At 39.0% G+C, this 115581-nt stretch overlaps 1 long non-coding RNA gene across 1 annotated transcript; it reads right to left on the reverse strand.

Moving 5' to 3' along the window:
• Nucleotides 1-3104: 3104 nt before the first annotated feature.
• LOC148423099 (uncharacterized) lies at nt 3105-107190 on the reverse strand. Its single transcript, XR_015865535.1, has 4 exons — nt 107119-107190; nt 99888-99967; nt 5963-6060; nt 3105-3234 (listed from the first exon to the last, which is right to left on the reverse strand). It is a non-coding gene; the product is annotated as an uncharacterized LOC148423099 (long non-coding RNA).
• Nucleotides 107191-115581: the final 8391 nt, after the last annotated feature.

Raw genomic sequence — 115581 nt, forward strand, 5'->3', positions numbered from 1 at the left:
GCATCATTTATTACTCATTACTGTCATTTCAAAGGAATGAGTTACATTACAATAGTACTGTATTTGAAATGTAATGCATTACATTACTATTACATTACTTTTATATTACTCTCACAGCCATAACTGGAAATATGGATTTGCCATTCTAACTGTAGCTCATTACTCTCATTACACATCCTGTGAAAGGTTGGATTAAGCCTAAAACCATTACAAATCATTTCATCTGTATTGTATTGTAAACCTTGAAATACAACCTTTATAACTTATCTCCACAGCATAGTGATGCATTGTTTATGCTGTAGGCAAAAACAGTTTCACGATATCAATGTTAATATTCGAATTCAAGTTCAGTCGGCAGAAATAGATGCTTTCGGTGGGGTTAGCAGCTAGCCTACATCATTGTTATTGTGTATCATCTTTATGAACATTGACCAGAAAACTATTAATAATAGCAATTGTACAGTTAAAATTAGCGTTACCTTATCTTGTTATTATTGCTAATCGTGACAGGGATCTTGCTGACAAGGTTTCCAAATGCTGGTGAATCCACTGTGAAAAGCGGCAGCATATCTTCTAACTAATCTTCCCGCCGCTTGATGTCGAAGTGTCATCCATCAGCGTGTTTTCTTTTTGCTAACTTCATGTTACTTTGGCGCCGCGCTAAAGGGTTTGTCAAATTACTGGTCCTATTTGGCGAAGTGGATATATAATGGCGTATGTAATGTAGTGTAGTGTAGTGTAGTGGCATAATGTTCGCTGTCCATCTTGTGTACCGTGTTGCAGTAAAAAGTAATGCATCGCAGTAATTGCATTACTTTTGTAATGCATTACTCCCAACACTGTCAATTACTATACAGTACATAACACTTGTAGCTATTGGTTAGTTAAATCGCTTATTCGTCATTGTTCAGCGCACTCAAATCACTACACGCAGCACCAGGGACCGGTAATAACACTTGAAAACTGTTGGGTCAAAAATAACCCTATTTGGGTTAAAAAGGAAATGATCCACTACTTTGCTCAGTTTGACCAATGGTTCAGACAGCCATATACGGTATACAGTATGTGACTACAACTGTTGGTCATTTATGGTCATTGGTGCTACCCTACTAAATATTACCACTGCAATGACCTTTGCTGTCTCGATAAGAAAAAATTGAGAATTCAACCAAAAGTGAATTGGCTGGCTCTCGGGATGTACAAATATAGTCTTTTCCGGAAAAGACTCAGTCTACTGACGTTAACAGGAGGACTTGCCCAAACTACCCTTCACAGAAATACCGCACAATGTCTTTGTAAAACCTCCAATAGAGTTAAGAGTTACACTACGAATCCTCTTACATCCAGTGTGATACAAAAGTAGAAAACCAATATTCTTTTTAATAGTGTGGTTGCAAATAACTGTCCTGGTTTCAGCCGTTAGTGGTAGAATGTGTGTCGTATTGCTGTAATGTTAGCACATTGACGGGTGACGGGTAGAAATATTTAAGTAGAAATATTCTAAAATTGTGCTGTATGTGTATTTTATTTATATTTTTTCTTCCCAAAATGTGCAATTGGCTGTGTAATGCAAAGTCTGACAGACATGGAGAGAAAAGACTGAGTCAAAGAAGAAGCAGGAAAAAAACTCTCGATGTGATGTAGGGCTGCCGAAGGAACATATTACCTCAAAAAAAAAGGATTATTGAATCCAAACAGCAATGAGTCTTTGTAATCCAAGTATAGTTAGTTTTCAATTTTGAGATCGTTTTCCTTTTAAATGTTTTCATGCACTGTGGCATCTAGGAGAGTAAGTTATCTATGAGAACAGTTCATGGAATCACAAATAGGTTAAACATTTCTAGGAGATTTGTGGTTGCTTAAAATTTCAATAAATTAGGTGATCAGTTTACTTTGTAAAGCAACAATGTTTATGGTACTCTGTTGCATTTAAAATGGGAGAAAAACAATCAATCTTTTCAAAGGCTCATACTTTACTTTTTACTTGGGAAAATGGCTATGGGCGTTCCACAAAAAGCGTAAGCTACAAAATCCCACTGGTTCATTAGTTAATGAAATTACTTATTTATTAATTGCTCACTGTACAAATACCGTAAATCATTACATACAGCGTCAAATATTAGTTGCGCTTTATGTCATGTTCGATGTCAAATATTACATGCAGCACCAGTGACTGGTGGTTACATCTGTCACTTCATTATTTACCTTTTATGTCAAACTTTAGATGCTGCAGCATCCCTCCAGATTGGCCTTTCAAATGTCAGCCATTACACACAGCAGTCTAACTGGTCATATGCATCTGTGGTATTTCAGTGGTCAGTCTACCATTAAAGGTTAGATCGCTCACTTCATTAGTCATATTCTAGTTGTCAGTCGTTATCGTATTTGAAAGGGCTTTTGTTGTGCCCATTATTTTCTAGTCCAACTGCTCATTAGCCCCTCTATCCTATTCTTTCTGTCTTTGCTTCTGCTCAGCGTCTCCATCTTAACTCAACAGCCCAGATGGTTGCCCCATAGAGCCTGTGATATCTTTGAGATGTATCTGTCAGAGATATTTTTTTTCCACATTGCTTGCTTCTTGTATGTTCTAGATAAGCTCAATGTTTGAAGTGTCATGAGTTCATTTCTGTTGTGTAATCATGCTCAATGAAGGAAATTTACATCATCTGTCATGCCGTACCAATTGGTGAGTTTACTCACTTTTCATTGGTCAGTCTTTGTTATTTCCTCAGGATGTTAACCTTTACCCAAGAGGGTCAACACAATCATCACTAGGAGGAATGGGATTACCATTGTCATTAGCAGATATGCTTGAAAACCTTCAACTTATTATTAACAAACAGCCTCATGTTTGCCTTCACCATGAGGAAGAGAAGGCAAAAACAAACTCCACTGTAGCTGTCAACATTTCCACTTTGTCTGATCGTCTCTTTTACAAGCACCTCGCAGCATGTAAACACAAACGCATACACAAAAACACACCGCAACAAAAACCCGTACGCCCTCGTGCATACACGCCACAATTTCCTTCGGTGCTGGATGCTGAGAAACCTGTCAGACACTCACAAAGAGAACAGCAAATTTATTTATTTCTCTGAGTTCAGAATAATTACAAGCATTACGGTGGTGCGTGGCGGTGACGTCTCTTTATACCATCAGGTGTCAGGGTGCACCATGCAGCGAGGAGGAAGCAGCGGAGGCGAAGAGACGTGACTCCTTCCCTCCGTCTGATCTCTAATCAAATTAAATAGGTGAGTACTTCCTCCCTTGCTCCCCCCCTCCCATCACACAAAGAAGGTGGGAGGTGACAATTGTGAAACTCAGCGTGCTGAAAAGGAATCGGGACCTAAATAACCTTTCAATTCATTACCTCAAACGTTAACATCAGTCAGGATAAAAAGTACATCTATTCCATGATACTCATCCTCGCATCCCATGTAACTAAGCTCCATAATTGCCCAGATATATCACTTGATCGTCAGCGCGGCAGTTGTTAAACAAAGCCCCATCGATTGGTCGGTTACATCTGTCAAGTGTCATTGGTCAATATACATGTCAATATTTACCAGCACCATTGATTAGTTGATTGATTAACCTACATGCCAGGCATTATAAACAACACCTGTGATGTGTTTGTTAGATCAGTGGTTCTCGGCCTATTTTTCAATGATGTATCCCCAGTGAAATATTGTTTTTTCCGTCAAGGACCCCATAACCAGTGCAAAGAATTTTTGGATGGAAAAAGGAGCGAAAAAGAGAGCAGGGTGCCACTGTGTCTTATTTATTAAAGTTTGGAGATACATTTGTTGTGGTGCTGTATATTGGTGCATTTCATTTTGAGACTCAATAAAATAGATGGTGTAAAATCATCTGTTTTATTTCTGGCTTGTCTGCTAGAAAACGGTATCAGTAATTACAAAGCATATCTGTGTAAAACAAAATAAAGGCACACACTATTTTGCATAGAATTCAGCATAATAGAAGTTGGCAAGAAGATGATTCACACTCCAATTCATTTGTTTCGAAAAGAAAAAGGAACCGTTCTTGTCACAGTAATAAAAAGTGCAAAAACAATCGGCTTTCAACCAGCTTAGTGTGCACCCCGCATACGCCCAGAGACAGCTGCGATAGGCTACAGCACGACCGTGGCCCTTATGAGGATAAGTGGTTAAGATAATGGATGGATGGATAGATGAATGGATGGATAGGTGCGCTGTTACCTGCAGAAACCATGTTAAAATCTCGCACACTCCATGAAATGTCTTCACGTGCCTCTTTGGGTACTCCGACCCGCATTTGAGAACTGCTGGGTTTGATCAAGATGAATTGCTTAGTTCACAGGAGCATCTTTCCATGAAACCCCAGTAATTGTTCACTTCAACCCATAATTCGTCTTTGGTCAGCTTGTATGTCAATCGTTACACACAAAATCAGTCATCATATGGTTACCTCTCTTATTTTTCTAGGTCTGGCTAACATGTCAATTTTTACATAAGTACACAAATGATTGGTTACTTAAATGACTTATTATTACTTATTTTTAGTGCTGTTAATCCTTTTGAAAAACGCCTGCGATTGGTTGGTTCTTTCATTTAACCATATAGGTTATTCTATTTGTCATTAGAGTAACAACACAGAACCAGATACTGGTTGAGTAGGTCAGTCGCGCTTCATGGGTTAGTCCACAGGTCAGCCATTCTCACTGCATCAGTCAGTTGGAGGTCATAACTAATGCTTCATAGGTCATTTCACATGTCAATCCTTTGCTATATTGCAGTGGTAGACAAATGGGGATACATGAAGGCACTTCAGGGGGTATGTGATATTTTAACAGGGTTTCTGCAGGGATCACAAATTTAATTTAATGCTTTTTAATGTCATGACAAGAACAGGTAATTTTTCTTTTCAAATTAAGAGTAAATGAATTGGAACATGAAACAATCTGCGAAGTTATATTATAGTGACCCCTCTACAAAATATTGAAAGTTTTACATAGATGTGCATTGCTCTTAGTCACTTTTTTTTTCCAGCGAAAAAAAATCAATGACGTTACCATCGTTTGTTTCTGGAGTTGCTGAACAAAGTACGCCAAGAATAAGTACCACCTCAAATATAGTTGCAAATTTTAATGAATCAGACACAAATGGAACAGATCGCTGTTATACTTTTTGGGGGGGTCATCCAAACTGCTTTGAGCTGGTTATGGGGTATTCAGCTGAAAAAAAAATCACAGGGGCTAAATCCTTAAAAAATCTTAGAATCTCTGGTCTATTGCATCACCGTGCATCTTCAAATGCTGTGTCAAGAGTGCCAAAGCACCTGGGGAGGTGAAACATTGTAAAATGAAAACATTGTAAAATGAGTTAAATCTTTGACATTGCCAATCAAAGCCATGTGCTATTATTTTTAGAAATGCATTATTTGTTGATACCCCTGCCTGTACCCCAGCCGCCACCCTCACCATCAGTTCAAAGACGAGTTATAGCTTGCCCTCCCCTTTGAATTATAGATAATGAAAATCTGGAATCATGTTCATTAAAGACAAGGAAAAGTAGAGGGGAAAAATAAGCAAAAAATCAGCACATAAATATTTCTTCCTAGCAAATCACCCCCTCCGAGTGAAGGGTGGGGTTGAGGGCGCGACAGTGCCCCCTTGACTGCAGACATGCAGCAGACACATGCATCGACTCCGCATGTGATGGCTGTTAGCTCCTCCTGAAAGCTGCCGCTACCCGGCGCGGAAAAGCGATGGCGGCACGCTTGGATGACACATTATTATCCTTTAATCTCCGCGCTCAGCTCGTGGAGCATCAAATTGAAATATCCTGAACAGATGTAAAAACACATGTGGGCCCGGGCGCGCAGGCTGTGCTGCGCTTTGTTTCATCTCGCTGTGATGTGAGCCTTAAGGAGAAAGCTTTTTAAAATTTCATCACTATTCAAAAGGATAATTAATACGTACCCCCAGGCTTTGATTATGCGATACCCAGTGTGTACTGCCGCTGCTGTTGCCATAATGAGCCACTCATCATCAGCGCGCTCTGCCTCCCTGTGCCTCCCCTGCAAACATACAGTTTGCATAAGGTAGTTAAGATTCTGCACAGGAACCTTTGTGTGTGCGCATGCCAGACAGCGTATATGCACCTGCGATGTTTATATGAAGCCGCTTGTATGCATGGGAGGTGCGACTCCCTCATCTCATTTGCAGTTCGCCGTTATACGCTAACGCAAGTTGTTGCGGTTTGTTTACAAGGAGACCCCGGTCTGGCTGACTGCACAAAACCAGGCCCTCTATGAAGCAACCCGCTTGTTATCATGTTAAGGGTGGAGAGTGACATGTCGCAGAAGGGAATATTCTGAGTAAAGGATGTCAATTACAATGTCCGTGGCTAAAGTAAGCAGGCTTAAGGATAACTCTCCCTTCATTGGTCAGTTGGCAGGTCTGTCATAACCGACAGCGACTGCTCACCTAAAGTCCTCATTCTTCATTGATCAGATGACATGTCGGTCATTACAAATGGCACCAGTGATTGATCGATTACACCCATTACTGATAAATCATTAGCCTAATTATCAATCTCAGAAAAAGTTACTGGTCAATTTCATGCCTCGACCTTCATTGGTCAGTGTACTTTATGTGCCAGGAGAAGAACCACACACTCACAGGGAGAACATGCAAACTCATCATAGGAACGCAGGGGCCCACTGGAATTCAACCTCAGAAATCTGAACTGTGAGGCAGACATTCTAAACACTCTTTACAGCACTGAAAACATTAATTTAGAATGTTAGGGGGAAAAAAAATACGTTTGAAGGTGTATCCAAACGTTTGACTGATATTGAAACATTACTATATGCACTGTGATTCGGTTGTTTACACATCTCACTCCTAATTGGTTACACAGTCTTTGTGGTGGACTGATCACATGCATCACTCTTCATCATCACTCTTTACTATTTATCAGCAGTGTGCTAGAAACATCACTTCACAAACAAAGCAAGATTCTCAATTACTATGCTTAAAAACAACATAAACTGTCCAAACAAATCTTCCTGTTGGCTTTGGTCGACTACTCAAACTCACCCTTCCAAGAAGAAGACAATATCACGTTACACACCAACGGAGTGCTTTGAAGGCCAACTTCAGAATAAACACACCAAATATCACTTGGGCAGCAATACAATGGGCGTCGTATTTGAATTTGACCTTTGTAGCAGTGGTTGCCACCAACTAGCTTCACTCCTCCACACAACTCAGTTTTTATTGCCATCACATCACATCTCTACCAACATCAATAAACTGCCATTAAACTTCAATCGCTGATTAAGGACACACACACACACAAAAAATGCTATTCAATTACACTGTCATTGAACAATACGACACGTCTCCAGCATTGATGCCAGACTCTAAACCACCATTGTCAAACTCAAGGCCTGGGGGCCACATCCGGCCCGCCACATCATTTTATGTGTATGTGTATGAATTTACTGACTGACCAGTGCATACTACGACATATACATTACACACCGCTACGATACATATTTTTTTTTCCTGTTTTCTCCTGTTCAAATAATGACGTAGCAAAAAAAAAAGTGCTTGCAATATCTCAATGTCATTATTTTTTTACATATGACAGTTTAAAATGTTGATTCAAATTTTAGCAAGCATCGTTGGAAAGCTTGCTTTGCTTTCAAGGGCCACATAAAATTGTGTCAGGCCAGATCTGGCCCCCACGCGCCTTGTTTAACATTGTCGTTCTACATGAAGTCTGTCATGAGAGACAGCGCCAGTGTTTGGTTAGTTACATCCCTCCCTCATTATTGGTCAGTCAAATTGCAATTTATTTCAGTCGACACCAGTAATTGGTGAGCTACGTACCTCACTCTTCACTGTTTAGTCTATATGTCAATGAGTGACAGACCATGGAAGGATATGAAGAGGTCACTTGTAATGAGAACTGTCAATTAGAATGCCACCGCTAAGCTATAAGCAGGTTTAGGGACCACAACTCAGTAGGTTCACAAGTCAAAGATGTTGGAAGGGACTGCAGACATATTTGGGGAGTTCATCTAGTATCCTTAAACATCCAAAACACTGCTTTTTTTCCACAAAAAGACACCAACCTCATATTTTGGTGCAGGGTTGTCCACTTCCAAGCTATCTCTCGTGACACATAATAGGACACCACTGTCACACATGCACAATGTCCTCTGACATTCTACTCCCTGAATAACGCTCATCTGCTTTTTGCAGCAGGAGGTTTAAAAAACGAGGATGTCATTTGGGATTTGCCCCAGCGCCTAAGATAGCTGGCGATGGCACTTTAGCCTGCAAGGAATTTTAGCATGTTCACTTGGCGGTGAAGTGACACACTAGAGGGGCGCCGTGACGGGTAGACATCAAGGGCGGACTTGGGCAAGTCCTCCATCCTAGAATCAAATTCCATGCCTGACACTGTGTGGAATTAGCTTCGGACAGGTGAGTGATGGCTTCCCTTGGTGGCAAACGGACATGAGTCCGATCAGAGTTCAAGTTTCGCCGAAAGATTCTGATCCATCCATCCGTTTTCTTTAGCCGCTTATCCTCACCCTTGCTGGCTTGCTGGTGCATATCGCGGCGGTCTTTGAGCTGTAGGTGGGGGACACCCTGGACTGTTTGCCAGCCAATCTCAAGGCACAGAGAAACAATTATTCACATTTACAATCACACTTATTTGGAGTGTCCAATATACATACCATACATATTTTTGGCATGTGGGAGGATACTGGAGTACCCAGAGAAGACCCATGCGAGCATGGGGAGAACATGCAAACTCCAAACAGGGAGGCCAGGGCAAGATGAAATTGAACCTGGGACCTCTGAACTGTGAGGTAGACATGCTAACCAGTATGCCACCGTGCTTCCCAGATTCTGATCCATTAGAACTTAAGGATCATTTAAAGAAGGGTTTCAAAACTTATTTTTGGCATTCAAACTGAGTCCTTGTTTCAACAGTCTGAAAATTCCAATCTTCCTGTATTCATATATATGACTTTTGACTTAGATTCTCATGCATTTTTACAGCAAGCAAGCCTCCTGGCAACTTGGTTAAGGAAAAGCCTTCAGATTTGTCTCGTTAAAAAGCTTAGCGTCTCAATTACAGATCAATACATGTCCTGAAGCTTAAAATACATTATGGATGTTTTGCACCCAGTAGAGTTTAGTGGTGATGAAATAATTAAGGCTGGTTTGTTTTCATCTTTATTATCTCATTTAAATCAGGCTTCATTCATTCATTCATTCTAAATGCCAATCGATACACATACGACCAGTACCAGTAAATAGTCAGTTACATTATGGGTTATTGGTTAATCTACCAACATTTTCCAATGCAGTGTTTTATTATATTAAGGTTTGGAGTCAAATGTTTTGGGCTTTTTTTTAAAAAAAAAAAAAATGTGACTTTGTTTTCACAATAGCACAGCATGTATCTCAAACCTTCTGTCACGTTCATGTGAAGCCGGAGCAGCGGAGGAAGCGAGTGGACCCCAAAAAATGTAGAACGGCCGAAACGTGGTGACTCAAAAAATGAAGGTTTGATAACGAACTGAGGAAAAGAAAAACCTGGAACAAAACAATTCAAAGTAACAACCAAAACTCTACACTGAAACACACCGGGGGAACAGCAGGGAAACAGCGACAGGTAGACTGGGCATACTCGTGCGAAAGACAAGTCAATCCTTCAAAATAAACTGCCTTTTAACTTGTATGACACAAACAGCCTTGGTGTAACTATTTGGAAGACCCCCTCCTCCCCAAACAACGACACACACACACACACACACACACACACACACACACACCAACACACATGGCCTACGATCCCTGTGGATAGCAGATTTCAATCAAAATTTGAGGCTCACAAAAGCAGCTTCACATTCGCACAACAATTACGACCGACGTGAAATATGGATTCTCGCCTTGACGCCGCGCCACTCGTCATTCACGGGGGCCAGCGGGGTCGTGCCATGGGAAGCAATTATTGCTAGATGCCAGCTGACAGCCTGATTCCATTGCCAGCGCCATGATGCCTCTCATCCCCGGGCTTTCTCTAGGCAAATTGCATCCTCTTCCCTCAAATCAAACCTCTTTGCTACTATTGGCTACTATCAGAGGGAGGGAGACGGTTCCCTTTGTTTCGTGGGACAATGCAGTGGGAATAGGGTGGACCTAACAAAGAGGCACTTTTTATTTATTCATTTCTTTTTTACAAAGCCTTTAGGGACAAGTCTTTGGGCAAGGCAGGGAAAAGCATCAATTAAGACTCATGCAAAAAAAAAAAAAAATCTTACAAGCAAAGGCTAAAAACAGCTCTTTTCAAATTTCAATAAGTTGCGAGGGCATCCCTTCACCACAGGTTAAAGCAGTAATCACATGTTGGGTCAGTTCTGTTGGTGACATATTGCTAAAAAAAAACCAAACCATTAACTGTAATAGGTCTGAAAGTTGTTCGTAATCCAGGTATTGACTTTCTACATTGGGCAAGCTTTCTGAAGAGAAAACTAACAAAATAACTGCAATTCAAACAAAAACAAAAAAACATTCATCAATAGAATAAAATAAAAATGTAAAAACCATAACTAACTGGAATAGAATAGAATAGAATAGAATAGAATAGAATAGAATAGAATAGAATAGAATAGAATAGAATAGAATAGAATGCCTTTACTGTCATTGTACAGCAGCTATACAGTACAATGAATTTCGGAACTCTCCTTCGATAGGTGCATATATACTCAATAAAAGTCCAAAGAAAACTAAAACTAATGCAAAAGCTAATAAAAAATGGACAAAACAGAGCATTTGTAAATAAATAAAAATCAATAACTCAAACACACACTTAAAAACTTATATACATTTTAAAAATACTCCAGTCAAAACAGAATTAAATTAAAAAAAGGATGTTAAAAATTCCCAAACTATTACAACCCTACTGATATTCAGCGTTCCACTTAGTGGAACTAGTTTATCAATTGAAAAAAAGCCCAAATTAACGTGAGGGCTTAAAAGTGCAAATACTAGATGAATAGGGATAAATGAGGGGAAATGGTACAATTAATTGCGATAAAAGTCAAACAGTCATTTGCCACTTTGCTCATTAGTTGAAAAAACACACCAAGGCAAAGTTCAGTTGGATGCTTTAATCACTTTAATTAATGCACATTGTTGTGTGTTCCTTTCTCGCTCACGGGCCTGCTCACTCGCTCCCTGTGTACCTATATTAGTGAAGTAATAAATAAATGAGTACACACACACGGACGTGCTGCCACCGACTAATTATCATGCAAATACAGCAGCAACAAAGCGTGCTGGGACTGTTAATCTGTGCCGCGTCGCCAGCGAAATTCCCCAAAGTGCCTCACAATTGTCCACCGTGCAATTAAGAGGATGGAGCAGAGAAAAAAAATGCCTGTCACTTGAATTCTCTCTTTAGGCTGAACAAAATGAAAATAAATGGTGTGTGTCAAAATCTACCTTTTTTACTATACACATAAATGGTAATGCAACATTTTGCTTCGCGAGTTGGCAGTGTTTTGTCTTGTGACAATTTGCCGGGTTTAAAATTAGACCAGTTCTATTCAGTAACAAAAACAGGCCTTGTGTGGGCTTTTTTCGACAGTCTGGTGCTTTTTATTGTCTTGTCCTCTTGGATTTTGAGAAGAAAACTGTGATGCCTTCACTTTCTAGGCCTAGTTTTGCTTGGATTCATGTTGATGTGGACCCGATTTCATGTCCAGGTAAGTCTTGGCTTTGATTTAGTTTTGAGGATTTTCTTGTCTTCGTTTGCAGAGATGTGCACAAACTTGTTAAAAAAAGAAATGGTGAAATCAGAATAACTAATTCATCTCTGGCACTTAAGTGAAAGCGTATAGAAAATGCAATACATTTTATGGAGTACATTTTACTTTGAGGAATGTTTTACTCTGGAAGTAACTTTATTCGTCCCCAGCCTAAACAATAACATTTACATTTGGAAGAGGGTAAAATATTTGTTATACATTTTTCTCAAAGCATTTACCCAAATTTTACACTGACAAATATACGGTTTGCTCTGTGAAGTTTATTCTGTAGATTTACTCCAGTTCCAGTACCCTCCCCAAACAAATGTTTTGTAAAATGTTTAAATCAAACTCAATCATAGGTCACTATAAAACTTACTTTACCAGTTTTACTGTGTGTAAAATGTACTATGAGTACAAATAAAATGTATTTTTTTCTACTGTCAATTACATAAAATGATTTTAATGATTTGTCAATTAAAAAAAGTAGTTTCCTCTCATCCATTAACTTTCATTGTGCACATAGTTAGACATGTTGCAGAGCTGAGAACTCAATAGTATTAATTTGCCTTTTTTCCCCTCAAAACATGGTCCCGTACCATTATTAGTTTAATATAATAATGCTAAGTTGGCTGGTGGTAAAAAGTGAAGAAAAGAGGGGAAAAAAAGTTCTGACAATTTTTGGGGGGGGATTTTGTTTCAGGGTGGCAACAGTGGCTGACCTTACAGTGCAAGGGTCACGCGTTCACTTCTGGCTCTGGTCCTCCTGTGTGGAGTTTGCATGTTCTCCCCCTGCCTTTGTGAGTTTTCTCCCACTTTCCCCAAAACATGCATGCTAAGTAAATTGGACACTCCAAATTGCCCTTTGGGGTGTTAGTGAGTGTGAATTATTGTCTGTTTATGTGTGCCCTGCATTTGGCTAGCAACCAGCTCAAAGTGTACCTCACCCTCTGCCCCAAGACAGCTGGGATAGGCTCCAGCATACCTGTGACTCTCATAAGACCAGAGATTTCATATACCACAAATGTTGTTGATGACAGTTTTGTTGCAGGAGCATTTCCAATAGATACATCTTTGGGTGAGGGGTTCAAGGTTTCACAGTTGGCAGTGGTCAACTTCCCTTTGTACTTGTGTGTTGATTTTTTTTCTACTGTATACTTCATTTTCTCTTGAATAACACTTACGTTCAACTTTTTTGTACACTTAATCAGGATAAAATGGAATACCTATCCACCCATTTTCGCTAGCACTTATTCTCTATACGAGCCAAACACAGAGCACATAGACAAGCAACATTTCACACTCACATTCACAACCTATAGGTTATTATGTGTCTTCAATTAACCTAACATGCATATTATTTTTAAAGTTAGTGTAAAAACTTCAGGGTGTTTGTGATATTCCAACGGTTTTCTGAAGGTAGGTAGAGATCAGTTCAATTTTTGTTTCAAGTTAGGGGCAAATTAATTTGAATATAAAGCATTGTATGATAAATTGAATTAAAGTGACTCATTTCAAATAATGCATGCCTTTATTTTATTAAATTTCATACAGATGTACATTGTCATTAGTGAAGCGATTTTCTGTCAGATGAACCAGAAATAAACAGATGATGTTCCATGATTTTATCTTCTGGAGGTGCTGAAACACATCTACCTGGAGATACTTCTGCAATTCTAGCTCCAGATTTTAATAAATAAGACACTGTAGAATTTTGGAGGGGTAGATTCCACTTCCCTGTTACCACAAGTAATTATTTACTTGTTCATTTAATCAACGTTAAAAGGTAATAAAAAAAAACTATAACACAACAGAGAATCAAGGAAAACACACACTCTAGAATTCTATTTCCATCCGAGTTTATCTCGGAAGTCCAATAAGATACAATCTGATCTGATCTGTGCTTCTTTCCTCAACACGCAATTTCAACTTGCGAATGAGTTAACAGAAAAAGACGCCTCTTAAACAAAACAGTCCATTATTACTCAAGCCTATCTAATACTAGGAGACTGTTGGGAATAGTTGTGTGGGGCAGCTGAATGCACGACCAAATAACCTCAGTTCCCAACATTCTCCAGCCAAGACATGTTTAGAAACTTGAAAAAAAGCACCACCTGTTTAACAATGTTCAATCTTTTAAAGTCAGGCACTCACACTGAACACTGTTTTTAAACTTTTTAAGGTCTAGGATACTTGTAAAATTAGTTTAAAAAGTCCCATTTTTGTCCCATCGCTATTTTATAATAATAATAATAATAATAATAATAATAATAATAATATAAACATGCCAGAGAAGTGAAAATGATCATCAAACGCCTACAATAGATAGTAATCAGTGTAATCTATAGTGACACAAATATATAGCACATATTATCAATATATTTCCGCAGTACTAGATTGTTAATTCATGAGAAATTGTACAACACAAGCTACCTTGTTGACAGTGGGCCCATCACTGCCTTGTTGTGTCTGGTAAAGTTGCTAAATGCCACGAGAATCTGTAGATAGGTGTGTTATGAACCGCTGGAATGTTTATTTCATGTTATTGCTGCAATTCCTATACCCACTGCCATTTTTTGAAAAGCTGTGGGAGGCATTGTTCCAACGGGAATGAAAGGGTTAAACCCCAAACTTCAAAATTGAGAACAAAGCAGAGGTTAACGAGCATTCCAGAGCAGATAATGTCCCTGCATACAGAGGGAGTAAATTGAATAAGATAACATAAAATCCTACAACAAGCGGATTCTTCCCAAAGCTCAATATATTCTAAACAAACAAAAGAAGCAATGTTATGATTTCATTTCATATTTTCACTTTGTTGAACAAATATGCCACTAAGTAGAGCCCAACGAAGAGCAAAAGTTCCTTTTTCCGAGAAGCCACATTATCATAATGGCCTGATTTACCTAAATCACGTCTTTGCTGTGGTTGTGGGTGTCGGTTTTCCCTTGTGGCTAATGAGACTGGGCCAGCCTGGTCTTCATGACATCTCTTTCATTGCTCTTACACTAAATGGAGGCAATGATGACCATTTGATGTCACAGGGCACGCTGCTGTGCCCTCTTTTAATATTTGATTTTTTTTTTCAATAGTTCATCATTTGCTCCAATTCATCATTTGAGCCTTTCATTTGAAGCTGGGCTAATGTGGATGTTCTGATTATCGGACTCGCGTTCCCCTTTGATGGCCCATTTTCCTTTTTCCAGACCCAATTTTGGCCAAAGAAAAACTTTTGTCGCTTAACTTTTGCATATTTTTACTCATTTGCTGAGCTTTTCAAAAGGAAATAACAAACTGAATCAAAGCGTTGTTTGTAGTTTATGTCCTTTAATTAATGCTGTAAACACAGCAGGGGTCATTGGCAGGAAAACACTATTTGATAGCTGGGGAAGGGCATAATGTTTGATTAAATTGATGGAGATATAATCTGTGAAGAATTAATTTGTTGATGAATCACATCCTGAAGCACAGACTAAATAGAATTTACTACATGGCAGCAACATGAGGCGCTTCATTCAAATTTGCTGTTTAATAGAGGACTTCAATCCCTCACGTTAAAATGTTTGTTTTTGTCTTGTAGTTAATTCAGCAAATGTGTTTTCAATTGCTGCCTGTAACGCTGGCATGGTTGTATAGGAGGTACAAATGTGGTACAGTAGTTTTTAGTATGTTACAAATAAAATATTTTAGGAACTGCTTCTAGATGAGACTGAAGGCTTGGTGATATGACCTGAATTTTATATCAGGGGCTTAATTGAATCTTTTGGTCATAACAGTTATAGTGGGTGTAAAAGTGTAAAATAAATAAATAAATAACGGGAATATTTTTGATTGTTTTTTTGATGGCGGAAATGTAAATATTTCCTATTAAAATGGATAAAAAAAAAAAAAAAACTATTCTATACATACTCTTGATGCAGCTTCTTTCCCATACAAAATTGCATTTTCAGATAAACATGTCTGCTTTTTCCTTTAAACCCATTTAACATGAAACACGTGAACATTCAAAATAGCTCTTTAGTAAATCTGAAGTTGTAAAAAAATAAAAATAAAAGTAATTTTGAGTCCTACACTTGTGTATATCGCAAAACACAGGACTCAGTGGTGCCAAAAGAAGCAAATACTGTGCAAGCAAATAACATTGCTGTTACTGGGATTTTTTTTTTATTTTTATGTGTGACCTTGAGCTCTTCATTATGGCTGACATCAGCGTGTTTATGTGTGGTCTTAACAGCTAAAGTAGCTGTCCTCTTATTTTATACCTAGATGCAGATTAATTGAAGTACATATTTTCTGTTCATACCTGCTAGCTCTTCACCCAAACATAGTTTTGGTGAAGACTTGTGTGAACACAAAAGTCGTTCCTGACTCCATTTCACATTAGTGATTAACCACTCCTTGAAAACGCAACTTGTTAGAAAGATAGTTTATTCCTCACCACAAAGGAGAGGATCTGCATCAATCAGCTCATTTTTTCTGTTGTGCCTGGATTTCAAGTTCAAACCAAAAGTTTGGACACAGTTTCTCATTCATGTTCTTTTTGATGTCCCCCTGTGGTTCTTATTTAGAGGATTGGTTCTCACCATAAATTGCATTTCATCAGTTGTACATGATATGAATTTTAATATCTGATGTCTGCACTCCACAAGTGATGGTCCCAACTAATCCCACTGATACAGTAAAGCAGGAAAATGCACATTTTTACTCTGATCAGGCACACTGGTGAAGTAAAAATAATTTGAGGTGGCTAAATCTTAAAGCTCATCGAGAGAATGACAAGAGTGTGCAAAGCAGTATTCAGAGAGAGCAAAGGATGATTATTTTGAAGGTTCCACGTTCAATCCCAGTCCCTGCCTACCTGTGTGGAATTTGCATGTTCTTAATTAAAGTCTTTGCATTTAAAAGCTGCAGTCCTTTAAAAGATGCCATTGTGATTCAGTACCGTGCGTCAAGTGGTTAACATCAACTATCAATTATTTTCAGAATGGCCCAGGAAAGACTTTTACCACAAGTGAGTATGAATATTTTTGTGGATATTTTCCTACATCGAATAAAATTAAAGGGAACTCACACTCATTATATTTCATCTCTACTTATTCACCAAACTGCATCAAACTCATGAAATATTTTCTCAAACTCTTCCGCGGTTTATTGACGCTCGTGTTCATTTAGAGCCATATCGCACTGTCCGTCCGTGTTAACGAATCACACTCGTGGAGAAGCTGGCAAATTTACAAGAAGCTTTCACTGCTCCATAGTTGCTAATGGTGAACTTAAAAACTCCTATAGTTTGAACTATAAAAGAAAATCAGATCAAAGTTGTCACCTTTTAAAGAAAATGTAAAATTGTAGATCTGTCACATTTGTATAATATACGTGGGGGTCCGGGGAGCAGGAACCATGTAAAATCCCTGGTTTGTGCCGTATATAACAAAATAGAGAAGGTTTAAGACTGTACATTCAGTCAAAGCAGCCATTAGTCTGATTAACATCAATTGGTGTCTGATGTCTGAACCCTGGCGGAGATCGAGTAAAAGGTTAACAGCGACTTTCATCAGGCACAAAGCGCCAATTGTGCCGTGATTTTAACTTCAAGTAACTTATTCTCAGTGTCACTCTGTCTCTCTCTTTCGTTCTTATAGCTTAATCAGTCAGCTGTGAGCAAAGCGCTTGATTGCGCACGACAGGGCAATAACGTGAGAATGAGCATGCGACGAGCCCGTGCGTTTGGCAGCGGCACAAAGGGAAGCTTAAGTAAGCTGAGACGGTCACAATGCTGTTGGTTCCCTCCGGGCTTCACGAGGCCAAGTGGTGTGTTCTGAGAACCTGCCGGTGCCTTTTAAGGATGGTCGAGCGCAAGTAACCACCCACAGCCTTAGGACTCCAAGGGGAATAATGTGGAATAAAATAAATAGAATAGTATAAAATGGAATAAATGAACAACGCAACAAATACTTTGCACAGTAGATAAAAAGCGTACATTTATTGGATTCTATTATGTCCATTTGACATAATGTGATGAATTATTAAAGTTCATGTAAACAAAGGATGGTGATTTGATCCTTGATCAACATTGGGGAAAGTGAAAAATATGAGGTCTGGGAAATGTTGCAATTCAGAGCGAGGATATATCTTAAGGGGAACTAATCCCCATTTCCTTTCTCTTATTTTGGAAGAATACATTGGACATGCCAGTAATATCGAAAGCATGGTACAGTGCTCTGATTGATATTGCGCTCATGGAAAAAGAATGAAACATAATTCAGCAATTTAGGGGAGCGTTAATGTTTAATGTCAAAACAACCATTTTCCAGCTAATGCAGCACATTTATTTGGCCAATTTGGTTTAAAACAAAAAAAAGGGATTGGCTCTTCCTGTTGCTGTTGCTGAATTTTTTCAGTCACGCAAATGTCCCACTACTGTACAAGGTGTGCTTAAGTTGTTATATTCAGTATCATAAAGGAGCGGAATATATGGTACATTTATGTACCATATTTTCCGCACTATAAGGCGCACCTAAAAGCCTTAAAAAAAATTAAAAGCTGATGGTGCGCCTTATAATCAGGTGCACCTTATATATGGATCAGTATTGAGATTGGGATTCGTAGATGGGGAATGAACTGATAAAGTAAGCTTTACCTGTTTCTTTTGTGTGTTTACAGTTGAACAAGGTTGGTCATATTGACATTTCATTATTAGAGTTATTGTTATTACTTTGAGTATTTCTATATTGTGATTGAACATGTTTTAAAATATGTCATTAATTGAGGGTGCTCCTTATAATCCGGTGCGCCTTATATATGGAAAAAGTTGTAAAATATGTCATTAGTTGAGGGTGCGCCTTATAATCCGGTGCGCCTTATAGTACGGAAAATATGGTAATTGAATGTCATTAACAGGGGTTTTTACATAAGTACAAAAAATATGCTCGGTTACGCCATTTAACACTCGCTGTATTGAGCAATAAGGGTAAAAAAAAAAAACACCACCGTAACATAAACAAACAGGATAAAACTCAGACGCTACAAGAAGCCACGTTTTGGTAGAAGGAAACAAATTATAGCCCCCCTTGCTAAAGCCTGCAAACAGAGATACTCTGGCTGTTTAAGAAACCCAAATTTTGACATAACCTAACCTTAACCCAATTATTGACATCATGTAAATGTAGCCACTGTAGCAGGGAGATCCTTCCTCGGGGCTCATTGAATAGCTGCTCAGAATTCCTGTAAACGTCAAAACAAAAAAACCCTGATTGCACTTCATCCCATTGCCAGGCTTGTGGTTCAAATTTGCATCTGACTGGCCACCAATGAATATTGTATATGATAATTTAACATCACCTCTGAGCAAGGCACCTCACACCGCGATGAATAAACACATGGTAAGATAGTCCACGTTGCTCCATTGTCTTAAAATGGTCGTGAAAAGATTCTCGATCATCATCTTTCCATTGTTAGCAGGCTCTGCAGCCTTAACAGTCGCATTAAAACTTGTACAAAGCGACAGCATGAATCTCGGCAGTGCCCATGAAAGCTTCTGAAGTGCATAAACGCTCAACAACACAAATATGTATCAAACTGCACAACTCTCGGAGGTGTGTAGCTTAGCGCTTTACGCAGAGGAGAGCATCCAGTGAGCGAGTTGTCTGGATGTCACCGTATTTCATCAGAAATACCCAAGACTCGCCGTCCGTCTGAAGCAAATAGCTCAACTTTATCTCTCGGCAGCCTGCGCCGAGGCACGAGGCCTAATAAGCACTCGCTAAATGTGCTAAGCTGCTTTGTAGCTATTCTTTTCTTTCACCCTAGCGATTACTGACTGCAGGCAATGTGTGCTTTCTGTTCCGTTCAGACGTAACGCAGCGCAGAGCAGTGCAAATAGAGTTCTTTCTCAATTGGTCCCTCGGTGTCATGCTGGAAAGAATACTTGGACACCAGACGAAAGCAAAAAGGGATTTTTTTTTTTTTTTTTATGTTTTGAAACACTCAAGTGCTAAATCGCAGCGTGTACTCTGAGGAGGTTGAGTTTAGTGTTTCTAAGAGGCCCCTGCAGGATTTCTTGATTCAAAGTGCCGTATGGCTGCAGTGCTCATGAAAATTCATTGTCAAGTACCTGTGCAAAGGTCAAACCCAACATTGGGAAATGTTGCCAAAAAGTGTCCGACACACGAGGCATGGGTCCCGACTTTGACTACGGTTTCAGACAAGGTGAAAGTATACATGGGTATTTTTCAAAGCTATGTCGTTGCTGTTCGTTTTAACATTGTGTAAAATGTTTCCTTCAATTTTCCGTCTACTCTAGATCAGTGGTCTCCAACCTTTTTATCAGATTTATCGGATCAGTCAACAATTGAGTATTTTAACGTGAACGGGGGGGGCGGCAAATTACATTAAGTCAAATAATAAAACTGAATTACAAAAGTATTAATTTCAAGGGAAATACCTGGCACAAACGAACATGCAAACGAGCTAAACACATAACTGCTGCCTAAAATGTACTATATGATATGATGAAGATAAGAAGTATTATTAGCTAGCTCGTTATCCACAGTCACAAGTTGTTGGTTCAACAAATAAACTAATTTTGGCCATATTATCAATCCAATCCAATCCAACTGTATTTGTTAAGCACTTTAAAACAACCGCAGCTGACCAAAGTGCTGTACAGAAAAATAACATCGTAAAAACAGACACAACAGCTCAAAGACATAAACGCTAAATCGGATCAGACAAATGAGTAAGGGTCAAAAATAGAATAAAATGAAGGATAAAAAGAATAAAATAGCGAATAAAAATGATAGAGATAAAAGAATAAAGGAATAAAATAAAAGTAAAAATCCACATCAACATTCTTACAAATTACAGACAGTCATGGGCCTGATTTCCAGGGACAAAACAACGCCACCGACTGATTGCTCTCAAAATCCCCCCAATCCTTCTCTCGACAAAATGTAATACCAGCAGCGGCCACAGGCGGCGCCAAAAGGAAAGATCAAGCCAAACAAAGCACAAATAAATTAACTGTTAAACTAAATCAGTTCCAAAACATTATTTCGGTTGCGGCCCAGTACCAGTTGATACACGGACCGGTGGTTGGAGACCACTGGGGGACCACTGCTCTAGATGATCAAAAGTCAAACGCACACTAACTGCATTCGGAAAAAAAGATCCTCTCAGGACTGCCAAAGATATTGAAAAATTGTGAAAGACAGAATGTGGACTTTTTAGTAGTCTTAGAGTTGTACTTTTCTGGCCGTCAGATGGCAGTTATCCTAATTCCGTGATCACGATCACTGCCAAGTAAGTGAATGTCAGGCATCTTCTGAACTCATTCATCAAAAACCATATCAAATGTTCTTTTCTGAAGGGATGCACACCTCCGATACAAATAGAGCATATGTTTACAATTCTTTCTTTGTTTGAACTATTGCTGGGTGACTATTGGGGAACTTCTTTGCTTCTTTTTTTTTTTCCACATCTTGTCCCAAAGACCGGAGTAAAATTCAGCATTTACAGTATTTTCTTATGGAACAAAGAGTGAATACATAAGGTTTAAAACTGACTGGTGACAAGAGTGTTTTCGTTTAGCAATTCAGGCGTTCCAATCTGTCTTGTGCATTTCCAAAGACAACGAGCCACTCATGGGTGCAACTCCGTGGCCTCTCTCACCCTTTTTAGCAGCAGCTGGCGGCTCGCGCGGCCAACGAGATGAAAAGCACCTCTCTGCAGCTCGCCCGAGTGGTACCGATGGAACCTTTTAAAGAGGCGAATTGCTCCAGTGAGTGAAAACACGGCCAACGCTAAGGCTGATGTCATATCCCAGCTGTTGCCTGTGCGTCCGAGCGGGCCTAGGAGCAACGCATTCCGCGCAGCACGCGGCTCGCTCAGTGAGGCGCAGGGCTCTTTTTGAAGCGCCGCGCCTCCGCCGGCACCCCAGCGGCCCGACTGCCAACGAGCGGGTCTCAAAAGGCCCTGCCGTTTAAAAAGGGCCAGGCTCAATCAGCACATGCTTACACGGGTGATGACTCCACTCCCTTGTTGCAGCGAGTCTATCAGTGTTCCCTTGTTTTGCCCTCCATTTTCCACCCTCCATAACAGGCGGCACTCCCGTGCAGCTGTTGAGCGCTTGTACCTGATGTCATCTTAATAGCGCCCGGCCCCCTTTGTTTAGCATCCTTCTCTCAACATGTGCTCCTAAGCGTTTTTGTTCGATGACATCTTCTTCACGCTCTTTTACCCGCTCAAACCGACGATTGACCTCTCTCTTTTCATGTGAACTCCATCCGTTTGCTGCCTCGTTCAGTCAAGGGCTGTGAAAGCGGCCCGATGGCAGGAAAAGACTGGGCGGTTATTCTGTGTTGACGGTCAGAGCACTGAGGCCAGTTAAAAGTGTATGTTTTAAGTGTGTTAATGAGAGTGTACGGTAGAGGCTACCACAGCTGAACAGGTTCCTTGCCGGGGGCTAAAGCAAAGAAACACAAGCATATGTAGTCACTGAGCACCAGAGGTTTAGAAGAAGTAAATTGTTTTTGGCTAAATAACAAGCGTAACACAGTGAAAAAGAAGGCGGATAAGAGTGAGAAGGCTTGCAAAGGGGTGGAAATTTTCTGCTTACATTTCCATAAGATGCTGAGATGGGAGACTGTTTGAAAGGTATCACATTCAGGCAAGCTTGTTTAGTTGTAAGCACACATTGACGCAAAATTTAAGTTTTGCAATGAAAATATCGAGTTAATATGCAGTGAATTTTGCATAGCTGATGCCATTTGCTTTCGATCAGTCTGTCGTGTGTGCCACAAGAAATGAACAGGGTTTCTGTTGGAAGTTATCCAATATGTCCAGTGTTACCATTGATTATTTTAAAACCTATGTTTGTTGATTTAGGAAGATATTCTGATTGTGCTTAAGTCACTCTTTTTATTTTTTAGTTTTCATGTCTGGTTTCTCACATACCCATGATGCGTGAAATTTGGGCACAATCACCCAAAATGTGATTCTGCAAAGTCTAAGAGAGCCCCTAATGTGCAGAGTGTAGGATTTCCATGAAATATGCATTCCCTAGATACCCGTTTGGAAAATGTCACACTTTAATTGTGAAATCACCTTGCTTAGTGAGTGTGGGAATTATACTGATTGTCATCAGTTACTTGTGCCTGTCTCATCTAACAGATTATTTAAGGAGCATTTGTATTTTCATTTATTATGAAATACAGTATCCCCTCCTTTTCCCTATACTGTTATCCCTTCCCGGTTCCCTTGGCTGTAATCGGAGAGCACAGAGGGCCGGAGTTGCCCTCCGAGTCAGGGCGCTCGGAAGTCGAACTAGAAAGGAGCATGTAGCTGACTTATCATGATAACAAGCAGAGTTTACACTTGAAATTCCAATTTATTACAAAAGATAAAAGCTTCCCAAAGCTTTCTTTCCTCCTTATCGATCCCCTTCAACTTCACGAGGACAGGGCTCACAAGTATAGTGGACCCCCCCGGTTACAGCTTGCCTGGCTTACGTTTTTTTCATTTTGTTGATGTGGAGTTTTTTCATCCCCTCCTTAAGGTGTTTTCCCCGTTTCGCGACAAAAACAACTGTCATGACCCTATGGGGTTGGCTGTATTTGTATTGTTTTGTCTCCATCTGCAGGCGTTTTTAGGTAATTGCACTTATTTTTTATTGCCGTCAATTCCTCCATGCATTGCGTCACTACAATGCTGGTCTGCTATTGGTCGGCCTCACTCATTTCAAAATGGCGGAATGGTTAAGCTTTGTTCTATCATGAGTGGTTACAAAACCATATTTATAGTGCATTTTACTGCTTAATTCAAACTTGAATGGGTTAGCCATGGGTCCCAAGATTGCTAGTGATGTTAAAGAGAGTAAGTAAGAAGATGATTTATATGGAAACGAAGCTGGAGATAATCAAGAAATATGAAGCTAGCCTAGCCTAGGCTACTCTTACTAGGGAATATGGGCATAACAAACGCCACTCAAAGTTAAATAAATCCTTTTCATATTTTTTATTCATGATGTTTTCTGATTGTATACATGTATATTATATATACGTAGCACTTACTATACTATTTTGGTACGAATTTTTAAAATGTATGTACAATTTTGATGTTTTTACCTGAGGTTCTAAACGCATGAGCTATTTCACTTAGGTTTGGATTACCATACGTTGAATTTGCCTTACGAGCCCAACCACGGAACGGATTAATCTTTTAACACTGGGGCTCACTGTACTGTCCTCAACTGACTGGCCAGACAACCCGTCAATCAGCTGATGGGCTATCCTACAAGACACGTTGTTGTTGGAGTTGTGATCTACCCCCCCCCCCCCCCCCCCCCCCCCCCCATTGGTAGATGGTCGCACTGGGAGCCAACTGCACGTCTTGCGTCTTGTAGGAGTGCCCGTGAGCTGATTGACGGATTGTCTGCCCAGTAAGTGTTAGTGTATATGTATAGAGGGCCGTTACTCCGAGGGGAACTCGTTTCTCCGTGTTCCTCGACTATATGAGATGGAAACGGGAAGGGTTAACAGTTTTCTAACAATATTTAGTTGATGGATGTATGTGTACAGCAGTAGGTCGAGGTCCGAGGAGTGCCCATGGCATGTGCATTTACAGTTAATTTGCGTGTTTGGCATGCAGGGAACCTTAACAGGGCCTCTTTCCACAGTATAGCTTGTTTTACTTTTTTTTTAATGGGAAAACATAATGTGAAGCACTGAGGGTGCACAAGATGAAGCGCGAAGTAGCGAGGGAACACTGTAAATAGAAATTGAAATCATTGCATCAGTAGAAAAGCAAGTGCGCTTTAGTGTTGACTAACAACAAATGGGGGCGCTTTTCTGCTATGGATTTCAAGGCAGCCAAAGACAAAAACAAAACAAAAACAAACATAAAAAACAAATGATTTTCAATGCAATTCACTTTCTTCAACATTGCAATGATTACAGCTGTTGTGAGTGGCACTCTCAGGCAAACTCCAAGCCGCCAGCACGTCAGCACTATCACACGGCAGTTAATTGTATCAAAATGAGAAATATGATACTTCACCTTCAAAAGGCACTAGACTTTCAACAGCCTTCAACGTGCGGAAAAGAAAGGATGTTTAACAGTCTCTGAGAACGCGTGTTCTGCCAGATTTGACAGGGAATGCCCTCATCTCAGGGTTCCTCAACCCAGAATGCATGCGTTTCATGAAGGTGCAAAAGTACAAACTCTAAAATCAAAATTTAGGGCGAAATGCAAAATTGAGGGCTCTTTGATCTAAAATGGGGGGCTCTCACACCTGCAAACAGCAGCACAGCCGAATGTCAGGTGACAGTCTGGCAAACGGTTGGGAATGTTTTTGACCTCGGACAAATCCTGACGAGATCCAAAGAGCTCGTATGTTCGCGGCATACGCCAAGGTTTGCCCCTCAGTGCAATCTGGCAAGGGTTCTCAAACTTTTTGGAGTCACGGACCCCTTTAAAAAAACAAAACACACAAAAAAAATCATTCAAGCTAAACAGAAATGCCCTTTTTTTGTTACTTTTCAGCTATACTGAAGTTCATAAAATAAAAAATTGCAAATTGCACGCCTCCTTACAATAAACCGGGTAAATTTCAAATGTAAATGTAGACACAAAATGCATTTTGACAAATTTTAAAAAATATTACATTTTTAAAAATATATTGAACTGGTTGAATTGGTTGCTTTATTGACATGAATACTTAATATAAAACAAAATTTAATTAACACAAATATGTATATTTTGATAAGCCAATGTTCCGATTAATAATTTTAGATAATTCATCAATTATTTCTGATTAATGAATCCATTCATCATTTACAAATCCATTCATCACTTTTAATCCAATAGTGTCTACAAATACATTTGTCATACATAACCTTCGCTTGAAATTCTTCTGTTTTAGGAGCAACGGCTCTATCTCACGATTTTTTTTTTGTTTATTTGTTTAAGCAACACATTGTGGTAAATCGCAAATTAGCAGGTGTGTGAATAATGGATGGTAGACTCCACAAATAGCTAATAAGCAGAGCTGGGCAATCTGTCACTTACGTGATGAGTTGCTGAGGAAATAGTCAGCATCTAGGAGGGTTTTTACATTTTTGTAACACAAAGCTTTGAAAGAAATACACGGACTGTACACTGACTGAAGTGGGTTTATGTCTGTCGATTGGAGTCAGTCCAAACGATCCTTCTGTGTATTTTCAGGAGACTTTACATCATAAAGGACACACTGATAATTTTTTTCTTTTTCCTAAGTAACGCTGTGCTGGTCAAGTGCCACGACGTTTACTACTACCATAACCACGACGTTTACTACTACCATAAAGACAAATGACAAATAAAGTTCATCTGAATCTGACAGTAGTGACTTGTTGCTCTGGCAATGGATTTCCCAGCTCTGTAAATAAACAATTGCTTGTAAATAAGGTAAACAATAGAGGTTTACTATACATCCAAACAGGAACCTCTTGACTGTGTTGCAGGTACTCAATCCAGTTGTCCCATCATGCTCCCCATGGTTTGAAGAACAATCAAATGCATCTTTTAATACAAAAATAAGCAGACTGCTTAATTTCAGAGTTCATTCTCAATCAATGGGGTTCTTAGTAAAAGTGTCTTGGTATGCAGTGTTGTTTCACCATGTAATGAGACACTGTCACTTTCTGTGCCACCAAGTAGCGCTAACACTTGATTGAATGTCACCTGAAGGGGAAAACAACGTATAGACAAGAAAACTCCCGTCAGCAACAACTTGATTAGTTATCACAATCAAACAAAGCCGACTTTGTTGGGTGTGCGCTAACACTCCTCGACAGTTCCCGCAAATGCCTTCAACCTTGCCAAAATCCAGCTGTGAGAAAACATCCAAACCCCCAAAACAAGAGCAGACGCTATTATTTTAATTATGCCCTCTTTTTTTTTTTGTTTATTTCGCACACACATACACACACAGCTGGATGTCAAAAACTGTGCGAAAGATAGAGCAAGCAAGCACTAGCAAGCACCCAAGTGGTTGTTCAGCAGCTACAAAAGGCGCCAATGTAGGAAATAGCTCTTATTAAAGTCAATACACATACATATTCCTGATGCATAATTTATGGCGCCTTCTGTAGCAGGAGAATAAAACTTCACACAGTAGTTCGGTTTGGGATTTTTCAAAGCCTTTCCAAAAGGTGCATAAAATATCACAAAATAAAAACCTGGTTTGTTTGAGAGAGTGGTAAGTGCTCAGGTCAATGCACTGCAACTTCAAATAAATAACATTTATAATGTGTAATGAGTTTTAGATTTATAACATTTGGTGGTAATTTGTCAAAACTGTTGCCCTCACAACAGGCAGCAATTTAAATAACATTTAACGTTATTAATTGTTAGTCAATTAGAAGTGAAGTCAAACACCATAAGTGGATGCTTTAAGAAGCAAAATTATACCTGCCACAGAAGATTGGAATCATAATCCTCAAAGTTTGTCAAAATTGGCAGCCTTACAATGTACAGTAACAGAATATAAATACTTAATTCCTGTTTACTTTTACCAAAGTCATATTCTGTTGAGTTACTTTCTTGTGTATGGCTTTCACACAATTAATACTAGACTGAATACAGGTGCAGGTTGGGACAAAAACAGGAGGTAGGAACCCGATTGCAACACACAAATTAGCTGTTGTTTTTCAAGCTAAACGAGCTAATAGCATAAGCAGGATGCCTTGTGCAAGAACAACAACGCTTCAAATGACACAAAGTGAAAAACACAGCAACAAATAACACAAATGCAACTAAAACATGACAACAATAAATAGAAATCAAATCTACACAACATATCAAATAAACAAAAAACACAATAGAGGACAGACTTACTCAACAGACTTTTGGCAAGGGATAGGCTTCATCTTGCTAGCCAGGCCACCTTTATTTATTTATTTATTTATTTATTTATCTGAATATATTTTGCCCAATGTTCTTTTGATGCCCACATTTTGCAAGCTTTTAGCTGTTGTAGGATTGAGTGCACCACAACGTTTTTCTTGAGTTTACTTTCTGTGCCACAAGAGTGTTTTAGTGAAACGTAGAAACACAACTTTGCCTTGTCAGACAACAGGTTAATGGGGCAAAACAACTCAATTAAATAAGTCAACAGTTTGCGGTTCCCATCATTAGCAGAGTTGCCATGCAGGCCGGAATGTTGCACATTCCGGACTTAAAATGAGCCATCTGGTTGCTGAGTGCACAGAACGCTTCTTTCATAATACGTGTTTATTGTTTTTGTTAGATCGATGCCGTTAATATCGGCCTTTCAGGATGACAGATTAGCATCCAGTCCTAATCAGCATCATTAGAAGATAAATATCAGTAATTCAATCACGCCGGCAGTTTCTTTCATAATAATGCAATTTGCGAATGTAAGCGATTAAATAATTAGCTTTACATCTGTGACGATTACAATCAATGCATGTGATTGTCTTTAAGATTGCGCTGCTACACTTGGGTCATCTGCATTTTTTTTCTTTTTTTTCGCTGTTGTTTGCCTGTGACCGCCGCGTGCCCTCAAGGAGTTTTACGGCGTAAGAGTACCATGTTCCAAATAAAGATAAGCTTAGCTACTTCTCAAGGATTTCTTTGTTTCTCAGAGAACACTTGCCTTTGGGCATCTCATCATTTCAATGTTTTAGCGCGCTACAATTTTATTTACAAAGTAATTTGTCGGTTAGTGTTAATTTCCTAAATGCAACATAAAAGAAGCACAGTGGTCTGTATGTGTGCGCGTGTGTGTTTTTGTGTGTATGTGTGTAAGAGAAAAAACATTCAAGGGGAAAGTCATAAAAACAGCAGAGAATCAGGGTAAATTGCTTCCATGTGTTTGCTGTTGGCAGCGCTAAAGGAAGCGGAGCGCTGCTTAAACGCAGCTGACCCGCCGAGACGGGGCCAATTCACTTTGAAAGGCCCCGGCTCGCTAATGAAGGCCTAATTTTTATTGCCACTCCGTCGGCTTCAAAGCGACATGGCTTGCCAAACATAATTTCACTAGAGGTATTTTCAGGTGCACTGCAAATAGTTCATAAATAATTTCCCCATTAGTCCGGCCAATGCGCTTTTTGGGATGAAGGCTTTGTCCGCTCAGTTCCCCCAACTCCTGTACCCACAGATTGTGACATCACAAGGCGCTATTCTGCGCCCTTCTTCTACTCTTACCTCTGTCAGCCCTCTAAACCATTTTATGCACCCACCAGTTTATGCAGTCATGGATCACTTAGTGGCCCTGGAGGCTCTCTGCCCAGGTGACAAAAGGCGATGTCAGTTGCGGGGTGACACCATTACAGGATTAGAAATTTTCAAAAATAAATCTTAGTGGAGGTTTGGGGGTTGTCAGCTTTAAATGACAAATACTTTCTTGCTATATATGGTATAACGTGGAGTACTTGTCAACAGTTTGGAAACACCTTCAAATTTGTTCTCCCTAACAAATTAGGAGGCCCACAAATTCAAGCTACTTACTCTTGATCATGCACATCATTCACAACATGAAACAGACTGAGAAAATACAGATGTGCAAAGCTTTTATCTGGGCAAAAGGAGGATACCTTGAAGAATTGAAATCCTAAAAAATACCGAATTTTTCAGATTATTGGATGCACTTAAAATCCTTTTCTTAAAATTCATGCCTTGGTGCACCTTACGTACGTATGCATACCGAATGTAAAGTTAAAGTTTGACATTTGCTGTACTGGTTCAATTTCTCTTAAAGGACCGGTATTTTAAACTTTTAAACACAATCAAATAAATGCATACAAAATTATGAATTCTTACCTTTGGCACTTTGGCAATTTAATTTCATATGGAATATGAGGTTGTTGTTGTTGTTTTTTTTGCCACATACATTTCTAACCAGGAAGTAACTGAAGCTGCACCTCTCACCATGTGACTGCAGCTCCCCTTTCATGATTTGTCTTGAAAGCAGACTGCTACAATGAAACGATAAAAAAGCTTACTTTGTAGCGATCAATAATTGGAGTGAGAGGGACAGTGAAAAAAGAAGCCAAAAACAAGCATTTTACCGACATTGAAATGAACTGGAGTACTGCACACAAAGCATTAAAATTGCATTAACTAATAGTGAAGAACATTTTAAAAGAAATTACTTTTACCAAACGAAATTATTAAAAATACATCGAAATTCCAACAATAAACCAGACATCCATATTTTTTTAAGCTTAGGCATGGGACGATATGATAACCTTGAGCAAAAATATCACAGTACAGCAGCATCACGGTATTGAAATTACAGCTCTAAAATATATCATTTTAAAATAATTTTTTGGTAAGTAGCCATTTTCTACATTATATCACCAGTTTTATTTTTAAACAAAATATATAATACGACATTTCATACAATCAGAAATATTTACCACAAACAATAATATGCACCAGGTACACAATATTTACACAATATTTTGAAAGATTGATTTGAAATGAACTACCATCGTGCAATAGTTGCTTATTTCAAATCAATCATTCTACTAGTGTAGAATTGTGTAGTAATTATTAGTACAATGTGGATTCTGTCATTTCATGTCAAGGAAAGTTCGCTTTCTTGACCCACACTTTAGCTCAATAGACTGCTTACGTCCTACCTCGAGCAATATCACATTCAACGCTTCGTAAAAGTAGCATGAACAGGTTAGCCGTGGTAGTTAGCTGCAGCAGCTAACTTACAGTGGTACTAATGTCGACAAACCAGGAGGCGACCCCTGCAGAATGCAAAAAAAAAAAAAAAAAAAAGGTCAGATTTGGACGTTTTTAAATAACCGCGATCGATATATTGCCATTACGGTTTTCAGCCCATGCCTGTTTAAGCCTCAGTCCAGAAACATTTTTGAGACGAAATTTCAAATGTCTGCCATTAAGAGGATTAAAAACAAATGATTAAAACCATTACTCACAATTAGCTACTCTCGAATGAGACATTCATAAGCTGTATTTCGACATTGCTTGACATGTATGACACATTGCCCTAAAGTGCCATGGTGTTTGTGCGTGTTGTTAACTTCTATCAGGAATAAACTTCTTCCTATGTGTATATATACACATTTCACACTGTTGGTGTTTCACAATCAAATTCTTAATCGTACAACTGGAACATTACACTTCGGAAATTTGACTGCAGGAGATTTTCCTTGCGTGAGATGTGTGACCGGAGAGCAACACAAGATCACTGGAAAGTTTGCAGGCTTTTTATCCAGATAGATGTAAATTAAATAATGTGATTTACCAGGCCGCTAAGCAAAGATCCTTACTGAATTTTGTAAATAGTATGGACATTCATAAGCTCTAAACGCTTAAGTTGTAGACCCAACGCACATCTCCAAAGCAAAAATAGCAAGATGATAGCTCATTAATCACTCGACTTCCACCCGCCTCTTCCATAATAACCTACATTTCTCCACCTTTTTACATTTCAATGTTGTGATTGTTCTGTAATTGTGTTTCCTACCCTGCAGCATGCTGCTTCCTTTGAAGCAGGGAAAGTGGAACACTTTTTTTTTTCTTGAGGGGGCAGGCTTTTTTTTTCCCAATAAACTGGGTTGTTGTCATTGTACACACAACATATTTATTGGGCAAACATGCCATAAATCACAGCAGAGATTACTCAATACTCCACCGCTAAAATCCAAAAGGTAACTATGGTCACCAATTATGAACCACAATGCTTGTTTTTTTGGTGCTGGTTTCCTGAAGGCTGTTTGAATTCTGTAAAAATTGCCTCTCTAACCCATGCCATTAAAATGTATATAGAATGTAAGTTTTGTATGGGAGCAAATTCTTCATAATTACAGTACCTTCTTTCTAATCATAACTTGATAGAACACATCAACTCCATTTCAAGCAATACAAAAGGTGTTGAGCGTAAATATGAAAGTGACCTCATGTAGGAGGAGGCATTTAATGTAAATCCTTAAGTTAAAACTTAAAGATGTTCTTCCCACTGCTTCCCCCATTATCATGTTTGTCTTTGTCCGGCTGCTGTTTGGGATCCGACCCGCAATACAAGACTGATGCGTCTCGTGATTCATGGCTACAGCCGCTTTAATTCCCTAACACACACAAACCTTAATTAATGACTTGTTATTGAAAGAAAGGGAGCCTTTGGTATCTGTTAAACAAACACAGCCCCTCCTAATGAATTCCGTCTCATATAGCAACACGGTCGGTTTTTGGTCTGCCGTGGGTTTATCCTTATAGCTGGAACTTTGAAAACAAATGATAAAAACGGTCTGTTTTAGAAGGCGCAACATTATTTTCCCTTTTTGTTGTCGAGTCAAGAGCTGTACTTTTGATTGATGAAAATGTTTTCGGAATGGCTCTCAGTACTCTGGATCCCAGAGCCAACTCCACCGACGCACAACAGGAAATGAGAGCTTTAGGGGTTAGGAGTCGGACGGCGTGTTCACATGGTGGGTCGCAGACTCATTACACACCTAAAGCAGATGTGAGTGGAAAGCCTCCAATGATAATAATCAATGGATCAATGACAAAAAAACAAAGCACTTGCCAAGAGTCCAATTGTCTTTCTCACTATCACATCTGTTTTTCAGGTTTTTAATACATATTTTTTTAAGCCAACACAAAATGACAAAAAACACTGATCAATAGTATTATTAGTTTGATTCTCCAAAGTAAAAATGCTAAAACTGAGTGACTAAATCTCAAATCTGCAGATTAAAGCCCAATAAACAACATTAGTTTGTAGTATCATCTTTAAATTTTAGGATTTAAGCATTACAATGAGAGATCAGAAAAAGTGGAACTGCTGACAATCTTTCAGTTATGCAAATGTATTCAAATAAAGTACCATTACACTATTTTAAAATTACAGGTATTTTTTCAACCATGTGTCATGCTTGTAACATATCAGGTCAGATACCTTGAATGTGGTCACTTTTGTCATTTCATTATGTTAAACTTAATTGGAATCATCATTGAGAAAGGTCCTAAATGTCTTAAATTTTACTCTCTTAAGCCCTGAGGAATGTGCAAAACCGTCTGAACTCAAGGAAAACATTTGAAACAGTCTTTGAGACAACCCTCCCAAGCAATGGTGGTTATTAGATAGCTGGGCCGCAATTAATCCAGCGGCGCAGCACAATACTGATCCCCATCAAACGATTTCCAGCCAGCCCCCCACCCACATTCTCCACTAACACTTTCTAATCATAAATAATCACACACAAAAAAAGACACTCAATTAGATTAATCTCCCAAGTCGGGGCTTTATAAGGGGGAAGACATTCCTCTGGCCCATTGCTAACTATTAAGCTAAAGCGTAATTGCTCTCTGGTGGCTTCATATCAGTTGCGAGCTCTGGGTTTTAACGGGCCTTATTAGGCGATTTTCAAAGCGGCGCTGATTGAGCGTATTGAATTTAGACTGACGACTCAACCAGAGAAGATTGAAATCATCCATAGTCGCTATATGGAGATTAGATTGCCCCTGTTTTGATTAGCGGGGAACATGTTGTGAAATAATGATGTCTGGAGTTTGTGCCTAGAGTTTGCCAAATTTGAAGGCGGCAAAGTTTCAAAACGCTTATGATCTAGCTGCATTTGATATAATCAACAATTTGCATGTTAAGTCCCTATTAGTGAGCATGTACTGCTTACTTAAAAAAAACATATTTTTCTCCCTTTTATTCAATTCTTACCCACTCTCTAGCAGTATTCTTTGAAGTCACATTTACTATATATAGCGACAAATTCTTGTGAAACCTCATACAGAGATTTCATGAAATCAGTGCGTTCCTTGAATTTAGTATATCTGAGAAATACGTGTCATAGACGTGACAGTGCATGATGGCGCTCACCGTGGCTGCCGTCTTCTGTTCGCTGAGGTGAACAGAGTAAGAATTTCACTGTGTGGTTTCGTGCTTTACATGTGATAATAATTGTCTACAATACAAAAAAGCAGAAATGTAACAGAAGATCTGCTGTTGATTTGATATGATCTTTTATCCAACACCCAACAAAGTGGGATACTACCATACCATGATTGCAGAGCAGCAGAAATGAGAGTCAACTTGTCACTCCTATCCAGACAGCCACAGTTTTGGCTCTGGTACTACTTTCTCCTCCCGTTCCATGCCAGTGCCATTCATACAAACCGATAACTAGAGTCGACTGGTTAGGGCAGTGTAAAAGTGGCTCCTGGATTCTGCTCCACTCATTTGCAGCAGTAATCTCTCATGATAAAGACAACCATTTTTGTTTTTGGAGCCAAATTTGCCAGTGTGTGCCATTTTTTTCTCGTACTTCCCATCAGGAACCCCCGTTGGGTTAAATCCACTAGGGGAAATTATAGCCACAACGTGAATGGACCTATTACATCATGTCACCAGATTAAAGAAGAGATGGGAGTAGTCTGGGAGACATGAAGGATTGACATTGTTCGGTGAGGGAATCAAGGAATCACTGGTTCCTCTTCCCCGACCTCCCAGATTTTGGTCTCTTCTTATGCCAACACGTATTACCGCACACAGATTTTACTCTCTGCCAGTGCAAAAAATTGCATTGACCTCTTCGATCTATTGCTTCCATATGCAGGCAGTTATCTCTCTTGCGAATGGAAATGAGAGCTGAAATTGCAACAAATGGGGCCATGCCACTGAATGCAGATGTCCCAGGACCAAAGTGCACATGCCCGATTAAATTAACTCTAACCCCTCCGCCGACAGAACAGACATCTCTTTTACAAAGACCCTCACACTGGCAATTAGTTTTGAGAACAACTGTAAGTCCGCACATGGTCAATAAGAAGCGATGGCATCAAGCACCTGGCTTGAGTGCAGTTTGGCGTTAACCAAGTGCAAGCGCCCCAAGGCCTAGGCCTCCTTTACCAGAGCACGGCCCCGTGTGGCCTTGTGCTCCCATTCCTTCCCTTCTCTTTTTTAGGGGGTGGGGGAAATTGGCTCTTTGACAGAGAACACCTGTTTCTGGGGGTTGCACCAGAATGAAGTCTGTGACAAGACATCAAGGAGGGGGGAACTCTCTGTGAGGCTACAGGTGCTTCCTCAGCGAGTCTCTGGGAAAGACAGGGCCGTGATAATGTATGCAAATGGGAACAAGCTCTTCATGCCCTTGATCGGGTTCCTATCTGCACCCCCTCCTTGAATAATAAGAAAAGCTTATAAAAGTAGCCTGACGGGTAATTTACTAAATTGCTTAAATGTTCCTCAGAGCCTAGGGTGTTAATATGGTCTCATTCAACACAGGCAGAGGTCAGCATCCACAGTGATGATGCCGTCCAACACATTAGCCTTGAGGGTTGTTCTGTAACAAATGCATCCGAGCACATACTGTATATCCACAAAATGATATTTTTCTTACCATTGAGTTGTTTCCTATGGAAGCATGGCGCTGCTAATGTGGAGTGAACATTTTGTGAGTGGAAAACTAATTTAAATTTACTTGTAAACATATTCAAATTTAGGCTAAAAACTGGAAACAGCATTTTTTTCCCCTTAATGCTACGGGGTAAGGATGTTCACAGCCTGTGACGTTATGGGAACAAATGCTATGTTTTGGCATAAACTCGACGAAAGTATTTGGAATTATATTTGAATATAATTGAAAAAAAATCTGAGCATATCTGTAAATGCTTTTGAACATTCTTGCAAGTACGTTCAAGTAAAATACATTCAAACATTTAAATCTGTTCAAATGCACTTTTGCAAGTAGGTTCAAGCGAGTTTTTTCAACGTTTACGTCACAGTGGCAGCTCTACAGCACAGAGTTCTTGTTTGTTGTCTTCTTCTTTGCCCTACTTCCACAATTATGGCTAACGAGTGTTTTCCGAGCCCGGTTCCAATCTCAAACTGCTGAACCGTTTTCCCCATCCCACACCAAGCCATGCCGTTACTTATGAAAGAATCAGCTTTACGCACAGAAGTATTTCACAGATGCAAAAGGCATGCGGAATTAGAATTTACATGTGGTAACTTATTTGTCCACGTCTGTTCTCTGCTTGGGCTAATGAAGAGCAGGTGAGTGGCTGTTGCTTTAATCAAGTGGTGAGAGGGCAACGTGCAGATTTGCAGCTTGTTGAAAGGCCCGTCGTACACATGGGCTTCATTACGGGGTTAGAGGCAAATCAGTCAGAACAATTGTTTTCCCACTCCTGCCGGAATACTTTTCTCTCCACTTGTCTCACACATCCTGATGGGTTTCTGCATGTCTCTTTTGGAGAAGACCCAATTGATCTTTGTCCTGTTGTTAAATCCAACCCCCCAACTTGAAACCACTGATTTTTTTTGCTCCAACATTGTCAAAACTTGCAAATGCTAAAGCCATTATTATTCATCATTGTATACCTTAAACAGCATTCTATTACTGTTACTTATTTCTCTCAGAATATGAAAAAATTTTTACATGTTATTGCACAGTCCTCATATTTTTCCATTAATCCAAATGACCTTTTGTAAGAACATACATTTGCATAAAACTTGCCGAACTTAGTTTACAGTAAACACCAATAATTGCATGGGATACATTAAAGACTCACAAGAAGGAAACAATGATGATCTAGTGAGATACATTTAAGTCATTATGTCATTTTATCTAAGAAATCGGTGTGACATCAGCAAACAGAAATTAATCTGGTTGATAGAGAAAACACACAGTCTGTTGATTGTTTTGACCTGGTATTTAAAAAAAAAAAAAACTCTTAGAATATTGTCTGAGTATCAACATGTCATACCAATACCATTAGCAGTCACTTGTCAAAACTACAGCTTGTTGTAAATGTAAATTTAGATATTTTTGTTTTGTTTTGTTTTTTAATATGAGGGGACTTCTAGGTGAATGACTCAACACAATGCCTGAAATTGCAGTACAAGGACATTTACTATTATTTTATTGGCTATAAATACAAATCCCGTGGACCCCAGTGTTACAGCGTCCCTGATTTACTTTGTATTCATGTTGCGACTTGCAATACTGATTTTTGTCATTCCCTTTATGGTATTTTCCCAGTTTTGTGACCAAAACAACTGTCATGACCCTTGTGTTGTTTCATCTTCATCTGCAGGCATTTTTAGGTAATTACACTTATTTTCAGTTGCCGTCCCTGCAACGCGTCACTACAATTCTGGTCTGCTATTGGTCAGCATCTCCTCACGGAGATGGTGGTCTGCTATTGGTCAGCCTCCCTTGTTTCAAAATGTCTGAACAGTAAAGCTTTGTTCGATTGTGAGTGGTTACAAAAACCGTATTTATAGTGCATTTTACTGCTTAATTCAAAGTTGAAAGGGTTAGCCATGGGTCCCAAGATTGCTAGTGATGTTAAAGAGAGAAGTAAGAAGATGATTTATGTGGAAACGATGCTGGAGATAACCCTTATTAAGGGAATATAGGGCATAACAAGCGACACTCAAAGGTAAATAAATCCTTGCTATATTTTTATATTTATTATGTTTTTTAATTGTATACATGTTTATTATATATACGAAGCAACTACTTTGGTCCCAATTTTTAATATGTATGTACAATTTTGGTGTTTTTACCTCGGGTTCTAAATGCATTAGCAATTTAACATAGGTTTGTATTTCCCGTCATACGGTGATTTCGCCTTACGAGCCCAACAGCGGAACGAATTAATCTCATAAAATGGGGGCCCACTGTACGTGATAATTTCATTCTTGAATTACGATTTTGTCCTCGTTTCAGATTTAAGCAAACAGAAAGCAATTTTGCCACAAAAAATAACCTTAAAGCGACTACTTGATAAATACTGCTAACGAGTTTTGTCTCGTTGTGTTTCATTGTTTTGGTAACAATGAAATAAACATAAAGAAATAAATGATGTCACTTGGCAGCAAAAAACTTTGAGTGATTAATGGACCACTCGGGAGGTTTAAAAGCGTTTAAAAAGGCTTGACGGGGATGTATGACAACGATGGTGAGCTGACACACATAGCCTCTATCATTTCAAGTTTAAATGGAGAGGGATTCTTAAGAATAATGGCTTTGGGGAATTCCAGGAAACTAACAAGGTCTGCTTTTATAAAAAGGGAACATCTGTCTTTCAAACATCACAATAATTCTTCAAGGCTAGTAATTGCCCTCACTTGAAAATAAATTGGACACACAGTAGTTTTGTCAGACTATTGTGGTAATAAACAGAGCAGGAGCAGACTATATTTTTCTTTCTGTTGGTTCTTCACCTAGTTTCATCTTATTTAAACTCCCACAGCTTTAGTCCCACAGACGCATTTGCTTTCTTTACCTAAAAAGAAGATGTTCGTGGTTTTTTTTTTGTTTTTTTTTTCCTGTAGTCACAAGAGGGTTACACAAAACAGCTTTGGCTTTTAGTTCAACTTACTTAAAAATCATATCCCAAAGTTGAACTTCCTGAAGGGAATTTGTTGTGTTTGTATGTGTTTGTGTGTGTGTGTGCGTGCATGCGTGTGTGTTTGTGTGTGTGTGTGAAGAGGAAGAACATTGTAGCAGTCCAATGACAACCTAGTCTTAATTAGTATCAGTCGTTTTCGTAGATATACACTGCAATTTTTGACAGAATGACTAAAAATAATATAAACGGTAGTGGAATTCCTAAAATAAAAATTACTACTTGAGGTGTAAAGCAAAACGAGCAAATAGTTTGATACAAAGCATTTTCTAATCAGTCAGATGACATTTTTGTTTCCACGGCATAACTTATACAGTTAACAATGAATCCATTTGTTAATTATGTCTATCGCTAGTTGAGCTACTAAAAAAAAAAAAAAGGATTGACCTTCTGCTTTCGCCTTTACTTTGTTGCGACTCTTCAAGTATGAGTAAATTGCTCATGTACATGCCAACCAATAGTGATACTGATCAAAAAACAGAAAGCCTCAAAACTTGAAAGCCTCATTTGGTCATTTATCTCCTCTTCACTTTCAGTCCCTGAAATATGAATAACTGGCCCAAGTGTTTTATAGGCATAGGGGCAAGTAGTTTTGAATGTATGGATTTTTTTTTCTTTCCTTCATTCCTTTCATTTAAGATTAATGCAATGTATCTTTACTTGTGTTGTCATTGTCTGACTTGTTTGGTATTTTTGAACTTCAGTGTGTGGGGAGTGGGTTTGAGAAGAGTGTAAATAAGTTTTCATTGCACTGTCGTAACCCCCCCCCCCCCCCCCAGCCATATGAAAGCAGGTGACAGGTGGACTTACTGTCATGGCAGCTTGTCAAACTGAAAAAATAGTAAGTAACAATAACAAGAAGTGTTTTGGGCCAGGTCACTGACACAGAACAGGGAACAATTAAAGGCTGTTTTTTTTTTTCTGTCCTTTTTTTAGGCTGTTGAGTCTGCACCTGTAGTGGCATTCTCTGAAGTAAGGTCAGGCGTGGGAGTGTGAAGAGAACATCTATTTGACCTGTTAACCTTTTCTAACCTTGCTCGCTTTCCAAGGCGAAAATGGCTGGAAGAGGAAGACAGGAATTTATGTTTGACAAAGAAACGATGAACGGAAAGTATGTTGAGGACTTTAGTCACAGTTGATGAAATGTAGCCAATGAGTAAAATTATTACCAATTTTTCCGACACAAGAGTTTGGAAAAGTGCATTTCTACTTAAAGAAGTCAAATGTTTTTTGACAATATGTGTAACTCCCTCCTGAGCAAGACAAGTAGAAGTGGTTTCCTTTGGCGGGTTCAATAAAACTTGTCTTCATCACACCGTGAAAACTGTACAAAAAAATAATTCAACATAATTAACATACACAACTAATAACAGACAACATATGGCATAATAAAAAATGTGGTGAAAATAACATACACAGGAAAAATACCTCATTGGACGCTGCCGTTTGTGGTGGGAATTCAAGTGTCCTTTTTGTGTCCTTTTAGTCTATTCTGCATAGATCTTAACTTCTGCTTGTTGATGATTTCTCTTTGCCATCTCGACTGCCCTAAACCGAAAGTGTGCACATAAAAAAGCGTAACAAGTGCATCTCTCCCAAAAATCGTGAGATTATATACAAACGTATATATTATACAAACGTAAACATGTAAATAACTCAACTATACATTGTAAAGCCAAAATATACATCACAATGAACAAAATAATGATTGAATTTAAACAATGAAATCTGAACTATTATGCCTACATTCACAATGTGTTTTGTGCACCCCTATGAATTTAAAATCCACCCATTTATTTTCCATCTCATATTTGTTTTGTCTCATACTGCCACATTTAAAAATGTCATCACAGTGCCCAGGGTTTACCTTGCGAACATCACATCACCAAAAACTGAAAGCAGGTGAGCCATGTTAAGTCAAGTCAAATGTATTAATCAAGTCCACAACATTGCCTGAAGTAAGCTCCCAAAAGCAATAAGGTCAGTTGACATGGTTAAAGTTCTTTTAGAACTCAGGTTTGATGAACATTTAGAAAGAATGGATTTTTTTTAATGAATTAAACTATTGCTATTGACTATTGGCTATTGGCTATTGCTACTTATTCATAAACAAAAAGGCCACAGGAGTGCCTTTGCACCCACCAATTATGTAATTACTGAACCAAGTAAATCTCAGTTGCTTATTTGTACAAATGTCTCTGTGAATAACACATTTTGAAGGTTAGCCCAATATGATGGAACTTTGCTCTTAAAATCTGTACATATCAGACACAAGACACATACTAAGGTTTATGCCAATGACAAGTCGCCAGACTGCAAAATATTTTCAGTCATCCATAATTTAATATTTAAAATACTGTAAATAAGAGCATCAACTGGCCCAAAGTCGTCAGGAGACATGGTGATGTCTGACACTTGTATTGTTGGCATAATTGTGGGAATGTATATCCTTTCTCCTCGTAACATTACCAAACATGATCATGTTAAGATTGAAAAAGAAAATGACTGAAAGTTGAACCTTGGGGGACACCATTCTTCCGATCATAGTTTGTAAAGGAGCACATATTCAAATTCATGAAAAGATCTGTTGCTAAAATTGGATGGAACCAAGTTAAACAGTACCAGATAAACCAGTCAGTTCATTTTTTTAAATGTTTTTAAAGATATAAGTATTCCATGATCAACAATATCAAAAGTTGCATTTACATTTCATTAAACTAGGACTAGAAGAGGTCATTTACGATCTTTACAGATGCAGTCTCGATACTGGGTGATGTCCAAAACTAGACAGCAAAAAAGCAATCTTAAGAATAGTAGATTGGATATTTGTCTGCATCTAATAAGCCAATTAAACATTAAAACAACTTTAAATGATAAAGACAAATCACAAAGGTATAATGCCGCATTCAGATTATTTGCTTTTGTCAAACATAAAGATTAAAAAGACTTAAAAAAAATGCATAACAAGTTGTGTTACTGATGCTTTGAGTTTAATTATTCTTTGTCACATTCCTCGTAAACAAGGCAGTCCTTTTGGAATGTGAATAACAAAAACAATTCACAAAAAAAAATGTTTTTAAATCCTTTGATGCTTGCTCAAATGAGTTTTAGTGTGGACAGGCAAGATCGAAATTTCACTCAGACTTTATTTATTAAAGTGTCAAATTTAAAGACATCATCATTTAACACAATTTTAATGGAATTTTCATGAACATTTTGCTTCCATTGCATTTATTTTAGAGTCACTGGTAGTGTGTAGATTTTTAGTGCTGGCAACGAGCAATGGGTCCAAGTCACACTCCGTGACTAAGTAATTGTGGCTGTAAGTAGTTAAATACCACAATCCTCAACTGGATAACTGGCAACAAAATGGATTCATTATTGGAAATTTTTATCCATTCGAGACTTTTTTTGTTTGGTAAAAAATATTGGGACACTTTTATAGTCGGGGCTGGAACTAAAGAGAAAATCTGGCTACCATATCATTGCAATATTTGCCAAGTAAAATACCACAGCACAGTGATGTTGGAAAAAAAGAAAAACTTAACAGTACGTCATGGTCTTACTTGAAAAAAATTCTGCCAAGAGAGCACTTAAATCACTCGACTAGAACTTTTTATTGAGTCGTCACAGAAGACATCCTTTTACCGCATTGTGCCACCCAGTAATGCTCCGTTCCATGGTCCCGGTCCCTCACCACAAACAAGAATACATTTTACAATGGCGTGTTACTAAGTGCAGTGTGAAAAGGACTCACTACTACTAGTCTATGCCAGACCTCAAAAATCTCAGGGTTTTTTTTTTAGGAAACAAAATACAGAAATGTGCTGTAAAACATAACCAGCTTGTTAGAAATAAACAAAGACATGGTTTTCATAAATTACATTCATTGAAAACTCACACGTTTAATAAATACTATATGCTTTTATTGGGTGTGACCTTGCAAGTGATGTTGAAGCTGACCTAGCTCATTAATGTAGCATTAACTTCATTGTTGTTGTTGTTTTTTTTTTTTTATTTGTGAGGCTGATTGCCTTCCTTTTGCGTAAAGGTTTGTAAGCACATTGTTAGCTTCAAGAGCTAGTTTGGCTGTTTTCATGTTCCGTAAACAGCAGAAATAACATTGGCATCTTTAGCTATTTTTTTTTTTTTAGCTTGACTTGTTTATCGGTCTAAATTTGGCTTTCAACTCACAGCAAAAAATCAACACTGCTACAACATCTACTGCACCCAGGAAATCTTATAAATGAGCTCACTCATAAGATAAGGTAGCCGACTGCTCTAAGCGGATAGAAATGTCACATACAACAAATGTGCATCAGGTGCAATGCACTGAAACATTGACCTCATCAGACAAAGTTCACCAGCTCGACGTCTGCACCGCTCCACTTCCTGTGGGTGCGACCGTGCTTCCTGTTTGGCCGGTTGCCCGCTACAGTCCTACGTTTGTGTGCGTGTGTCGCTGGCAGGCAGGCCATAAAACTGTCTTAGCCGGAGCGGTGATTAATACACCCATCACTTTCTAAACGCTGCCTGCCTGCTATGTTGCAGCCTTCAGGCCCGACACGGCGGACCAATGTTTGCTTTTCCCAGCGTGCCCGCCCCTTTAGTCCGAATAGGGTCAGTGGGAGAAAGAAGCATTCTTTAATTTGACAATTAGTCAGCGCTCTCTTTTGGGAGTGAAAGGAAAGGATTGCCCTCATTAGCTGTAATTGTCTAATTGCCTTTCATCTCAATTGTGTGTAATTTTCACTTCATGGATTATACAAATACTATAAATGCACCTTTGTGTTATTTGTGTATCCTGAAAGTAGGGAGAAGAAAACAGGCAAATTCTGCTGTCAGGTCTTGATGGAGAGAAGTGTTTATTTTTGAGTCCTCCCAAAGAGGGTGGATGGCTCTCATGGTTGATTGTTTGTGAAGGTTGTGTTCAAAAAGCGATCACGTCAACATCATCCCTGTAAGGCTTTATCCAGATTAGGAGAACCTGCTTTCTATTGAGGCCTTTTAGTCTTTCTTTTTTTTTTTTTTTTAATTCTTATTGTTTAATCCAAACACAACCAGAAAACACATCTAAATGAAGAAACATTTTGCATTTTAACTAATCACATTTAATGGGATAATTTCAAGCAGTGCAGAATGGTGAAACAAAGTGTAATAAATAAATGACCAAATGGTACTGGTGCAGTTAAAAAAAAAAAAAAAAGTAATATTAATTAAATGTCATTACCGGTACTGTATTCTCTGAGAGCAAATTAGTTAACCACAACATTAACGGTTTGCAGGCAACGGGACTACAGTAAAGTAATTGTTTCTGCTGTTTTCAATCATCATTAAGGTGAACTAAATGCTGCTGGCACCTCAACAAATTATACTGCTGACTCAATGGATATATCTTTAGTGCTTTGGCTATTTAATGGTTTGTTTTTAAATGTTAACAGTGTCAAAATGGTTATCAACAAATGTCAGTTTTGATCTATTGTGTTTTATTGTAGCCCTTTACTGTCCTATCACTACAGCAAATCTTATACCTGTTTACATTCATATGATCGATAAATCAGATAGATGAGAACAGTGTCAAATGTGTGAAAAGTGAACTGACTATTTTTCATAATAAAAATAAAATATGTTGCAATGCTTGCATTGGATTGTGTATGTACAGTATTTTTAGCTTCATTTTAAGAAATTATATTTCACTACTGATAACCGTGTTTGAGTCAGTTAATCGTTATTTAATGTTTTCTTTTCACATTTTGAATTAACCCGCAAACAACTCTTGTGACAGTACTTCCTAGGCTTGAAAAAAAAAAAAAAAATGCCAGCAGTGGCCAAGACGTAAGTTGGTCAAATGGGGAGCTGCGTTGTCTGAGGCAACAATTGTCGGATGTGATTGTCACAATGTATTTAAAGGGGGATTCCCCCTCAAATCAAATGGAATTATGGAATCATTAGAGATCTCCTGCAGGAGTAAGCACATAAGAAGCATAATGAGTTTTGCATGTCTGTGTCAAGGAGCTCTCAATCTCAGAGGTCTGAATGGGAAATACAGCCCATCTGTTGAACAAGGACTGGGGGATCGAGATGATTACACGACAGGATCATCTATTAGGGCTGTCGTTGGGAACACACAGCAGGAATGCCAAACAAATTGGCTTCCACCACCACTTAATCTGTTAAAAATATGGCCTTTGAGCGAAAACAAATGTGCAAAGCGTACAACAAATCATTTTCATGACAGTAAAACAGGTTTACAGTAAATCTAAAATGCATATTGCTGAGCAATTTGTTGCAGTTTTTGAGACAAAGTGTGAACTTCATTTCTACTTCAATATTTGTAGCTTGGGTTGATTTTTAGTGAATGTTGCCACAACTGTCACCATGATCTTTTTTTTTTTTTTTTTTTTTTACACTTTATCAACAAATCGTCAGTTCAGATCAGAATCATGTACAAGTGGCTTAACTTGTTTAGTTTGTTTTCCTTTTACAACAATTACAACTATTTGAACCTTTTCATTAACAACACATATTAATTTATTACAAGCATTAATCCAAAAGAAACTTGAGAAGAAACCTAAGTGTGCTTTTCTAGCTTTGATTCAATCTATAGCGGTTGTGTTTCTCTAACCCTCCAAAATTAATCCGTGACCCCATTTGTGACAGGTTTGAGGAAACCTTACATTATTATTCAAAACTCTGGCAAAAAAAATGACTAAAGACAGTCAACAGTCAATTCATTTTGACCAGAATGAACCCACCATTTTTATTGATTGATGAAGGATTAGTCTGCTATTTGGTTTATCTAAATAATAGGAATGTTGTAGCAACTGAAACAAAATGAATGCACTTCATAGGGTCCTTGGTGTAAGACTGAGGTCTGTTCCTACAGCAGCAGCATGCCAAATGTGTACGTGCTGTAAAACCCCAATACACAAACTTAAGTCGTTCTATCTAGCCTAGGTGAACATAGGGGTACATATACTCTATGTACCTTTAGTGGTAGTACATACAGTATATGCAGTAATATCTGCCAGTATTTGCACATCCTGTATTTATTGTAGGTAGATAAATGTATGTATATATCCATAATGTGTGCATGGACAGTGAGTGTGTTTTTCATGTCACAAACAGATGTTCTTTGTTTACGATGAAATTTAATTTCTACGACAGAGGTTTAAGTGGATTTCATAATTTAGAACACATGTAGTCCATCACTGATCTATGTGAATGCAGTAGTAAAGGGATATTCTATTGACTCTGTATGAAGAAAACGTTTTGGCCACAAATATACAACGATGAAGTGAAAAACAGTAAGTTGTGAAGAACAGCAAGTTGTCAGCATACACTTGCTCTGCTTGATGTCACATGATGAGACTTAGTCATATTTAGCTGCAACCAGCAGAGTTGCTGTTTTCACTCAACTATTTATTGTTTAATAAAACCTAAGAGACAGAAGGATGAGCTATAGCCATGCAAATGTCAACTGTCATTGAAACAGGAGTTAAGTGCAAACAGACAAATGTCAACAACTCAACTGTCATTGAAACAGGAGTTAAGTGAAAACAGACAAATGTCAACAATTATTGTCAAGAAAATGTGGTCAAATTTACACCCTTACCTGACATGGATAATTTAATCTCTCATTTGATTGATGCATAATTCGATATAGCTCACAGCATTATTTCAATGTGCCATTTCTACCACTATATTTGGCTATAGTAGGCTATTATCATGCTCTTCTATGCAATGAAAAATGTATCATTTTCTTTCAATCACTTTGTAAGCAGGAGAAAAAAGCTTAACAAGTTACAGCTATCTTACTTCCAGTCACTGGATTTCACCTTTTTGTCTGCTAATGAGCATAAACCATCTCGTGCGCTAACGAGCTACTCATGGCTGTTGATTTGAATAACAACACGTACGTCGCAGAGGCAGCAAAGAACAAAGTCCCGTCTTCCTCGTTACCCTCGCTGCTTGATTGTTCTCAGCCTCTGTGTGAAGACGCATCCTAATATCATCTCCTAATCTGCCACCCTCTCCTCCAGATGCCCCCGTCGCCACTCGCTTTCATGTCTGACTGTCGTTCAAAGCCTTATCGTTAATGTGATTTATTCCTCGCTGCGCATTATTTTGTTCCTCCTAATTTGTTTGGCTTCGTTGGTGCGGGAGCGTAAATCAGAATCAAAGCCAGTTGCCTTACGTTTTTTTTCCCCGTCACCTTCGCTAATGGCCTGCCAGGCAGAGGTTTGCGTTGAAAAGAAGCAGACCCGCATGTCTGCCCAAATCCCCTTTCCATCCTTTCCTCTCATCATTAACACAAAGAGCTCATTGGCTACCAGCACAAACACCTTCCCTGACCGACCCATACACTAAAAGCGACGAGTTTGGTAGGTTGCTCCAAAGCAAACTACAACAACTACACATTGACTTTGCAACTTTGGGGACGAAAGACATTGGATTTCACACTTTTTCTTAGAATATAGTTTGACACTTTGCACAGACAGCCCGTCACGGCGAAGAGACAAGCAGTCGACCCTTCTTGAGCATCTTTTATCTTTTCTGTACTACTCATCCTGTTGACACCCTGGACTGGTTGCTAGCAAAACGTACAATGGATGTAAAAAGTCAACATGCACCTGTTTAAATCTCAGAATTGTTAGTCGTTAAAAATTGAGATAACTGAGATAATGCACTGGTGTTCACACCCTGTTAGTTGGGCAGTTTGAGACAAGGGGATGTCATTGAACTTTGTCAGCTGTGGGCCTTTGAGAGTTTTGTGATTGAAGGTTTTACAAATAAATGTGACTTTTTCTGACGTTCTTGGTAGTCACTTCTTAGAGCAGGAGCCACGGTCCGCAGAGAGCTTCCACAGCATAAGAGGGTTCTCTGTGTTCAAAGGGATTTCAAGAGATGGGTACAAAAGAATTTCCAGGGTGTTAAATGTACAATGGAATACAGTGTTATCATCCATTGGAAAGCTATTGGCATTTTTTGCTAGCATTTTCACAGAAACACTGCCAAACATTTGTGCTAGACCATCACTATTTATTTTAGAGTGCATCCAGCACCACAAACTGCTTCTATCCATATTCGATTTCAGTCATTTGTGTTCTTTCAATGGTATTTTACAAATGGCCAGGGCTGAAATACGAGTTCATAAAAGTAATCTAGACAATGTTACACCTATTACATCATACCGCCCATTACCGTGACCTTATATTCTAGGTGTTCTCTGTTTATCATGGTGCCAACAAATACAGTGTTCCCTCGTCACTTCATGCTTCACTTTTTGTGGCTTCAATGCTTCAGGTTTTTTTTTTTTTTTTTAAGACTGTCACGTTACAGCAGTGACTGCACATTGTACTGCAATAACACTCCCACGCTCAGTCCTAATGTGGGGTCTGAAGCAGTCTAGCAACCTGTTAATAGTCGGTCTTGTTCGGCTGCAAATGAACGCACTTTTGCTTCAAACTAAACCACAGTTTTTCATTCTACCTCAACAGAGTCATGGCATTCCATAACGGTGGTGCACTTTTGGCTGTGAGTGAGAGAGCTGTTGGATACTTACATGGCTGTTGATTTGAATATCAACATGTACGTCGCAGAGAGGCAGCAAAGGGAATGACATAAAGAAATAACAAAGAATGAGAAAGAATGAGAGCACAGGCTGTGACTGACCCTTACGAAAACATAATCACAATGCAAGTTTTGTGAGTAATGAGCGGGTGTGTGGGGGGTGGTCGGTGGTGCAGGCAGAGTTTGTGACTGCTCACCATGCACTGTGTGTTGTGTGATGTCAAAGAAAACAAAGTTTGTGCCAAACACAAAAGTCATGTTTAATCTCTGTCCTACAGTTAGGAGATCACTGGGTGTAGGAAAGAAAGGTAGGCAAGGTATATTAAACACTTTATTTATTCCTTTATTAAGCAAACGCAACTTGACCATTTTGTTAGTGTAGGTTATTGACAGATGATGCGTGTTCTATGTTACCAGTTTGGGTTTTGTTGCTACTGCAGGAATGGAACATTAATTGCAATTCTTTTAACTCATCATTTTATGATTAAGAAAAGTCAGATTTTTTTTTTTTTTTGGAGAGGGGTGGGTGGGGTTGCACAAAAAATGTAATAACTTAGGTTTTAACATTTTGCTATAGCCACAAACTGAGATGAAAGATGTAGAATGCAACACTTTTGGAAGCAATATAGTTTGGCACTTGGCAAAGACAGAAATGAGAACAAAATATCTTAAATGCTCCCATCCGACAGACGCAGCGACAGCGTGTAACAATGAAGCCCAGATGATTGTCATCTGTCCATCATGCGAGCGAGGCGAGCCGCTCACCAGACAGAGTGACACGTAATGCGATCGGACAGTGCTGTGACAGTGAGCTGTGACCTTCAGCTGCCTGCCGACTCCAACGCTGACTTCCTGGGTTCCGGCGGGGCGCTGATGCCACTGATCAATCGGGGCATTGGCACCCGTCATGTCAGATCCACTCGCCATCCATTTCCTGTCTCTTTTGTCATCGGGCCGGCGTTTTCCTTCCGCTAGTCAATCACTCACCGCTAGACGCAGAAGTCGCATAGATTCACCTTCACTTTTTCTGCACATAAACTCTCCCGTCTTTTTTTTTTAAGGGCTACGGTCTTTCATCGTCTCAAAGCAACTCGCCAGGAATTACTGTATTTGCACAGAATTTCTACCAAACATACACATTGAGGGCCCCTTTTAGTTCTCTCTTTCATGTCGCTGAAAGGAAATGCAAATGAGATAAGATAGCGCCAGGGCCACAAGGCTCATTTGGCCCCTTGCGTCTGGAGACAGCTAAATCCTCCAATTCCCCTCACGCTCAGCTCCTCGGGCCACGTCCCCCTTTTGTTGAACCTAAACCAGCTGCGGTAAAGTAGAAAACTGTCTCTTGCGGGAAAGTTTTCATCACGCAATCCCTCTGGAGTGACTGAGGCAAGTCCAACTCCAAGTGGGCATGCTATTGTTTAGAACAGCGCAATTATGGTGAAATCCATACATCCGCCTGACCTTTAGATTCATGGCCCGTGCAGGCCTTGGCAGTTAGGTTGGTAAAACAACAGGGCCCGAACACTTGGGTGTGCAATACGGCAGCTACATCATTTCAGTCTTAATCAGATTGGTGCAATCAGCTTCAAATTTTCCCATGTGTTGTTACGTCAGAGATGCTAATAAGGGTCGATTTAGGAAAGGACTGATAAAGCGACAGGAGAAGGATCGAGGAAGTTTGAAAAAAAAATGACGGGTTAAATGAAGGCCAAAGGGAAGGTTGTGTGTCTGGCTACAATTAGTCAGTCTGCTTTCATGGAGGTATTGGTCCTCAGTTTTACTGTAAGTTACTACTTTTACACTGCTTGTAAAAGCACCCACCCCCTTTCTTTACTGCTTAACTGCTCTTTATGAATGGCACCAGCACAGAATGGGGTGGAATGAAACATCCATCCATCCTCCATTTTACTTATTTTATATAATTACAATAAAAATAAGAATTTTCATCTTTTTTTTCAAGTTATTTGATTACTTGGTTATTTGGCACTTGGTTATTTTTTAGATTAAGCTGTAATCGGTGTAAATGCTGTAAAAAAAAATCAAAAGTTGTTGATTTATATTGCTTTTTTCTTTTGTTAATGTTAAAAAGGATACAGGTTCACATATACCGACACAATTTTTTTATAGATAATAACCATATTTATAGTCAGCGCGACGAGTGGTGGTAGTGTGTATGTGGGGGTGGGGGGTGGGGGGGTATCTGTTTCCTAGGGGGCTTGGCAAAATGTAATTGAGATGCACTGCTTTAAAACAATCAATACTGCTTACAATATGTTCTAGTCAGGGAAAAAATATAATCATACAACAACAAAGACCGTTCAAACATGAACACCATGATAAAAGTTAAGCCCATAAGACACTCAAATAACGCCTCTCATCTCATGCAGAGTCAAAGGTTACAGCATAAAAAAATTGATTTAAGGTGGTCTAAAGTCCATGTCTTTAGGGGAGCATACCCCCAACTTTTCCTCACACACTGTGAGGAACTGGGATTGGGGCAAATTAAAACAAATGAAAAACAATTCGCTGTTATGTTGAATGTAGTGCAGTAGTTGTCGTCGTTAAGTACTTTGCGTCCGTTTCCCTTCAACAAGATCTTAACTTGTGTTTCTTAGCACAGTGCCTTCTAAGATGCCACGTTGAAGCCCAAATCCATAATATTAAAACATTCTGTTTCACTTTTGCTATTCCAGTTGTGCTTCTTTGTTATTTAAGGATAGGCTTGCATGAGTGACAGTGATACCATTCTTGGTTTTAGTCAAATGTTTGAATACATGTGTAGCATGTACTAGGAAAAAAGTTCCAAAATAGTGTCTGAAAGCAAAAACTAGTGTCTTGTTGTCAGTATGTGTTAATCCAAACAAATCTGAAAAGGATTCAAGCTGTCATTAGCCAAAAATTGCTCTATTGGCTATCATATTGCCACCTGCCCTGTGGTCCTGCTGCCGTTGGTCTCATCTTCGAGGATTTGCAGTTGGACCAGCCATCGTTAGGCTACCCTTGACATTTGTTCACAACTATCTTGTTTTTCTCTCCTAGATATTAGAAGGAGGGTTAAAAGGCTATTGAGGCACACCTCCCTAGTTTCTTGAGCCCTACCAGTCTTTGCCAGCCAATTGCAGGGCACACAGAGATGAACAACCATTCACGCACCCAACCACAAATAAGGACAATTTAGTATGTCCAACACACCTGCCATGCATGTTTTTGGAGTGTGGGAGGAAGCTGGGAGAGAACCCACCCCCTAGGTGGTTTTGAACTCGGGTCCCTTAATTGGTAAGCGGACGTGCTAACTAACCTTTGCGTCACCGAGCCACCCACACCTGCGTTTATGGCACTAAAAAATTCTGACACTTGATTCATTATTATTGATGATTATGTCATTACCAGTTTGTGGTGAGGATTGGCTTCTACAGAGGGCCTTTCCATGGTGGTTTTGTGGGCATTGGAGGAACTGTTAAAGTACAAAACTATTCAGAAATGTTGAGATCGATTGAGTCGGGGATTCAGATGTTTTTTTTTTGCCTCCCAATAAGAACAAATACATTTAGCAAGAAACATAGCGTATACTGTGCATGCTTTATTTGTTTTAGATGGCCACACATGATATAGCAGGCCTTGAGTATGACACCTCTAAGACTACCACAAGACTTAAGAGCCAATTACCAACAAATATAGGCGAACATTTGCTTTTGATTTCCTGTTTTGTTGGGATTTATATAATATTATAGTCAAATATAACTAACGTACCTTTTGCAAATGAAGTTGCAGCCTGTACGTAGTTTAAGGCACAATCATTGGCCAAACACTGTCTTGTGAGCGCATGGCAGCAGGCTGCGTTAATGTGGCCTCGTTTAGGCAATCTCATTAAGCAAAATGCTTTTATGAGATGTGGTTACGATTGTTTAATGAAATAAGAGTTAGGGGGGTGTTTGCAAACTCATAAAGAGAGTTATTTTCATTTCCTCCCTTTTTAACTAGCCACTGAAAAGTGTTCGATAATTAAGAGTCCCGAAAGTGTTTCATAAAAACACACATTTAGAACAGTTCTTTCGCCAGGGATCAGTAAGGAGCGGCTGTACAACTTTTACCTCATTTAATTTATTGCCATGTGTTTCTCATAGACTTATGGCCTCCATATGTTAGTTTCTAATCATTAGCAGTCCTGCATCATAATGTGCTTTGTGGACGTTATTCATAGTGTAATGTATCACAATTAGGGCTGGATATTTGACTAAATTTGCTTGACTGATTGATTAAGTGGATTCTGTTCGTGTGTAATGTGCTCTGTCTACTGCCCGAAACCAGCTCGGATAGGCACCAGCAAGCCTGCGACCTTTGTGTGTATGAGGGTAAGCAGCTCTAAAAAAGTGATGGATGAATGGATGGATGGATGGATGGATGGATGGATGGATGGATGGATGGATGGATGGATGGATGGATGGACGGCCACTCTTTGCTAGGATTATTGCTTTCCGCACTTCTGCCAATGAGCTTCAAGAGGTAGTCACCTGAAATAGTCTTTTACGTTACGATGTGCATTGTCACGTGGAAATTCTTGCTGCATCACTTTGGGACCATCAGTTGCGTTGTGCAGAAGCCAAGTTAATACACAGCCAACAGCCCTATTACAATTCTTATTGTGTACAAATGTTCAAATTCATATGCCAAGAAATAATCAGTTAACTGTAAAAAAATTATGCAATCGTTACTTTGAGAAACTGAACGAGAATTTGTGTCCACACCACGCCTTATACGCTTTACCCAAAAGAACAAGCCGTTCAGAAAATGCATTAATTGTTGAAAGAACACAATGCTGGTCAGCATATATGAAGGTTAAAGTACATTATTTTCAAATTGGGGTTAATGCTGCATTGCCATTATTGCTCCGTATGTTTTCAAGGATGAAAATCCCTATTAAACAAAGTGGCTACACGTTGAAGATGCAAACAGTGTAACATGTGTACTGCTAGTAAGATCACAGATTACACACAGTCTCTGATCATTTTAACTTTGGACAAATTGCAAACCAGTGGGACATTTTCCACCCTTTGTTGTATCTGTTTCCATAACAACCGACAGCCACAACATTCCCTAAACCAGGGAAATGGTAATGATTAGTTATCCTTGGCCCAAGCCCTTGTCGTAATTGTGGCCGTCGTCACACACGTGTCGCTATGGTTTAGGGGTAAGTTGAGCTAAGTGTCACGGTTTATAGTAAGTGCTGTGTGAAGACAATATTAACTTGAACATAATAACAGTCATGAAGGCTTGATCATGAGGTTACATGTCGTGTTCAGCCTTATTTTGCCACCGCTCCATATTTAATTGGACCAAATTGGAGCTCTCACCCAAACCTCCATGATTTGCATGCTGCTCTTACAGTGCCGCAAACCAAAGTATACAAGTCAGACTGGGAAGTACTGAATACTTCTGCATATGACATTTCACAGTTAATACGTTCCAACATGAAAATGATGATGTGACTAAATCCAAAATCATCACCCGGAAAGTCCTCAGTATTTGATCAAACAATTACAAAATTACATAACATGACTGTTTTATCATACCTTACAGCAAATATATAGCCTGCAAATGAGTTTAATCTGGCTCGCGAAATGATTTTGTAAAGTATAAAATACTTTGCCATGGCAAGGTTTTGTACCAAATATTGGGGGTAGCGCCATTCACAGTATCGGTATCAATCCTGATCTAGACCAAAATGACTAGATCGCTATCAGATTGTTGTTATTAGAACCAGTCTGATTTTATATCAACTTCACTGTACGCAACATGCTAGCAAGCTTTGTGTTTGTCACACCGGAACTTCAACTTCCTGCTTCGGTGTCTAAGAATCAAAAGAAAAAGAGTAGCCTATGGCTGCAGACAGTCCAATACAAGATGCGCCATAATGTTGATATTTTGTCACCTGCGCCAGGTAAATAACACTGCCAGCTTCCAATAACTGCCGTGACTGAGCGAGAAAATTTGGATTGTAGTGAGTGCAATGACAGGTGTTGAACGATCAAACAAGACGATATTTAGCATTAGCCACAAATTCTCACTAGATTCACCAGTATAGAACTTTGCTTTGTCTCTCAGATGATCCACTCCCCTTCTCCATTTCACGCAACACCTGGGCAGTTGCGCAGCAAAAAAAAGCCAGCAAGATGCATACCTGATGTTTTCTGTCCGGTGTTGTTTGAATGTAGTAATTTTACTCCTGCAAGTATATGTATCTTTGTGGCATTGGAGCGCTCACGTATTGTGTGAACGCGGCGCCACCGGCCTTAAATGTTATTTTTCATTTAAATAGCACCTTTTTTATTTTTTTCAGTTTTATTAACAAGATTTTGTAAACAAGAAAACAAGTACTGTACTTGCATGTAGAAGTTGACTCAAAGTTCATTGCCAGGGCTGCACATAATTTTTTACAAGTGTATTACAACAAATTGCAAGATTTTGTACCAGTGCAACACAATATAATTATAATTTTTTAACCAATGATGAAGATTGTCATGATACAGTGATATTGTATATGCTGTAAAAATCATATCGATCAATATCTGTGTGATAGAACTTTTCATTTTTTAAACTCTACAGTGTTTTAGGTTTTTTTTTTTTCTCCAAATGTCTTTTTGTGTGCCCAAACAGTAAAACCTAAATAAATACATTTAAAATAAAGTCCGGAACCTCATTTTTTAAATGAATAAAGGACATTCCGGTACACTTAGCTGTAGTTAGTTACATAAGAAATATATTCAGTTTCATTTTGTTTCATTAGTGGTTTTTCATTTTTGTTTATTTATTTTATTAGTTTTTGTTAACTATGATAATCTGGACACATAGCATTGCGATAGTATACAATGAAATGATTGTGTGGTAAAATACATTACACAAAAGCAACATAGGCTGCATGTCGAGTTCTGCAAATGAAAAGGCATTATCTCATAGAAAGGGTTTTATTGTAACCCCCCCAACTCCCCCAAAAAATATATATATATATTTACCTCTTAGTGTAGTTCATCGATAATTGATTTCGTCTACCAATGTGATTGTTCATCATTTCCATATTTTACACCACCCAAACATCCTACCACTGTATTACATTAACCATAATAAATTGTACAGCGATTCAGCAATAATCTTACTTCGTGAGAACACAACAATACTGAAGACAATCCACTGCTATATTTCACAAAAAAACGTACGAAACAATCTTCCTCTGTCACTGTATCAATAATTTATCACAACAAAAAGCAATGTGATACTTTGTAATATCAACATGCGGTACAATAGTTGACACATAGCAAGAACACAAAATAAAGATTACATCGAAGATCTTTTCAATATTATACAAAAAAACAAATTAAACCCCTGGCTGTAGTTTTTGACAATTGCACGGGAACTTTTTGTCCATGGCTGCGACATGAACACACGTGGAGTCAGGCGCACTCACATATAAAAGTAAGAAATGAGTGTAAGCTGTAATTCGTACAGGGCTGATGTGAATGTGTGTGACAGGCCAAATCCAATAGCAGCGGCGGGGCTGACAGGCCTGACATGAGTCTTGCCTCGCCGGCCCCCTTAATTATGCATGGCCCAGTGTTTCCCCCGCATCTTAATTGAATCACACTGTCTGAAACTTGTTATTTCCAATTTGTTGCATTTGATTTCTGACATCGGTGCGGTTCCGTCATGCATTATGCAGATGGCAGGACCTTTTAATTGCCAGCGTTATTAAAATAAAACTAATTGCAGATGATTAAAATGTGACGAGGAAGCTGAAGAGTTTGGGGGGGTGCGGTATATTGGCTCGGGCCAAACAATGATTGGTTGTCAGTCCTGTCACAGGAGTTGTTGTGTTGTGATTGGAACTGTCACTTTGGCTGGAATACGTTGTGGGGGTAAATGAAGCGACATGATGTGGACTAACACCAACATAAGGGTGATGTTCTTTAGCTGCTGACGTTTCCATATATATATTTGTAGAACCAGAAATAATTGTTACTAACCAACAAGTGTTGACCCTACAAATGTGTTCTAATTTCAAGTTGATATTTTTCTAGTACAACAATTGTTGAGCGCTGAGAATTAGGACAAGCGGAACTGTGACTTAAAAGGCCAGTTCTCTCAGACTGTTCATACAGTATGTTAACATGTCAATGCTAAATTTTGGTTCCTCGTTAACTGGCTGGAAGAAGCACAGACGAAGGAAGACAGTGCATGCACAGCGTGTAGCCCATCTCTGATGCTAACATACTATCCATGCTAACATACTATCTATGTTAGCATCTGCTTCATTATGTGTGTTTTTTTTTTTTTTTAAATCCATTATTTGCTGAAATACTGACACTGTTTATATGGTCAGATTGAAGCAATATGTCAATATTTTGTATGGTCAGATTGAAGCAATAAAAGCAATACTTTGGCATAATAATGTGACATCTTGGTGCCAATTGACCTATGGAGAAGTGAATTGTGTGGCTTCAGTTACATAGCAGAAGTGCTTTGCTGCCATCTGTGTGGCACTTTGGTGCTAAAGAACTACTGTGATCAAGTGAGTTGGAGTTTCATCTTACAATAAATAATACTTCATCCATCAATTGGCAGGTACAAACATTTTTATGGGTGGAATCGGTCTCTACCCTCAATGAATAGCTAGAGTTCAATGTAATTTATTTATTGTGTCTATTAAGCATAAGACATTTTCTTATGTCACTGTCATTTTATTTTATTTTTCATCCACGTGATCACAGGTACCATTCTGTGGTGGTTTGACCTAAGAAAGTAAAAAACAAACAACTCTGTCAAATATTTACTGTCAAGGCATTTAATGTAACACATGATGATAGCTTGAACTCAAGTTTTGTTTGACTTTTTGGACATCCCATTCATACCTCTGCACCATTATTTCTCATCACACAACTATTTTTACTTTCATTGATTTGCTCTTTGCGCTTTTTGATCAGATCTTTTTCCTGAAATAGTTTGACACCCCCATTTAATTCTTAGAAAATTACTTTCAAATTGCCCAATGTGGATGAGGAGGATCTATAGACACGGACAAAAATGAACAATCATTGAAATTGAATCTATTCTTGTGCATTGTCAGGTAAAAGTAATAAATTATTTGGGTCAGTGTGAGCCTGCCCCAAACAAGTTAAATCAATCAATATGGCCTGAACATTTAACTAAAAAATAATTGCAGTGATGAGTGTTTCAAGAAACTCCATTTGCTTTGGTACCCTTTTTACTCACTACAAACCACTTTCGATTGAGCAGTTGTTGATTACAAAATGTCCCAAATGAACAGTCTGCTTGACTAAATTATTCTTATCACTGCAAAATGTCCCATTTACACTGTAGACCTTGATTGGTTTTTCCCAAGCCAATCTAGACCTCTTAAATAGGGCAGCGTGAGAACAATTTACAGGTCACCTTAATACTTTGAGGAGTTATGAGCCAGGAACGATGCAATTAAAAGACTTGAGATGAACCTTAATGTCACAATTTGGCCCAAATCGTTTAAACTTGCACTTTTCGGGTCCTGTTTAAAAAAAAATAATAAAAAAATTAACAACAAAGTATAGCAATGCAAATGCTTTGTCGCCAGATTATTATGATCAATAATAAACGCAGAACAACTGCATGTGAAAAAGAACTTTATTTATCATAGGTGTTTTAGGATCTAGCAACACAAAATAATCCAACAATAGTCAACAACCACTAAGTTTTTTTCTTTAATTCGGTTCTCACCAAAGGCAAAATGGCCCAAAATGATCCGATGGTCACAATTTATTCAAAAATATTTCAGTCGACATGTTTATAAACAAAAGTACATCATATAGTAACAGTTAAATAGGTAAAGTCTGGTTAAAGAAATACTGCCTCTATTTCATAATTTGAAACAAGTACTAAATAGAATTAAAAAATGTATCAAAAAAAGTCTTAGTTTCTCATACAGCAAGAAACCTGTTTATGATAAATAACATCAAGAACTGCCTTCATTGTGATTGTTTTATTAATTAAAAACATTTATGTCAAGTAGGACTTTTTTCCCATAAAACCTTCATTATGTAAACATTATTGTCAAAATTGCACTTCCAATAAAATATTGGCAACAATTGTCACTTTGAGGTTGATGCGTTTTCATTACCGGCTGCTGACTGTACAGAGAGTGAGAAAGTAACTTGTAAATGCCTTTCTCTATTGTTACTTTTTAAATCAAGCAATCAGTAATGAAGTTACTTTGTCAAGGTAAATGTGACACTGCTGAAAATAAAAGCTTATTTCAATAAAGTCGGCAATTTGCGTGAGGCAACACAAGCCATCTTGTGAGGGATTGAACAAGTGACTTGTGCCTGCAGGGCACTTCAGCGCGGCACCTGACTGTACAGCGGGGATCCTCAAGGCTGCGCTGCGTACGGGACCTCGCAAATGTCTGCTAGTCATTACCACACGTGAGGAGGAGGAGGTAGGTGGGGGTTTCACTTTGGTTTCTTGAATGCTCAATCAATTCAATAGGACAGCTTAAGTTTCTCTCTTCCTGACGCTCGGAGCACATTTGAGAGCCCACGGGCGCTGGCGGGCTACATTCAAAGGCCTCACTCAAAAGAACAGTCGTTTCACCTTGGAGGGAGCAGCACATAAGATGTGTCGTACCGGGAAAGACAGAACAGTTTGACGCGTAAAGGTACTGAAACAAAGTTGATCATAGACTTCCTCGAGCACTCAGGTTTATTGCAGCAAAATCACATCCCATCGCCAGTGGCAGCATGGAGCAATATCCAAATACAATACTTGGATATTGTACTTTAATCGAATTTTCAACCCATAAGTGCGCTGCGGTTGTGGAGGTGCTTTCAAAAATATATTTAAGATGATGATGCTAATGAACACTGTTGTCATCATTATAAGTGAACTAAAAATGACATCCAACACACATGTGGCGAGCTCAGAATCCTTCTGCCTAAAATTCACCAAATCATATGATGCCACACCACACCTGGTCTAATTTCTAATTTGCCTGATCTAAATTCTAGTCTGGGAAATGTAATAGAGCGGTACGGTGAAAAAATAGTTATCTGCCTTACATATCAGAGTCCTGAGTTCAATTCCAACTCGCTCTGGCCTTCCTGTGTGGAGTTTGCATGTTCTCCCTGTGCTTGTGTGGGTTCCCTCCAGCTTTCTCCTGAATTCCAAAAAGATGTATGGTGCCACTAGGTGTATTGCACATGCTAAATTGTCCTCAAGTGTGATATAGTGCGTTAATGGTTGTTCGTCCCTGTGTGCCCTGCGTGTTGGCTGCAACCAGTTCAGATGAGCGTCTATTGAAAATGGATGGATGGATGTACCGTCTTTTCCGCACTATAAGGCACACCGGATTATAAGGCGCACCCTCAATTAATGACATAGTTTAAAACTTTTTCAATCACAATATAGTAATATTCAAAGCAATAACAATAATAACTCAATAGCATAATAACTCAATGTCAATATGACCAAACTTGTTCAACTGTAAACACACAAAAGAAACAGATAATATCTATTCATTCCTCATCTATGAATCCCAATCTCAATATTGATCCATATATAAGGCGCACCATCAGCTTTAAAAAAAAAAGGCTCTTAGGTGCGCCTTATAGTGCGGAAAATACGGTAATAGAAAACACCCGTAGTCTATTGGAATACTCAACAAGGCGCAATGCTGTCTGCCAAATTCCAAAATTTGACATTTGCGTGAAAATTGTATGAAAATGTGTAGTTTTGTGTAGTGCACTATTCTACCAAAATATTAGTCTAAGATTATTTTAAGTAAATTTATTCTATTTTTACTTGCATGGTTTCATTTATACATGCTAAGCAGTATTGTAGCCAACCTGCTCAAGCCAACAAGGTTTCTTTCATTGTTGAGTTTTTTTTTTTTTTTCTTTTTCTTGTTCCACCTGGGTGACTGCCAAAACTCATTTATGGAGACAACAATTAGAGTCATGTTCCATCCAAGTTGGGTGGGGCTGGTGCCGTCAGCCACCAGGAGAAGGGAAGCGACACTGACAGCGAGTATTAAGTGATCCGTTTGGATTTGGCATGGTGTTGCCAACCTTGTACTGGCTACCGTAGACAAAGACGATGCAGAGTAAATTGGAGGCCAAACACCTCCGCAGTCATATTTGAAATAAGCCACTACTGAGTCATTCCCATTTTTTTCTGACTAGCATGGACGCCTTGTGTCCTGGCATCAATAACAATGAATACATCTGTGCGTGATTTTCTAAAGATGGATGGCAGTATAGGAAATCACCTGGCACTCGACACACAAAATATCCAATGGATGAAAGACCTTTTTATTTTTGTATTTTATTGCACCATGTTGAGGCCAAAATTACACATGACATTGTGATCCTCTGCAACTTGCCTCGGATGCACACTTAACAAATCTAAAACATACAGTAGGTTGTCAGACATTTTGGCGTGACTCTTTGATTTGCTACATTCCCTAAACTGAAACTAATACTGCAGGAAAGGTACTTGGATTTATTGGTTTAATTAGTTCCAGCACTAAGCTCATAACTCAATTTAATCGTATGTAAAATTCATTTTCCCCACTGAAATGAGCTGGTAATCTTTTATCCATTCCAATCTCCCAAAATAACACCACTTTTTGTGCATGCCTTTTTGTAAAATAAAGCATTACAATTTTAAAACGTAAATAATAAAAACTTAATCAAACACAATGAAAGACAATGTAAAGAAATACTATTTTCAGATGAGTCAGATTTGTTAGTTGTGATCAAGTAATTAACATTGTGATTATAGTGTTTATTTTTTAAAATTGTATTAATCTAATTTTTAATCTCTAACCTGAGAGGCTCCTGTTACGGATGGGAAGGCAGAAGGAAGACGTAAAAATGGGAGCGCATGTGAGATTTGTTGTTGATGAAAGTTGTTAACGTTAAATGTAATACCCTAATAGCCCCTTTGATGAAGGTGGTGTGACATATATTCTTTGTTTTTGGAGTGTGGGTGGAAGCCGGAGTGCCCGGAGAGGACCAACACAGGAGAACATGCAAACTCCACAAAAGAAGGCCAGAGCGAGGTGGAATTAACCCGGGACTCTGAACTGTGAGGTGGATGTGCTACAGTAAGCACTCTTCCACGATGTTACTAAATGTAAAAAAAAAAAAAAAAAAATGTTGTTCGTCTTTGTGTGCCTGGCAATTGGCCGGCAACCAGTTCAGGGTGTGTCCCACCTACTGCCCGAAGAGAGCTGGGATAGGCACCGGCAAGCCAGTGACCCTAGTGAGAATAAGGAGTCAAGATAATGGATTGATTTTTAGTTGAGATTAAAAAGAGATTAATTAGATGAATTTATCCCATAGATTAAATATACCTTTTTTATAGCATCTAGTGTAAATTATTCTATAAATAACAATCTTAAAGTCACTTGATTAAGACACAGCATCCCATTCCACCACAAACATTTCCTCATTTCGTACAAGCTGTAGGAATAGGTCTCCATATTCGTATCCATCTGAATTAATGTGTGATGCCCAGTAAAAAGTTGTTTGCAGAGACGGGCTGAGACAAGTGCTGGAATTTTCATAACAAGCACACAGTTTGGCACAGTTAGAAATTGATGGTTTGTGCTTTTATAGGAATTAAGGTAGCCAACCTGTTGCGCAGACAATTGAAGCATCTCTCATTCTGTTTAAAAGCGTTCCTTGTCATGACTGTCACAGGAAATGATTTGCAGGAGGTACAAAGTAAATTTGGAAGGAAATGCAATCAGCCCTTACACTAATCTAAGATCCATGGATGGATGGATGTGAAGCACAGACTTCAATTATTACTAATCACGATTATTATATTGTGTTGATTTTATTATATATATTGATGATCATATTTTATACTATATAGTATTATATACTATATTATATACTATTATTCACGACCTCAGCTTACGGTTGCAAAGTGGATTCTTGATACCAGCTTCCCTCCCTAATTGTAAATATCCGTGTGTGTCACATGTGATCACTCCGCAGTGTTGTATGCATCTTCCATTGTGCTCCAGAGAGTTTATTTTGAAGCCAATCTGTTTCACCACTCTTTGGTTTGCTCCATTTCTCCTAAACACAGTAGTTTTGTTTCAAATACATCGCCACTTGAACATTGGTACAAACAAAGGGAATCTCCATCTGGAGTCGAATATATAAATACCACCAACCATTAATTTGTGGGAAATGTGTATTTTATTTCCAAATGGCATGTGTTTGCCACATGAATTGATTTGTTAAAACTGTCATAATGGCACATCATTCAAAGTACACAGGCTGAAGTTGAGACATCTGTCTGGCTTTTTCAGGAAATGTGAAAGTGGAGACAAGTTCATTCCTTACTTGTGGCTTCCCCATCGGGTGGTTCTCGCCATAATTGCTGTCAATATCTCCCAAGCAAATATCCCACCCAAGGAGCAAAAAGCTGTGAGGTGGCTTCCTCACCAGGCCTCTGGAGGATTATTTGCCGAATGCCAACTTACACCAAACCTCCAAACACAACTCCACGCACTTCTCCTCCCTCTTTGTTGTTACCTCTTATTGTCACCATCCCGACAACATTCCGCATGCGGGAGGAATGAGAAGGCTGCGAGCCGATGGCGCTCAGAAACAGAGAAGCGGGTAATTGAGAAGATTACGCTCGACAAGCCAGCAAGGATTTGATGATGTGAAGGGTTTTTCAAGTGGTGAAAGTTTGCCTCCCGACTGTCGCGCGACGGGTATAAGACACAAAGGCCTTTCCCACCCCCACCCCTAAAAAGACACGAAGATGTTGACATGTGTTTACTCCACATGCCTTGTCAACCACTTTGGCAGATTCACATCCAAGCGCCTCGACTTTCCTCATGAAGGCGCCATCATACTGACACTCTTGACATTTTAAGTGCATTTGGAACATGTCCTATATATCAGGGAACCTCTAAAGCTGAACAGGGACATTTTTTCAATCTCCAAACATTTTTTCTTTACCACAGGCGATAATGGAAATAAATAAATCCATTACAGTCAAACTGTGACAGTCATAAAACAGGTCATGTATTTTAAGACTAAAGGTTAGTGACCCACTGTTTATTTGACATATTAAAACAAGACACACCGATAACTTTCAAGACAAAATAGGAAATGCTAAAAAGGCATATCTACTTATACCAAAAGGGAATCTGAACTATGGCCAGATACCAAGTCTGGGACAAACAAAACACCATTTTTAATCAAAGTCCAATCATGGTGGAAAATTACCCGTTTGCCCACTGTATCTCTTCAGTTTGCTTACCATTTTTAGTTCATCACAGGCATATTGGATGCTCTTTAAGGTTTTAACACAATCATAATCCAGTACAAAATGTCTTTATTAAAAGAAAAAAAAGAAAAAAACCCACATGAGAAACTTGTAAAAATAATATTACCCAAACATTAAACATGCGGACGAGTAAACAGGTTGAGAATAAGTGAGTTGATCCCTCCTTGTTGGCAAACATTACAATTGTCTTCAAGAGTAGACCACAAAGGTCACATCTCCTCCCGGGGTGGAAAGCTGCAGGAAATTGCCGGCATTAGGGAGATGTATTGGTGTGAAAAGATCCAATGACATGTCGCTTAACAGGCCAGCTTGGCGCTATTTGTTCCTCCTTGCGCTGCTTCGCGCGCTCTAAAGCACTTGAACACGATTGCTTTATTCATCTCTAGATACAAATAATTCCTTCATTGATTTGAGCTGTTTGGAAAGTTTTGGAAAGGTCTCCAAGATTCTCTCCGATGATTCTTCACTGCATTCACTGCTCTATTATTGTTTTGGGCGCAAACACCTCAGTGACATATTCTTTAAATAATTAGGTGACTTAATCTGTGTCGTCTCACATGATTGACATTTTTAATTTAAGTTTTGGTGTTAAATTGTAGCTATTCTGAATGAAAAGACATTTCAAGAAGTACAGTGAAACAGTAATCTGTGCAGTTTGTATCCTGAATCAATCTTATAGTGAATCACATTTTTCATGTAAATTGTCTGATTTGTTCCAAGCTCGAAGTAAACAGCATATTAAATTTGATAATATTGTGCCTTCCCTTTCAAAAAATGTGATGTTGTGTACATGTCAGGCAAACGACAGAAAAAAAATGACTGTAAACAATCATTTTAATTCCATTTTAACTTTTTTTGATAAAATAAAGGCTTTTGCATCCACAATAATCGGAAAGCTCTCTTTTAGCAATTTATGGGAAGCGTTAGCACATTAGCACAGCGCTGGCAGCTTCCCCACGTCATATCAAGGAATGAATGCAAGCCGTCCTCTTAAATCTATCGAAGCACCCGAGTGAAGCCTTGAAATCTAGTGGTGGGCCTACTTGCTGCCATGTCACTTTACCTGCGTTTTCTTTCGATCGCACACTCATGAGACCGTGAATAATGACCCTGGCCTTAGAATGATGGCGAGAAAGCTTTACAATAGCAAGCTGTACTGTACAACACAGCCAATAGGAGAGCAGGACAATGAATGTGACGGATTCTAACAAATGGGAGAGCAGGATACTCTACGGGTTGAAAGCTGTGCTCTCTTCACCGTACTTATGATTAGCGTCTTTTAAGCTTTTTTTTTTTAAATCAATTTCACTTTAAAATGTTTTGAATTACTTTCTTTGCTGTTTCATTGTATTTAAATCCTTAGTTTGTAAATGTGTTTACATGCTGTCAGTGTCACCGCTGTTGTTCACCAACAGATTTGGAGGTAGGCTTGCTATTTTCAATTGAGTTTCAGGTATCATTGGCTAAAATGTGAAGCCATCTGTATTTAATTGCTTGTGTTTTGGGGGGATGAAATTTGAATTGGGTTTTAGCTCGTTTCTATTTATATAGTCAAAATACATTCTGTGCAGTATGTCTCGACAACAATATTGTAGGTTGATTTTAAACTTAACATTCATGGCTTATGCAAAAAAAAAAAAAAAACTTTTATCCGTTTACCTTGATACTATCATTTAACTCTCCTTAGCTATTGTAAACATGTCTTCCTTTACGAAATAAAGATATATTTAGAAATTTATTGTATATGTGTTACAATAATTTTCTCAATGTAGTATATGTAAATATATGTAATTCTATATTAATAATACATATATTATGTAATATTAGAAATTAGACATTCATATAATACTCTACTATATCGCAATATATCGCAAAATATATGAAAAATGCTGTTTTCCATACGTGACAATATATTGCAATTTACTTGCAACTATAACATATGGGAATATATTGCTGAATGTACTGTATCACATTTGTATTGCATTGCAATATAATCGTTGTTTTCTTAGGGCTGTGTCTCACCTATCCAGAAATTTGCTATTTGTGCAAAACATCAATTCACAATTTAGCTAATTTTCAAATTGTCAAATTTTAAAAAATGATGTATTCATCAAATGAATTAATTTTCTCGCCTAGGACTACGCTGATGGAGAAAACCTTAATCAACACATTTGAATGAGTCATGACAGTTAATGAGTTTTTAAGCAGCCTCCTCTTGTCAATAAACGTACAAATTGATTTTATTTGGCCTTTCAGAAAAGCATTACTTTGAAATGCCTTGGCTTTGATGAGAAATGAATGAATGCGTCCAAGATGTGTGTTTTCTGCTTGATGCATATTCTAATTGCTGAGCGCAATCACTCCCTCACTCCCACTGATGAGCGGCCGCAGAGATGTTGACCTTGCGGCGCGCGTGAATCGATGGCAAGTTGATAAAGCCAAGTTCATTGCTGCCTAACGCAAAACAAAGCTGATTTGTTTACCTAGCATAGCCGCCTCGCGTCAGTCCCATTAGGGGGATGATTTATAGAGCAGAGCCCAATGAAATTGTTTAAAGCAGATTAGGTGGAGCCCAACGATCAGCACTAATATGACAAGCTGATGTGGCGTGACAGGTAACCAAGCAAACAAGTTCCTGAAATTCAGATTGCATTAGAATCCTAATAATCCTGCAGGGAGCAGCAGATTTAATCAAGACAGGAGGACGGCGGAAGAGAGGAAGGAATATAGGAAGCTGCTTTTGCTGCTGCACAGGAAAATGGAATGCTGCTACTTTTTTTTTTTTCAATTTACCCGTCAGAACCCATTATTCAGTCAGAGTGAAAAGGAATGACAGTACAAAGCAAAGAAGATTAAGATATGGAGAGCTGTGTTTATGCTACAATTGATGAGCTATTGTTTGTTATGCCAAGTTTTTATTTTATTTTTTTTCTTCCATTTTGTGGACAAAGAACAGCATGTGTTGCTTGACGACAAACAACTGAAGATTCACCGGCATATGAACATCAGGCTTTTATGTGTGTGGTAAATAAGACACTGAGGTGTATGTTAACTTCAGAAATTATTAGAAGAATCACCACCATATTTTGGATTGTGAGTGTGATTGTGAGTCACTCTAGTGACTGAAAGAGTCAGACATTATTACCGTAACATTAAACATATTGGGTCCAGTGGTTCTAATGGTGCAGTGGTTGAAGTTGACATAAGTAGTAATAAAATTTTCACAGAAACTTTGGTGAAGACTGATTTATGACTTTGAATGATATGAAGCTTGTTTACATTAAGCACTTGTTTACCATGCATTGGGAACTAGCTTTGACTGGTTTCTCTGTCTGCTTTAAGCTTAAGAAGACTGTCTAACCTCTTTCAACAAACTTCTGATCACAGAGTTCAGAAAATAAGGCTGTTGCCTGACTTATTTTTCTTTTTGTCCTCTTCCTATCGGACATGACCAAAATGCAGAACGGAAAGATTTTCTCTTCTAAGTGGCCACAACTGCCGTACTCTCATTGTTTTGGCTTGTAATTGTTAAAGGAAGTGGTCTACGGCGTAGACTCTACGCAAACAGTTATGAGGTAAACAATGCATTGGTCACATCATACCATGATTTAGGCAAAGGCTAATGGCAAGTACCAATTTGGTAGATAAGCTCTTGAATTTAATCAACTAGTCAATTTAGATCTGATTCTGATAGTCCGCTTGCAAACTTGGGAATAGGAAGTACAAACATTAGTTTTCACACGTGGGTAGGAAAAGTAGAAAGAAAGATCCAGAAACTACAAATTGAATCAAAGTACTGTACAGATAAAGTAGAACGTGCAAAATGTCATTGCTTTGGTTTTCAATGTTCTAGTAACTTAAGATTTGTATCCCAATATCAAATATCTCACAACGACTATTTGTTTAATCATGCCTTACAATATGTATCCAGAGTATATTGCGTTGCAGCAAATAGGAATATTAATGCAATTTAAAATGCAAGGTTTCCTTTCTCACAATGATGAAAGACTTCCTTAATGGTATTTATATTGTGCTCCAGTGAAATCTTGTTTAAGGTCATACTACAACATGCAGTATTTAAAACTAGCAAACCAATCAAGGAAGGCGCTTTAAAACTGCTAATATCCCTGAAAGTTTCTACATATTCATCACTTGCCTCAGTGTCCTGTTTATTTGAAAATAATGAGCCCAAAATGAGAACTAACACCGTATCCCTCCTTGGACAGCCGATGGTGTGTAAATGATGGCATTAATGTTTAACTAAGGCACATTCTCAGGGTATTTTTGAATGTGAACAATAATTATTCTTTTCAGACAATATACAATTTCTAGCTTGTTTAGTACATGTATTATGCAAGTTTTAATATCTCATCTTCCCAGGGAGCAGTTACAATCCACTCATGGTGATCACTTGAAACCAAACAAATGAAATTGGGAACTTGCAGGAATTTATGTAATTTGGCACAGGAATTTAAGTGTGATGGGGCAACTTACAGTGGGGCCAAAAAGAAAAATAACAATAAAAAATGGCATATACAGTAAGTTCAAACAGGAGATGTTGATAATAGAATCTAAATCATTGCCGTGTGTGATTTTTTATTTTTTTAGTACTGTTTTTCAAATGACTGGCCTTCTGGAACGCCTCAAACATTACCCATTTTTTGGTGAATGCTGGTCAAAAATGTACAGCGTTATATTTATGGAGCCTGAGTGCACCCCATAAAAACCCACATTTTCGCATCCTGGAAGGTTAGGGGGAAAAAAATCCTTCTTCACCATTTCGGTTCAGTATTCATCACTCGAAATAAAATGTGTCATGTTTGATGTTTGGTTAACAGAATAGTACTACTAGGCAAATGAGCCTCAATGAATCCAAATTGCAAATCTCATTATTATTAATTTTATTTCACGCCATCTAGCATCAAGAGATAATTTTGAGGACTCATCAAAAGCACGTTAAGGTGAATTGTTTTTATAAATTTGACATGTTTTTCGAGATGACCCTGTTTGCCCATTTTTGAGTTATATTCTCCAAACCAGAAGTTTTGTCTCACATTTGAAGAAAATGATAAGCTAGCTCCTATCTTAACCGCTAACCCCTTTGCTGCTAAGCAGAAGTTAGTCACATATGATTGCTATGTTTGGAGCTGTATAATGCTCCTGTTTTCATCACTCTAAGGCTGAGTAAGAAAGTTTAGAAAAAAAGTTTTCCCATTTACTTAGTGTCCCAAAGGTTTCCTTCCTAATCTTGAAATCACACACTCCATCTCTATCTTGGTAGAGCAGACAGTCTGATCCAACTCAGGGGATGGACATGTTGCCACTTGCTGTCTACTAAAAATTGCATCACAATGGCTCATGGCTCAGCATTTTGATGAATACAACTTCCACAAATGCAATATTAACGAGAATGCTGTGTTTAGACGAGTAGCAATGCAAAGAACATATTATTTGATAGATTTTTTGGCAGGACTCTCCTTTTATAGTCTTCAAAAGGTGAGGTTTCGCGGTCTGTAAAAGTACAAATAAACACACGAGGAAACAACCTAGCTAGGATCATTTCCGTCACAAAATGTTGAGCGTGCAAGTCTTCCTATGCATGTCTTGGCTCACAGAAATCGTTGGCAAAACTTTTCCTAACATGCACACTTGATTAATCCTCACTGCATACATGTCAGCATTTCCCTATGATGAAGGGACATGGTGCTGGTGTGAAAGATTTCAGACGGAGATCTAATTAGGCAGTGCATGGGCCTGTTTCTCAACCGCTTCTAATGAGCGGGATGGTATGTTTACAATGAACGGCGCGTGTCATGGTGAGGCCGGAGTGGAAGCATATAGAGTGCGACGAGGGCCAAAGAGGCATTTCTTTCTTTTTTTTTTTTTTCCCCTTCCGAGTGCAACTGTGCACCTGTGAATCCCCCAACACTATGAAAGCAGGCCTCGTTTGATGTGCTATTCTTTTCATGTGCAGGAATGGGAGGGACCGAGGAGTAGGGACCCAGTTGAAAACAGGCAGGGGGACTCGGGAGGAGTCTATTAGATGCTTTAATAATGTTAATTAGTGAATAATAGCATTAGTAATGAGGAAGTGGCTGTATTTTATTCATGTGATCATCTCGCGCTCTCGCTAATTCTCTCCTTGAGCAGTCAACAAGGGACCTCACGAAACGCAAACAAGCACACACATTCACAAAAAGTTGAACATGAGTTGCTATTCTAGCCAGACATGAATAATGATGCATCTACACGGGCTGTTTTAAGATGTAATTTTGCAATGCTCATAGTAAGATATCTGTCTACCAGATAAGTTTATAGCATCTCAGCTATATCAGACGTCTGAAAAGCAGCAGAAATTTACTCAGCTAAACACGTTGAAGTAACATTAAAGGGTGAGATAACATGAATATTTATACGCATTGATAAAAATATACAGGAAGTCCTCCGTCTATGGCACTGATGTCCATAATTTTGTGTATCACTTGAAGTGCAGTGTAGTCTCTAGCAGCGAATGACAGTATTCACATTTTATATGAATAAAACTTCCAAGCCATGGACATAAAACCATTAAAAGTAAAACACAAAACGAACAAAACCTTCTTACCCTTGTTCCTGTGTGCGGCTTGAATGATGGAAGTTCTTCAATTGCATTGTGATGTTACCGTATATTTTCAGAGTGCTTCATGTCATTATACATTGCAAATGTCATGAGTCAAATGTACAATATGAGAATGCATGGTGAATGTTTTGTAAGCATGAAATGCTGCAGGTCGAGGCGCTGTATCATACATGTGGTCGATATGAAATGGCTCACTTGTAAAAAAAAAAAAAAAAAAAAAATCTAATCTTTTTATGTTGGATAAAAGATCAAAACAAAAAGAAATGTTTCTAAAAGAAACTGTTCATGTTTGTTTGGCACAAACTTTTTGCCCATGTCCACGTATTTTGAAGTATTTCAGGTATGTTTCTTTTGCATACTCCCACTTAGAGAACAAATGTACTTTTTCCTAAATATGGAAATTGAAGTTAGCATAATATAAATTGAAAATACATTGGACTTATATAGCACTTTTTATACCATTATGCTGCTCACAGCACTTTACAAGGACTCACATTCATCCATTCACACATACATCTATGCTCCAACGGAGGCTGCTGCCACATCCACTGGGAAAGAATAAGTGCCCACAAAAAGGCATCCAGTTAGGAATCAAACTCAAAACTTCCTGGTTGGTAGGTAAGCACTTGTATTGAGCTATGTAGCATTAGCACCATGTAGCATTAGCTTCCAAGCTAATTTAAGAAATGGAAACAGACTATAAATTATAAGGCACACTCTCAACAGGTCCATTTATATGGTGCACCGGTTACTAAGTCATATGGGATTAGAAAGTGAATTACTGCACATTAAGGGAAAAACAGTACAGCTAGTGAGTCAAACTTTGTTCAACTTTAAGTTGACATCCATATATATTGTGCACCCAATTATAAGGTGCACCGTTGATTTTTGAGAAAATCAAAACATTTTAAGTGTACCTTTTCTTTTTATTGTTATTATTCTTATTGTTATTATTCGTATTGTAAAAATATCCTTCGAATCTGATTACACTGCTGAACAACTTTTTTTTTATTTAGATACAAAGTCTGTCAATAAGTTTTTGGTCTGGATAAAAATGAATGTGTGCTGTCCATATATATATATATATATATATATATATATATATATATATATATATATATATATATATATATATATATATATATATATATATATATATAAAACCATTTTCTGTGTATTTTCTTCTTCTATTACACAAAGAAATCTACTTCCTTTCAGACATTTCACAGTATTCACTACAGATGAATTTAGTAAAGCGCCTCTCAGTGATTTATGGCCCTCTCGTCTACAGGAAATGAGAGCATGATCAAGCACCACTAAGGCCTTCGATGTGATTTACACAACCACCTGTGCACATGTGCATGCAGCCATATGCACAAATGAACACATGAAGTGTTTTATTTTAACCCAGTGTTGGGGAACCTTTCTTCTATCAGAGACCATTTCTGAAATCCTTTGAGGGCTATACTAAATTTATGAAAGAATATGATACAATGATCAAACAAAGTTTTATTGCACCGTGTTGTGTGTCTTTCTTGGCTGGAGGTTCCTAAACCCTGTCTGAGTTTTTGGACCATGTCCAAAGAGACCAGTGAGTACTGATTTGATGTTCACTGAGAAAAGTCACCGCTAGGGAGTTCTGCATTGGTATACACTCTCCTTGCATAATACCGCCATCCCCATGGTCACCCCCAAAATCTCAGTGTTCTAGCTAGTAACACAAGTACCCCAGAAGTATGTAAAAATTTCTAAATAATCACCCAAGACAGATAGGGTCTGATTAATGCAACATAACCACACAGATAAAAATAGAATCCTAAATTTGTACTTTTCATCGATTTTGCAATGTTGAGATTTGGAGTGAATAATTTAGAGTAGTTGTGGAACCACTCAACCAGGTATGTAGTCGATTAAAAAAAGAAGTACTGAAAGTGACATTTAGATGATCATAATTGTAATACGAAGGCTAATTTACCCACACATTTCACCCACAAACATCACTGGCTTGATCAATAAGTGTGTGCATGCTGCTCCCGATCAGCTGCATTACCGTTTTTTTTTTTCAACAGCACAAAATACCATTCTTTCCTGTTGAAATGTAATGCATACATGTCCCTGCTATTTTGCTGTTCAAAGGCAGATATTCCCCACGTTAACGCGGTTACAGTCAGATTTATGTGAATAGTTAAATCAGTCGGCAGAGCCCCCCCCCCCCCCCCCCCCCCCCCCCGCAGTTATCTTAGCGTGGTCAGCTGTCTAACCAGTACGTTTTTCGACAGCATAGAATCTTTCTGGCTGAAATGTAATTCAGACATTGCGTTTTTCTTGTGCAACTCATGATATTCTCCTCTTTAATGCCGTTCTGATCAGAGTTGATTGATTGAACATTGAACACAATTCTCATAAAAAATAAACAGATCCTAAACAAGAAAATCATTATATATTAATGACCTTAAGTACAATTATATGTTCAAAGGAGTAGGAAGAAGTTCACAACTTATCTGGTACTACTTGTTTTACTTGTACTCCTTGTTTTCTATAAATAAAAGAAAAAAAATTATAATAATAACATGGGAAAATCATGTGACACGGGAATAAAATACAGAAAATAAAAGAAATATCTGTTAATGACAGATCAACAATGAGCACGACGTTTTTGTACAGTAATTAATGTTTACATCTGTCTGTTTCTTTGTAACTTTGTAACTCTAACTGTAAAAGAGTCACACTTTTATAATCTGTTTTCATAATTATTCCATTATTGATCACCTTTTACTGCTATACTCATTTGCTTTATGTTGGTTCTTGTCTTTATTTTTTCTAAATGCACCTTGGCCTCTTAGAGCGTAATAACTTTCCCTAATTTTGAATAGCTTTTTGCACACAGTGGCAAGACTGATTGTTGTAAACTTTGCTCATGATTTATGCTGTTTTAAATTTGACTAGTTCATAGAATTTAAGACTATTTAATTTGATAAACAATTGCTTTGTTGGCTTTGTATATTGTGAACGCTTGATAATTCACAGAGATTTTTTTGTGTGTGTGTCAAGTTAAATGGATAGCCGATCACCTGAGCCCCCCCACCCTTTTTTAAAATTTTTATACTCAAGCCTTTATTGTTACACCAAGCGGGGTCTTCCCTTCTCAGATTTACTTTTCTCTATGTATTAAGTAGGTGCATAAAATGCATTCAGCGGATGCCGGTATGACAGCCAAAAGGAGAGTCAATTTAAAAAACAAAAAAGAAATCGCTGTCATTTATCTAGCAGCTGATTAAGATTATCAAGTAGATTGTCGTCGAGAGGGAAGAGCTTGGAACATCAGTAACATATCCCTGGTGTCAGACAGAAACCTCATAAGTCACATTTAGCTGAATTTAATATATTTTACTATCTTTTTAGATATCTATTTTTTAAATATGTAGAGTCACTAACCTGCATGTATTCAATATCTCTCCTATAACATACCTGGCTCAAATGATGAGCCTGGTTATCATGCTTCTCCAGAGCTTTCTGATGAGCTAATTATTTGAATCAGGTGTGCATGCAGGATACGGTACTGGAGGACCGGAGTTGTATCGTGGGGGCAACAGGCCTTAGCAGGAAAGTCCGGAATCTCCCGAGCCACTTAGCTCAGCTCGATCCCTCGACCAAAAAAACATTTAAAACACATTTATTTCAGCGTATTCAATTACATGCAATTCAGTCGAACTCAAAGCCATCATTGGGTCTTTGTCCCTACCACATATTATTGATTTTAAAAAAGATGACTTCTTGGCAGAGACGCCCCTGCAGATTTTTGGAAAGTCTTTCAAAGTGCCTGAATCTAATGGAAATTGATTAATGAGGTCCAACGTGATCAAGAGCAGGACGAAAGCAATCACCCGAGCTCTTTCTTTTCGGAAGATACCTGACTCTCCATCTCCATCTGGTTGCATAATGAAGTTATGGCTGGGCTCCGTCTTTACAGGTTTGTAAAGATTCTCATTAAGCCCGACCTAATTGTGGGCTGGAACGCAGAGACGGACAACATTGTTTCGTCCAGTGCTACCACCGCACTCTGCTTTCCGCTTTCCGTCAGAACAAAAGGCCCCCCCCACCCCCCACACGCACACAATCAGGAGTGGGAATGGGGGGGTAGCACAGGTCTTAATCAGTGCTTTGCTTAATAGAGCAACACTTCCCAAATATTATTGACCTCATCTGTCTGAATTAGGCTCTAATGGCCTCGCTGGCCATGTATTGTCTTTGCAGCAGCTGCTAATGTACATATATATTAATCCACTCGCCTCCTCTCCTTTCGTAACCGGAGATTGCGCTGTGCCTTCGGAACAAACGGCGCCCTTCACAGAGCGAGGCAGACACAGGTTAGGAAGCCACTAATTAAATGTCAGACTTGACAGATTAAAATTATGAAATTTAAAATCTGCAAGTGGCTCTTTGTCATTGTCAAATTAAGGGGCGCATGGTGCGACGAAGGGGAAGGGGACGGTGAGGCCTAATGGATTGAAAGGGAATGTGCTTTAGCAGCAAGTGGCTGCCAGTGAATAAAGATTCGCCTGCCGCCATCGCTAGTGTGGCTGAATGCTCAATTCCTCCATATTCTTCCCAAGTCAGGTGCTGGAGGGGGCCACTCCTATCCCGACCACTCCGTTTAGATGTTTCATTCCTCTGGCAACACAAATACTCACACTCTGAAAAAGCTATTCCACCTTTTGGCCTCCCACATCCCTGTGTCAGGTGCAATGTTTGCACACGTCACCAGTCACTGTCTCCTTCATTGAGCGTGTTGGAGTCAATTGGGATGGAATTTCGTAGAATCGCTGCTTTAGAATTATTCAAAAAATAACCATAGATCAATATTAACATGAAAACGATCTAAAACTTCCCCATAAGATGTGTTGTCACGGCTATTCCTGCTCGCGCATTTGCTTTCTGTTTCGTCTCTGCCAATTTGCATGCCCCCTTTCAACAAGTTAATGTAGTTTACAGTAAAACAATGTAATGTAATGAATGAATGAATGTAATGAATATAATGTGTCTTATAATAATAACCTTGTGTAACTTATGTATAGAAATGTATTGACATAGAACAGTTCACTGATATTGCATCGTGTGCATTATGGTCCCAAAAATATGGCACAGCGTGTTCACTATTCAGAATGAAAAGAGATAAAAAAATATGCATTAACATTGCTTAGTGTAAATATGACATCATTTTGAGCACATGATAAACCCAATACATACTATAGAAAAGATATATAGATATAAATATGTTTAGGTATACAGTGGTCATCACTTTCACCATTATCTGCGGTTCGACTGGGCGACGGCAAGCATGGAGGAAGTGGTTCTGGAACTTGCTTATTTGGGAAAAGGGCCCTGTAAAATAAAAAAAAAAATAAAACAATACAATGAAAATGGTCAAAACATGGTTTTGAGGTTTTTTTTTTATTACTGGGTGTAAAAAGGATTAAAAATGCTTGACTGTAAATTTGATTATTTTTTTTTTTTTTGGTGTTAAACCTTTCTCATTGGTCATTTAGGGACAGCATTGACTGTACATGGATTATATGGACATTCCCACTCTTTGATGACAACAGACAGCCCCATCTTCGTCACTCGCTCGATGGCCTCTAACCTTTCCAAAAGAGGGCAATGCAAAGACAATGCTGACAATCAAACCCCAAATACAAACTTTTAGGGGTTTAAAGCATTGTCAGGCTGGGCCTCAGTGGACCTAGAGAGTTGGAGGCTCTAATAATAAAAGCGTAATAAAAGTCGCTATGACGTCGAGGCAGCAAACACTCCGCGAGGATCAAACCACCGGCAGCATGAGAAGTGACAAGATCCAATTAAATTTAATTACTCAAGCTACTGGATTCATTTTAACTGACAATTTTGATTAAGGTAGGCGATGCATGCTCAAAGCAAAAAAGCATGTAAACCAAATTGTACCAGAATAACAGTATTAACACAGGTGGACTGACTCTCTGGGTTTAATTAAAGCATGACCCAAAGGACCAGAACTGTAGGACAGCAGTGGTCATGGGGTCTTATCGGTCAGTGGGTAGGTCACGGTGCTGCTTAACCATTTGTAATTAGTGTTTATCATTCTACCTATACCTACAATACATGCCGACCGCAAGATTTTTATATGAAGTTTAGTAAGCTACCTTATTTTGGGGACTATAAACCATGACTTTTTCCTCCTATTTAGAGCGCTGTGGCTTATAGTGCAGTGCAGTTTATATTGTGTTATTTTCGTTTGTTTGTTTTCTTTTCTTTTCTTTTGTGATGTGTAAATTTTATATACAGTACACAGTATATGTGATTTTTTATGTATTTATGATTGTATATGAATTATGTAGAATGTGTCATTATATTCAACCAAAGTTGTATATCAAACAAAGGGAGACAAAAAAGATGCAATTGAAGTATTGATTTCAATTTTGAATTGCTATTTAACCAACAGATATCCATCCATCCATCCATCAATTTTCTATAAATATGTTGGGACGAAACATGCAGGCATGTTCAGTCAATTAAAGAGAGAATATTGTTGTTGGCAGACAATTCCAAAAAAACATAAATTAAAAAAAAATTATATTTCATGTTTTTGCGTAAAGATCTGACGTTATTACCTGCGGCTTGTAGACCAGTGCGGCTTAACCGTGACGAAAATGATTTTTTGCCCATATTTTGCTGCTGCAGCTTATATGCCAGTACGCCTTAAAGTCTGGAAAATATGGTATTTCTTTTTAATGTTAATGTTGAGAAATTATTTTGATGTAGTAACGGACTGCTAATTAACTGGCATTTAATTTCACGGTTTCACTCATATAATGCTACGCTGTGAAAAAAAAATGACCTCAAACTTTTAGGTTACCTCAATCAATTCGTCGTTTTGCAACCGGATCCTAAAAGGGAAGTCAGGAAAATGAATGTCTGGAACAGCGATAGAAGTTAGCGTCATGTGGTGCAGGTTAGTGTTGTAAATTTCATCCCGCCAAATAAGGCACGAATGCGAGGTGACAACTCAATGGCGGATGGCGTGCGTTTGAAAGGTTAGCAGGGAGTCTGAGTGGCAGGAACAGCAGTTAGCCTAAGGTGCTTCACGTTTATAGTCGCACGCTGTGCATACACACACATACGCACACACATGCCTTCTGCTGGGATGAGGCTCATCTGCCTGCCCTCTGGTGTTCTACGGTGTTTTCAAAGCACCTTCAATGTTGTCGTTTGTAAAGTGTCATTGGAAGATGCTCCAACCTATTTTTCATTTTGAGACCAGGCTTTTTATTCCACGTGTAGCAAACTTAGCTTAAACTATGGACGATTACCGTATTTTCCACACCATAAGGCGCACCGGATTATAAGGCGCACACTCAATTAATGACATATTTTAAAACGTTTTCAATCACAATATAGTACTACTCAAAGTAATAACAATAATAACTCAAATAATAACTCTAAACTCTCAATAGCATAATAACTCAATGTCGATGTGACCAACCTTGTTCAACTGTAAACACACAAAAGTAACTGGTAAAGCTTACTTTATCAGTTCATTTCCCATCGACGAATCCAATCCAATCTTGATCCACATATAAGGCGCACCTGATTATAAGGTGCACCATCAACTTTTTAAAAAAAAATTAAGGCTTTTGGGCGCGCCTTATGGTGCGGAAAATACGGTACATAAACAATGACTTGCATATAGTATATGTATGATACCCCAAACCAACATGACACATTATTAAAATTTGTATTTCCTTATATCATGGTCGGCAAGCACATTTTCAGTGTGGGCTCATTTTCAGCCCTTGTTTCACGGCCAGGCCACTTTAGTGTCCAACATTTCATTGAAGTTAGAGAATTTTAGCCTTGTTGTTCATCTAAAATGGCTTCTAAAATCGATTCATCTAAGTCTGAATTACAATCGCATGTGCTTACAAAATTATAATTATTGTTAATTTGAAGAAGTCTGTGAATATCCTTATTTGATTTGGCAAAAGTTTTACGTCTGATGTGCTTGCTGACACAATCCTCTGTATTTATTTCACTGTGTGGTTTCGTGCTATACATGTGACAATAATTCTCTAAAATCTCTATAGTATCCAGGCTTGAGAACAGCACAAAAACAAAAAGAGTTTAGCAGTCTGAACATAAAATATCTTGTCTTAAATTGCCCCAAAACAAAAAACTATTGGTGTTTATACACTGTATATCAGGGATGGGTAATTTAGACTATTGAGCAGGCCATGCTTTTTTCATCACAGAGAACAAGCAAGCTTCACACAGGAAGGCCGGAGGTGGATTTGAACTCGGGTCCCTTATCTGTGAGGCGGACGTGCTACCCACTGTTTCACCGAGTTACCCTCTTTTAAAATATTTCTACTGCAATTTAAACTTTTTGCCTGCTGGCAAATGAAAATATGTGTTTTTGTCAATAACGCAAAACTAATATCCCCAACACATGTCTGGTTTTTTCACATAAAATAACAAGTCATATAAATGATGCCCATTGAAAAGCATTTGGAAAATTGTGTGGGAGCGGAGATCACCACAGTACAAGAGTGGTTAGCGTGTCTGCCTCACAGTTCAGAGCTTCAGGGTTCAGTTCCAGCTCACTCTGACCTTCCTTTGTGGGGTTTGCATGTTCTCCCTGTGACTGCATGGGTTTCCTCCGGGCACTCCAGTTTCCGGAGTCCCCTGGCTACAGCTGGGATAGGCTCCAGTGACCCTTAGGATAAGCGACTATACAAAAAGGATGGATGGATGTATGGATAGTGGGTTGGGAAGGAGGAAGGAGGAGATTTTTTTTAAACTCCCCCAAATTTAAACGACTATTACTGATAAATCTCCTGTATGCGCATTAAAAGAAAATAACAAAAAGAAAAAAAAGACAAAAACGGGAAATTAATTAAATGGCCACCAATTGGTCATGCTTGTAATATACAGTATATCTAGTATGTAAGCGGACATTTCCTTGGTTTGTTTTTGTTTGTTAAGTATTCAGTCAGAAAACAACTGGTAAATAAAAACACAGACAGAGGTAATTTTCTGGGATAAATCTTCAAACACAAATTTCCACTTGCCTTTTCCAACAGCTCTGTATAGACCGTACTTGTTGAGTTCAAAAATGGACTTAATTCATATGGCAGAATCCTTCAGATGTTCTCATTTTCAATTGAATTGCAAGTGCCAAAACAAAAATCTTTATTTGAGAGTACTACCATGTGCCTTCCTCAAGTGGTTTGTGCCTGATTTGAATACACCAAAACAAGGGTCACCGACATGGTTCCCGCAGGCACCACTGGTGCCCTTCGTATTACTCAGTTCCAAAGAATTAGGTCTGTCTCACTTTCAAAAAGTTGGTGATCCCTGCACCAAAACAACAAAAGATTCTGTTATGAGATATCCCTCAGTGATAATCTAAAATTGTTATTTAGTTTGTATTGTTCCTTCTTCAGTGTTCTCCTGCTTTCTTTGATATGGTATCTCTCACTGGTATTATTTTATGCTGTAAATGTTCTCAAACACAGTCATTAATATTATTATTCTATGTGTTAATCCTTACCCCATCTGCGCCACGCGACACCGCTTGATGCTGCTGCGAGTGCACGTGCAAGTATGTGTGCGTGGGTTTGTATGTCTTTGTGTGTGTGTGAGGGGGGTGGCTTTGAGGGGGAGCAGGTCAGGCGGGTCAGACCTGACACCATCTTTAACTCTTATTTACTGTGATTCCACGACAAGACAGATACCAGCTCCCGCGACTCCACTGATGTATGTTAAGCGCGCTCCAAATTACCCGCCTGATGGATCTATTGATGGCCCATTCCGAGCTGTCACCTAGTCTCCATCAGCCTCTCAGTTATCCCCCGCCGCCTCCTCCACCTCCTTCCCCCAGCTAACCCCCTTGTCCCAGCGGGCCTGAATAAGAAATGAGCAAGCAGGCAGGCGGATATATAGAGACCTTTTGTACGCCGCCGTGTGCTGCGTGCTGCAAAGACAATGGTCAAAGTGGGCCATGTCGAAAAAGTAAAGAGCGTTCGGAACACGCAGCCCCATCCCCGGAGATGCTCGGAGGGCAATGTGGATCATGACCACGTCTGCTAACAGCCTTGTCTTACTTATCACATCGTGTCATGTATTCACGGGTGTGTGGGTCTGCTTGAAATTGCCTATTTGTAGTTATTCCTGAACAATTCCAATTTGAAGGACTTACCATGTTCATAACCTCCCAAAATTTTGAATATACATTCTTCTTGTTGAATACTCTTATTTAGTAGGCCTCCCACCATTAAAATAAATAGTTGGCCCTACTTCAGATGCTCTGATTACCTCTAAATACTGTATAGCCACAGTATTTTGTCTGACCACATTCCAAATTTTATGATTGTGCATAGGCTGTCCATCTTTGCTTTTAGAGCTTTGAGTATTATATTTATTATTCTCTGTTGTTCAGGCTTCTGCTCAAGTATCTAGACCTTGTCATGTAGGAAATGAAGTAATTTGCTACAAGTCTTACAAGAATATTACGAATAAGTTGGTATTCAATTTTGAATGATTTCATCATCCAACATTAACTATATTAACAATAAATAAATAAATAAATAAATAAAAAACTTGTTGGGTAATTGGCACATTTCTCATATTCTGGACTTTTGGTTTGGTTAACTTATTGTGAATCTTATAGTGAACTATACTATACTATACTATACTATACTATACTATACTATACTATACTATACTATACTATACTAAGATATTGGAGATACTTAAATACTTGTTGAAATTGTGATATAAAAAATGATCTTTTTCCACAAGCTGCACACTTTTAACATTACATGAAAAAGGCCATATATATATATATATATATATATATATATATATATATATATATATATATATATATATATATGTGTGTGTGTGTCTGTGTATCCCAACGATATTTAAAACTTCTAATGTACACACTTATGCTAGTATGTGACTAGGAAATCCAATGACGCCACGGTGCCTTGAAGACTCCCGAGTGAGTTGCAGCCATAATTCACTATAATATGCACAAACGAAACTTAGAATTATTGGCGGTGCAAGGAAATAAAAATCTCTAAAGATTGACGCTCCATTGGATAAATACTGCACTGAATCTAGTTGTGCTAATTGACTCTCGCAGGCATTAGCAGGATTAAGTTAGCTCGCATCCAAAGTTCATTACACAGATAAATGCTTCTTTTAGCCCGCTGAGAAGCCCTTAATGCCAACTCACCCACACGCAATACAACATGTTTGTTAGCAATGTTCACTGTGGTGGGATCCTAATGTTGTGGCTGATGCGATTACGGCAAAGCGGGCTGACGTGTGATCTTTGATAACATTCGGGAGTGTTTTCTTTGTGCATTTACAGCGATGAGTGACACAACAGCAGGTGCTCAGAGAAGCGTGGCGAGTGCTTTCATTTTGCCACTTACACGACAAATTGCCCAGACAATGGACCTGGCGAGCCGGGACGCTAATTCAATTGCAACTGTTGACTCCGGGCATTCTTCGTGCGCCGCGCAAGGGAGGTTCCACTGGCGAAGATCATCCGGACGGTCAAACAAAATGAAAGGCAATATTCTTTACACGGGCCAAAGATAGTCGGCCTAATATGAGACAATAGGATTTAGGGATTCCATGCGTCACTCCCGGCCTCAAGTCAAAGTGATTTGGATCAATAGTGTTTTCCAGGCGAGTCAGGAACACAGAGAAGGGGGTGAAAAGAGCAAATTTCGGGAGAGACGCGATGCATACGCCGCAGGAGCTGTAGTCAGATTTCAATGGTGTCAAATTAATTTCCGGGCTATCTGGGAATTCAATTAGAAAAAGCCCCCCTTTTCCCAACTGCCTCCCTCTTTTCTCCCTCGCCTCCTTTGTGAGTAAGAGAGTGTCGGACATCCCAGCGTGACAGATTACACTGCTCAGAGTGCATATCAGGCCGAAGTGTTGAGGCCCACTAATCCGCCCTCTAATTCTCAATTAGTGTAAAATGAGGCCATAAATCACGCAGACAGGCCGATCGATGGAAACGTTGTTTTGCGAGTGATTGGCAGCCTCCCCAAAGGTTACCGTTTAAGTTGGTTTAAGGTTACGGGGAGGCGGGACGGCAGCGCGATGCTAAGTGCGGCCGGCCTTGCGGTCGCCAGGGCTCGGGTGGGGAGGCGAGCGGTGGCGGCGGGGGCCGGGGGGGTCGAACTCAATCTATATGATGCAGGGCCCGCGTCCTCTGGGGGATACAGCGGAGGGACAGCACCAATTTTTAGCCCATCAGCCGTCCAATTTTTCTCCTTTTCATACCTGCTGTAGTAAATGAGAAACAAATTAAATTTCAGCCCACTATCTCCGCAGAAACCATTTAAATCCTTTATGGAAACCAAATTGTCCCCAGACAAATCGCCTCTGGTCCTGTTGCAAATACACTGCAGCACGGCGAGCGAAATAAATTTGTGTCAGTGTGGATGTGGCATTGTCTGTAATGCCATTCATTGGGAGGATGCTGGTGAAAGAGGGAATAAAATAAGAGGGCACTCCAAAACAAAAGACCCCAAGCATCGCCATTCTCCTCCTTCGCCCATGCGCTCCCTTGTGCGCACTCCTCCCGTTATTAATTTTCGGCCAAGAGTTTTTGCATTCATGAGGTTGAGATTGAAATGGAAATGAGGGGTGAGCCAAGTGAGCGGGCTCAGCAGTGACCGCAGCCAAACTGGAAGAGGAGGAGGGGGAGCAAGGTAGGGGGCGGTAGGGCTCCAACGCACCGACACGTGTCGGCGTCGGGAGGGTTGCCATCCAGCCTCTCATTCCACAAGATTACCAGACCCTCCTGGACATCAATCACCTCATCAGGGAAACAATGCATAAAATGGGCCCAACAAGGGTGATGAAAAATCACTGACAGTGCAGGATTAGAGAGCGGCGTAGGCTGCACGGGAGGACGGGAGGGAGGGAAGCGGCCCGACGCCAAGTCGGATGATTAGTCACATTCACAGGGGAGATGCAAGGAGAACGCTTCAGTGAGGGAACGTGATGATGAAAAAGAGAAAACCAGAGATTACTGTACAAGTTGCTAAATCACTCCGATACGTCTACGGCTACTTGCTAACATTTTTTAGCTTAAAGCTAGTAGCACACGGGCAGTCCATATGATAGGATGACTCCCTCCTGCATTTCATCTGTCACGTTTGAGAAATCGACTGCTGTTTGCAAGCTGTCTATTGTCTCGTTTTTTGGAATCTCAAGCACCAAAAATGTGCCTGTTAAGTCCCGTTACAAGTTGAAAAATTAGGAATTATTTGAAAGGTCTTGAAACCATGCAGTCTATCCATCCTCTATCCCCATATTAAAATGACTTTACAGTAGTATAAAAAGTAGTGCGTGATGTGATTTGACCTTGAAAGATAAAAAAAGCTGGTGCAGACCAGAGGCGGCTGATGAATCAATTAGTAGGGCGTATGTGTACAATGTTCCCTCGCTATATTGTAGTTCTTTTATGGCAGATTCACTACAACATAGCCTTATATTTGCCATCATCATCTTTTGCAAGCATCCTTGTTACTCTATGGATTTTTACCACATTTTTCTTCCCCCTAGGTGGACAGATAGACAAAAAGAACTTTTTTTCTCGAGGGAATGTGTTTTACAAAAACTCAAACCACAATATTAGAGCTCATCGGTTCCAAAATCCCTGTTCCCTCATCGTAGGTGAGTTTGGAAATATGCTCAGAGTACACTAAGAATATTCGAGACTCAGAACTTCGTTCAAATGTACTGTTTGTTCATTCACAGTGTCCCGTAAAATGGGGGGCTGTGACAGTAAAGGTCAAGGAAAATAAACTGCACTCAGGCAGAAGGCCAGCATGACATAACATCAACTGAAAGCTACAGTAATGTTCATTCTTATCTTAAAACTGCTTATGTTAACTAAAATCCCACATTAAAACGTTTTAAATGCCTTTTAACTGTATCTTTAACATAATGTTTTCAATGAAGGATAATTTGCTTTGCTATTTTTATACCTAAATTATACCATACAATGTCATAGGTATGTCTTGATATTGCTCTGTAGACAACAGTAAATTACTAAACCATAGGTTTAGGCTGAAAATGTATACATGGCTCAGCAGAGAACATGAAGCTACCCCATGTGCTGTTTGCTAACAAGTGAACTTTGACAAGTTTTGACTCTGACATTATTGTAAATGTGTTTCCCTCCTGACCGGAAGTTAGCATTCTACTCAATACTGAGTGCAAAAGTGCTACATGTATATAGTCCACTCAGCTCTGAGTGGAAGATAGCTGTGTCCAAACGTGCTAATTCTCTTGTTATGAAGACCTACTGCACATGTGCAAGTTTTAAGGAGTTTGTGCAAACTTGTTGTGCCACAAGGAACAATCACATCATGAGTTAGACAACACAGAGGTACAAATCATCTTTACTGGTTTATTTTACTCATCAGAAAATTGATATGCAGTGGTTCCTCAATTTACGAGTTTAATCTATTTCATGACCATGTTTGCATTCCAAATACAACCAAGACAGTGGAAAAAATGGCACTAATGTAAAAAAAAATCAAATCAAATAAAATTGCAAGACAAAACTTTATTATCATTTAAAGTTGCAATGTTATAATAAAAATGTGAAAAAAACATATTTCTCATAGTTATTGTTTCTCGAATAGAACTCACATTTCAGAAAAAAAACCTGTTTTGAAGTTGTAGGCCCAGAAAACTTTCCCCCCAAAAATGTGATGAGGGAAAGCAGATTCATTTCTTAGAGACCACAGTCTTGTGAGAAAATGTTTTCATTGTTTTTTGAAAGTTATAATGGTCGTGGAAAAAAATTATTAAAGCAAAGGAATTACTGCAAAAGATTTGTATTTTTTTAGATTACAACTAACAGTCGCAATAAAATACAAAAGATTGATTTTGATAAATGGTATCTCAAGGACTATTGAGGACATAAGAACAGCCCTAACATATTCTGAAAGCATCTCAAAGTTTGGGTTTTACGTGAAAAGTTCAAAGATGCTTGATGCGAGTGTCACTAGTCACACAGCACACATTAAAACAAATTCAAGGATGCAAAATGCATTTTCTGGTTTCTTGAAAAAAAAATGCTTTAAAATGACACCAGTTTCAGCTTAAAATTCCTAATTAAATATATATGAGTTGAAACATGGCAAAGACATCTTCAAGAAAAAAATTCATTATATTATGAAAGGAAAAATAAACATGCAATGTGCAACCCTATTTTTTTCAGAACTTAAATGTGTAGCATCGTGAGAAAAAACATGTTTTAACGTGACATTTTTTTACATCTAAACGTCTGAATGTGATGAAAAATATAAATGATTTTTTCAAGAAAACAATTTTAATACTTTTCGAATAAATACAGTAAGTACTAACAGCAAACAAGCAAAGTGGGATTTTGCTTTTGCTCAAAAGCGTATTCCGTTTTAATTGCTTTCAACCTGTGACAGTTCTTTGAATTCTGATTTGCTGTGTCACAGGGTCACAAGGAGTAATTTATTGCATTGTATGAGATCGCGACACTTGGGGGTGGTCCGCCACGAACGTTGACCATCCAGGTACTTTCCTAACTTTGTCTCGAGTCACAGGAAGGTCATCTCAGACTCGTGGGGTGTTACGGGATGTCATTATTACACTTTTGGGGTTCATTTTTGAGAGCGCTGGAATTCCTTTCCAGACGTGCCAGACGCCTCCATTATTATTACGAGCGTTCATACCGGTGGGCTCTTTATTTTCTCCCCCACCTACCTACCTTGCAGTTGTCTGCTTTGTGTCCTTTGCAGGAAAAGCCAATGTGCTGAAAGGCAGCTTCTCGCCTGATATCGTGCGAGTGCCGTTTGCGCTTAATGCTAGAAAGCGAGTCGAGAGACGTGAGGACCTCAGGGGATTCTCTTTGTCGTGAAAGTGACAGCCTCGCCCAAACGACGTCTCGTAATTTGATTAGCTTACGATGACAATCTTTATTTATAGTCTACGCGGGGAGGGAGGGAGGTGTCTCTGCTTGGCGGTTCTCCCGCCTAAATAAAAACAAGCCACGCTCGTGTTAGCTTGGGGCTAATTACGGACGTGTCGTCCATCCGGCGCCCGGCCCCTCATTAGGCTTGTGATCGCTCGTTTCATTCCAGGAAAAGGGTCGCCGCCTCCTCCGAAAAAAACACCTTCCATATGCATGAGGATTACATCAGAGGCTGCTGTGTTGTGGAAGCTTTTGAAATAATCATGCGGCAAATGACAACGCCTGGGGATGCTACGGCACAGCTCAAGAGGCGCCGCTTCCACAAAAGGGGGAAAATAGGTTGCAGTGAATCGGAAACGTTATTTATATTCATCCGTTTACATCAAATTGTTGCGCTTGCAAAAAAAAAAACAGAACAAAAAAAGAGGGGTTTGTACTCGGGGTTAATGAAAAAGTCCCCTGGCGTCAAGTTACCTATTCGTCTGTTGAAGCAAACATTTCACTTGTGCGCCACATGTTTCGCAGACGAGACCCCCGTAAAAGTTGTTCAATAAATTTTACAGCCAAGCGTCATTTTGGTTTTAATTGAAAGTCGGCTATAAACGTCGTTTCACCCAATCCGAGCTGCTTTAGATCAAATGACAACGACTTCAACCTCGCCTTGTCTCCCGCTAAACACCCCGCCAGCGCTGCGGCTGTCACTGTATTTTGTCAGCAAAGCGTGATATTTCTTCAGGAGTTCTCAACCCGCAGCTCAGCGGGGCGGGAATGAAAATAAGGCGGCCATAAATCAGCTAGCACGCCGCGCAGGTAGGCGGCAAAGCGGATCGGACACCAGCCATCACGCTTTAATCACACGTAATAGACAGGTCGCCGCTCTCTTTTCTAGCGCGTGCTATTTAAATGTGCCTTATGTTTGTTTGTTTGGGTGTCAGAGGTTATTCTTTGGTGGGAAGTCATTTGAAGCGTTCACATCAGCGCTCTTCAAAGGTCGCCTCTCGCTGTGATACAGAGTTTCTTCTTTCTTTTTTTGACACGCTGCGTGTCAAACGTTAATGTTATTGTTGGCAAGGCTCTTTTGTAAGCGTATAATTTTATGCAGACTTTTAAAAAATTGATTAAACAAGAGAATGTCTTCACCAGGTAAGTGCAGTTTGAGAGGTACGCATTGGCTTCACTTTGGCTCATAGTTCATCCAAAGGTGCTTGTTGAGTTTTTCGCGCATCGAAGTAAGCCATTATGGACCCTGCAATCTGTAGAAAAGTGTCTTCCGCAAACTGTTCCCACAAACTTGGAATCTCATCTAAAGATGCCTATGGGGAAACATCAAATAATAAAATTCAACTTGATCACAATCCCTTTCAAAATCTTGCTTTAATGTTTTTCATATTTTAAAACCCTTTTGCCACTTTAAATAATGGCAACATGGTGACAGTTTGAATCACAGAAGAGTTCAGGATATGGATCTCGGCTGGTTGATTGACTAGATTTGCTTTGGGATTAGATTAGGTTTATGGTTAGAGATGGAACAACGTGGTGATGGGTAAAACTTTTTTGTGCCCCCGGACGCCTTGTCCTACACATAAGCCCACATGAGCCACTTGCTACTATATAGCTTTTTGCAGCGGCATCAAGGAGGCTGAGTAAAATCAAGTCCACTATCTGTGGACAGAATGGAACCTTTTACCATTTTAACGGGTCCACTTGTGCGCATAGCCAAATCCCCTGATATCTTTTGACCGTCTGGAGAAGTGGGATGCGGCGGGAAGAGTCAATGTTGGCTTTGTGATCGCACTAGCTAGCAAGTCTGATGGAAGCTGCGAGAAAATCATGTCTATTTTAGGCATTTTTGCATTAGCTGCTTCACTTTTCATTTAGTCTTTTCTTGTTTACACGGCACTTTTTGAGCTTGACTTTGTTAGGCATGATGAGTCAACGATGGCACCAACATGAAACTTTTTTTTTCAACTCATTGACCATTATTGACACTCATTTTGACTACCAGATGCCAAGGTCAGATGATTGTATAACCCCCATTGTATCTAGCCACACATCATAACTGACTGGTACCGAGCTCCTATAATTCCATACTAAGGGGAAAATATACAAGCAGAACAAAAGAAAACAATCAAAGCTGCCTGCGGCAACAATATACTGTACATATAAAAACAAAAAACCCTGTGAATGGTGAAAAAGCCAAAAACAAGTGTTTTACTGTCATCAAAATGAACTGGAGAGCCAACCACTACTCATCACAACAGTTGAATTTTGTACCAGTTGTCTGGCAGTGTGCTCCTAAACACATTTTCGTCACGCCAAAATTTTCTACAGTATAACTTTTTACTGAATAAATTAAGCATTGCTGGCCTGTGCAAAATCTCTCCTCCGCAACACCGGAATGAAAATAAAAGTAAAAAAAGGGGCATGTCTGCTCGGATAAGGTACACATGTATTTACTCTTATACGGGCGGTGTAGAGGGTGTCCGATGGATCCCCATTGTGATGTTACTTAGCGACCCGAGAATGGAAGTCCCTTTTTTATCTACCCAGGTGGTGGAGACAGCACTAAATAAGCAATGAATTTTTAGAAATGCATCAATAGAAGAAAATTACACCTTGGAGGTGTTCACGGTGATGAAGTAACGTTGTAAGATGGTTAAAACGTTAGCTTAAAAGTTGAAATTCCATGAGTCCAGCAAAAGACTAATTTTGCCTGATTGAAGCTCCTGAACTCACTTTTGTTTTTTGTTTTTGTAAAACATAATCCACACATAAGTGAAACTTAAAATACTAAACCACAATTATACTCGTATTGATTACAGTACTTCCAAAATCAAACCTCTGTAGTGGCAAAGATGACACATCGGAGAACAGTAAATGAAAGCTAGCTGTATAATTAATTAATTCTCAATTACATACACAGACAGACACAGCAGGCGGTAACATAAATAGAATGTTGTTCAAAACAACACTAATGACAAGCAATAAGATGACGTAGTACCTAAAGTGAACTTGTTAGAAAAAAAAAACAGCTCCATAGTGGTTGGTTTCAAAAAGCATCACTCACATGCCTTATTATTAGAAGAATATGCGCCTTAACTGGGATAACAAGACTCATCCTGTGCATTTCCTCTTGTCACTGTCAAAACTTTTCATGCGCTCAAAAAATAAAAATGTGTTTGCATTCTTTAATGATGAAAATCTGTAAAAGATCAAGTTAAAAACAACATCCACGACAGTGTAACTCACAGGGCTACTGCAAATGCGCGACTAATGATGCAGCCATTATGTGGGTGCTTCAAGGCAGTCAAGGGTTGCTCTCCTCAAAAGCGCAGCTGATTATGCACAAACTCCTGCACCAATAAGTCTCCATTAAAGGCCCTACAGGTCAAATGGTTAATTATTCTTCCTTTTCGTTACGTTTTCAAGAAGGAAATTGCTCTCCCACCTGCCTTTAATTTGCATGTGGACTTGTATCAAATTAAAAGATTAGAGAGTAATTAAAAGGCAGTTGAAAAAAAGGAAAAAAAACAAATCAAGTAAATCAATCATGCACTTGATTTTCTGCTGTAAACGGATTGTTAATGAAGTGCTATTGTAATGCGCTTTCACCTGAGGAGCCACAATGGCGGTCCCTGAGGAGGAACGGACAGATGCGATGCAGCTCAAGAGCTGCCGTCAATTGAGTTACAACTTCATTACATAACGCCGGCCAAGGTGCATCAAAGCATGCGAATCATAATGCAATATATCGGACATTAGGCTGCAGATTGACATGTGACAATGGGGAGCGGGTGTGGGGAACAGGAACAGATGGGCCACCCTTTTTCTAAGTGCGTGCTAACATGGTATATAGGTTGTCCAAGGATCACTCGTATTGATTGAATTCCTGCCCACAGACATGGCTCCGATAGCTACATGTGTCAGTCACAATTCCGTCTGCTGGAAACCCAACACGCAACACAGGCCGCCAGGAGGGCAGGAGCGGCATCGCTGATAGTCGCCCATCTGTTACACCAAGCGTGACTTTCCCCATGCAGGCTCAATCATGCTCATCATCATTTGTGCCATGTCTATACCGACGCTGATATTTTTAGTGAAAATAAGTATCTCCCATAAAATATGTACTCTTTCCTGCATAAACAACTATTACTTTATCCTATTTAAATATAAGGGTAATAAAGTTAATAAAGTTTATTCATAAATCGAATGTTTTCCCCAACAAAATGAATTGAAATTGAAATAACCTAACACACTCCCCCAAAGCTTACACAACTTTAACACACTGTCAAATAAAACATCATAAATGAGAAAAAAAATCACGTGGGAGCCAAAATTTGGACTTCGAGGAGATGGAGAAGTGGAGAAGTAGAAAGTCTTGATACAACTATCCATTGCAACCATAGCTAGTATCAGAAACTAGACTCAAAAGCTAGACTCGAGTAGTAAAGAGGAAGACAGTTTGACATGAGAGCCTGAGAGACTGACTTGACATTGTGACAATGTTTAACTGGTGACCTAGAGCTTATGTACTGTCAGACATCAGTCCTATATAGCACAATAAAGCATAATAAAGAGCCATAGCAACTGCATGACAACAGATACATCAAGGACCAAGCCAGTCACAATCACAAATATACAGTATCCTTTATGACAAAGTTGGCAAATGCAAAAAAAGACAAAAAATAACTAATATATGTCCATTATGACAAAGGTGAGAAATATATTACTATAGCAATACTGCATAGCAACTGATGTCACAGTAGAATTTATTGTAAAAGATGATTTCATAATGCTTAATGTAGGGGTGAGTCACAACAGCTTTAGCTGGGCGTGGCCTTGCGAGAGCCATTAGCAACATGGTCTGGGTCTGTGTGACTCTCTGGATGTGGGGTTGGGTCTATCACAGCTACTTGCATGTCTTCACAATTTGGTGTATTTGTATTTTTGGTGTACCCTGAAGCCACTAAACGAAAACAATTTGATTGAGCTTAATTTTCACATAGGTCACACCCACACAATTGTGGGTTCTGGTTTTTTTTGTTTGTTTTTTTTTTTTTTAATCTGTTAATATAGGTCAGGAAACTGAATTCTGCGGGAAATATACAGCCCAAGCTATAACTGTGGTTCTTCATATAACTGCAAGCACAAAATTTCAGGTAAATCTGGCAGATCTTTATCTTTTATAGGTGTCAAAAACTGGTGACAATCCTAGGCACCACGATGACACCAAAGTTATACATTTGTGGCTTTTACTTGAGCAAAAGTTTGCAAATGAGCTTTCCAGAAAATTTTTTTATAGATAAAATCTAAATAAATTAATACATCCATTCGTCTCCAGCATTGTGGTTCACAGTTCACAGTTCATAGTTCTGAGGTCCGCGTTCAATTCCAGCTTGCTCCGAGCTTCCTGTTTGGAGTTTGCATGTTCTTCCCGTGCTGTGATGGGTTCCCTTCAGTCGCTCCGGCTTCATCACTCATTCCAAAAACACGAATAGAACGTATATTAGACACTCTAAATTGTCTTTAGGGGTGATTGTGAGTCTGAATGTTTGTTCATCTTTGTGTGCCCTGTGATTGGCTGGCAACCAGTTCATGGTGGCTCCCGCCTACTGCGCGAAGACGGCTGGGATAGGCACCAGCAGGCCAGTGACCCCTGCGAGGATAAGCGGCTCTAAAAAATGGATGGATAGATGAAAGAACATCATCCTTGTTTGGTATCACACATCAACGGGAAAGCTTTGAAAAAAGACACTGAGCTGAAATTTCATCCAGATGGTGATAGCATGTCAAATTTTAACCTAACCCATTTAATTATCACACTACCAGCGTTTGCCATCTCTTAGCTAAAATACCGCGAGAATGACGTAGAAGGAAATGACCGGAAAATGGTCAACCAACTGCACAAGAGTTAAATAAGTAAATAAATCTGCAAATAGGGAATTTGGGGACCCCGTGGCACCTTTGCCAAATACTGTGGGAAGACTAACATTTTTATAGCTTTTTGTTTGCAGCACTTTTGTGTAAAACCTTCTGAATGGGTGTAATAATTTCATTCCCCGCTTGTCTGGAACTTTACTGGAACCTACTTGTACTGGGAGCCGTCTTTGAGCTAACTGGGGCCACAACATGGCGCTAGTGTAACACCGTGTTCATTATGGTCCTTTGACTATTTTTCGGCCTTGAGTGTTATTCTAGTCGTGGACTGTTTGTAATTTCTTTATTCCTACGGAAGGAGCACTGAATTTACTTTGGCCGCTTCTATCGCCCCTTAGAATGGCCTCCCTCTCTCGTAAACAGGCCCTTTAGAAGTATCGTAAAAAACGGCATACACGTTTCTCCCGCAACATTCATCTGGTGTGAAGTGTAAAATGATATTAATATCATTATATAACCATCAGCATCAGCCACGACCACAGACGTCTCCCATCAATTATCTGTTATTGGAGCTCGTGTATCCTGAGTATTGTGATACGCTTTGATGAATGCTGCGCTCGGCGGGTGCTTGGGGTCCCCAGGATATCGTTCTCCCACTGATGTACTTATTAATAATAAATTGAGCGAGGTGTGTGTGAGTTGTGCCTCCCTCCTCTGTGATTACAGAGACGGCGGAGCGTTTGAAGTATCCATCTTAATCCGTAGACACTTTATTAGATAAAGCAAACTTGCTCAAGACAAATCGTGACGCCTTTGCAGGCGAATAACCGCGACGCTCCTTTGCTGTCTTTATTTGTCTTCCTGCTCATTCTTAAATTATCCCTTTGAACCAGCATTGATTGCTGTAAAAAGAGGCGAGGTGTCAAGAGAGGGGAAGCGATCCAAGCTCCCGCCTGAATGAAACCACCAGAGGTTGTCTCTGGAGTCGTATGTCATTTATTCATATTACCAGAGTCGGCCTTAAATCGCCGGCCCCCTGCCGCTCTAACACTAACAATACATAATCTTCACGTGTCACACCCTCAAAGAAAAATATAGACTTGTTATTTATGCCTCCTTTGCGCCTCTCCGATATGTTATTTTTTTCGTACCGCAGCATTATAAATCAGCCCCAAGCTGCACTTTGCGAAAACACACCGATTGAGACGGCGCACAGCGGTCACCTCGGAGAGGCCGTAAATTTCCCTGGTAACAAAGTTAACATTGATTCCAATATACGCGCTTGTCCGCGTGTAACAACGATAACCTTTTAGTACATTTGGAAAACATATTTGACACCTATTCAATTAAAGAATGATTTTTCTGTCTCCCTTGGAAGACAAGCAATGGTGTGCTTGGAGTGTAAAATGAAGTCATAAGGTAGGCGAGTGGGGGTTGGTGGTGGCGCTCGAACTGGCCATAAGATCACACGTTTCACAAATGTCAATGTCTCGCAGCCCTGGGAAGGAATAATAATAATTACATTTGACGATCTTGAATATAAACCAATAAACCTTTCAATTGACAGCGCTTGTAATTCTTTGACATCATATTTAAGCATTGACAATTTTTAATGTGAAGTATTGTCACCATCTCTCCAGGCACTGTATGTGATGCATTGTAGTGTGGGCAGAGATTCCCTCGAGAAAATTGAAAAGTAGAAATTTGTTAAATTTGGAATCGTATAATCTTGCATGCAAGTTACTGTTCTCAATCACAATTCAGAATTGACGGAATCAGCTTCAAACTGTGTCTTATTTGTTGAGTTGAGTGACACGAAGGGCCATATTTTCATAGGCGAGGGCCTGTGCACTTAGCGATAAATAGGCTTTTATTCTTTTTTTGCTTACCATGTCCGAGAATTTTCCAGACTCTGTTGCGCCTTGCTCAGCCTTCTGGTGGAGAGTGTGTTATTTTTAAAACGCGTCCCCCTGTACGTCCGGCAATTTGGTGAACAAAAGTAAAAATTTAGAAGGACGAAAAAAAGCTAGAAAACCAACAAACAGAAAAGTTCATCTTTAATAGATGAAGTTACGGTCACAAATGATTCTTGCGATAAGCCACACTACTTAAACCCCAAAGTAGCGAAGGAACGCGACTTTACTTTGACAATGGCTGCTTTCTTATGACATTATATGCTAATGTAATTACTTAATTAGCATTTTCTTAACTAAAACCTTCAAGAATCCTCAAAACTGTTCTGAAGACCTATCAAATGTGCCCAACACATCATTTTGCTCTACCATCCTTTTAAGCTGCGATCCTTGAGTACAACCAGTTTGCGTGCCTCTCGTGTGTGCTAACCGTCTTCCCAAATGGAATGAAACGTCACACTCGTTCTTTTCATGATCCCCGCTCAATAGTTTCCATTTTAAGTGCACACATGAGAGAAAACGCCTATGCGTGTCCGATCTTAAAGAGCAGAATTAGCGAGGAATGTATTTTTGCAGTGTCACATTCAGGTTAACATCGACTTCAATGAGATGTGACAAGAAAAGCTCATAGTCTTGAATTTGTAAAAGTATCAAAGAACAAAAAGAGTGAACAAGTACGCTGCTCTCATTTTCCCTTTTCCCAAAAAGCGGGAACACATGTCAGTCGCTTTGTGTCTGTGTATGTGTGTTCTCACCCAGCTAAAATATTTTTCCTCGCAAAAGCACCAAAGTGACAACTCCATCAGTGAAAGTAGTTTGTCCGCCACCATTCAGAGAAAATATTTTGAGAAGCTGAAGTTTGGGAGGAGTGACGGACAGCTCTGACACGCCGGAGCACTTAGACAATTACGAGGAGTTTCTGGCAGTCACCACATCTGACACAACACAAACATGGCCGGGATAATTTTACACTACACCGGCGGGCTATGGGTCACTTGAAAGGAACACAGGGAAGCTTGCGTTTCAAGGCCAATCATCCCAAATTGGCCCCTGTGAACACAAGCTATTCTCTCTCGCTCACGCGCTCTCTCTCTCGCGCTTTCTCTCTCGCTCTCTCTTTCTCCCGCTCTCATATTTTGATGTTTTAGATAAACATGACAGATGTGATCCTTTGAAGTGCAGCTGTCACTCAGCCGCTTTCCACGATGGGAACCGTGGGAGAGAAATGGCGCGCAGGTGTGGCCGCACCCCCTCTAGGTCAAACTGATAGCGAATTGTAGCATAGTACTCCAGCCGGGAGCCATTTGCAAGAACAAGAAAGGGAGTGAAAACCTAATTTAATGTCTTAGGTTCTTGAGCCAAGCTAGGCTAAGCATTCCAAATATTGTACAAGCGTAAAGTCCAGATCTCAGCACAATACAGCCAGTCGGCCACATCGGCTCATTGTCTCTGATCAGCCCTTGCAGTGTAGTCAGTTTTGATTGTTGTTGTTTTTTTTTTTTAAATGCACATATCAATGTCAGTGCAAGCAAGCAGGAGCTACAATGTGTCTGCAGTCTTGCCAATTTGGTGCCATTTTCATTATATTTAGCCAATTTTCAGACCACTCCAGCAACTATTTCTACAAAAAAAGACACTACAACAGTAGTCGAAATTCGAGCAACATTTTAATTTTTTGCTTGGTAGAAGGATTGGACATGATAATGCTCTAGTTTGATTTCTTTTGGAGGGCCTTTGCCCCAGTTGTTTTGGTTGATTCCATTGTTAAACAATATTACTTGAAGTAATACATCAATTTATTCAAAGGTTTGAGTTCTCTAAGAATAAATACTCTACAGAATGTTCATACAATAATATGTGCTGATTTTGAATCATCAGTTTTAATGTAAACTTAACTTTCATAGCTTCCACAAAATGTCATACCTATTCATTGCTTGTGCATAATTTGGTTGTCAGCAATTATTATCAACACCTCTTATGCAAAACTGCAATTTTATCATTTGGTTCATTTTAAATGATTGGAATGATAAGTTAATAAATTATTTGATCTATTGGCCAGCACTGTGTACAAATCTGTAGTAAATTGAGTCTATTCTTAGTCAAAACTGTACTGTCAATCATAATGTATTTATTTTTTAACTTGATGTTTAATTTGGGACTTCTGACAAGGAATGGCCGATGAGTAGGCATTTGATGCATCATATTCATATTATTTCTACACACATACATTCATGCCTGTCGTTAGTTTGAACAGAAGACAATCCACTAACAATGTCGAAAAAAAAAAATTGGACTACACAGATTAAACTGTGTTTGTGACATCTGCATACAAAGTGTAAAGTTGTCATTTTGTTTTTGCATTAATACAAATGTTTATTTGGCAGCTTTTGCTTTTAAGTGTGAAACCTGTGCTAAAATAAATAAATAAATAAACTTCTGGCCCAGATGTGTAGGATTTCAGTTACATATGCTAATTCTTTGTGTTGAAGTTTTGGAACTGCTTAAAGGGAAATAGAGAGGATTTTTTTTTTTTTTTTTTTTGTTACTGTCTCATTAATTCACCACTTCCACCAGTGAATGCAGCATGTCACATAATAATGCGCTTCAAAGGCTGTTTATTTTCCACAGCTAGCCGCCTCTAATTCGCTGTGAGCTGGCATCAAACATCCAATTGACAGACATCCTTGTCACTTCATCATTGCTAATTCTCTGTGTCCACTCACAGCGGCTAAAATATTCAGACAACAGCTTTGATAGCAGACAAGCCAATATTCATATAGTAGCCTTTGAATCACCGCACACAACACAAACACACACGTTTTCTACTATTATTTTAGTAACGGCATGATGCTTTTGGTGCCTCTCAAAACCTCTGCAAAGTCGTTTTCAAACTACCTTTAGCATAAACGCATAACGACATGTCCACCAAAACTCATAACACCTTCCCCAAAAAGACCAGGTAGATCACCACGAGATACACCTGGGCAGTAAGAACCATTCTCATGGCCAGTACTCTTGTTCAAATGAATCCTGACCAGACTTGACAGACATCAGACTTTCCTTTACTGTGCATACCAACCACACTAAAAATGCATTTACATTAGTTGCTGTTAGTTTAAAAGCTCATTAGCAATGGCAGCAGGTAAATCAGAGAAGCCGTCCTCCTCATCGACGCACGCCTTTGACCCATGCGACTTGAGCGGCTCTATATTTAAACGCGTCAAATCTGACAACATTGTTGCTTGAGTTCACTTCCGAGCTAATTGTTCTCCAGATGTGCGAGCATTCCTCTAATCACGCTGCATTGCCACACCTGCGTCGGGGTGCAGGTTAATCTGAACTGAGCAGCGATTTCAAGGCGAATCAAAAAGCCTCCTGATTGGATGACAGTCCCGCTTAACTGTGCCATCTCCAATGGACCCAGACCTCCTCTTGACAAATGAAAACGTGCTTGAGAGACACTCCTTGGAGATTTTACTCACACAGCGAGTGTGAATGCACACACTATAGCGTCACAGAGTCCAAACTCATAACAGTCAATGATGGACAGCCTGATGTGGAAATTTTTTTGAAGTGACAGGATAGACTGGGTTCCACCGCAGGACCCCCTGCCTGATTTGTTTTGCGTTTCCCTCTGCTTAGATGTTGTACCAGGGAATCACAACGATAACCGGGTTTACGGTGAGACTTTTTTTTTTGGCATTCCGATCGAAATCTTTCCAAAAGAACATCTTGGGTCACTATTTAGTCCCTGATTTATTCCAGTCTGCCGTTTACGTGCTTGTTCCGTTAATCAATTCGGCCGTGTGACATGTCAGGATCAGTCAGGTGATTTGTAAATACGCAATTTATTTGTATATTTAGCACAATAGTTCTAATTGTTTATCACTTATTAAAACAACACCTTCATAAAAACAAGTTACAAATATTTAAAAGATATCCTCCCATTACGGTAAGATGCCACCATTTTAATCTCTTTATACAAAGACGTCATGACATATTTACGTCAAGACACAGCATGCGCAGGCCGAACACAGCTAGGCTATTCTCATTGAATGTAAATAAAACTCTATTTTGGGGGAGTTGAAGGTGTGACAACTAAAATATTCAAGCCTGTTGAGCAAATGATCTCCAAGATGCAATACAGTATTTATCATAAAAATTGGAGGTGGTTAGTTGGTAGTTATGTTCAGTAAACATAATCAAATGGATTTACCAATTATTAGTCATTTACATTACTATGATTTGTCATGAGTGAATGATTAGGGTTTATTTTTCATCTGTGGGCCAAGGAAAAAGATTGAAATGACATAAAAAAATAAAATAAATAACACACCCCATATCCACTCCATTCTCACTTCTCACTCTGTTTTGTCAAAGCAGTTGTCACTGTCTAGCGTCTATTTTCTACATCACACTAGGGTGTAAAAGTGCACACAGTCACATGTTGCAGTCATCTAGCCTTTACTATGATTTGGAGATAAATTTCCTGTTTGTGTGGTTTTCTCTTCCAATTTGAATGCACCAGTTTAGCCATATTGAAAGGCTAGTAAATAATTTGATTTGTAATACTTTATGTCAGTGGTCTATTTGTGCAAGACCCTCCTCTAACAATAGAGAATCACTGCTCAAGTACAGTTTGTGCATCGGAGCTTCAATTTTAACATACTAATTACGGGACGCGGTCATCCTCTAGAACCCATTGTCTGTGAAATTGAAGAACCTTAATTTTTATTCCAATAAGATGATTACAATATTTACTTTTAGTAAAAATTAACTGTGCACTAGGGCTGGTTTGTTTCTCTTAGTGCAGCCTTATAACCTGGTGTGTCTTGTAACCCAGTGTCCCCTATATATAGAAACTTCCCCAAATAATACCTGTTTATTGAGACTTTATTTCAAACTGAAGAGTATGATTCATTTTGGGGGGAACAATAATGGTAAATGGACTTTCGATTAAACGGCACTTTTGCTACTTATGATGCGGTATCGGGAGCAACTGGGGGTTCAGTGTCTTGCTCAAGGAAACTGACATCATCAAAGTAGTCGGGGAAATGAACCCACAACCTTTCAGATGGGAGACGACTGCACTACTACCACTGAGCGATACTGCAAAAAAAAAAAAAAAAAAACCCAAACAGTACAAATCAAACAAAGTAAAATAAACATTGATTTGAAAATACATTTATAAAACCTTGAAACTATTCTAACTTAACTCGTCTGATGCTTGGGTGATGTGGTGCACAGCTAGCAAGCTTGGATGATTGTGCTCCTCCTGAATAGTGCACCAAAAATAACATGTTCAAGATTCAAGAGTTATTTTGTCAAGTTTTATTGTCAAATGCATGTAACAGCCATAAATATGAATAGACATATACGATCCAGTCTTTTTGAGCTGTGTGACTGGCGATTCAAAGCAAACATCTTTGCCTTCCATTAGCTTTGATTGTACACTCGCCCCTACCAACATGGCCGCCATGTAGACATGTGAACCCGCTCTCGTCTACTGTTTATCTGTGACAACTCTATACTCTGTCTGTTGATTGTGCTACAACACTGTTTATTAGAGGAACAAACAGACTGACACCTACTGTGAAAAACAACAACAACAACAACAACAAAAAGACTGTCTTTGTGCTATGTTTGTAACATTGCTCTATATATTGGTTCTGGGTAGCAACTAACTGCAAAAGGAATCAAAACAATGCTAACTCATGCCAGCACTCAGACGCTAAAGCTTGAAAGTCATTTAGCCACACTTAACTGTCAAAAAACAATTAGGGCAAAAGCATAATGGCTGCTCGTACCACCATACTGTAAGTATCGGCAATGCTCAAACGCTCGATACACTTCATGAATTTTGCATCGGGGCCTTGTCATTAGCATAACGACACTATCAAAGATATTAGGAGCCTTCATTGCTGTTCTTACACGGGGATCTCTCTCAGATCTGCTGTCAAGGAGGTGCATCTCATCCGGTGTCATCTCACGCAGACCGCGCACCTCCACTCCTAATGAGTGTGCATGCATGTCTGAGCGTACGATATGTAAATGGTAGCATTGAGTGAAGCAAGGAGGGGGTGTCGTCTGTGGGCATGCGTGTCATAAATCTTTATAAAAGAGGCAGCATTGTCTCTGCCCGACATCCTGCTTTTTCAGTGGCTCATCATGCAATAACGAGACTCTTTTTTTTCCTCCTACTGCTATTCCAAAACAAGATGTAAAAATGCAACATTTATTAACATAAGAAGTTTTCTGACGGACGTCCAACGTGAGACGATGTAATTACCATCTTACTGTCTTCCTACTGCTGCTGGAACCCTCTCTGACGTCCTCTGAAGCTCTTCCTCCATCGCTGTAATTATTTTTCTGGCGGGACAGAGAACAAAGTACCCAACAAAACATTCTTCATGAGCACAGGTGCACAGCCATGTTTCCAGGTATACACAAATAATAATCACATGTATGCCCAACTTTCCCCACTCGCTGTCTTGTTTACATCTCTTGCCCATGTACAACAAGACATCAAACATGTCCATGAGGATGCAGAAGCTGACCATCAAATGCCAATTACACGCAAACAGAGGATCAGGCCAAATTTGAACTCCAATTTACTCAGTGGAGGAAATCCCAATCATCAGATGTCTCTAAAAAATAAGTTCTGTCCTGAAACATATCCGGACCACAATATCAGTTTGTGTGGTCTGTGAAAGTTTGCCATTCATTGTCTTCTGCTCAAAACTAGTCAATACATGAAAATTAGAGTCAAATAAAGGCAAGGCTAAGTGATATGATAATCACATACACTATTGTGGTGCTGACACTGAACAAATGAGTTAAGGCAGTGGTTGTCATCTCTTGTCACTGGGGGCCCCACATTTTCCTTTTGTCATTAAGTTTAGGTACCCTTTATATACAGTAAATTAATAATAAAGAAAATGTCGTCTAAAAAGTGCTTTTGAAAATGTGTGCATTAGGGTAAGGGTTATATATTTTTAATATTCTCACTAACAGTCTGGTTATAAAGACAGGAAATAATTTTGTATAGAAAAAAAAGAGTTAGTTTGTTGACTCTATTTCTAAAACTAAAGTACATAACAGGCAGCTCAGTGAAAGTCACGTCTGTCTCTCGGATCAGAGTCTCAAATTCAATTCCAGCTTGTTGTGGTCTTCCTGTGTAGAGTTTGCATGTTCTTGAGCCTGGGTGGGTTGTCTCCGGGCCCTCCAGCTACCTTCCACATTCAAAAAACATGCTTAGCAAAGTAAATTGGACACTCTAAATTGTCCTTAGGTGTGAATGGTTGTTTGTCTATGTGTGCTCTGCAATTGACTGGCAACCATTTCAGGGTGTCCGCCGCCTACTACCCGAAGACAGCTGGGATAGGCACCAGCCAGCCAGTAATCCTAGTGAGGCTAAGCGGCTATAGAAAATGGATGGATGGATGGATGGATGGATGGATGGATGGATGGATGGAAGGAAGGAAGGAAGGAAGGAAGGAAGGAAGGAAGGAAGGAAGGAAGGAAGGAAGGAAGGAAGGAAGGAAGGAAGGAAGGAAGGAAGGAAGGAAGGAAGGAAGGAAGGAAGGAAGGAAGGAAAAATGCTCCTACGAGAATGTGGGCATGAGTTTAGTCTGCATGGGCAAAATGGGGGCGGTACTCAATAAGGAACGTAACAAAGTAATGACCCCATCATTTTGTCTGATTGAGTGGGCTGGTAACTGACAGCGCAACAATGAGCAGGACTGCCTAGTAGTGGGTCAAAACAGGGTAGGCAACTCCGGACCCAGAGAGCCGCTCTCCTGATTGTCTCCTTGCTAGAACACACCTGATTCAAAGGATCAGGATCGTTATGAGGTTTCTGCAAAGCTTGCTGATGAGCTGTGTGGGTGTTTTTTGCTTGTGAAATAGCATTCAAATGTTGTTAGAAAGTCCCAAAAGTTTAATTTGAATGATATATGCCCTTTAACAGAACAGAGCAGAATGAAAATGAGACCAAACTGGTCCACTTAAAGTGTATCAAGATGCATATATCTTTTATTGGAGAGATATATGTAGTCAGCACATCCGCCTCACTGTTCTGAGTCCCAAATTTAATCCCAGATTGCTCCAGCCTTCCTGTGTGGCATGCTGGCTTCCTCCCACACTCCAAAAACATGTTTGATAGGTGTATTAGACACTCCAATATGATGACCTCTGGCAGGCTGTTCCATAATTGTGGACCTGGCTGATTGCAGCATCACCGTTTGTTATGTATCTCACCCAAGGAATACTTATAAGACCAATTTCAAAGAACCAAAAGATTTGATGTGATAAAAGCAGATCAAATCAATAATATGGCATGTTTAAAAACTGATAAATTAACCTTAAAATCAATCCTGGAAAACATGAGGATCCAATGCAGCAATTTTAAAAATGGTGTATGGCATTCGCTTGTTTTCCCCAGTTAATGGAGCGCGAATAACCCCTGCCGAAAGTGAAATCCATGAAAAAGGTGAAATATAGGTGAAAAGTATTTATACTTTACATATTTGAGACAAAAATGACTATAGTATACTTTTTTTTTACTTCGACCTAAAGAGTAGTACCAGAGATGACCACTAGTCTTCCATGTTTAATCAAACGTGGTGATCAAATGTACATTACACTTGATGTTTAAAAGATTTAAAAGTTCTGTCTCGATACTGTGGTTCGTCCTAAAACCCAGATGACATTTCTCTTAAATGTTGTTTGTATTTAAAGAAATAAAAACAACAACAACAACAAAGGAATACTGCTGCCTCTCTCAGGTCAGTCTTGTTACTAAAATAGATCTGGTAGAAAAGATTGTTGCAGAGATTGTGGTTATCTTTATACGTACACCATCCTTTGTAAGAGCAGTAAGAATGCATGTTCGCATGATTCAGCCCCTCATCATGTGTGGCTTCGCTCACATTAATGGTAAAAATCGTGTGTACAAGACTTAACAATCACCCAGCAGGCGCAGGAGGCTTGCCTGCAAATTAGACTTTTCCTCTTGCTGTACATATTGTATTTTCATATGCTGACGGCTGCATTACCGGTATCGGCATGCCGCAAGTGATTTGTGGTGCTCATTTGAGACTGATGGAACCTGGTAGCTCTCACTGAACTCCTACTTGGCGGCAAGCTAGCCTGTCTTTATTGCATTACATGCCGGGCACATTGATAATGGGCTGTTGCGCTAATAAGCGGATAACGCATTCAATCCATCACCCGGTCGCGAGTTTTTACCGCTTTGAACGCAAAGCCTGGCCCAGCGTGTAGGCAGAATGCTGTATGATTGAGTTCATTTTGAAAAAAAAAAAGCAATACACAGTCGTTACTGACAAATGGTGTCGCACATAAGAACTGTGTGCAAAGTTGCTCATTATTCACTCCTAACTCTTTGTCTGCAATGGGATTACCTTCTCCTTTTTCCATATACACCCCCACTCCTCCCTCCCTGTCCTGCTCCACGTCCATGATTACCACATCGCCTCCAGCCACTGAATTTCAATTGGGCCCGCCTATTATTTTCCTCCATGTGATAGTAATTATTTACAAATTCGTGAGCGCTCATGTGAAGTACAGGATGTTCCATTATTAGTCCAGGGGGGTTGAAGGTGGTGGCGAGGTCCTGTTGGTGAAAATGCTATTAGTGCAATTACATTCAAAGATGGCCACAGGTAGCTCAAGCCCTGAGATGCCGTTGACCCAATCTGATTATTATTATGGACTGCCATGGCCGCTGATGTCCATGGTGGCTCAATGGTGTGTTAGCCATGAGGAGGAATCATGCCCATGGTGATCTTCATGAGAAAGAGTCGGACGCTAAGTCGTTATATTTCGTTATTTGATGAAGGCTTCACGCAAATGACTTTGGGATGAGCAGGAAAATAGATTACAGAGTGCAGGGGGTAATTGCAGGGTCCAGCTGATTAGGCAGGAAGGAACCTCACGTTTCATTCAACTTCACCACACTGGAGCAAAATCGTGTCTTTTTCCCACGGTTCATGGATTTGCACTCCTTCACTACGGGCAGGGAACCAGGGGCTGAGAAAGTGTGATAGACTCCAGGGGCATAAACTTTGAAGGGGAAGACTTCATAGTTTGAATTTGAAATCCACCATCTGTGACATCGGTCCTGGAACTTTTCTGACACATGTTGTGTTAGATCAGGGATGTCAAACTCATTTTTGTCGCGGGCCATTTTTGTGCGAGAACTTCCTTCATTGGGCCGATATGATGAGGAAACCAAGTCGATTTTAAATTGTCTCACAGTATTATTACTGTATACAACAAATTGATGGCTTAGTTGTTTTGAAATCAGAAGTAAAGCATTCTAGTATGTTCATTTATTGTGTACTGTAACAGAACAAACCAAAAAATCTCAACATTATTTTTCATTATACACGATAAGCTAAAGTTTTGGAACTGAGTTTAGCAAGGGTCATGGAAACTTACATGATTTGCTTTCGAAGCCACATAAAATGACGTGGCAACGGGGTGTGAGTTCACTTTATCATATATACCTGAAGTTGAGCAGCATTTGTGTTTCACCAAGTTTATGATTGTGTGTGTATGTTAAAAGACTGCAATTAATAAAGGTTTCAAATGTATTACCTTTGAGTGGTTTTCTAATCGGTGCACTCTTAATTGAATCAGCTGAAGGCATCATTTTTTCCTCTCATTTTTAGTAACATTCTTGTGTGTGAATAAGGATGGATTTGGACGTTGGTTCAGTTTACCTGCGTCTTTTTTTGAAAATAATGCTGTAGCAACCTCAGCTAACACCAGATGTTGTTGAACTGTAACCCTAAAACCATGATATGTAGTTTACCATGATTTTTGGGGTATCTGACTGATTATATGTTTTGAGCATTTATGGGTTTGTTTAATGTGTTTTTTTTTCATACGGATTTGCAATCACATTACATGTGGTCCGGATCAATTAAGATACATGTACAGTGGGTGGCTCATAGGCTGTTGCTTCTTTTCACTGTTGTAAACATTTGCTAATTTTGCATGTGTAACTATGATTGGTACACCATTGTGATTATCACAACAAACCCATTCTAATGGAGCCTGCACACGTCCTTGGTTGCACGGCTCCTGGCCCGAAGCATGCCACAAGGCATATGCACGAACAACACAACACTTGCTTTTGTATGAGTAGCACACAAGGCAAACACCCTGCAGAGACAATGCTTAGTTTCTCACCAAACGCTTTGTTCATTATGCGTATGCTACAGAGACGAGACATGTCTTACGGAGAGAACGTAACGTCACTCAGCAAGTGAGGCTTCTGGATAGTCCTGCTGTAAACACGTGTTCCTATTCCAGAGAAGCAATCTGCCAATTGCCAACAAATAATATTGCCAACAAATAATATTGCCAACAAATAAATATTTGTTTAGCAAGTTATACCTGAGACAATATCACTTTTTTAAGAGTCTCTTTGTTTTCTTACCTGTACTGTTAAATATTGGTAGCAAGAAAAATAATTAAAAAAAAATTGCTTTCCTAATAATTACCATATTTTTCAGTTTACAGTTTTTAGAGATACAAAATGGTGTCAGCCATTGCACGTTTAGCTACATCCACACTTCCTTTTCTCCAGTAAGCCCTTTTGACACGGGCTTTGTGCTTTTCAGTGCACAGTGCAGTACAGTGCAAGAATGATGGCAGCTCATCAAAAATGTGACCAAATTTGGCACGGGTAGCCAGATACCAAACAGGCAGGAGCCTGGTGCTTTCACCCACTGGTTTGAACATAAAGTAGGGCATTGGAAGCACAAACTGTATTGGATCAGACTCGTAATGTGGGCACTCACACAATCCGATACACAGAAAAAAATTATCGGGTAATCTAATGAGCACCTGTCAAACAAAGTTTGATGATAACAGAGAAGCTTATTTGGTTGGCTTGAAATGATGCTGGACTGAAGAGCCGGCTGCTGGCGAATGACGAATGACAAAAGGCAAACTGACAGAGCTGCTTCTGCTTAAATATCGTTTCTTTTTTAGCCTCACGACATGTTTTTTTTTTTTTTTTTAATGTTCTAAATTATTAGTGGTAAGGCAGGTTTTACACAGCTTTTTAGTATTTCTTAAGATTAGGCCCAGTCTACACCCACTTTTTTGTAGTTTGTGAAAAGTTGTTCAAGGGTACACAGTACATTGTATTTCTAAAGTTAGCTTGTAAAGTGTATACTGTAGACAAGCTTTGATTCTGGTAAATTCAGTTTAGTCTGTATACATATGTACAGTACATATGCAAGTTATTTCACAACTTACAATATTAGTGTATTTGAAATGTGAGGCATTACACTACTATTGCATTACTTTTATATTACTCTCACCAACATAACTGGAGATATGGATTCACTATTTAAATGTAGCTCATTACACTCATTACAAATCCAGTGGAAGGCTGGCTTAAGCCTAAAAACAGTACAAATAAGTAAATCTGTATTGTATTGTAAAACTTTAAAGATAAGATACAAAATCTTTTTTTTAGTATTTTAATCCCTATTTTATTAACTTCACGGCATAGTCATGCATTGTTAATTCTTTAGGCAAAGGCAGTTAGTGCGTTCCACAATTTAAATGAATGAATATTCAAATTCAAGTTCAGTTGGATAGGTTATTTGCTTAATTTGAGTGCTTAATTTGAGTTTCCGTATGCTTCCTCGTGATACACATTGACCAAAATTATTTATAGACTGTTATTAATAGCAATTGTACAGTGAAAATTAGTGTTAGCTTACCTTGTCATTATTGCTAGTTGCGACACGGATCTCACTGGCATGTTTTATCCCCACTCTCAATTCTTCGTGTGTTTTCTTTTTGCTAACTTCACAGTACTATGGCACCGCGCTAAAACATTTGTCAAATTACTGGTGCACAAAGTCCACCTAGTTATTCTATTCTTCTTACCTTTATCTTTAATGAACTGAAAGGTGTATGTCCATCTTGAGTTTATATTGTCCATATTCAATCTGTCGTCTGCTGCTGCCGCACTCATCTCTGCTGTAATAGATACTAATAAAAGGAAGTACATTTTGGTCTGAACTTTTCTCCTCCGATCTTGCAGTGTTTTTGGTAAATTTGGGGGGAAAAAAAAACCCACCACGCTCAAATTAAAAATGCATTGTAATGCATTGCATTCCTGTTATTTGTACAGAAAAATATATGACTATTTTTTGGTGTATAATGCATTACACTTCCATGTTACAGCAAAAAGTAATGCATCAAAGTAATTTTATCTTACTTTTGTAATGCATTATTCTCAACACTGCCTATGTATGCCTTAAACATCCAATAATGGCCAATTAGGTCATCACAAAACTGCATTCCCAGCCAAGAAAAACACAAACCAACCATCACAAGAATGTACACAAGCACAGCTAAAGTTAAAAAAAAAAAAAAACAAAACGCAAGAACGAGCTTGGGGCGTTTCTACTTCAAATAGTACACAAAACAAATAATCTGACTAAAAGCGTAACCCAGGGAGACCTCACCCTCTGCCTCATAATTGTCTTCTTTCATGACACCATCCATCCACAGCTTTACGGCCCGCCGGCTGATGGTGGGCTCGGGCAAATGATAGGAATTGTGTCAGCTGTGGGTGGAGAGGTGGGGAGGGGGCGACCTCCGCAGGGAACGCTCCAGCCGACCATCGGGATAAACAAGCGAAGACGGACATAAACAGCCCTGAACGTGTGTACATGCAGTGTTTACGCACATATTAGCATGTTAGCTCTTGTTTGAAGCAATTGTGGGCTATATAACGGATAAAACAACCTTTTGCACTCCTCGCTCTGATGTTGGGAGACTTACCTGAAGACAGCATTATTAGCGCCACCTTTTATTGATATGCAATGTTGGCAGCAAATACTAACATTGTGTTTTCACCCACGCCTTCTTCCCCCTTGGACAAACAAGCGCACTCTGGCCTCAAAGCGGCGCCTCATGCTGGATATGCGCGTCTAATTGGCTGTCTGAGTCACCGCAGAGACGAGCACGAGTTCATCCAGCTTTAGCAATCAACCTACACAGAAGCACAAGCAGGTGCAATTGCGCGTCTCCGCACAAGTCCAGTCATTTGCTGGCCAGCATTCATCATAACAAGAGCAACTCAATTTAGCCCAAGCCAATTTCCTGCTTCCCATCGTCGGCTAGCCCTGCGTAGGCATCATTCCTCAAAGCACAAGTGAATTCATCTCAGGCAATTGCAGCTAATGGAAGCTTCTTCTTTCCAGAGTGTATTTGGACCCTGAAGAAGAGGGCTTATATATATATAAATATTCAAATTGAAAGCCATAATAGTAATGCCAGAAATGACATGTAAACCTCAATTTAACCATGTAAAATTCTTAAAATAACAGAAGCAGGGTATTTGATACTGCTATTTGTGCCTGATGAACATAGTATTACCATGGCTGTGTATGGTAATTTGTGATTGGCCGCACACCATGTGACTAAGATCCTGTGTGCTAGGTGTCCACAGGGAACAGGCCTTCCATTCCCATGGGCCATGAGACCTCAAGTAGATGAACTCCAGTTTCATCCTTGTCTAGGTCATTCTACCTCAGTTCAGCCAGAGTGAAACATTTTTACATTTTGCTGAAATTTTGTGCATAGGTGTACCATCCATCCATCAATTTTCAAAAGTCGCTAATCCTCACAAGGGTCGCAGGCTTGCTGGTGCTGATCCCAGCTGGCTCCAGGCAGTAGGCAGGGCACACGGAGATGAACAACCATTCGGGCGCACCCAAACACACCAAAGGACATTTCGGTATGTCCGATACACCTGCCATGCATGTTTTTGGAGTGTGGGACCAAGCTGGAGTGCTCAGAAAGAACCCATGTGGGCTCGGAAGAACATGCAAACTCCAAACAGGAAGGTCGGAGAGAGGCGGATTTCAACTCGGGTAGCTTTAACTGTGAGGCGGACGTGCTATTCACTAAGCCACTAAGCATGGAAAAAACAATTTTCATCTAACCCTGCGAGTGTTAATTTGATGATATTGATACATCAAAGACAAAGCATTTAAAAAAGACACTAGAGGCTACAAATACCATAGATTGTAAAACAAGAAATGTAGAGGTTCAAAATGGCACCTTGCGTTCATTTCTAAATGATTGCAAATGAGAGCTGGGCCAAGTAGGGCCTTGAACCTTCAACACCGACATATAAAGTACCTGTGCTACTGAGAAAGCAAGTAGATATGGTTTGTCAAGAACTGTATCTAAACAGGTTTTTGGCAGAAACATGATGCAGTAATGTTGTCGGTGGATCTTTGCTGCCACTCTCCCACATTCAATGCATGGCGTTTTCTTGGTCAGATACTGGCGAATATGAGTCAGACTCACAATTTTCCAGTCAATATTGCTGGTTTAAAGAAATTGCAGATTTAATACAGACAAAAGAGCCTGCAACCTAATGTAAAAATCTTTCATGAACCAGTTACTGTATATTTTTTATCCTATAGATGGCAGTTGGTATAAAGAAATGGGTTTATGAAGCAACAATTTGTTTCATGTTCCTATCAATACTATATACTTCTCAAATAGTGGGGCGGGCCCCCCTGGAAGGCACGAGCTGGTGTCAGGGGGGATGCGGATGACACCAGGGTAAAAGCTTTATTCTTGTCATGTGAAGTATAATTGCAATAAATTAAAAAAAATTCATCTTTTTATTTCAGGCACTTTCATGCACTTGTTTTTTTTCTGTTTTAGAATAAGCTATATAAACGCTGTAAAAATAATTATCAGTTGTTGACAGTTGATTTAGATTTCTTTTTTTTTGTTAATGTTTAAAAGGTTACAGGTTTAGGTATATAGTACTTATACATTTTTTTTTATAGAAATTAATGTTGTTTATAGACAGCATGTCAAGTGGGGGGTGCAAAAGGTTTTATCTTTACTGAGGGGGCTTGGCAAAATATAATTGAGAAGCTCTATACGAATTATATATATATATATATATATATATATATATATATATATATATATATATATATATATATATATATATATATATATATATATATATAGTTGCAGAAGAGTGATTCAAATACTCAGAATCAGAAAAATTCCCCCCCTCTATGTCAACACCACAATTTAAATTTGATTTAGAGGATTATTAAACTTAAGTATATACCATAAATATTTGACTCTATCAAACAGAAAATATATGACCATAAATATACGACTCGTATAACTATTTTCAGGTCAGAATATACAGGATAACTTTGGAAATGTGCTCATTAATATGGCATACAGTGAGCTTGCCTTTTGGGACACATTACAATACATACATTCTTATTGGGTCAGCTGCTTTTTCATCATCATCTGCGTCCAACATCCAGCTAACAAAGTTCATCCAGTTTAAAAACTAAAGCACTGATCATACGCCGCGTTTCTTTTTATTCATAACGTGTCATCGCAGCAGGCTCCCTGGCGTCAATAAAGAGTTCCTTGAACGTGTCGCCATAGGGTTCCATGCCCTTTTCTTCAAAGGTGTATTTTAACGCACACCTGATTGCCAGGAAAACGCTCTCCATCTGAGAGGCGGAGGAAGCGGAAGCTGTAATGATGGCGCTCATCGGGATGTGTCACAGCAAGGGCGGTGGGATGCTTCACTATGAGGCGCCTGGTAAATAAGGCTAATTAGCAACTCTGTTCCCTTCAAAGATAACAGCAGTGTTGCTTCTTTCGGCGATGTTTTTTTTGTTTTGTTTTTTTACAGTGGAACATTTTCGTACAAATGACTGTAAACACTTCCAGACAATGCACTGTGTGTTTTAAAGGCGTGGATTATGTTGTTATTTATGCCGGGCAATTTCAAACAGCAGGCCACAGACATGTATTTTCTTTTATTAATTACTTTTACTCTTTTTATTACTGAGCATTCATCTTCGTGCTTTAATTATTTATTTTAGTAACCATATTTCGACAGGGAGATGATAGTTAAAATCTCAGGGTCTTTCAATTTTGAGGATGCATCCATTCCGTTAACATGTGATGCTAATGCTAACCAAAGACGATTTTGGACTTAATAATAACGTGGACCCTGCTCCTCTCCTTTTGTGTTACATGGTTGACATGGATGAAGGAGACTGCTTGTGGACATTATGTGGATGAGATGTGTCAAGGCTGCTCTGCAATGACAAGCATTCCTCTGGCATGTGCGACAACAGCGCTGCTAGCAGTGTGGCTGCATGTGTTAGCTATTGATTAGTGGTCTGAGGCAAGTGAAACATTTGGGGAAACGGCAAGATGAGCAGTAATCACGCGAGCTCAGATTCCCTCAGGATGTTTATAGAAGTGTTTCTTCAGCATGAAGGGAGAGCAATAATAAAATCACTTTTATTGAGAGGCAGTGCTTGGATACCTGTGGATTATGAGTGGGCTGTCACAGATAGTGTTTTGTGATTTGTTTGTTTGTTGTTGTGTTTTTAATTACAAATCTCTTTTGCCACAGTGGTAGTAATTTGTGAAGAAGCGTCAAAATTATTACTGTGAAAATCACACTGCTGTCAATGTATCAGTCAGGATATGACACTCTAGCAAAAATACAGGATGTCGAGAGTTTGTTTCATTTACTTTGCAGAAAGAGGCATTATTATTATCATCCAAAAGGAGACTGTGGGAAAAGACAAGGGATAATGTTCCAAAATGGAAACTGTGTAATATCGTGCTATTGTGTTAGATAAAGCCATCATGTAGTTTTTTTTTTGTTGTTTTTTTTTTTTTTTGGGGGGGGGGGGGGTGGCAGTTCTGTAAAACTAGCATATTTGCAGTTTGTGGACTTGCCTATTCACTGATTGTTTTTAGCCTATCCTCCATACTCTGTTAAAAAGGTCATCTATTGGCTGTTTGTTATGGCAACAAGCATGTATCATGGACAAGAATTGCTTTGATGGCAGTATCTTGGCAGCTGCATTCAGTCAGGCCATTCATTGCCTGATGTAATAGAAAACTGTGCTTTTCATCTTGTGGCATCGAAAGGCAATTACAAACCTTTTGGTGGGTATCAATTACGTGCGGATTCCGTTATTTGTGACAGGGGTTTTGCCTGTCCTGGTTGTTCACTAGATTCTGAAATATCACAACGGTGAATCTGTTCAATCATTGTCCAAACAGCAGAGGTTTTAAACCACTATGTTGTATCACTTTGGCAAGCTTATCACCATGACTGACAAGGTACATCAAATACTAAATACTTTTGTCAATGAAAAACATCAGAAGTAGAACCGTGGTGCCATACATTTCAAATGGGGAAATGCCTGATAACTAAACAAACATTTGATAACTTTGAATTGAGCAGCTCTGCAACAGACGGTGAAAAATAACCAATTGAATTGGAATGAGACACTTCGACCTCCAACATAAATCCAACCAAGATGAGTTTTTTTAACAATTGACTGCAGCGTTCACATGTCTATGTAAATGGTAAAAGTGGTAGCATATGAACATTTTTCGACACTTTCGTATATATGACAAATTTTAGGTCACATATTGCCTACTACTGGCTTCGCCTGCATATTACAGTGTTTTAATATGGTTTTACAGGTCTATCCATTTTTGTAAGACCACTGTTTGGTAATTGAATCCAAAAACTTTTTCACCTGTGAACAATATGGGATCTTCCTAGCTAAAATTGTGTAAACCTTTGATGGGATCTAAAGGGAAAAAAAATGTAATAAGATACTATATGATCTGAAATAATGATGTGATGGAAATATAAGTCCCTGAATATGTTAAAAGGGGTGTTAAATTGTTGCCAAATGCCCAATCTGGAAAAGGGCTGACTTGTCACCCAAATCTGACAAAATTTGACAGTGATGTAGGTTTTAAATCAACTTCCATTTCTCCGATTTTTTGTTGAATTCTAACAGAGTGTGAATTTTCCTTTGAACATTATGCACACATTAAAAATGAATCTTGGCATATTTATCAATAATTGTAGACACAAAGTATAACTTCCTTTGTGAAGGTGATGAATGAAATGTATGATTGTTACATTGTAACATTTACCAGCCAGCTATGCACATCTAAAGGTCACCTCATAGCTAGTGTCATTTTATTATTATTATTTAGATTACACTGTGTGTAATTTTAGTTTTGTTGGGGGCATTCTGTAAATGTGCATCCCAAATTATCATGTGCGATGCATGCAATCTTTGCCCGGGCACAAACTGTCAAAGTGAATTTTGCCGTCCATCTGTTTTCCATTAGGAGGCGCAGCATGCATAATTCATCATCGTCGAGAAGTAAAGACGAGTTGAGGCTGCAGATGTCCCCGTCGCTCACACCATTCCAAATTCGACCGCCGCCGCCTCTGCATCGCAATTTTTTTTATTGTCCTAATGAGCTCATTAAAGGCGAATGACTTGGTGGTTGTTGTTGTGTGCTGTGATTAGAGAGAAGCCGCAACCCGTCTAGTCATCTGCTAGGATCATTTCTCGGGAGCGTGCCCTCAGCTAAGCCTCATTTATTTGATTATTGTAGCACTTGCATGGTTTACCCGCGTTTTGTCGTTTTTGAGAGTGATGAATGTCTATTCTGAAATGACAAAAGGAAACACCATTAACAATTCATTGTGTATCTAGTAATCAAACTGGAAATATTTGTAGGTCAGAAACAGTTAAAAGTTAGAACGCATGCAATTACACAGTCTGGACTAATATTACTTTAGCGGATTTTGCCAATGTGCTCAGAAATATTATGCCTGATAACTTTGTAGTATAAAGTTGTTTGATTTGTGTCAATCTGTTTTGTCGTAAAAAGTCAACATTTGTTTTTTTCATCATGACTTGCTTGCTGTGGTATTTTTTCAGTCCAGTTCCTCAATAAAGAACACCCTTTATCAACTATGTTTCTTCGCTGTAAGTTCAGGTTTTTTTCAACAGGTTTGGTGTCTCATATAGAGGTTTTGCCTAATGCCACACTGTCTGCTTTTGCCTATTTCTTATCATGTTAAAAAATCAATATTGACATAGCTGAAGACTTGAGCGGATTTATTAATGTTTATTAAGCTACATTATTTCCAGCATTGGTTCAAAGTTTGTAAACTCTTTTTTTCATTACCAATACTTAAAATGTTCATGAATGTTAGGGTAATATTTAAGTCACCAACTTTATAAAGAAATATTGCATTTTTATGTTAAACAAAAAAAACAAAAAACAAAAAAAAACAAGTAATGAAAACATAATGTTTAATCATTTAGATTATTCAACGTTGTCAACTTTTGTCCAGATTACTCATCTCGGCATTTTCTCCATCTGCTTTATGATGTGGTTCATGCTTTATAAATTGGATTCACTTTCAGTCATAGCTTTGCATTTTCGAGGTTGAATAGTTTGAATTTCTGAATGTGTTTGATACCAGTTCAACTTGAAAGTTTCCACACTTTGGAACTAGTACTGAACATTCATAGACATTTGCAGTCAATATCAAACAAACTATTTGACCTTAAAATTGTTGCTGTTTCTTGTCATTTAACACCTTGTGAAGCGCTGACCTATTTTTTTTTTTTTCCGGAATTTTGTCCATGCAACCAGTCAACTAAAAGACGCTTTGTCTTTTTTATTCAACTTTAAAGATGCTTTGTAGCTCTGCAGTGGGTTATTCATGATAATATAGCCGCTTTTTTCATTATTGAATCAAAGTAACTAATTTCTGTCACCAAGAAGCAATATGCAAACCAAAATCTGAAAGTTTTGAACATAGCAAAAAAAATTCTGCACCATATTTTCATTCGTATGTATTATTAGTTAGGGAAGGCTGCTTTTCTTAGCATCCAAATGCGTTGGGGGTGGAAAGGCAGATAATTATTTTTTCCTCAAGTGCTGCTTGTGTGTCAGGTAGGAACGCTACAGAGTACACAAGCAGGCCAATTGCTCAGCTTTCCTTTGGCAAATTGCAGCAGTGGCCTGTTTGCTTTTTCATTAACAGTCTAGCGAGTTGCTATGTGAATGGCCGCAATGTTGCACCGGTTTTTAACGCGGCCGCCCTGCACCAGAGACTTTTTTTTGGCATTATACGATGCAAATTAGACACAGTCGTGGTGAAGTTTTGTTAAGGCCTAAATTAGCTCCAGAAATGAGCTTTGAAATCTGTTTTTCATTTTTTTTAATGTTATATACACTATAAAAATAACGTAGCCCACATTTTATTGCTAAATGCATTGGATGTTTTTGTGGTAAATATTTAGGGGACAGCTGCGGCATTATGTTAGTTTCAAGACGTTTAAATGGCGTTGTATGTTCAGTTCCAATCTCAGGCAAATGTGTGATCTGGATCAGACCACACTAATGCAGACTTCAAATGCAAACCCTAACCTCCGAAAGCAATAGGGTATTGGGTTTTTTTTTGTTTTTTTTTGCTCAGGACTTGTTTTTTTCCTGGCATTAACAAAGCATAGTTTCGCAACAAAACATAATTATAAACAATATCTATTTGAGATCTATTTTAGTACCTTTTCACCAACTAATTTATCAAGAAATTTCACACAAATACTGTGACATGCAAATTAAAAATGTATTTTGAGTTTTTCTAACTAGACGTTGACTCCCTTGTGTCCACGCTTTGCTGAAGTTCATTTCTGACAATCTGCCAAAAAGAAAAGATTAAAGTGTGAGCTCGAATGGCCCTTGTCATAGTGACAGTCATACCTTCTACAATGGTTTGTATACTCTTGGAAAGGTGAAACCCTCTGTTACAAAAAAACAAAAAGATCACCCTACGTTTGATTTTGTACTCAAGCTTGCTCCATGTAAGTATCAGAAAATTGAAAAAGTGCCAAATAATGCTTCCTTGCTCGTATTGTAAAATACATTGTATTCTAGATTGCATTTAACAAAGGTTCTCAAAACAAGTCTGTTTTTTAAATTAAATTTGGCTATAACACTTAATGATAAGATTGTGTCCATTATTGGCTTGTAAAATAGTTAGTAATTAATGTATGGATGCT

Source organism: Hippichthys cyanospilos, chromosome 5, assembly GCF_059441005.1.
Source record: "Hippichthys cyanospilos isolate Australia breed blue-spotted pipefish chromosome 5, RoL_Hcya_1.0, whole genome shotgun sequence".
NCBI classification, from domain to species: Eukaryota; Metazoa; Chordata; class Actinopteri; order Syngnathiformes; family Syngnathidae; genus Hippichthys; species Hippichthys cyanospilos.